At 39.5% G+C, this 144,179-nt stretch overlaps 3 long non-coding RNA genes and 32 other non-coding genes across 38 annotated transcripts; 1 reads left to right on the forward strand and 34 right to left on the reverse strand.

Annotated features, from left to right (window-relative positions):
* Nucleotides 1–412: 412 nt before the first annotated feature.
* LOC137487643 (small nucleolar RNA U3) lies at nt 413–628 on the reverse strand. Its single transcript, XR_011006292.2, has one exon. It is a non-coding gene; the product is annotated as a small nucleolar RNA U3 (small nucleolar RNA).
* A 2,287-nt stretch (nt 629–2,915) lies between these two features.
* LOC137487645 (small nucleolar RNA U3) lies at nt 2,916–3,131 on the reverse strand. Its single transcript, XR_011006294.2, has one exon. It is a non-coding gene; the product is annotated as a small nucleolar RNA U3 (small nucleolar RNA).
* A 1,819-nt stretch (nt 3,132–4,950) lies between these two features.
* On the reverse strand, nt 4,951–23,423 carry LOC141377638 (uncharacterized). The gene is made up of 3 exons (XR_012390079.1): nt 13,054–23,423; nt 6,155–10,562; nt 4,951–5,056 (listed from the first exon to the last, which is right to left on the reverse strand). It is a non-coding gene; the product is annotated as an uncharacterized lncRNA (long non-coding RNA).
* On the reverse strand, nt 8,196–8,411 carry LOC137487648 (small nucleolar RNA U3). Its single transcript, XR_011006298.2, has one exon. It is a non-coding gene; the product is annotated as a small nucleolar RNA U3 (small nucleolar RNA).
* LOC141377715 (small nucleolar RNA U3) lies at nt 10,730–10,945 on the reverse strand. The gene has a single exon (XR_012390277.1). It is a non-coding gene; the product is annotated as a small nucleolar RNA U3 (small nucleolar RNA).
* Nucleotides 13,221–13,436, reverse strand: LOC137487647 (small nucleolar RNA U3). The gene has a single exon (XR_011006297.1). It is a non-coding gene; the product is annotated as a small nucleolar RNA U3 (small nucleolar RNA).
* LOC137487650 (small nucleolar RNA U3) lies at nt 15,720–15,935 on the reverse strand. The gene has a single exon (XR_011006300.1). It is a non-coding gene; the product is annotated as a small nucleolar RNA U3 (small nucleolar RNA).
* Nucleotides 18,216–18,431, reverse strand: LOC141377714 (small nucleolar RNA U3). Its single transcript, XR_012390276.1, has one exon. It is a non-coding gene; the product is annotated as a small nucleolar RNA U3 (small nucleolar RNA).
* On the reverse strand, nt 20,712–20,927 carry LOC141377710 (small nucleolar RNA U3). Its single transcript, XR_012390272.1, has one exon. It is a non-coding gene; the product is annotated as a small nucleolar RNA U3 (small nucleolar RNA).
* Nucleotides 23,208–23,423, reverse strand: LOC137487653 (small nucleolar RNA U3). The gene has a single exon (XR_011006303.2). It is a non-coding gene; the product is annotated as a small nucleolar RNA U3 (small nucleolar RNA).
* Nucleotides 23,424–25,699: 2,276 nt separating this feature from the next.
* LOC141377707 (small nucleolar RNA U3) lies at nt 25,700–25,915 on the reverse strand. Its single transcript, XR_012390269.1, has one exon. It is a non-coding gene; the product is annotated as a small nucleolar RNA U3 (small nucleolar RNA).
* A 7,587-nt stretch (nt 25,916–33,502) lies between these two features.
* On the reverse strand, nt 33,503–33,718 carry LOC137487646 (small nucleolar RNA U3). Its single transcript, XR_011006295.1, has one exon. It is a non-coding gene; the product is annotated as a small nucleolar RNA U3 (small nucleolar RNA).
* Nucleotides 33,719–35,995: 2,277 nt separating this feature from the next.
* LOC141377717 (small nucleolar RNA U3) lies at nt 35,996–36,209 on the reverse strand. Its single transcript, XR_012390279.1, has one exon. It is a non-coding gene; the product is annotated as a small nucleolar RNA U3 (small nucleolar RNA).
* Nucleotides 36,210–38,494: 2,285 nt separating this feature from the next.
* Nucleotides 38,495–38,710, reverse strand: LOC141377722 (small nucleolar RNA U3). The gene has a single exon (XR_012390284.1). It is a non-coding gene; the product is annotated as a small nucleolar RNA U3 (small nucleolar RNA).
* Nucleotides 38,711–40,963: 2,253 nt separating this feature from the next.
* LOC141377711 (small nucleolar RNA U3) lies at nt 40,964–41,179 on the reverse strand. The gene has a single exon (XR_012390273.1). It is a non-coding gene; the product is annotated as a small nucleolar RNA U3 (small nucleolar RNA).
* Nucleotides 41,180–43,455: 2,276 nt separating this feature from the next.
* On the reverse strand, nt 43,456–43,671 carry LOC141377708 (small nucleolar RNA U3). The gene has a single exon (XR_012390270.1). It is a non-coding gene; the product is annotated as a small nucleolar RNA U3 (small nucleolar RNA).
* Nucleotides 43,672–51,258: 7,587 nt separating this feature from the next.
* Nucleotides 51,259–51,474, reverse strand: LOC141377712 (small nucleolar RNA U3). The gene has a single exon (XR_012390274.1). It is a non-coding gene; the product is annotated as a small nucleolar RNA U3 (small nucleolar RNA).
* LOC141377475 (uncharacterized) lies at nt 51,409–57,737 on the forward strand. The gene is made up of 2 exons (XR_012389636.1): nt 51,409–55,221; nt 57,363–57,737. It is a non-coding gene; the product is annotated as an uncharacterized lncRNA (long non-coding RNA).
* On the reverse strand, nt 53,752–53,965 carry LOC141377718 (small nucleolar RNA U3). Its single transcript, XR_012390280.1, has one exon. It is a non-coding gene; the product is annotated as a small nucleolar RNA U3 (small nucleolar RNA).
* LOC141377723 (small nucleolar RNA U3) lies at nt 56,251–56,466 on the reverse strand. The gene has a single exon (XR_012390285.1). It is a non-coding gene; the product is annotated as a small nucleolar RNA U3 (small nucleolar RNA).
* A 982-nt stretch (nt 57,738–58,719) lies between the features above and the next one.
* Nucleotides 58,720–58,935, reverse strand: LOC137487640 (small nucleolar RNA U3). Its single transcript, XR_011006290.2, has one exon. It is a non-coding gene; the product is annotated as a small nucleolar RNA U3 (small nucleolar RNA).
* Nucleotides 58,936–61,211: 2,276 nt separating this feature from the next.
* Nucleotides 61,212–61,427, reverse strand: LOC137487639 (small nucleolar RNA U3). The gene has a single exon (XR_011006289.2). It is a non-coding gene; the product is annotated as a small nucleolar RNA U3 (small nucleolar RNA).
* A 2,275-nt stretch (nt 61,428–63,702) lies between these two features.
* On the reverse strand, nt 63,703–63,918 carry LOC137487652 (small nucleolar RNA U3). The gene has a single exon (XR_011006302.2). It is a non-coding gene; the product is annotated as a small nucleolar RNA U3 (small nucleolar RNA).
* Nucleotides 63,919–66,198: 2,280 nt separating this feature from the next.
* Nucleotides 66,199–66,414, reverse strand: LOC141377709 (small nucleolar RNA U3). Its single transcript, XR_012390271.1, has one exon. It is a non-coding gene; the product is annotated as a small nucleolar RNA U3 (small nucleolar RNA).
* A 382-nt stretch (nt 66,415–66,796) lies between these two features.
* Nucleotides 66,797–81,716, reverse strand: LOC101882590 (uncharacterized). 4 transcript variants are annotated; one of them, XR_012389634.1, is made up of 4 exons: nt 69,412–81,716; nt 68,225–68,313; nt 68,067–68,132; nt 66,797–67,302 (listed from the first exon to the last, which is right to left on the reverse strand). It is a non-coding gene; the product is annotated as an uncharacterized lncRNA (long non-coding RNA). The 4 variants fall into 4 exon arrangements; XR_222173.6 differs by lacking the exon at nt 66,797–67,302 and adding an exon at nt 67,547–67,775 and having other exon boundaries at nt 68,244–68,313; XR_012389635.1 differs by lacking the exon at nt 66,797–67,302 and adding an exon at nt 67,547–67,706.
* Nucleotides 71,450–71,671, reverse strand: LOC141377721 (small nucleolar RNA U3). Its single transcript, XR_012390283.1, has one exon. It is a non-coding gene; the product is annotated as a small nucleolar RNA U3 (small nucleolar RNA).
* LOC137487649 (small nucleolar RNA U3) lies at nt 73,955–74,176 on the reverse strand. The gene has a single exon (XR_011006299.2). It is a non-coding gene; the product is annotated as a small nucleolar RNA U3 (small nucleolar RNA).
* Nucleotides 76,460–76,684, reverse strand: LOC141377724 (small nucleolar RNA U3). Its single transcript, XR_012390286.1, has one exon. It is a non-coding gene; the product is annotated as a small nucleolar RNA U3 (small nucleolar RNA).
* On the reverse strand, nt 78,968–79,183 carry LOC137487642 (small nucleolar RNA U3). Its single transcript, XR_011006291.2, has one exon. It is a non-coding gene; the product is annotated as a small nucleolar RNA U3 (small nucleolar RNA).
* On the reverse strand, nt 81,501–81,716 carry LOC141377713 (small nucleolar RNA U3). The gene has a single exon (XR_012390275.1). It is a non-coding gene; the product is annotated as a small nucleolar RNA U3 (small nucleolar RNA).
* A 2,280-nt stretch (nt 81,717–83,996) lies between these two features.
* LOC141377725 (small nucleolar RNA U3) lies at nt 83,997–84,212 on the reverse strand. Its single transcript, XR_012390287.1, has one exon. It is a non-coding gene; the product is annotated as a small nucleolar RNA U3 (small nucleolar RNA).
* A 2,278-nt stretch (nt 84,213–86,490) lies between these two features.
* Nucleotides 86,491–86,706, reverse strand: LOC141377716 (small nucleolar RNA U3). Its single transcript, XR_012390278.1, has one exon. It is a non-coding gene; the product is annotated as a small nucleolar RNA U3 (small nucleolar RNA).
* Nucleotides 86,707–88,981: 2,275 nt separating this feature from the next.
* Nucleotides 88,982–89,197, reverse strand: LOC141377719 (small nucleolar RNA U3). The gene has a single exon (XR_012390281.1). It is a non-coding gene; the product is annotated as a small nucleolar RNA U3 (small nucleolar RNA).
* A 2,282-nt stretch (nt 89,198–91,479) lies between these two features.
* Nucleotides 91,480–91,695, reverse strand: LOC141377720 (small nucleolar RNA U3). Its single transcript, XR_012390282.1, has one exon. It is a non-coding gene; the product is annotated as a small nucleolar RNA U3 (small nucleolar RNA).
* Nucleotides 91,696–94,747: 3,052 nt separating this feature from the next.
* On the reverse strand, nt 94,748–94,963 carry LOC137487654 (small nucleolar RNA U3). The gene has a single exon (XR_011006304.1). It is a non-coding gene; the product is annotated as a small nucleolar RNA U3 (small nucleolar RNA).
* Between the last annotated feature and the right edge of the window lie 49,216 nt (nt 94,964–144,179).

The raw sequence follows: 144,179 nt of genomic DNA on the forward strand, positions 1-144,179 counted from the left end.
TTTAATGTGATATTTCTTTAGGATGTGGTTTCCACGAAATATGTATTTCTATTTTCCCTTTGCTGCTTTTATTCACGTCATATTAATCTCAACTTTTGGTTCGTTTTCTACCAATAGATTTTCCTTCAGTAAATATTCTTGGATTAACATTCTAGTGGTTAAATCGTAGACTTAAGTTTATTTTTACTCTATGCAGTAACATTTTTGGCATACACAATCTAGATGCACGTTGTTAAAATCTACACCTACATCGCAGTTCCTTTGTCAAGAACACCAGAGCTTTAGTTAACAAATTCAACATAGATCATGCTTTCTCAAGCAACACGATATCCAGCCTTGCTAGCACCGTCGACAAGACCTATTGAAGAGCAGTCTTAGATGATTCAGTCTGATATTAACAATTTTATCTTGAGCCACTCTGCTCATACTCTTTTCCTCCTCTGTTGTGAGACACAACGAGGAACATTCATCAATGATCCAGAGCACATGAATTGAATCATCTCTCTGCATCTGATTCATGCTAAGAAAAGAGTATCAAGAATCATCATCGTGGTTTGGGAGACTCATCACTTTAGAAACACATTTCCTAGTTAAGAACTATAGAAATGATCCCTGAAAGTATAGTCTTAACTTCCCAACTGCAGAAGGAGCTGTAGTCACTTCCGACCCTCACGGTCTTAGTGACGGTTACTTCAACACAAGCACTCACTCACATGCACAAAACAGTGATTAGAAAAGTAACACCTGCAACGTTTTTTGTCTTTAAAAATGATGTACGCTTAAAATATGTGAACACTTTGAACACATGCAGCTGTAAAAATGCATTTAATAACTCTTGTTAATAACTAAAGTTGGTAAATTGTGCGTAATCTATTTGTATGTCATTTGATAATTATGTACCCTCTTCTCTGTGTTTTTTTTCTTTCTTTTCTTTTTCTTTGGTGGTGGGCCTTACCGCCAATAATGATGAGACGACCTACAGAGAGGAGGTGCACACTCTGACGCAGAGGTGTCAGGAAAACCACCTCTCGCTCAACACCAGCAAAACCAAGAAGCTGGTGGTGGATTTCAGGAGATAGAAGAAAGCACACACTCTTATCGCCATCAACGAGACACCAATAGAGAGAGTCAGCACTTTCAAGTATCTTGGACTCCACATCGCTGAGGATTTGACATGGACTGCTCACACAAACTCCGTGCTGAGAAAGGCACAACAACGCCTCTTCTTCCTCGGGCGTTTCAAGAGATTTGGAATGAGCCCCCATATTCTCCGCACGTTCTACACCTGGATTGTGGAGAGCATCCTGACTAGCTGTATCACCACCTGGTATGGTAACAGCACCAGCGGCAATCGCAAAGGCCTGCATTGGATTGTGCGAACTGCTGGATGCGTAGTAGGAGTTGAGCCTCCCTCCCTCCCTCCAGAACATCTACACCACGCAGTGCATGAGGAAAGCCAAGAGAATCATCAGCGACTCTATCCACCCAAGCCATAGACTTTTCTCTCTGCTGCCTTCAGGCAGATGGTTCCGCAGAATCCGGTCACGCATCAGCCGACTGAAGGAAGGCTTCTTCCCTCAGACCATAAGGCCGTTGAACACTTAACACACCTCACACAGACTCTTCCATACCCCTCAGTGCACACCATCAATATGTAGCATGCACTACACTTTAACCAATCCATACTTGAAACAATACTGTCTTCAGCTATGGGTACACCTATTCATTGTACATATCGCTGTCAACACTGCCAATTTTACATTGTCCTGTTTTTTGGAAGTGTGCTGTTGTATGTTGTTGTATTCTGCACTGTCTCTGTGTTGCTCTATTTGTATTTTGCTCTGTCTCGAGCCAGCAGCTAAGCTTTTATTCATCATAGCACACGTGCTGCTGATGATGTGACAATAAATGTGATTTGATTTATTTTTCTTTATTTGTTTTACTTATTTATTCCATTGTTGTTAAGAAATGTCAAGTAATTTAGTTGTATAAGAAAAGTGTACATGCTGGTTCTTCTTAGTAAAAAAAAAATAATAATAATAATAGTAAAAACGTAAAATTGCTTATTTTTGTTAGCATTTTTATACATGCTTTATCATTTCCACACAAATGATGGCAGTTAAATCCTCACAACAGGTTAGCATGACATATCGGAGGATTTTGAAAAAACAAAGCAATTGTTATTGGATTTAATATATAGTGTTCAGTTTTTCTAAAAGTGACATTTAGGTTCTCGACTTTTGGAAGATTTTAAAGATGTGTTACAGTTGCCACTTTTGTCAGTACCACACTTTTTTTCTGCCAACGACAAAAAAAAAAAAAAAAAAAAAAAGGCAGCGTGGTGCGATTTTGGAATGTAAAATGGCGTTCGGTGTGATCGGACCACTTTTACCGAAAGTTTATCATATGCTGAAGAATACTAGCTGTGCAGATAGCTCATGGGTTTGTTTCGAAGCTTTGAAAGGCTATTTTCACCCATCACTACCATAATAATAATGTTTTGTTTAATGTGATATTTCTTTAGGATGTGGTTTCCACGAAATATGTATTTCTATTTTCCCTTTGCTGCTTTTATTCACGTCATATTAATCTCAACTTTTGGTTCGTTTTCTACCAATAGATTTTCCTTCAGTAAATATTCTTGGATTAACATTCTAGTGGTTGAATTGTAGACTTAAGTTTAGTTTAACTCTATGCAGTAACATTTTTGGCATACACAATCTAGATGCACGTTGTTAAAATCTACACCTACATCACAGTTCCTTTGTCAAGAACAGCAGAGCTTTAGTTATCAAATTCAATATAGATCATGCTTTCTCAAGCAATACGATATCCAGCCTTGCTAGCACCGTCGACAAGACCTATTGAAGAGCATTCTTAGATGATTCAGTCTGATATTAATAATTTTATCTTGAGCCACTCTGCTCATACTCTTTTCCTCCTCTGTTGTGAGACACAACGAGGAACATTCATCAATGATCCAGAGCACATGAATTGAATCATCTCTCTGCATCTGATTCACGCTAAGAAAAGAGCATCAAGAATCATCATCGTGGTTTGGGAGACTCATTACTTTAGAAACACATTTCCTAGTTAAGAACTATAGAAATGATCCCTGAAAGTATAGTCTTAACTTCCCAACTGCAGAAGGAGCTGGAGTCGCTTCCGACCCTCACGGTCTTAGTGACGGTTACTTCAACACAAGCACTCACTCACATGCACGAAACAGTGATTAGAAAAGTAACACCTGCAACGTTTTTTGTCTTTAAAAATGATGTACGCTTAAAATATGTGAACACTTTGAACACATGCAGCTGTAAAAATGCATTTAATAACTCTTGTTAATAACTAAAGTTGGTAAATTGTGCGTAATCTATTTGTATGTAATTTGATAATTATGTACCCTCTTCTCTGTGTTTTTTTTCTTTCTTTTCTTTTTCTTTGGTGGTGGGCCTTACCGCCAATAATGATGAGACGACCTACAGAGAGGAGGTGCACACTCTGACGCAGCGGTGTCAGGAAAATCAGTTTAGTGTGGTTTAGTATTCACTGCTGAAAATCCAAACACTAAAAAAAAGCAAATCCATCGATGCACAGTTCCACAAGTCCTAAACCAAGCAAGCCAATGGCAACAGTGGAGGAACAAAACTTTACCAATTGATGAAAGGGAAGGAATAAACCTTGAGAGAAACTAGGCTCAGTTGGGAACAACCATTTCTCTTCTGGCCACACTTCACATGCAGAGCTGCAGTCTAGGCGCTGGAGGCAAACACTGGGCGTCCATCGTAGAGAAGCTGCAGGTGTGAGTAGGTCACCAGCTGGTTTTCAGGCTGGACCACAGGGTCAATGTGGGCACTCATCTGTCACTGGGGTCTTTCATTAATCAGTCTCATGCTCTCCACTTCTCCATGACCACCACAGCATCTGCTCATGATACGGTCTGTTTCAGGATTATGGATACATTTAGAAGTCCTCTATGGTGGCATCATCTCTTCACAGGTTACGATCTCTAGAGGCCTCTGGATGAATATCCCCAGGTGGAAATAGGGAACAAGGAAAATAATTAGCGCAGCTGCTGTTCATAGTGTATTTAAACAAGAGATATTAAATATCAAGACAAAAATGAAGTGCTAAGAGATAAAATAGCAGTTATATGAATAAACATGAAACGCACATGATTATTTATAACAAAATGTCTGGTTAAGACAGCAAGAGTGTTCCCTCCAAGTGGTTTGTCAATCCCACTCACCCGCATAGAGCACAGTGGTTAGCACCGTCGCTTCACAGCAAGAAGGTTGCTGGTTCAAGCCCCGGCTGGGCCAGTGGTCTTTTCTGTGTGGAGTTTGCATGTTCTCCCCATGTTCAAGTGTATGAGTGTAAATGGGTGTTTCCCAGTACTGGGTTGCAGCTGGAAGGGCATCCGCTGTGTAAAACATATGCTGGATAAGTTGGCAGTTCCTTCTGCTGTGGCAACCCCTGATAAATAAAGGGACTAAGCCGAAAAAGAAAATGAATGAATATATATATTCTTGAATATGTAAAACAATGTATATGAACTCAAAAGGTTAATCAATTGTTATGAAATAAAATTCAGATTAATATTTAATATAAGAGGTAAAATAACAAACATTTGCTTTACAGTGTAAGCTATAATATATATATATATATATATATATATATATATATATATATATATATATATATATATATATATTTATATCTGGCTTAAGCGTATGCACTGTTGGGAGAACCAAACAGGAAACTTTACTCCCAACTCCATATTTTTAAGTTTATAAGAGCAATACCCACCTATTGAATGGTCTCCCTTCTTTCGTCAGTTGTTTGTAAATCTGTCTGTTAAATTCTTTTACTGCACTGAAATAGAGAACAATCACTGTTGAGTTAACATATATACCAGTAACAAAAAGGCTCTTTGAGCATTGTGCCAAAATTAACCATATTCTGACCTGTAATAATAATCTTTACCAGAAAGAAAGACCTGCTCAGCATTATCCAAAGACCAGCTCCTCAAGACACCCAGAGGATGTACGATGGCCTATGAAAAAAAAAAATCATTTAAATATGAACTAAAATACCACCACAGAACAGCAAATCATTTTACATGGATTCATAAATGAGTAGCACCCAGCGTGCAGTTTATATACTTATTTGGCCAGACATTCCTCTGGAAAATGAACACCACAGATAAGCTGCACTTCTTCATAGATATGCTATAAACTCAAGAACACAGCTAGCATTTGTAACTGTATTTATAAACTGCTTATCAATGTCTATTTAATGTAGAGTTAATGCTAAACAAATAAAATATTAATAAATTAACTAGTTATTAAATGCTTAATAATTATTTATTTATAGTATGCAGATGTTATAAAGTGTTACTCAACAGTTTGAGATAACCTCAATGAAAATCATCCTGTAGTTTGTTTTCTTTTCCTCCTACAATGAGCCTAAGCAATCCAATCATATTGGCCATAACTTCTTATTCGCCAGGTAAAACATACCTGATATAAATTAAAGATATGAGACTTTATATGGTTAAGACCTGCAGAATAATCCTAACTTTCAGAATCTCATTCATCACTGTAAAACGATGACAAAACATCAGGCTAATAACACATACAGTATTGTGGGGCAAACAGGCAGTCAGCACAATTTTTAATGTGCTAATGTAATACAACGAATAACACGAATTCAGTAAAATATAGATAAATCTAAAACTCTTACATCAAACGTGCTTTTACCATCTTAGTTTAATACATGTCACTAAGCACATTAGCCGTTAAGTCAACAAGCCATTAAATCAACAATGTTTCATTAAACCATGGTCACGAGCTACGAACGTCGTAGCATTTAATCAAACTAGAAAACGAACTCTAGAAAATTATTAACAGTTATAACAGCTCTCACTCTGGCTGTGTAAAATTATCCATAATTATTATTATAATATTTTATTCTTCTTCTGGAAAAAATATCATCACGTAACATTTTTGTCCCAGACCCTTAAAAGTGGGGTTAATCATGCAGGCTAATCTGGCATTTCTGCATAAACTCACTGTATAAAACAGCAGCATTACAAAATAAACACATACTTTAACAGTTTAAAATAAAACTTAATAGAAAAATCGGTACTTACACTTTCCTTGTCATCCGTGTCGTCCATTAGCGCATCCATGATCCAATCCGACAGGTGACGCTGTCACAAAAAACTAGGGTCCTAAAGATGCGGTCCTAAAAATGCGGTCCTGAGAGTGCAGCCACTCCAGTTGTGCAGGAATACCCTTCTCGGAAAACCACCTCTCGCTCAACACCAGCAAAACCAAGAAGCTGGTGGTGGATTTCAGGAGATAGAAGAAAGCACACACTCTTATCGCCATCAACGGGACGCCAGTAGAGAGAGTCAGCACTTTCAAGTTTCTTGGACTCCACATCGCTGAGGATTTGACATGGACTGCTCACACAAACTCCGTGCTGAGAAAGGCACAACAACGCCTCTTCTTCCTCGGGCGTTTCAAGAGATTTGGAATGAGCCCCCATATTCTCCGCACGTTCTACACCTGGATTGTGGAGAGCATCCTGACTAGCTGTATCACCACCTGGTATGGTAACAGCACCAGCGGCAATCGCAAAGGCCTGCATTGGATTGTGCGAACTGCTGGATGCGTAGTAGGAGTTGAGCCTCCCTCCCTCCAGAACATCTACACCACGCAGTGCATGAGGAAAGCCAAGAGAATCATCAACGACTCTATCCACCCAAGCCATAGACTTTTCTCTCTTCTTGCCTTCAGGCAGACGGTTCCGCAGAATCCGGTCACGCACCAGCCGACTGAAGGAAGGCTTCTTCCCTCAGACCATAAGGGTGTTGAACACTTAACACACCTCACACAGACTCTTCCATACCCCTCAGTGCACACCATCAATATGTAGCATGCACTACACTTTAACCAATCCATACTTGAAACAATACTGTCTTCAGCTATGGGTACACCTATTCATTGTACATATCGCTGTCAACACTGCCAATTTTACATTGTCCTGTTTTTTGGAAGTGTGCTGTTGTATGTTGTTGTATTCTGCACTGTCTCTGTGTTGCTCTATTTGTATTTTGCTCTGTCTCGAGCCAGCAGCTAAGCTTTTATTCATCATAGCACACGTGCTGCTGATGATGTGACAATAAATGTGATTTGATTCATTTTCTTAATTTGTTTTACTTATTTATTCCATTGTTGTTAAGAAATGTCAAGTAATTTAGTTGTATAAGAAAAGTGTACATGCTGGTTCTTCTTAGTAAAAAAAAATATTAATAATAGTAAAAACGTAAAATTGCTTATTTTTGTTAGCATTTTTATACATGCTTTATCATTTCCACACAAATGATGGCAGTTAAATCCTCACAACAAGTTAGCATGACATATCGGAGGATTTTGAAAAAACAAAGCAATTGTTATTGGATTTAATATATAGTGTTCAGTTTTTCTAAAAGCGACATTTAGGTTCTCGACTTTTGGAAGATTTTGAAGATGTGTTACAGTTGCCACTTTTGTCAGTACCACACTTTTTTTCTGCCAACGACAAAAAAAAAAAAAAAAAAAAAGGCAGCGTGGTGCGATTTTGGAATGTAAAATCGCGTTCGGTGTGATCGAACCACTTTTACCGAAAGTTTATCATATGCTGAAGAATACTAGCTGTGCAGATAGCTCATGGGTTTGTTTCGAAGCTTTGAAAGGCTATTTTCACCCATCACTACCATAATAATAATGTTTTGTTTAATGTGATATTTCTTTAGGATGTGGTTTCCACGAAATATGTATTTCTATTTTCCCTTTGCTGCTTTTATTCACATCATATTAATCTCAACTTTTGGTTCGTTTTCTACCAATAGATTTTCCTTCAGTAAATATTCTTGGATTAACATTCTAGTGGTTAAATCGTAGACTTAAGTTTATTTTTACTCTATGCAGTAACATTTTTGGCATACACAATCTAGATGCACGTTGTTAAAATCTACACCTGCATCGCAGTTCCTTTGTCAACAACAGCAGAGCTTTAGTTATCAAATTCAACATAGATCATGCTTTCTCAAGCAACACGATATCCAGCCTTGCTAGCACCGTCGACAAGACTTATTAAAGAGCATTCTTAGATGATTCAATCTGATATTAACAATTTTATCTTGAGCCACTCTGCTCATACTCTTTTCCTCCTCTGTTGTGAGACACAACGAGGAACATTCATCAATGATCCAGAACACATGAATTGAATCATCTCTCTGCATCTGATTCACGCTAAGAAAAGAGTATCAAGAATCATCATCGTGGTTTGGGAGACTCATCACTTTAGAAACACATTTCCTAGTTAAGAACTATAGAAATGATACCTGAAAGTATAGTCTTAACTTCCCAACTGCAGAAGGAGCTGGAGTCACTTCCGACCCTCACGGTCTTAGTGACGGTTACTTCAACACAAGCACTCACTCACATGCACGAAACAGTGATTAGAAAAGTAACACCTGCAACGTTTTTTGTCTTTAAAAATGATGTACGCTTAAAATATGTGAACACTTTGAACACATGCAGCTGTAAAAATGCATTTAATAACTCTTGTTAATAACTAAAGTTGGTAAATTGTGCGTAATCTATTTGTATGTAATTAGATAATTATGTACCCTCTTCTCTGTGTTTTTTTTCTTTCTTTTCTTTTTCTTTGGTGGTGGGCCTTACCGCCAATAATGATGAGACGACCTACAGAGAGGAGGTGCACACTCTGACGCAGAGGTGTCAGGAAAACCACCTCTCACTCAACACCAGCAAAACCAAGAAGCTGGTGGTGGATTTCAGGAGATAGAAGAAAGCACACACTCTTATCGCCATTGACGGGACGCCAGTAGAGAGAGTCAGCACTTTCAAGTTTCTTGGACTCCACATCGTTGAGGATTTGACATGGACTGCTCACACAAACTCCGTGCTGAGAAAGGCACAACAACGCCTCTTCTTCCTCGGGCGTTTCAAGAGATTTGGAATGAGCCCCCATATTCTCCGCACGTTCTACACCTGGATTGTGGAGAGCATCCTGACTAGCTGTATCACCACCTGGTATGTTAACAGCACCAGCGGCAATCGCAAAGGCCTGCATTGGATTGTGCGAACTGCTGGATGCGTAGTAGGAGTTGAGCCTCCCTCCCTCCCTCCAGAACATCTACACCACGCAGTGCATGAGGAAAGCCAAGAGAATCATCAGCGACTCTATCCACCCAAGCCATAGACTTTTCTCTCTGCTGCCTTCAGGCAGACGGTTCCGCAGAATCCGGTCACGCACCAGCCGACTGAAGGAAGGCTTCTTCCCTCAGACCATAAGGCCGTTGAACACTTAACACACCTCACACAGACTCTTCCATACCCCTCAGTGCACACCATCAATATGTAGCATGCACTACACTTTAACCAATCCATACCAATATGTAGCATGCACTACACTTTAACCAATCCATACTTGAAACAATACTGTCTTCAGCTATGGGTACACCTATTCATTGTACATATCGCTGTCAACACTGCCAATTTTACATTGTCCTGTTTTTTGGAAGTGTGCTGTTGTATGTTGTTGTATTCTGCACTGTCTCTGTGTTGCTCTATTTGTATTTTGCTCTGTCTCGAGCCAGCAGCTAAGCTTTTATTCATCATAGCACACGTGCTGCTGATGATGTGACAATAAATGTGATTTGATTTATTTTTCTTTATTTGTTTTACTTATTTATTCCATTGTTGTTAAGAAATGTCAAGTAATTTAGTTGTATAAGAAAAGTGTACATGCTGGTTCTTCTTAGTAAAAAAAAAATAATAATAATAGTAAAAACGTAAAATTGCTTATTTTTGTTAGCATTTTTATACATGCTTTATCATTTCCACACAAATGATGGCAGTTAAATCCTCACAACAAGTTAGCATGACATATCGGAGGATTTTGAAAAAACAAAGCAATTGTTATTGGATTTAATATATAGTGTTCAGTATTTCTAAAAGCGACATTTAGGTTCTCGACTTTTGGAAGATTTTGAAGATGTGTTACAGTTGCCACTTTTGTCAGTACCACACTTTTTTTCTGCCAACGACAAAAAAAAAAAAAAAAAAAGGCAGCGTGGTGCGATTTTGGAATGTAAAATGGCGTTCGGTGTGATCGGACCACTTTTACCGAAAGTTTATCATATGCTGAAGAATACTAGCTGTGCAGATAGCTCATGGGTTTGTTTCGAAGCTTTGAAAGGCTATTTTCACCCATCACTACCATAATAATAATGTTTTGTTTAATGTGATATTTCTTTAGGATGTGGTTTCCACGAAATATGTATTTCTATTTTCCCTTTGCTGCTTTTATTCACGTCATATTAATCTCAACTTTTGGTTCGTTTTCTACCAATAGATTTTCCTTCAGTAAATATTCTTGGATTAACATTCTAGTGGTTAAATCGTAGACTTAAGTTTATTTTTACTCTATGCAGTAACATTTTTGGCATACACAATCTAGATGCACGTTGTTAAAATCTACACCTACATCACAGTTCCTTTGTCAAGAACAGCAGAGCTTTAGTTATCAAATTCAACATAGATCATGCTTTCTCAAGCAACACGATATCCAGCCTTGCTAGCACCGTCAACAAGACTTATTAAAGAGCATTCTTAGATGATTCAATCTGATATTAACAGTTTTATCTTGAGCCACTCTGCTCATACTCTTTTCCTTCTCTGTTGTGAGACACAACGAGGAACATTCATCAATGATCCAGAACACATGAATTGAATCATCTCTCTGCATCTGATTCACGCTAAGAAAAGAGTATCAAGAATCATCATCGTGGTTTGGGAGACTCATCACTTTAGAAACACATTTCCTAGTTAATAACTATAGAAATGATCCCTGAAAGTATAGTCTTAACTTCCCAACTGCAGAAGGAGCTGGAGTCACTTCCGACCCTCACGGTCTTAGTGACGGTTACTTCAACACAAGCACTCACTCACATGCACGAAACAGTGATTAGAAAAGTAACACCTGCAACGTTTTTTGTCTTTAAAAATGATGTACGCTTAAAATATGTGAACACTTTGAACACATGCAGCTGTAAAAATGCATTTAATAACTCTTGTTAATAACTAAAGTTGGTAAATTGTGCGTAATCTATTTGTATGTAATTTGATAATTATGTACCCTCTTCTCTGTGTTTTTTTTCTTTCTTTTCTTTTTCTTTGGTGGTGGGCCTTACCGCCAATAATGATGAGACGACCTACAGAGAGGAGGTGCACACTCTGACGCAGCGGTGTCAGAAAAACCACCTCTCGCTCAACACCAGCAAAACCAAGAAGCTGGTGATGGATTTCAGGAGATAAAAGAAAGCACACACTCTTATCGCCATCAACGGGACGCCAGTAGAGAGAGTCAGCACTTTCAAGTTTCTTGGACTCCACAACGCTGAGGATTTGACATGGACTGCTCACACAAACTCCGTGCTGAGGAAGGCACAACAACGCCTCTTCTTCCTCGGGCGTTTCAAGAGATTTGGAATGAGCCCCCATATTCTCCGCACGTTCTACACCTGGATTGTGGAGAGCATCCTGACTGGCTGTATCACCACCTGGTATGGTAACAGCACCAGCGGCAATCGCAAAGGCCTGCATTGGATTGTGCGAACTGCTGGATGCGTAGTAGGAGTTGAGCCTCCCTCCCTCCAGAACATCTACACCACGCAGTGCATGAGGAAAGCCAAGAGAATCATCAACGACTCTATCCACCCAAGCCATAGACTTTTCTCTCTTCTTGCCTTTAGGCAGACGGTTCCGCAGAATCCGGTCACGCACCAGCCGACTGAAGGAAGGCTTCTTCCCTCAGACCATAAGGCCGTTGAACACTTAACACACCTCACACAGACTCTTCCATACCCCTCAGTGCACACCATCAATATGTAGCATGCACTGCACTTTAACCAATCCATACTTGAAACAATACTGTCTTCAGCTATGGGTACACCTATTCATTGTACATATCGCTGTCAACACTGCCAATTTTACATTGTCCTGTTTTTTGGAAGTGTGCTGTTGTATGTTGTTGTATTCTGCACTGTCTCTGTGTTGCTCTATTTGTATTTTGCTCTGTCTCGAGCCAGCAGCTAAGCTTTTATTCATCATAGCACACGTGCTGCTGATGATGTGACAATAAATGTGATTTGAATTAGTTTTCTTTATTTGTTTTACTTATTTATTCCATTGTTGTTAAGAAATGTCAAGGAATTTAGTTGTATAAGAAAAGTGTACATGCTGGTTCTTCTTAGTAAAAAAAAAAAAAAATAATAGTAAAAACGTAAAATTGCTTATTTTTGTTAGCATTTTTATACATGCTTTATCATTTCCACACAAATGATGGCAGTTAAATCCTCACAACAAGTTAGCATGACATATCGGAGGATTTTGAAAAAACAAAGCAATTGTTATTGGATTTAATATATAGTGTTCAGTTTTTCTAAAAGCGACATTTAGGTTCTCGACTTTTGGAAGATTTTGAAGATGTGTTACAGTTGCCACTTTTGTCAGTACCACACTTTTTTTCTGCCAACGACAAAAAAAAAAAAAAAAAAGGCAGCGTGGTGCGATTTTGGAATGTAAAATCGCGTTCGGTGTGATCGGACCACTTTTACCGAAAGTTTATCATATGCTGAAGAATACTAGCTGTGCAGACAGCTCATGGGTTTGTTTCGAAGCTTTGAAAGGCTATTTTCACCCATCACTACCATAATAATAATGTTTTGTTTAATGTGATATTTCTTTAGGATGTGGTTTCCATGAAATATGTATTTCTATTTTCCCTTTGCTGCTTTTATTCACGTCATATTAATCTCAACTTTTGGTTCGTTTTCTACCAATAGATTTTCCTTCAGTAAACATTCTTGGATTAACATTCTAGTGGTTAAATCGTAGACTTAAGTTTATTTTTACTCTATGCAGTAACATTTTTGGCATACACAATCTAGATGCACGTTGTTAAAATTTACACCTACATCGAAGTTCCTTTGTCAAGAACAGCAGAGCTTTAGTTGTCAAATTCAACATAGATCATGCTTTCTCAAGCAACACGATATCCAGCCTTGCTAGCACTGTCGACAAGACTTATTGAAGAGCATTCTTAGATGATTCAGTCTGATATTAACAATTTTATCTTGAGCCACTCTGCTCATACTCTTTTCCTCCTCTGTTGTGAGACACAACGAGGAACATTCATCAATGATCCAGAGCACATGAATTGAATCATCTCTCTGCATCTGATTCACGCTAAGAAAAGAGCATCAAGAATCATCATCGTGGTTTGGGAGACTCATCACTTTAGAAACACATTTCCTAGTTAAGAACTATAGAAATGATCCCTGAAAGTATAGTCTTAACTTCCCAACTGCAGAAGGAGCTGGAGTCGCTTCCGACCCTCACGGTCTTAGTGACGGTTACTTCAACACAAGCACTCACTCACATGCACGAAACAGTGATTAGAAAAGTAACACCTGCAACGTTTTTTGTCTTTAAAAATGATGTACGCTTAAAATATGTGAACACTTTGAACACATGCAGCTGTAAAAATGCATTTAATAACTCTTGTTAATAACTAAAGTTGGTAAATTGTGCGTAATCTATTTGTATGTCATTTGATAATTATGTACCCTCTTCTCTGTGTTTTTTTTCTTTCTTTTCTTTTTCTTTGGTGGTGGGCCTTACCGCCAATAATGATGAGACGACCTACAGAGAGGAGGTGCACACTCTGACGCAGAGGTGTCAGGAAAACCACCTCTCGCTCAACACCAGCAAAACAAAGAAGCTGGTGGTGGATTTCAGGAGATAGAAGAAAGCACACACTCTTATCGCCATCAACGAGACACCAGTAGAGAGAGTCAGCACTTTCAAGTATCTTGGACTCCACATCGCTGAGGATTTGACATGGACTGCTCACACAAACTCCGTGCTGAGAAAGGCACAACAACGCCTCTTCTTCCTCGGGCGTTTTAAGAGATTTGGAATGAGCCCCCATATTCTCCGCACGTTCTACACCTGGATTGTGGAGAGCATCCTGACTAGCTGTATCACCACCTGGTATGGTAACAGCACCAGCGGCAATCGCAAAGGCCTGCATTGGATTGTGCGAACTGCTGGATGCGTAGTAGGAGTTGAGCCTCCCTCCCTCCCTCCAGAACATCTACACCACGCAGTGCATGAGGAAAGCCAAGAGAATCATCAGCGACTCTATCCACCCAAGCCATAGACTTTTCTCTCTGCTGCCTTCAGGCAGATGGTTCCGCAGAATCCGGTCACGCATCAGCCGACTGAAGGAAGGCTTCTTCCCTCAGACCATAAGGCCGTTGAACACTTAACACACCTCACACAGACTCTTCCATACCCCTCAGTGCACACCATCAATATGTAGCATGCACTACACTTTAACCAATCCATACTTGAAACAATACTGTCTTCAGCTATGGGTACACCTATTCATTGTACATATCGCTGTCAACACTGCCAATTTTACATTGTCCTGTTTTTTGGAAGTGTGCTGTTGTATGTTGTTGTATTCTGCACTGTCTCTGTGTTGCTCTATTTGTATTTTGCTCTGTCTCGAGCCAGCAGCTAAGCTTTTATTCATCATAGCACACGTGCTGCTGATGATGTGACAATAAATGTGATTTGATTTATTTTTCTTTATTTGTTTTACTTATTTATTCCATTGTTGTTAAGAAATGTCAAGTAATTTAGTTGTATAAGAAAAGTGTACATGCTGGTTCTTCTTAGTAAAAAAAAAAATAATAATAATAGTAAAAACGTAAAATTGCTTATTTTTGTTAGCATTTTTATACATGCTTTATCATTTCCACACAAATGATGGCAGTTAAATCCTCACAACAAGTTAGCATGACATATCGGAGGATTTTGAAAAAACAAAGCAATTGTTATTGGATTTAATATATAGTGTTCAGTTTTTCTAAAAGCGACATTTAGGTTCTCGACTTTTGGAAGATTTTGAAGATGTGTTACAGTTGCCACTTTTGTCAGTACCACACTTTTTTTCTGCCAACGACAAAAAAAAAAAAAAAAAAAAAGGCAGCGTGGTGCGATTTTGGAATGTAAAATCGCGTTCGGTGTGATCGGACCACTTTTACCGAAAGTTTATCATATGCTGAAGAATACTAGCTGTGCAGACAGCTCATGGGTTTGTTTCGAAGCTTTGAAAGGCTATTTTCACCCATCACTACCATAATAATAATGTTTTGTTTAATGTGATATTTCTTTAGGATGTGGTTTCCATGAAATATGTATTTCTATTTTCCCTTTGCTGCTTTTATTCACGTCATATTAATCTCAACTTTTGGTTCGTTTTCTACCAATAGATTTTCCTTCAGTAAACATTCTTGGATTAACATTCTAGTGGTTAAATCGTAGACTTAAGTTTATTTTTACTCTATGCAGTAACATTTTTGGCATACACAATCTAGATGCACGTTGTTAAAATTTACACCTACATCGCAGTTCCTTTGTCAAGAACAGCAGAGCTTTAGTTGTCAAATTCAACATAGATCATGCTTTCTCAAGCAACACGATATCCAGCCTTGCTAGCACTGTCGACAAGACTTATTGAAGAGCATTCTTAGATGATTCAGTCTGATATTAACAATTTTATCTTGAGCCACTCTGCTCATACTCTTTTCCTCCTCTGTTGTGAGACACAACGAGGAACATTCATCAATGATCCAGAACACATGAATTGAATCACCTCTCTGCATCTGATTCACGCTAAGAAAAGAGTATCAAGAATCATCATCGTGGTTTGGGAGACTCATCACTTTAGAAACACATTTCCTAGTTAAGAACTATAGAAATGATCCCTGAAAGTATAGTCTTAACTTCCCAACTGCAGAAGGAGCTGGAGTCACTTCCGACCCTCACGGTCTTAGTGACGGTTACTTCAACACAAGCACTCACTCACATGCACGAAACAGTGATTAGAAAAGTAACACCTGCAACGTTTTTTGTCTTTAAAAATGATGTACGCTTAAAATATGTGAACACTTTGAACACATGCAGCTGTAAAAATGCATTTAATAACTCTTGTTAATAACTAAAGTTGGTAAATTGTGCGTAATCTATTTGTATGTAATTTGATAATTATGTACCCTCTTCTCTGTGTTTTTTTTCTTTCTTTTCTTTTTCTTTGGTGGTGGGCCTTACCGCCAATAATGATGAGACGACCTACAGAGAGGAGGTGCACACTCTGACGCAGCGGTGTCAGGAAAACCACCTCTCACTCAACACCAGCAAAACCAAGAAGCTGGTGGTGGATTTCAGGAGATAGAAGAAAGCACACACTCTTATCGCCATCGACGGGACGCCAGTAGAGAGAGTCAGCACTTTCAAGTTTCTTGGACTCCACATCGTTGAGGATTTGACATGGACTGCTCACACAAACTCCGTGCTGAGAAAGGCACAACAACGTCTCTTCTTCCTCGGGCGTTTCAAGAGATTTGGAATGAGCCCCCATATTCTCCGCACGTTCTACACCTGGATTGTGGAGAGCATCCTGACTGGCTGTATCACCACCTGGTATGGTAACAGCACCAGCGGCAATCGCAAAGGCCTGCATTGGATTGTGCGAACTGCTGGATGCGTAGTAGGAGTTGAGCCTCCCTCCCTCCAGAACATCTACACCACGCAGTGCATGAGGAAAGCCAAGAGAATCATCAACGACTCTATCCACCCAAGCCATAGACTTTTCTCTCTTCTTGCCTTCAGGCAGACGGTTCCGCAGAATCCGGTCACGCACCAGCCGACTGAAGGAAGGCTTCTTCCCTCAGACCATAAGGGTGTTGAACACTTAACACACCTCACACAGACTCTTCCATACCCCTCAGTGCACACCATCAATATGTAGCATGCACTGCACTTTAACCAATCCATACTTGAAACAATACTGTCTTCAGCTATGGGTACACCTATTCATTGTACATATCGCTGTCAACACTGCCAATTTTACATTGTCCTGTTTTTTGGAAGTGTGCTGTTGTATGTTGTTGTATTCTGCACTGTCTCTGTGTTGCTCTATTTGTATTTTGCTCTGTCTCGAGCCAGCAGCTAAGCTTTTATTCATCATAGCACACGTGCTGCTGATGATGTGACAATAAATGTGATTTGAATTAGTTTTCTTTATTTGTTTTACTTATTTATTCCATTGTTGTTAAGAAATGTCAAGGAATTTAGTTGTATAAGAAAAGTGTACATGCTGGTTCTTCTTAGTAAAAAAAAAAAATAAATAATAGTAAAAACGTAAAATTGCTTATTTTTGTTAGCATTTTTATACATGCTTTATCATTTCCACACAAATGATGGCAGTTAAATCCTCACAACAAGTTAGCATGACATATCGGAGGATTTTGAAAAAACAAAGCAATTGTTATTGGATTTAATATATAGTGTTCAGTTTTTCTAAAAGCGACATTTAGGTTCTCGACTTTTGGAAGATTTTGAAGATGTGTTACAGTTGCCACTTTTGTCAGTACCACACTTTTTTTCTGCCAACGACAAAAAAAAAAAAAAAAAAAAAAGGCAGCGTGGTGCGATTTTGGAATGTAAAATGGCGTTCGGTGTGATCGGACCACTTTTACCGAAAGTTTATCATATGCTGAAGAATACTAGCTGTGCAGATAGCTCATGGGTTTGTTTCGAAGCTTTGAAAGGCTATTTTCACCCATCACTACCATAATAATAATGTTTTGTTTAATGTGATATTTCTTTAGGATGTGGTTTCCACGAAATATGTATTTCTATTTTCCCTTTGCTGCTTTTATTCACGTCATATTAATCTCAACTTTTGGTTCGTTTTCTACCAATAGATTTTCCTTCAGTAAATATTCTTGGATTAACATTCTAGTGGTTAAATCGTAGACTTAAGTTTAGTTTTACTCTATGCAGTAACATTTTTGGCATACACAATCTAGATGCACGTTGTTAAAATCTACACCTACATCACAGTTCCTTTGTCAAGAACAGCAGAGCTTTAGTTATCAAATTCAATATAGATCATGCTTTCTCAAGCAATACGATATCCAGCCTTGCTAGCACCGTCGACAAGACCTATTGAAGAGCATTCTTAGATGATTCAGTCTGATATTAATAATTTTATCTTGAGCCACTCTGCTCATACTCTTTTCCTCCTCTGTTGTGAGACACAACGAGGAACATTCATCAATGATCCAGAGCACATGAATTGAATCACCTCTCTGCATCTGATTCACGCTAAGAAAAGAGCATCAAGAATCATCATCGTGGTTTGGGAGACTCATCACTTTAGAAACACATTTCCTAGTTAAGAACTATAGAAATGATCCCTGAAAGTATAGTCTTAACTTCCCAACTGCAGAAGGAGCTGGAGTCGATTCCGACCCTCACGGTCTTAGTGACGGTTACTTCAACACAATCACTCACTCACATGCACGAAACAGTGATTAGAAAAGTAACACCTGCAACGTTTTTTGTCTTTAAAAATGATGTACGCTTAAAATATGTGAACACTTTGAACACATGCAGCTGTAAAAATGCATTTAATAACTCTTGTTAATAACTAAAGTTGGTAAATTGTGCGTAATCTATTTGTATGTAATTTGATAATTATGTACCCTCTTCTCTGTGTTTTTTTTCTTTCTTTTCTTTTTCTTTGGTGGTGGGCCTTACCGCCAATAATGATGAGACGACCTACAGAGAGGAGGTGCACACTCTGACGCAGCGGTGTCAGGAAAACCACCTCTCACTCAACACCAGCAAAACCAAGAAGCTGGTGGTGGATTTCAGGAGATAGAAGAAAGCACACACTCTTATCGCCATCGACGGGACGCCAGTAGAGAGAGTCAGCACTTTCAAGTTTCTTGGACTCCACATCGTTGAGGATTTGACATGGACTGCTCACACAAACTCCGTGCTGAGAAAGGCACAACAACGTCTCTTCTTCCTCGGGCGTTTCAAGAGATTTGGAATGAGCCCCCATATTCTCCGCACGTTCTACACCTGGATTGTGGAGAGCATCCTGACTGGCTGTATCACCACCTGGTATGGTAACAGCACCAGCGGCAATCGCAAAGGCCTGCATTGGATTGTGCGAACTGCTGGATGCGTAGTAGGAGTTGAGCCTCCCTCCCTCCAGAACATCTACACCACGCAGTGCATGAGGAAAGCCAAGAGAATCATCAACGACTCTATCCACCCAAGCCATAGACTTTTCTCTCTTCTTGCCTTCAGGCAGACGGTTCCGCAGAATCCGGTCACGCACCAGCCGACTGAAGGAAGGCTTCTTCCCTCAGACCATAAGGCCGTTGAACACTTAACACACCTCACACAGACTCTTCCATACCCCTCAGTGCACACCATCAATATGTAGCATGCACTGCACTTTAACCAATCCATACTTGAAACAATACTGTCTTTAGCTATGGGTACACCTATTCATTGTACATATCGCTGTCAACACTGCCAATTTTACATTGTCCTGTTTTTTGGAAGTGTGCTGTTGTATGTTGTTGTATTCTGCACTGTCTCTGTGTTGCTCTATTTGTATTTTGCTCTGTCTCGAGCCAGCAGCTAAGCTTTTATTCATCATAGCACACGTGCTGCTGATGATGTGACAATAAATGTGATTTGAATTAGTTTTCTTTATTTGTTTTACTTATTTATTCCATTGTTGTTAAGAAATGTCAAGGAATTTAGTTGTATAAGAAAAGTGTACATGCTGGTTCTTCTTAGTAAAAAAAAAAAAAAAATAATAGTAAAAACGTAAAATTGCTTATTTTTGTTAGCATTTTTATACATGCTTTATCATTTCCACACAAATGATGGCAGTTAAATCCTCACAACAAGTTAGCATGACATATCGGAGGATTTTGAAAAAACAAAGCAATTGTTATTGGATTTAATATATAGTGTTCAGTTTTTCTAAAAGCGACATTTAGGTTCTCGACTTTTGGAAGATTTTGAAGATGTGTTACAGTTGCCACTTTTGTCAGTACCACACTTTTTTTCTGCCAACGACAAAAAAAAAAAAAAAAAAAAAAGGCAGCGTGGTGCGATTTTGGAATGTAAAATGGCGTTCGGTGTGATCGGACCACTTTTACCGAAAGTTTATCATATGCTGAAGAATACTAGCTGTGCAGATAGCTCATGGGTTTGTTTCGAAGCTTTGAAAGGCTATTTTCACCCATCACTACCATAATAATAATGTTTTGTTTAATGTGATATTTCTTTAGGATGTGGTTTCCACGAAATATGTATTTCTATTTTCCCTTTGCTGCTTTTATTCACGTCATATTAATCTCAACTTTTGGTTCGTTTTCTACCAATAGATTTTCCTTCAGTAAATATTCTTGGATTAACATTCTAGTGGTTGAATCGTAGACTTAAGTTTAGTTTTACTCTATGCAGTAACATTTTTGGCATACACAATCTAGATGCACGTTGTTAAAATCTACACCTACATCACAGTTCCTTTGTCAAGAACAGCAGAGCTTTAGTTATCAAATTCAATATAGATCATGCTTTCTCAAGCAATACGATATCCAACCTTGCTAACACCATCGACAAGACCTATTGAAGAGCATTCTTAGATGATTCAGTCTGATATTAATAATTTTATCTTGAGCCACTCTGCTCATACTCTTTTCCTCCTCTGTTGTGAGACACAACGAGGAACATTCATCAATGATCCAGAGCACATGAATTGAATCATCTCTCTGCATCTGATTCACGCTAAGAAAAGAGCATCAAGAATCATCATCGTGGTTTGGGAGACTCATCACTTTAGAAACACATTTCCTAGTTAAGAACTATAGAAATGATCCCTGAAAGTATAGTCTTAACTTCCCAACTGCAGAAGGAGCTGGAGTCGCTTCCGACCCTCACGGTCTTAGTGACGGTTACTTCAACACAAGCACTCACTCACATGCACAAAACAGTGATTAGAAAAGTAACACCTGCAACGTTTTTTGTCTTTAAAAATGATGTACGCTTAAAATATGTGAACACTTTGAACACATGCAGCTGTAAAAATGCATTTAATAACTCTTGTTAATAACTAAAGTTGGTAAATTGTGCCTAATCTATTTGTATGTAATTTGATAATTATGTACCCTCTTCTCTGTGTTTTTTTTCTTTCTTTTCTTTTTCTTTGGTGGTGGGCCTTACCGCCAATAATGATGAGACGACCTACAGAGAGGAGGTGCACACTCTGACGCAGCGGTGTCAGGAAAACCACCTCTCACTCAACACCAGCAAAACCAAGAAGCTGGTGGTGGATTTCAGGAGATAGAAGAAAGCACACACTCTTATCGCCATCGACGGGACGCCAGTAGAGAGAGTCAGCACTTTCAAGTTTCTTGGACTCCACATCGTTGAGGATTTGACATGGACTGCTCACACAAACTCCGTGCTGAGAAAGGCACAACAACGTCTCTTCTTCCTCGGGCGTTTCAAGAGATTTGGAATGAGCCCCCATATTCTCCGCACGTTCTACACCTGGATTGTGGAGAGCATCCTGACTGGCTGTATCACCACCTGGTATGGTAACAGCACCAGCGGCAATCGCAAAGGCCTGCATTGGATTGTGCGAACTGCTGGATGCGTAGTAGGAGTTGAGCCTCCCTCCCTCCAGAACATCTACACCACGCAGTGCATGAGGAAAGCCAAGAGAATCATCAACGACTCTATCCACCCAAGCCATAGACTTTTCTCTCTTCTTGCCTTCAGGCAGACGGTTCCGCAGAATCCGGTCACGCACCAGCCGACTGAAGGAAGGCTTCTTCCCTCAGACCATAAGGCCGTTGAACACTTAACACACCTCACACAGACTCTTCCATACCCCTCAGTGCACACCATCAATATGTAGCATGCACTGCACTTTAACCAATCCATACTTGAAACAATACTGTCTTCAGCTATGGGTACACCTATTCATTGTACATATCGCTGTCAACACTGCCAATTTTACATTGTCCTGTTTTTTGGAAGTGTGCTGTTGTATGTTGTTGTATTCTGCACTGTCTCTGTGTTGCTCTATTTGTATTTTGCTCTGCCTCGAGCCAGCAGCTAAGCTTTTATTCATCATAGCACACGTGCTGCTGATGATGTGACAATAAATGTGATTTGATTTAGTTTTCTTTATTTGTTTTACTTATTTATTCCATTGTTGTTAAGAAATGTCAAGGAATTTAGTTGTATAAGAAAAGTGTACATGCTGGTTCTTCTTAGTAAAAAAAAAAAAAATAATAATAGTAAAAACGTAAAATTGCTTATTTTTGTTAGCATTTTTATACATGCTTTATCATTTCCACACAAATGATGGCAGTTAAATCCTCACAACAAGTTAGCATGACATATCGGAGGATTTTGAAAAAACAAAGCAATTGTTATTGGATTTAATATATAGTGTTCAGTTTTTCTAAAAGCGACATTTAGGTTCTCGACTTTTGGAAGATTTTGAAGATGTGTTACAGTTGCCACTTTTGTCAGTACCACACTTTTTTTCTGCCAACGACAAAAAAAAAAAAAAAAAAAAAGGCAGCGTGGTGCGATTTTGGAATGTAAAATGGCGTTCGGTGTGATCGGACCACTTTTACCGAAAGTTTATCATATGCTGAAGAATACTAGCTGTGCAGATAGCTCATGGGTTTGTTTCGAAGCTTTGAAAGGCTATTTTCACCCATCACTACCATAATAATAATGTTTTGTTTAATGTGATATTTCTTTAGGATGTGGTTTCCACGAAATATGTATTTCTATTTTCCCTTTGCTGCTTTTATTCACGTCATATTAATCTCAACTTTTGGTTCGTTTTCTACCAATAGATTTTCCTTCAGTAAATATTCTTGGATTAACATTCTAGTGGTTGAATCGTAGACTTAAGTTTATTTTTACTCTATGCAGTAACATTTTTGGCATACACAATCTAGATGCACGTTGTTAAAATCTACACCTACATCGCAGTTCCTTTGTCAAGAACAGCAGAGCTTTAGTTATCAAATTCAATATAGATCATGCTTTCTCAAGCAATACGATATCCAGCCTTGCTAGCACCGTCGACAAGACCTATTGAAGAGCATTCTTAGATGATTCAGTCTGATATTAACAATTTTATCTTGAGCCACTCTGCTCATACTCTTTTCCTCCTCTGTTGTGAGACACAACGAGGAACATTCATCAATGATCCAGAGCACATGAATTGAATCATCTCTCTGCATCTGATTCACGCTAAGAAAAGAGCATCAAGAATCATCATCGTGGTTTGGGAGACTCATCACTTTAGAAACACATTTCCTAGATAAGAACTATAGAAATGATCCCTGAAAGTATAGTCTTAACTTCCCAACTGCAGAAGGAGCTGGAGTCGCTTCCGACCCTCACGGTCTTAGTGACGGTTACTTCAACACAAGCACTCACTCACATGCACGAAACAGTGATTAGAAAAGTAACACCTGCAACGTTTTTTGTCTTTAAAAATGATGTACGCTTAAAATATGTGAACACTTTGAACACATGCAGCTGTAAAAATGCATTTAATAACTCTTGTTAATAACTAAAGTTGGTAAATTGTGCCTAATCTATTTGTATGTAATTTGATAATTATGTACCCTCTTCTCTGTGTTTTTTTTCTTTCTTTTCTTTTTCTTTGGTGGTGGGCCTTACCGCCAATATTGATGAGACGACCTACAGAGAGGAGGTGCACACTCTGACGCAGCGGTGTCAGGAAAACCACCTCTTGCTCAACACCAGCAAAACCAAGAAGCTGGTGGTGTATTTCAGGAAATAGAAGAAAGCACACACTCATATCGCCATCAACGGGACGCCAGTAGAGAGAGTCAGCACTTTCAAGTTTCTTGGAATCCACATCGCTGAGGATTTGACATGGACTGCTCACACAAACTCCGTGCTGAGAAAGGCACAACAACGCCTCTTCTTCCTCGGGCGTTTCAAGAGATTTGGAATGAGCCCCCATATTCTCCGCACGTTCTACACCTGGATTGTGGAGAGCATCCTGACTAGCTGTATCACCACCTGGTATGTTAACAGCACCAGCGGCAATCGCAAAGGCCTGCATTGGATTGTGCGAACTGCTGGATGCGTAGTAGGAGTTGAGCCTCCCTCCCTCCCTCCAGAACATCTACACCACGCAGTGCATGAGGAAAGCCAAGAGAATCATCAGCGACTCTATCCACCCAAGCCATAGACTTTTCTCTCTGCTGCCTTCAGGCAGACGGTTCCGCAGAATCCGGTCACGCACCAGCCGACTGAAGGAAGGCTTCTTCCCTCAGACCATAAGGCCGTTGAACACTTAACACACCTCACACAGACTCTTCCATACCCCTCAGTGCACACCATCAATATGTAGCATGCACTACACTTTAACCAATCCATACTTGAAACAATACTGTCTTCAGCTATGGGTACACCTATTCGTTGTACATATCGCTGTCAACACTGCCAATTTTACATTGTCCTGTTTTTTGGAAGTGTGCTGTTGTATGTTGTTGTATTCTGCACTGTCTCTGTGTTGCTCTATTTGTATTTTGCTCTGTCTCGAGCCAGCAGCTAAGCTTTTATTCATCATAGCACACGTGCTGCTGATGATGTGACAATAAATGTGATTTGATTTATTTTTCTTTATTTGTTTTACTTATTTATTCCATTGTTGTTAAGAAATGTCAAGTAATTTAGTTGTATAAGAAAAGTGTACATGCTGGTTCTTCTTAGTAAAAAAAAATAATAATAATAGTAAAAACGTAAAATTGCTTATTTTTGTTAGCATTTTTATACATGCTTTATCATTTCCACACAAATGATGGCAGTTAAATCCTCACAAGTTAGCATGACATATCGGAGGATTTTGAAAAAACAAAGCAATTGTTATTGGATTTAATATATAGTGTTCAGTATTTCTAAAAGCGACATTTAGGTTCTCGACTTTTGGAAGATTTTGAAGATGTGTTACAGTTGCCACTTTTGTCAGTACCACACTTTTTTTCTGCCAACGACAAAAAAAAAAAAAAAAAAAGGCAGCTTGGTTCGATTTTGGAATGTAAAATGGCGTTCGGTGTGATCGGACCACTTTTACCGAAAGTTTATCATATGCTGAAGAATACTAGCTGTGCAGATAGCTCATGGGTTTGTTTCGAAGCTTTGAAAGGCTATTTTCACCCATCACTACCATAATAATAATGTTTTGTTTAATGTGATATTTCTTTAGGATGTGGTTTCCACGAAATATGTATTTCTATTTTCCCTTTGCTGCTTTTATTCACGTCATATTAATCTCAACTTTTGGTTCGTTTTCTACCAATAGATTTTCCTTCAGTAAATATTCTTGGATTAACATTCTAGTGGTTAAATCGTAGACTTAAGTTTATTTTTACTCTATGCAGTAACATTTTTGGCATACACAATCTAGATGCACGTTGTTAAAATCTACACCTACATCGCAGTTCCTTTGCCAAGAACAGCAGAGCTTTAGTTTTCAAATTCAACATAGATCATGCTTTCTCAAGCAACACGATATCCAGCCTTGCTGGCACCGTCGACAAGACTTATTGAAGAGCATTCTTAGATGATTCAGTCTGATATTAATAATTTTATCTTGAGCCACTCTGCTCATACTCTTTTCCTCCTCTGTTGTGAGACACAACGAGGAACATTCATCAATGATCCAGAGCACATGAATTGAATCATCTCTCTGCATCTGATTCATGCTAAGAAAAGAGTATCAAGAATCATCATCGTGGTTTGGGAGACTCATCACTTTAGAAACACATTTCCTAGTTAAGAACTATAGAAATGATCCCTGAAAGTATAGTCTTAACTTCCCAACTGCAGAAGGAGCTGTAGTCGCTTCCGACCCTCACGGTCTTAGTGACGGTTACTTCAACACAAGCACTCACTCACATGCACAAAACAGTGATTAGAAAAGTAACACCTGCAACGTTTTTTGTCTTTAAAAATGATGTACGCTTAAAATATGTGAACACTTTGAACACATGCAGCTGTAAAAATGCATTTAATAACTCTTGTTAATAACTAAAGTTGGTAAATTGTGCGTAATGTATTTGTATGTCATTTGATAATTATGTACCCTCTTCTCTGTGTTTTTTTTCTTTCTTTTCTTTTTCTTTGGTGGTGGGCCTTACCGCCAATAATGATGAGACGACCTACAGAGAGGAGGTGCACACTCTGACGCAGAGGTGTCAGGAAAACCACCTCTCGCTCAACACCAGCAAAACCAAGAAGCTGGTGGTGGATTTCAGGAGATAGAAGAAAGCACACACTCTTATCGCCATCAACGAGACACCAGTAGAGAGAGTCAGCACTTTCAAGTATCTTGGACTCCACATCGCGGGCAACCGAAATGACCGGAGCGGAGGAGACCGGCGGGTGGCAACACTGAGTTGTGAATGAGACCAAGATGGGCGGAAGGGAAGTAGAATCCGGAAGTGAGTTGGATATGGAGGATGAATTAGATGGCGGGGAAGATGAAAGAAAAACAAGTAGCAAGTGGACTTTAGTAGAAAAGCGAAAAAGGAGAAAAGATTGGAGCCAGACTTCAGGAACAGAGAGTGAGAGAGAATGTCACCAGGTGAGCAAAATAAAGCAGGAGTATAAAATAATGGTGAAATTTTTGTCAGGGGACGCAAGTAATTTGAATCCTTTGAAACTGACAAAATCTTTAAAAGAAACAGTTGGAAACATAGAAAGTGCAAAAATGCTGAGAGATGGGAAAATGATCATTTTCTGTAAAGATAGCAAACAACAAAAAGTTGCTTTAGGGTTAAAGTCTATATTAGGACAAAAAGTCACTAGTCAAATAATGGGAGAAAAGAAATGGACGAGAGGAGTCATTACGGGAATACCAACAAATATAGCTGTAGAAACAATTAAGAAAAGCATTACGGGAGCAAAAGTGATAGATGCAAGGAGACTAAAAATAACCCGAAATAATGAGAGAAGTGACAGTCTGTCGATAATGATACACTTTGACGAGGAGAAACTGCCGGAAAGAGTGTATGTTGGATTAATGAGCTATGCAGTAAGACTGTTCATCCCCCCCCCGCTAAGGTGTTACAAGTGCCAAAAATTTGGACATGTTGCAGTAGTGTGCAAAGGAAAACAACGATGTGCAAAATGTGGAGGGGAACATGACTACGGAAAATGTGAAGAAGGTGTGAAACCAAAATGCTGTAATTGTGGGGGAGAACATAGCGCGGGATATGGAGGTTGTCAGGTGAGGAAAAGTGCTGTAAAAGTTCAGAATGTTAAGATCTCTGAAGGAATAACATATGCAGAAGCCATCAAGAAGGTTAAGACGGAAGAAAAGAAAGAAACAGAAGTTAAGGTTGTAGACACAAAAATGAGAAAAGAGTGTTTGGTTCAAGAAATAGATAATTCCATGAATATTCAAAATAAGATGGAATTTTTGACCTTTATGGTAGAAGTGGTAAATTGCTCGGCCCAAACTGAAAGTAGAACAGAAAGAACAAGAATAATTCTAAGAGCAGCGGAAAAGTACTTGAATGTTGTAGGAATAACAGTTGAACAGATAAATGAGAAACTAAAGACGAATGTAGCAATCTCTCAGTCATCATGTGGAGAAGTATAATGGTGTTTTTAATCTTGCAGTGGAATGCAAGAAGTCTGATATCAAATGGATTAGAATTTAAAAAATGGATAGATGATTTTAAGATAAAACCACATGTAATATGTGTACAAGAATCTTGGCTAAAACCCAATTTAAATTATGTGGTTCAAGGATACGAAATAGTAAGAAAAGATAGGAAAAAAGGAAATGGGGGAGGAGTGCTTACTTTAGTTAAGGCAGGGGTTGCATACAGGGAGATAAAAGTAAACGAGGAATATGAATCAATAGTAATAGATGTAAGGGCAGAAAATCGTAACATAAGAGTGATAAATTTCTACAACCCCTGTAAGAGATTGAATATCGATCTAACTAAAAATATAGGAATAGAGGGACATGATAACATAATATGGTGCGGAGATTTTAATGCACATAGTACCTTGTGGGGATGTGTAAATAATGATCAAAATGGGCAGGTAATAGAAGAAATATTAGATTCCAATGAGTTAGTATGTTTAAATGATGGAAAAATAACAAGAGTGGATGTATTAAGAGGAAGAAATTCAGTCATAGATTTAACAATAGTATCCAATAACTTAGCAAGGCAATGTGAATGGGAAGTCTTATATCATAGTACTTTAGGGAGTGATCATTATCCTATAAAATGTTCAATAGGGGTAGAAGTAGATGAATGTCATGAGGAGAAAATGACAAGATGGAGATTTAAAGGTGCTAATTGGGAAAAATTTAAAGAGATTTGTGAAAATAAAATGCTTAGTACAAAATTTAACTTTGAGGAAATAGAAGATACAAATAACAAAATTAATGCAGTTTTATGTAGTGCAGCACAAGAGGTTATAGGGAGAAATAAAGGGGGGAAAATTAAAAAGGCTGTACCATGGTGGACAGAAAAATGTAATGAGGTAATTAAAATCAGGAATAAAGCTTTAAAAAAAGTTAAAAAGACATACTCTTTTGACGACTTTATAAAGTATAGGAGAACCCAAGCAGAAGTAAGGAAGGTAATAAGGACAACAAAAAGAAATTATTGGAGAAAATTCTGTGATGAAATTGGCACAGATATAGATATAAATGATATGTGGAATATGATCAAGAAAATGGGTGGAAAGCAAATAAATAAAAATATTCCAGCTTTAATAAAAGAAGGTAAATACATAATGACCAATGAAGAAAAAGCAGAGGAGTTGGTAGAAGTATTTGTTAAGGTTCACAGTAATAATAACTTATCAGACAGTATGAGAATAAAAAGGGAACAAATCATAAAAGAAAATCCAAATGTATTAACACAAAAATTACCAACTGGGGACACATTGGATGCAGATTTTACTATACATGAACTGAAGCAGGTAATACAGAATTTAAAATGTACATCTCCAGGTAAAGATGAAATTTGTTATGAAATGATAAAACATCTTTCAGATACATCACTAATTAGACTTCTAAAGCTCTTCAATAAAATATGGGAAGTGGGAAAACTTCCTATGACTTGGAAACATGGAGTGATAATTCCAATTGGAAAACCGGGCAAAGAGAATACAGTAGCAACAAATTATAGACCAATTGCGTTGACATCCAATTTATGTAAGATAATGGAGAAGTTAATAGTATCTCGGCTAAATTATGTGTTAGAAAGTAAAAATCTTTTAAATCATTATCAGAGTGGATTTAGAAAAGGACGAAGTACAATGGATCCAGTTTTATGTTTAGAATCTGAAATTAGGAAAGCAATGATGAATAAGGAGGTGTTAATAGGGATATTCTTCGATATCGAAAAGGCATATGATATGCTTTGGAAAGAAGGAGTATTAATTAAATTAGATAATATGGGAATCAAAGGAAAAATGTACAATTGGATTATGGACTTTTTGTTTAACAGAACTATTCAGGTAAGGGTAGGAACAAGTTATTCTAGCATACATTCTATAGATAATGGGACCCCACAGGGTAGTGTATGCAGCCCGGTATTATTTAACATTATGATTAATGATATATTTGAAACGGTTGGACAAGATATAGGCAAGTCTTTATATGCAGATGACGGTGCTTTGTGGAAAAGGGGAAGAAACGTAGAATATGTTAAAGAAAAAATGCAAAAAGCAGTTAATGAAGTGGAAAATTGGGTAAATAAATGGAGCTTTAAACTGTCTGTAGAAAAAACCAAAGTGATGTGTTTCTCAAAAAAAAGGAAATCCCCAAATATCATAATAAATCTATATGGGCAAGAGTTAGAGCAGGTTCAAGAAATCAGGTTCCTAGGAGTATGGATAGACTCAAAACTTACATTTACAACCCATATAAAGAAAATACAAGATAAATGCAAAAAACGATTAAATATTCTAAGATGTTTGGCAGGAGTAGAGTGGGGTGCTACCAGAAATGCATTAAAAAGAATATACTGTGCTATGATAAGGCCAATTTTAGATTATGGCAGTATAGTATATTGCTCAGCATCTAAATCTCAGCTACAAAAAATTAGTGTTATTCAAAATCAAGCATTAAGAATAGGAAGTGGAGCATTTCGAACATCGCCCATTCCAGCGATTCAGGTGGAAATGGCAGAACAACCAATAAAGTATAGAACACTTAAGCTGAAAATGGCATATTGGAGCACTATAAGAGGGCATGCAGATACACACCCAGTAAAAGCAATAATCAAAAACTGTTGGGAACATGAATATAGCAAGAACAGGAGTTTCGGGTGGAATGCAGAATTGGAGGCCAGGAAATTAGGATTGGATCAAATAAAAATAGGACCTACATTAACTATACCAGATACACCTCACTGGATGTTTCAAGTGCCACAAGTTGATTTACAGATACACAGTATAATTAAGGATAAGAACAGGAGTCTGTCTAAAGATAATATAGTAAGACGATATCTAAAACAAAAATATTTAAATTATACACAAATATATACAGATGGGTCTAAAAATCCAGACAATGGTTATACAGCAGCAGCTCTATATATTCCTAACAATAAACAAAATGTTTCAGTGAGGTTAAGTAATCATATATCAGTTTTCTCAACAGAATTAATGGCAATATCAATGGCAATACAGTGGGTGGAACAAAATCAGCCATCAAGAGTAGTGGTGTGCTCTGATTCATACTCAGCACTACATTGTTTGAATATGGGGACCTCAGAAACACGACAGGATCTACTAAATGAAATATTTCAAAACATAAATAAAATAAACCAAATAGGAGTAACAGTAAAATTTTTATGGATCCCTGCTCATGTAGGAGTAGAAGGAAATGAAATAGTAGATAAGATGGCAAAAACAGCATTGGGGAAAGATGAGGTGGATATTGAGATCCCGCTATCTAAAACAGAAATAAAATATATTATAAATAAATCAGTAAATAATCTTTGGCAAGAGGACTGGGATTCAGAATCAAAAGGAAGACATCTGTATAATATACAAAATAAAGTGGGGAAAGAAAGGAAAGTATATGGGAACAGGAAGGAAGACACAGTCATATCCAGACTTCGTATAGGTCATTCCAATTTAAACAATTCACTATTCAAGATAGGGAAAAGGGAAACAGAATGCTGCAGACATTGTGGACAGATCGAAACCATAGAACATGTATTAATCAAGTGCACAAAATATAGAAGAGAGAGGGACCAGTTTAAAATAAAACTAAGAGATTTGGACATGACAGACATTACAATCACTAACATTTTTAAAAATGCTCAGAAAGAAACAAAGGTATATGATTATCTGCTAAAATTCTTGAGGAGTACAGGTTTGTTTTACAGGATTTAATCGGAAAGAATTATATTTTGGTTATTTAGTTAGTTTTATTTAGATTTTTATTATGAATATTGTTTATTATTAATAATTTACTATGAAAGGGTTTAAAATAGGTATTTTTTATTTTATTTTATTTTATTATTATTTTTTTTTTTAGAGAATAAGTAATAAGCCTTCCACTCATTGAAGTCTCACACTCCAACACAGTAGGTGGCGGTAATGCACCTCAAGCTGGTTTGCCACCCGCCATTAAACGAAAAAGAAGAAGAAGAAGAAGACTCCACATCGCTGAGGATTTGACATGGACTGCTCACACAAACTCCGTGCTGAGAAAGGCACAACAACGCCTCTTCTTCCTCGGGCGTTTCAAGAGATTTGGAATGAGCCCCCATATTCTCCGCACGTTCTACACCTGGATTGTGGAGAGCATCCTGACTGGCTGTATCACCACCTGGTATGGTAACAGCACCAGCGGCAATCGCAAAGGCCTGCATTGGATTGTGCGAACTGCTGGATGTGTAGTAGGAGTTGAGCCTCCCTCCATCCCTCCAGAACATCTACACCACGCAGTGCATGAGGAAAGCCAAGAGAATCATCAGCGACTCTATCCACCCAAGCCATAGACTTTTCTCTCTGCTGCCTTCAGGCAGACGGTTCCGCAGAATCCGGTCACGCACCAGCCGACTGAAGGAAGGCTTCTTCCCTCAGACCATAAGGCCGTTGAACACTTAACACACCTCACACAAACTCTTCCATACCCCTCAGTGCACACCATCAATATGTAGCATGCACTACACTTTAACCAATCCATACTTGAAACAATACTGTCTTCAGCTATGGGTACACCTATTCATTGTACATATCGCTGTCAACACTGCCAATTTTACATTGTCCTGTTTTTTGGAAGTGTGCTGTTGTATGTTGTTGTATTCTGCACTGTCTCTGTGTTGCTCTATTTGTATTTTGCTCTGCCTCGAGCCAGCAGCTAAGCTTTTATTCATCATAGCACACGTGCTGCTGATGATGTGACAATAAATGTGATTTGATTTAGTTTTCTTTATTTGTTTTACTTATTTATTCCATTGTTGTTAAGAAATGTCAAGGAATTTAGTTGTATAAGAAAAGTGTACATGCTGGTTCTTCTTAGTAAAAAAAAAAATAATAATAATAGTAAAAACGTAAAATTGCTTATTTTTGTTAGCATTTTTATACATGCTTTATCATTTCCACACAAATGATGGCAGTTAAATCCTCACAACAAGTTAGCATGACATATCGGAGGATTTTGAAAAAACAAAGCAATTGTTATTGGATTTAATATATAGTGTTCAGTTTTTCTAAAAGCGACATTTAGGTTCTCGACTTTTGGAAGATTTTGAAGATGTGTTACAGTTGCCACTTTTGTCAGTACCACACTTTTTTTCTGCCAACGACAAAAAAAAAAAAAAAAAAAAAAGGCAGCGTGGTGCGATTTTGGAATGTAAAATGGCGTTCGGTGTGATCGGACTACTTTTACCGAAAGTTTATCATATGCTGAAGAATACTAGCTGTGCAGATAGCTCATGGGTTTGTTTCGAAGCTTTGAAAGGCTATTTTCACCCATCACTACCATAATAATAATGTTTTGTTTAATGTGATATTTCTTTAGGATGTGGTTTCCACGAAATATGTATTTCTATTTTCCCTTTGCTGCTTTTATTCACGTCATATTAATCTCAACTTTTGGTTAGTTTTCTACCAATAGATTTTCCTTCAGTAAATATTCTTGGATTAACATTCTAGTGGTTGAATCGTAGACTTAAGTTTATTTTTACTCTATGCAGTAACATTTTTGGCATACACAATCTAGATGCACGTTGTTAAAATCTACACCTACATCGCAGTTCCTTTGTCAAGAACAGCAGAGCTTTAGTTATCAAATTCAATATAGATCATGCTTTCTCAAGCAATACGATATCCAGCCTTGCTAGCACCGTCGACAAGACCTATTGAAGAGCATTCTTAGATGATTCAGTCTGATATTAACAATTTTATCTTGAGCCACTCTGCTCATACTCTTTTCCTCCTCTGTTGTGAGACACAACGAGGAACATTCATCAATGATCCAGAGCACATGAATTGAATCATCTCTCTGCATCTGATTCACGCTAAGAAAAGAGCATCAAGAATCATCATCGTGGTTTGGGAGACTCATCACTTTAGAAACACATTTCCTAGTTAAGAACTATAGAAATGATCCCTGAAAGTATAGTCTTAACTTCCCAACTGCAGAAGGAGCTGGAGTCGCTTCCGACCCTCACGGTCTTAGTGACGGTTACTTCAACACAAGCACTCACTCACATGCACGAAACAGTGATTAGAAAAGTAACACCTGCAACGTTTTTTGTCTTTAAAAATGATGTACGCTTAAAATATGTGAACACTTTGAACACATGCAGCTGTAAAAATGCATTTAATAACTCTTGTTAATAACTAAAGTTGGTAAATTGTGCGTAATCTATTTGTATGTAATTTGATAATTATGTACCCTCTTCTCTGTGTTTTTTTTCTTTCTTTTCTTTTTCTTTGGTGGTGGGCCTTACCGCCAATATTGATGAGACGACCTACAGAGAGGAGGTGCACACTCTGACGCAGCGGTGTCAGGAAAACCACCTCTCGCTCAACACCAGCAAAACCAAGAAGCTGGTGGTGTATTTCAGGAGATAGAAGAAAGCACACACTCATATCGCCATCAACGGGACGCCAGTAGAGAGAGTCAGCACTTTCAAGTTTCTTGGAATCCACATCGCTGAGGATTTGACATGGACTGCTCACACAAACTCCGTGCTGAGAAAGGCACAACAACGCCTCTTCTTCCTCGGGCGTTTCAAGAGATTTGGAATGAGCCCCCATATTCTCCGCACGTTCTACACCTGGATTGTGGAGAGCATCCTGACTAGCTGTATCACCACCTGGTATGTTAACAGCACCAGCGGCAATCGCAAAGGCCTGCATTGGATTGTGCGAACTGCTGGATGCGTAGTAGGAGTTGAGCCTCCCTCCCTCCCTCCAGAACATCTACACCACGCAGTGCATGAGGAAAGCCAAGAGAATCATCAACGACTCTATCCACCCAAGCCATAGACTTTTCTCTCTTCTTGCCTTCAGGCAGACGGTTCCGCAGAATCCGGTCACGCACCAGCCGACTGAAGGAAGGCTTCTTCCCTCAGACCATAAGGCCGTTGAACACTTAACACACCTCACACAGACTCTTCCATACCCCTCAGTGCACACCATCAATATGTAGCATGCACTGCACTTTAACCAATCCATACTTGAAACAATACTGTCTTCAGCTATGGGTACACCTATTCGTTGTACATATCGCTGTCAACACTGCCAATTTTACATTGTCCTGTTTTTTGGAAGTGTGCTGTTGTATGTTGTTGTATTCTGCACTGTCTCTGTGTTGCTCTATTTGTATTTTGCTCTGTCTCGAGCCAGCAGCTAAGCTTTTATTCATCATAGCACACGTGCTGCTGATGATGTGACAATAAATGTGATTTGATTTATTTTTCTTTATTTGTTTTACTTATTTATTCCATTGTTGTTAAGAAATGTCAAGTAATTTAGTTGTATAAGAAAAGTGTACATGCTGGTTCTTCTTAGTAAAAAAAAAATAATAATAATAGTAAAAACGTAAAATTGCTTATTTTTGTTAGCATTTTTATACATGCTTTATCATTTCCACACAAATAATGGCAGTTAAATCCTCACAAGTTAGCATGACATATCGGAGGATTTTGAAAAAACAAAGCAATTGTTATTGGATTTAATATATAGTGTTCAGTATTTCTAAAAGCGACATTTAGGTTCTCGACTTTTGGAAGATTTTGAAGATGTGTTACAGTTGCCACTTTTGTCAGTACCACACTTTTTTTCTGCCAACGACAAAAAAAAAAAAAAAAAAGGCAGCGTGGTTCGATTTTGGAATGTAAAATGGCGTTCGGTGTGATCGGACCACTTTTACCGAAAGTTTATCATATGCTGAAGAATACTAGCTGTGCAGATAGCTCATGGGTTTGTTTCGAAGCTTTGAAAGGCTATTTTCACCCATCACTACCATAATAATAATGTTTTGTTTAATGTGATATTTCTTTAGGATGTGGTTTCCACGAAATATGTATTTCTATTTTCCCTTTGCTGCTTTTATTCACGTCATATTAATCTCAACTTTTGGTTCGTTTTCTACCAATAGATTTTCCTTCAGTAAATATTCTTGGATTAACATTCTAGTGGTTAAATCGTAGACTTAAGTTTATTTTTACTCTATGCAGTAACATTTTTGGCATACACAATCTAGATGCACGTTGTTAAAATCTACACCTACATCGCAGTTCCTTTGTCAAGAACAGCAGAGCTTTAGTTTTCAAATTCAACATAGATCATGCTTTCTCAAGCAACACGATATCCAGCCTTGCTAGCACCGTCGACAAGACTTATTGAAGAGCATTCTTAGATGATTCAGTCTGATATTAACAATTTTATCTTGAGCCACTCTGCTCATACTCTTTTCCTCCTCTGTTGTGACACAACGAGGAACATTCATCAATGATCCAGAGCACATGAATTGAATCATCTCTCTGCATCTGATTCATGCTAAGAAAAGAGTATCAAGAATCATCATCGTGGTTTGGGAGACTCATCACTTTAGAAACACATTTCCTAGTTAAGAACTATAGAAATGATCCCTGAAAGTATAGCCTTAACTTCCCAACTGCAGAAGGAGCTGTAGTCACTTCCGACCCTCACGGTCTTAGTGACGGTTACTTCAACACAAGCACTCACTCACATGCACAAAACAGTGATTAGAAAAGTAACACCTGCAACGTTTTTTGTCTTTAAAAATGATGTACGCTTAAAATATGTGAACACTTTGAACACATGCAGCTGTAAAAATGCATTTAATAACTCTTGTTAATAACTAAAGTTGGTAAATTGTGCGTAATCTATTTGTATGTCATTTGATAATTATGTACCCTCTTCTCTGTGTTTTTTTTCTTTCTTTTCTTTTTCTTTGGTGGTGGGCCTTACCGCCAATAATGATGAGACGACCTACAGAGAGGAGGTGCACACTCTGACGCAGAGGTGTCAGGAAAACCACCTCTCGCTCAACACCAGCAAAACCAAGAAGCTGGTGGTGGATTTCAGGAGATAGAAGAAAGCACACACTCTTATCGCCATCAACGAGACACCAGTAGAGAGAGTCAGCACTTTCAAGTATCTTGGACTCCACATCGCTGAGGATTTGACATGGACTGCTCACACAAACTCCGTGCTGAGAAAGGCACAACAACGCCTCTTCTTCCTCGGGCGTTTCAAGAGATTTGGAATGAGCCCCCATATTCTCCGCACGTTCTACACCTGGATTGTGGAGAGCATCCTGACTAGCTGTATCACCACCTGGTATGGTAACAGCACCAGCGGCAATCGCAAAGGCCTGCATTGGATTGTGCGAACTGCTGGATGCGTAGTAGGAGTTGAGCCTCCCTCCCTCCCTCCAGAACATCTACACCACGCAGTGCATGAGGAAAGCCAAGAGAATCATCAGCGACTCTATCCACCCAAGCCATAGACTTTTCTCTCTGCTGCCTTCAGGCAGATGGTTCCGCAGAATCCGGTCACGCATCAGCCGACTGAAGGAAGGCTTCTTCCCTCAGACCATAAGGCCGTTGAACACTTAACACACCTCACACAGACTCTTCCATACCCCTCAGTGCACACCATCAATATGTAGCATGCACTACACTTTAACCAATCCATACTTGAAACAATACTGTCTTCAGCTATGGGTACACCTATTCATTGTACATATCGCTGTCAACACTGCCAATTTTACATTGTCCTGTTTTTTGGAAGTGTGCTGTTGTATGTTGTTGTATTCTGCACTGTCTCTGTGTTGCTCTATTTGTATTTTGCTCTGTCTCGAGCCAGCAGCTAAGCTTTTATTCATCATAGCACACGTGCTGCTGATGATGTGACAATAAATGTGATTTGATTTATTTTTCTTTATTTGTTTTACTTATTTATTCCATTGTTGTTAAGAAATGTCAAGTAATTTAGTTGTATAAGAAAAGTGTACATGCTGGTTCTTCTTAGTAAAAAAAAATAACAATAATAATAGTAAAAACGTAAAATTGCTTATTTTTGTTAGCATTTTTATACATGCTTTATCATTTCCACACAAATGATGGCAGTTAAATCCTCACAACAGGTTAGCATGACATATCGGAGGATTTTGAAAAAACAAAGCAATTGTTATTGGATTTAATATATAGTGTTCAGTTTTTCTAAAAGCGACATTTAGGTTCTCGACTTTTGGAAGATTTTAAAGATGTGTTACAGTTGCCACTTTTGTCAGTACCACACTTTTTTTCTGCCAACGACAAAAAAAAAAAAAAAAAAAAAAGGCAGCGTGGTGCGATTTTGGAATGTAAAATCGCGTTCGGTGTGATCGGACCACTTTTACCGAAAGTTTATCATATGCTGAAGAATACTAGCTGTGCAGACAGCTCATGGGTTTGTTTCGAAGCTTTGAAAGGCTATTTTCACCCATCACTACCATAATAATAATGTTTTGTTTAATGTGATATTTCTTTAGGATGTGGTTTCCACGAAATATGTATTTCTATTTTCCCTTTGCTGCTTTTATTCACGTCATATTAATCTCAACTTTTGGTTCGTTTTCTACCAATAGATTTTCCTTCAGTAAACATTCTTGGATTAACATTCTAGTGGTTAAATCGTAGACTTAAGTTTATTTTTACTCTATGCAGTAACATTTTTGGCATATACAATCTAGATGCACGTTGTTAAAATCTACACCTACATCGCAGTTCCTTTGTCAAGAACAGCAGAGCTTTAGTTGTCAAATTCAACATAGATCATGCTTTCTCAAGCAACACGATATCCAGCCTTGCTAGCACTGTCGACAAGACTTATTGAAGAGCATTCTTAGATGATTCAGTCTGATATTAACAATTTTATCTTGAGCCACTCTGCTCATACTCTTTTCCTCCTCTGTTGTGAGCCACAACGAGGAATATTCATCAATGATCCAGAACACATGAATTGAATCATCTCTCTGCATCTGATTCACGCTAAGAAAAGAGTATCAAGAATCATCATCGAGGTTTGGGAGACTCATCACTTTAGAAACACATTTCCTAGTTAAGAACTATAGAAATGATCCCTGAAAGTATAGTCTTAACTTCCCAACTGCAGAAGGAGCTGGAGTCGCTTCCGACCCTCACGGTCTTAGTGACGGTTACTTCAACACAAGCACTCACTCACATGCACGAAACAGTGATTAGAAAAGTAACACCTGCAACGTTTTTTGTCTTTAAAAATGATGTACGCTTAAAATATGTGAACACTTTGAACACATGCAGCTGTAAAAATGCATTTAATAACTCTTGTTAATAACTAAAGTTGGTAAATTGTGCGTAATCTATTTGTATGTAATTTGATAATTATGTACCCTCTTCTCTGTGTTTTTTTTCTTTCTTTTCTTTTTCTTTGGTGGTGGGCCTTACCGCCAATAATGATGAGACGACCTACAGAGAGGAGGTGCACACTCTGACGCAGCGGTGTCAGGAAAACCAAGAAGCTGGTGGTGGATTTCAGGAGATAGAAGAAAGCACACACTCTTATCGCCATCGACGGGACGCCAGTAGAGAGAGTCAGCACTTTCAAGTTTCTTGGACTCCACATCGTTGAGGATTTGACATGGACTGCTCACACAAACTCCGTGCTGAGAAAGGCACAACAACGTCTCTTCTTCCTCGGGCGTTTCAAGAGATTTGGAATGAGCCCCCATATTCTCCGCACGTTCTACACCTGGATTGTGGAGAGCATCCTGACTGGCTGTATCACCACCTGGTATGGTAACAGCACCAGCGGCAATCGCAAAGGCCTGCATTGGATTGTGCGAACTGCTGGATGCGTAGTAGGAGTTGAGCCTCCCTCCCTCCAGAACATCTACACCACGCAGTGCATGAGGAAAGCCAAGAGAATCATCAACGACTCTATCCACCCAAGCCATAGACTTTTCTCTCTTCTTGCCTTCAGGCAGACGGTTCCGCAGAATCCGGTCACGCACCAGCCGACTGAAGGAAGGCTTCTTCCCTCAGACCATAAGGCCGTTGAACACTTAACACACCTCACACAGACTCTTCCATACCCCTCAGTGCACACCATCAATATGTAGCATGCACTGCACTTTAACCAATCCATACTTGAAACAATACTGTCTTCAGCTATGGGTACACCTATTCATTGTACATATCGCTGTCAACACTGCCAATTTTACATTGTCCTGTTTTTTGGAAGTGTGCTGTTGTATGTTGTTGTATTCTGCACTGTCTCTGTGTTGCTCTATTTGTATTTTGCTCTGTCTCGAGCCAGCAGCTAAGCTTTTATTCATCATAGCACACGTGCTGCTGATGATGTGACAATAAATGTGATTTGATTTAGTTTTCTTTATTTGTTTTACTTATTTATTCCATTGTTGTTAAGAAATGTCAAGGAATTTAGTTGTATAAGAAAAGTGTACATGCTGGTTCTTCTTAGTAAAAAAAAAAAATAATAATAGTAAAAACGTAAAATTGCTTATTTTTGTTAGCATTTTTATACATGCTTTATCATTTCCACACAAATGATGGCAGTTAAATCCTCACAACAAGTTAGCATGACATATCGGAGGATTTTGAAAAAACAAAGCAATTGTTATTGGATTTAATATATAGTGTTCAGTTTTTCTAAAAGCGACATTTAGGTTCTCGACTTTTGGAAGATTTTGAAGATGTGTTACAGTTGCCACTTTTGTCAGTACCACACTTTTTTTCTGCCAACGACAAAAAAAAAAAAAAAAAAAAAAGGCAGCGTGGTGCGATTTTGGAATGTAAAATGGCGTTCGGTGTGATCGGACCACTTTTACCGAAAGTTTATCATATGCTGAAGAATACTAGCTGTGCAGATAGCTCATGGGTTTGTTTCGAAGCTTTGAAAGGCTATTTTCACCCATCACTACCATAATAATAATGTTTTGTTTAATGTGATATTTCTTTAGGATGTGGTTTCCACGAAATATGTATTTCTATTTTCCCTTTGCTGCTTTTATTCACGTCATATTAATCTCAACTTTTGGTTCGTTTTCTACCAATAGATTTTCCTTCAGTAAATATTCTTGGATTAACATTCTAGTGGTTGAATCGTAGACTTAAGTTTATTTTTACTCTATGCAGTAACATTTTTGGCATACACAATCTAGATGCACGTTGTTAAAATCTACACCTACATCGCAGTTCCTTTGTCAAGAACAGCAGAGCTTTAGTTATCAAATTCAATATAGATCATGCTTTCTCAAGCAATACGATATCCAGCCTTGCTAGCACCGTCGACAAGACCTATTGAAGAGCATTCTTAGATGATTCAGTCTGATATTAACAATTTTATCTTGAGCCACTCTGCTCATACTCTTTTCCTCCTCTGTTGTGAGACACAACGAGGAACATTCATCAATGATCCAGAGCACATGAATTGAATCATCTCTCTGCATCTGATTCACGCTAAGAAAAGAGCATCAAGAATCATCATCGTGGTTTGGGAGACTCATCACTTTAGAAACACATTTCCTAGTTAAGAACTATAGAAATGATCCCTGAAAGTATAGTCTTAACTTCCCAACTGCAGAAGGAGCTGGAGTCGCTTCCGACCCTCACGGTCTTAGTGACGGTTACTTCAACACAAGCACTCACTCACATGCACGAAACAGTGATTAGAAAAGTAACACCTGCAACGTTTTTTGTCTTTAAAAATGATGTACGCTTAAAATATGTGAACACTTTGAACACATGCAGCTGTAAAAATGCATTTAATAACTCTTGTTAATAACTAAAGTTGGTAAATTGTGCCTAATCTATTTGTATGTAATTTGATAATTATGTACCCTCTTCTCTGTGTTTTTTTTCTTTCTTTTCTTTTTCTTTGGTGGTGGGCCTTACCGCCAGTATTGATGAGACGACCTACAGAGAGGAGGTGCACACTCTGACGCAGCGGTGTCAGGAAAACCACCTCTCGCTCAACACCAGCAAAACCAAGAAGCTGGTGGTGTATTTCAGGAGATAGAAGAAAGCACACACTCATATCGCCATCAACGGGACGCCAGTAGAGAGAGTCAGCACTTTCAAGTTTCTTGGAATCCACATCGCTGAGGATTTGACATGGACTGCTCACACAAACTCCGTGCTGAGAAAGGCACAACAACGCCTCTTCTTCCTCGGGCGTTTCAAGAGATTTGGAATGAGCCCCCATATTCTCCGCACGTTCTACACCTGGATTGTGGAGAGCATCCTGACTAGCTGTATCACCACCTGGTATGTTAACAGCACCAGCGGCAATCGCAAAGGCCTGCATTGGATTGTGCGAACTGCTGGATGCGTAGTAGGAGTTGAGCCTCCCTCCCTCCCTCCAGAACATCTACACCACGCAGTGCATGAGGAAAGCCAAGAGAATCATCAGCGACTCTATCCACCCAAGCCATAGACTTTTCTCTCTGCTGCCTTCAGGCAGACGGTTCCGCAGAATCCGGTCACGCACCAGCCGACTGAAGGAAGGCTTCTTCCCTCAGACCATAAGGCCGTTGAACACTTAACACACCTCACACAGACTCTTCCATACCCCTCAGTGCACACCATCAATATGTAGCATGCACTACACTTTAACCAATCCATACTTGAAACAATACTGTCTTCAGCTATGGGTATACCTATTCGTTGTACATATCGCTGTCAACACTGCCAATTTTACATTGTCCTGTTTTTTGGAAGTGTGCTGTTGTATGTTGTTGTATTCTGCACTGTCTCTGTGTTGCTCTATTTGTATTTTGCTCTGTCTCGAGCCAGCAGCTAAGCTTTTATTCATCATAGCACACGTGCTGCTGATGATGTGACAATAAATGTGATTTGATTTATTTTTCTTTATTTGTTTTACTTATTTATTCCATTGTTGTTAAGAAATGTCAAGTAATTTAGTTGTATAAGAAAAGTGTACATGCTGGTTCTTCTTAGTAAAAAAAAAATAATAATAATAGTAAAAACGTAAAATTGCTTATTTTTGTTAGCATTTTTATACATGCTTTATCATTTCCACACAAATGATGGCAGTTAAATCCTCACAAGTTAGCATGACATATCGGAGGATTTTGAAAAAACAAAGCAATTGTTATTGGATTTAATATATAGTGTTCAGTATTTCTAAAAGCGACATTTAGGTTCTCGACTTTTGGAAGATTTTGAAGATGTGTTACAGTTGCCACTTTTGTCAGTACCACACTTTTTTTCTGCCAACGACAAAAAAAAAAAAAAAAAAGGCAGCGTGGTTCGATTTTGGAATGTAAAATGGCGTTCGGTGTGATCGGACCACTTTTACCGAAAGTTTATCATATGCTGAAGAATACTAGCTGTGCAGATAGCTCATGGGTTTGTTTCGAAGCTTTGAAAGGCTATTTTCACCCATCACTACCATAATAATAATGTTTTGTTTAATGTGATATTTCTTTAGGATGTGGTTTCCACGAAATATGTATTTCTATTTTCCCTTTGCTGCTTTTATTCACGTCATATTAATCTCAACTTTTGGTTCGTTTTCTACCAATAGATTTTCCTTCAGTAAATATTCTTGGATTAACATTCTAGTGGTTAAATCGTAGACTTAAGTTTATTTTTACTCTATGCAGTAACATTTTTGGCATACACAATCTAGATGCACGTTGTTAAAATCTACACCTACATCGCAGTTCCTTTGCCAAGAACAGCAGAGCTTTAGTTTTCAAATTCAACATAGATCATGCTTTCTCAAGCAACACGATATCCAGCCTTGCTGGCACCGTCGACAAGACTTATTGAAGAGCATTCTTAGATGATTCAGTCTGATATTAATAATTTTATCTTGAGCCACTCTGCTCATACTCTTTTCCTCCTCTGTTGTGAGACACAACGAGGAACATTCATCAATGATCCAGAGCACATGAATTGAATCATCTCTCTGCATCTGATTCATGCTAAGAAAAGAGTATCAAGAATCATCATCGTGGTTTGGGAGACTCATCACTTTAGAAACACATTTCCTAGTTAAGAACTATAGAAATGATCCCTGAAAGTATAGTCTTAACTTCCCAACTGCAGAAGGAGCTGTAGTCGCTTCCGACCCTCACGGTCTTAGTGACGGTTACTTCAACACAAGCACTCACTCACATGCACAAAACAGTGATTAGAAAAGTAACACCTGCAACGTTTTTTGTCTTTAAAAATGATGTACGCTTAAAATATGTGAACACTTTGAACACATGCAGCTGTAAAAATGCATTTAATAACTCTTGTTAATAACTAAAGTTGGTAAATTGTGCGTAATGTATTTGTATGTCATTTGATAATTATGTACCCTCTTCTCTGTGTTTTTTTTCTTTCTTTTCTTTTTCTTTGGTGGTGGGCCTTACCGCCAATAATGATGAGACGACCTACAGAGAGGAGGTGCACACTCTGACGCAGAGGTGTCAGGAAAACCACCTCTCGCTCAACACCAGCAAAACCAAGAAGCTGGTGGTGGATTTCAGGAGATAGAAGAAAGCACACACTCTTATCGCCATCAACGAGACACCAGTAGAGAGAGTCAGCACTTTCAAGTATCTTGGACTCCACATCGCGGGCAACCGAAATGACCGGAGCGGAGGAGACCGGCGGGTGGCAACACTGAGTTGTGAATGAGACCAAGATGGGCGGAAGGGAAGTAGAATCCGGAAGTGAGTTGGATATGGAGGATGAATTAGATGGCGGGGAAGATGAAAGAAAAACAAGTAGCAAGTGGACTTTAGTAGAAAAGCGAAAAAGGAGAAAAGATTGGAGCCAGACTTCAGGAACAGAGAGTGAGAGAGAATGTCACCAGGTGAGCAAAATAAAGCAGGAGTATAAAATAATGGTGAAATTTTTGTCAGGGGACGCAAGTAATTTGAATCCTTTGAAACTGACAAAATCTTTAAAAGAAACAGTTGGAAACATAGAAAGTGCAAAAATGCTGAGAGATGGGAAAATGATCATTTTCTGTAAAGATAGCAAACAACAAAAAGTTGCTTTAGGGTTAAAGTCTATATTAGGACAAAAAGTCACTAGTCAAATAATGGGAGAAAAGAAATGGACGAGAGGAGTCATTACGGGAATACCAACAAATATAGCTGTAGAAACAATTAAGAAAAGCATTACGGGAGCAAAAGTGATAGATGCAAGGAGACTAAAAATAACCCGAAATAATGAGAGAAGTGACAGTCTGTCGATAATGATACACTTTGACGAGGAGAAACTGCCGGAAAGAGTGTATGTTGGATTAATGAGCTATGCAGTAAGACTGTTCATCCCCCCCCCGCTAAGGTGTTACAAGTGCCAAAAATTTGGACATGTTGCAGTAGTGTGCAAAGGAAAACAACGATGTGCAAAATGTGGAGGGGAACATGACTACGGAAAATGTGAAGAAGGTGTGAAACCAAAATGCTGTAATTGTGGGGGAGAACATAGCGCGGGATATGGAGGTTGTCAGGTGAGGAAAAGTGCTGTAAAAGTTCAGAATGTTAAGATCTCTGAAGGAATAACATATGCAGAAGCCATCAAGAAGGTTAAGACGGAAGAAAAGAAAGAAACAGAAGTTAAGGTTGTAGACACAAAAATGAGAAAAGAGTGTTTGGTTCAAGAAATAGATAATTCCATGAATATTCAAAATAAGATGGAATTTTTGACCTTTATGGTAGAAGTGGTAAATTGCTCGGCCCAAACTGAAAGTAGAACAGAAAGAACAAGAATAATTCTAAGAGCAGCGGAAAAGTACTTGAATGTTGTAGGAATAACAGTTGAACAGATAAATGAGAAACTAAAGACGAATGTAGCAATCTCTCAGTCATCATGTGGAGAAGTATAATGGTGTTTTTAATCTTGCAGTGGAATGCAAGAAGTCTGATATCAAATGGATTAGAATTTAAAAAATGGATAGATGATTTTAAGATAAAACCACATGTAATATGTGTACAAGAATCTTGGCTAAAACCCAATTTAAATTATGTGGTTCAAGGATACGAAATAGTAAGAAAAGATAGGAAAAAAGGAAATGGGGGAGGAGTGCTTACTTTAGTTAAGGCAGGGGTTGCATACAGGGAGATAAAAGTAAACGAGGAATATGAATCAATAGTAATAGATGTAAGGGCAGAAAATCGTAACATAAGAGTGATAAATTTCTACAACCCCTGTAAGAGATTGAATATCGATCTAACTAAAAATATAGGAATAGAGGGACATGATAACATAATATGGTGCGGAGATTTTAATGCACATAGTACCTTGTGGGGATGTGTAAATAATGATCAAAATGGGCAGGTAATAGAAGAAATATTAGATTCCAATGAGTTAGTATGTTTAAATGATGGAAAAATAACAAGAGTGGATGTATTAAGAGGAAGAAATTCAGTCATAGATTTAACAATAGTATCCAATAACTTAGCAAGGCAATGTGAATGGGAAGTCTTATATCATAGTACTTTAGGGAGTGATCATTATCCTATAAAATGTTCAATAGGGGTAGAAGTAGATGAATGTCATGAGGAGAAAATGACAAGATGGAGATTTAAAGGTGCTAATTGGGAAAAATTTAAAGAGATTTGTGAAAATAAAATGCTTAGTACAAAATTTAACTTTGAGGAAATAGAAGATACAAATAACAAAATTAATGCAGTTTTATGTAGTGCAGCACAAGAGGTTATAGGGAGAAATAAAGGGGGGAAAATTAAAAAGGCTGTACCATGGTGGACAGAAAAATGTAATGAGGTAATTAAAATCAGGAATAAAGCTTTAAAAAAAGTTAAAAAGACATACTCTTTTGACGACTTTATAAAGTATAGGAGAACCCAAGCAGAAGTAAGGAAGGTAATAAGGACAACAAAAAGAAATTATTGGAGAAAATTCTGTGATGAAATTGGCACAGATATAGATATAAATGATATGTGGAATATGATCAAGAAAATGGGTGGAAAGCAAATAAATAAAAATATTCCAGCTTTAATAAAAGAAGGTAAATACATAATGACCAATGAAGAAAAAGCAGAGGAGTTGGTAGAAGTATTTGTTAAGGTTCACAGTAATAATAACTTATCAGACAGTATGAGAATAAAAAGGGAACAAATCATAAAAGAAAATCCAAATGTATTAACACAAAAATTACCAACTGGGGACACATTGGATGCAGATTTTACTATACATGAACTGAAGCAGGTAATACAGAATTTAAAATGTACATCTCCAGGTAAAGATGAAATTTGTTATGAAATGATAAAACATCTTTCAGATACATCACTAATTAGACTTCTAAAGCTCTTCAATAAAATATGGGAAGTGGGAAAACTTCCTATGACTTGGAAACATGGAGTGATAATTCCAATTGGAAAACCGGGCAAAGAGAATACAGTAGCAACAAATTATAGACCAATTGCGTTGACATCCAATTTATGTAAGATAATGGAGAAGTTAATAGTATCTCGGCTAAATTATGTGTTAGAAAGTAAAAATCTTTTAAATCATTATCAGAGTGGATTTAGAAAAGGACGAAGTACAATGGATCCAGTTTTATGTTTAGAATCTGAAATTAGGAAAGCAATGATGAATAAGGAGGTGTTAATAGGGATATTCTTCGATATCGAAAAGGCATATGATATGCTTTGGAAAGAAGGAGTATTAATTAAATTAGATAATATGGGAATCAAAGGAAAAATGTACAATTGGATTATGGACTTTTTGTTTAACAGAACTATTCAGGTAAGGGTAGGAACAAGTTATTCTAGCATACATTCTATAGATAATGGGACCCCACAGGGTAGTGTATGCAGCCCGGTATTATTTAACATTATGATTAATGATATATTTGAAACGGTTGGACAAGATATAGGCAAGTCTTTATATGCAGATGACGGTGCTTTGTGGAAAAGGGGAAGAAACGTAGAATATGTTAAAGAAAAAATGCAAAAAGCAGTTAATGAAGTGGAAAATTGGGTAAATAAATGGAGCTTTAAACTGTCTGTAGAAAAAACCAAAGTGATGTGTTTCTCAAAAAAAAGGAAATCCCCAAATATCATAATAAATCTATATGGGCAAGAGTTAGAGCAGGTTCAAGAAATCAGGTTCCTAGGAGTATGGATAGACTCAAAACTTACATTTACAACCCATATAAAGAAAATACAAGATAAATGCAAAAAACGATTAAATATTCTAAGATGTTTGGCAGGAGTAGAGTGGGGTGCTACCAGAAATGCATTAAAAAGAATATACTGTGCTATGATAAGGCCAATTTTAGATTATGGCAGTATAGTATATTGCTCAGCATCTAAATCTCAGCTACAAAAAATTAGTGTTATTCAAAATCAAGCATTAAGAATAGGAAGTGGAGCATTTCGAACATCGCCCATTCCAGCGATTCAGGTGGAAATGGCAGAACAACCAATAAAGTATAGAACACTTAAGCTGAAAATGGCATATTGGAGCACTATAAGAGGGCATGCAGATACACACCCAGTAAAAGCAATAATCAAAAACTGTTGGGAACATGAATATAGCAAGAACAGGAGTTTCGGGTGGAATGCAGAATTGGAGGCCAGGAAATTAGGATTGGATCAAATAAAAATAGGACCTACATTAACTATACCAGATACACCTCACTGGATGTTTCAAGTGCCACAAGTTGATTTACAGATACACAGTATAATTAAGGATAAGAACAGGAGTCTGTCTAAAGATAATATAGTAAGACGATATCTAAAACAAAAATATTTAAATTATACACAAATATATACAGATGGGTCTAAAAATCCAGACAATGGTTATACAGCAGCAGCTCTATATATTCCTAACAATAAACAAAATGTTTCAGTGAGGTTAAGTAATCATATATCAGTTTTCTCAACAGAATTAATGGCAATATCAATGGCAATACAGTGGGTGGAACAAAATCAGCCATCAAGAGTAGTGGTGTGCTCTGATTCATACTCAGCACTACATTGTTTGAATATGGGGACCTCAGAAACACGACAGGATCTACTAAATGAAATATTTCAAAACATAAATAAAATAAACCAAATAGGAGTAACAGTAAAATTTTTATGGATCCCTGCTCATGTAGGAGTAGAAGGAAATGAAATAGTAGATAAGATGGCAAAAACAGCATTGGGGAAAGATGAGGTGGATATTGAGATCCCGCTATCTAAAACAGAAATAAAATATATTATAAATAAATCAGTAAATAATCTTTGGCAAGAGGACTGGGATTCAGAATCAAAAGGAAGACATCTGTATAATATACAAAATAAAGTGGGGAAAGAAAGGAAAGTATATGGGAACAGGAAGGAAGACACAGTCATATCCAGACTTCGTATAGGTCATTCCAATTTAAACAATTCACTATTCAAGATAGGGAAAAGGGAAACAGAATGCTGCAGACATTGTGGACAGATCGAAACCATAGAACATGTATTAATCAAGTGCACAAAATATAGAAGAGAGAGGGACCAGTTTAAAATAAAACTAAGAGATTTGGACATGACAGACATTACAATCACTAACATTTTTAAAAATGCTCAGAAAGAAACAAAGGTATATGATTATCTGCTAAAATTCTTGAGGAGTACAGGTTTGTTTTACAGGATTTAATCGGAAAGAATTATATTTTGGTTATTTAGTTAGTTTTATTTAGATTTTTATTATGAATATTGTTTATTATTAATAATTTACTATGAAAGGGTTTAAAATAGGTATTTTTTATTTTATTTTATTTTATTATTATTTTTTTTTTTAGAGAATAAGTAATAAGCCTTCCACTCATTGAAGTCTCACACTCCAACACAGTAGGTGGCGGTAATGCACCTCAAGCTGGTTTGCCACCCGCCATTAAACGAAAAAGAAGAAGAAGAAGAAGACTCCACATCGCTGAGGATTTGACATGGACTGCTCACACAAACTCCGTGCTGAGAAAGGCACAACAACGCCTCTTCTTCCTCGGGCGTTTCAAGAGATTTGGAATGAGCCCCCATATTCTCCGCACGTTCTACACCTGGATTGTGGAGAGCATCCTGACTGGCTGTATCACCACCTGGTATGGTAACAGCACCAGCGGCAATCGCAAAGGCCTGCATTGGATTGTGCGAACTGCTGGATGTGTAGTAGGAGTTGAGCCTCCCTCCATCCCTCCAGAACATCTACACCACGCAGTGCATGAGGAAAGCCAAGAGAATCATCAGCGACTCTATCCACCCAAGCCATAGACTTTTCTCTCTGCTGCCTTCAGGCAGACGGTTCCGCAGAATCCGGTCACGCACCAGCCGACTGAAGGAAGGCTTCTTCCCTCAGACCATAAGGCCGTTGAACACTTAACACACCTCACACAAACTCTTCCATACCCCTCAGTGCACACCATCAATATGTAGCATGCACTACACTTTAACCAATCCATACTTGAAACAATACTGTCTTCAGCTATGGGTACACCTATTCATTGTACATATCGCTGTCAACACTGCCAATTTTACATTGTCCTGTTTTTTGGAAGTGTGCTGTTGTATGTTGTTGTATTCTGCACTGTCTCTGTGTTGCTCTATTTGTATTTTGCTCTGCCTCGAGCCAGCAGCTAAGCTTTTATTCATCATAGCACACGTGCTGCTGATGATGTGACAATAAATGTGATTTGATTTAGTTTTCTTTATTTGTTTTACTTATTTATTCCATTGTTGTTAAGAAATGTCAAGGAATTTAGTTGTATAAGAAAAGTGTACATGCTGGTTCTTCTTAGTAAAAAAAAAATAATAATAATAGTAAAAACGTAAAATTGCTTATTTTTGTTAGCATTTTTATACATGCTTTATCATTTCCACACAAATGATGGCAGTTAAATCCTCACAACAAGTTAGCATGACATATCGGAGGATTTTGAAAAAACAAAGCAATTGTTATTGGATTTAATATATAGTGTTCAGTTTTTCTAAAAGCGACATTTAGGTTCTCGACTTTTGGAAGATTTTGAAGATGTGTTACAGTTGCCACTTTTGTCAGTACCACACTTTTTTTCTGCCAACGACAAAAAAAAAAAAAAAAAAAAAAAGGCAGCGTGGTGCGATTTTGGAATGTAAAATGGCGTTCGGTGTGATCGGACTACTTTTACCGAAAGTTTATCATATGCTGAAGAATACTAGCTGTGCAGATAGCTCATGGGTTTGTTTCGAAGCTTTGAAAGGCTATTTTCACCCATCACTACCATAATAATAATGTTTTGTTTAATGTGATATTTCTTTAGGATGTGGTTTCCACGAAATATGTATTTCTATTTTCCCTTTGCTGCTTTTATTCACGTCATATTAATCTCAACTTTTGGTTAGTTTTCTACCAATAGATTTTCCTTCAGTAAATATTCTTGGATTAACATTCTAGTGGTTGAATCGTAGACTTAAGTTTATTTTTACTCTATGCAGTAACATTTTTGGCATACACAATCTAGATGCACGTTGTTAAAATCTACACCTACATCGCAGTTCCTTTGTCAAGAACAGCAGAGCTTTAGTTATCAAATTCAATATAGATCATGCTTTCTCAAGCAATACGATATCCAGCCTTGCTAGCACCGTCGACAAGACCTATTGAAGAGCATTCTTAGATGATTCAGTCTGATATTAACAATTTTATCTTGAGCCACTCTGCTCATACTCTTTTCCTCCTCTGTTGTGAGACACAACGAGGAACATTCATCAATGATCCAGAGCACATGAATTGAATCATCTCTCTGCATCTGATTCACGCTAAGAAAAGAGCATCAAGAATCATCATCGTGGTTTGGGAGACTCATCACTTTAGAAACACATTTCCTAGTTAAGAACTATAGAAATGATCCCTGAAAGTATAGTCTTAACTTCCCAACTGCAGAAGGAGCTGGAGTCGCTTCCGACCCTCACGGTCTTAGTGACGGTTACTTCAACACAAGCACTCACTCACATGCACGAAACAGTGATTAGAAAAGTAACACCTGCAACGTTTTTTGTCTTTAAAAATGATGTACGCTTAAAATATGTGAACACTTTGAACACATGCAGCTGTAAAAATGCATTTAATAACTCTTGTTAATAACTAAAGTTGGTAAATTGTGCGTAATCTATTTGTATGTAATTTGATAATTATGTACCCTCTTCTCTGTGTTTTTTTTCTTTCTTTTCTTTTTCTTTGGTGGTGGGCCTTACCGCCAATATTGATGAGACGACCTACAGAGAGGAGGTGCACACTCTGACGCAGCGGTGTCAGGAAAACCACCTCTCGCTCAACACCAGCAAAACCAAGAAGCTGGTGGTGTATTTCAGGAGATAGAAGAAAGCACACACTCATATCGCCATCAACGGGACGCCAGTAGAGAGAGTCAGCACTTTCAAGTTTCTTGGAATCCACATCGCTGAGGATTTGACATGGACTGCTCACACAAACTCCGTGCTGAGAAAGGCACAACAACGCCTCTTCTTCCTCGGGCGTTTCAAGAGATTTGGAATGAGCCCCCATATTCTCCGCACGTTCTACACCTGGATTGTGGAGAGCATCCTGACTAGCTGTATCACCACCTGGTATGTTAACAGCACCAGCGGCAATCGCAAAGGCCTGCATTGGATTGTGCGAACTGCTGGATGCGTAGTAGGAGTTGAGCCTCCCTCCCTCCCTCCAGAACATCTACACCACGCAGTGCATGAGGAAAGCCAAGAGAATCATCAACGACTCTATCCACCCAAGCCATAGACTTTTCTCTCTTCTTGCCTTCAGGCAGACGGTTCCGCAGAATCCGGTCACGCACCAGCCGACTGAAGGAAGGCTTCTTCCCTCAGACCATAAGGCCGTTGAACACTTAACACACCTCACACAGACTCTTCCATACCCCTCAGTGCACACCATCAATATGTAGCATGCACTGCACTTTAACCAATCCATACTTGAAACAATACTGTCTTCAGCTATGGGTACACCTATTCGTTGTACATATCGCTGTCAACACTGCCAATTTTACATTGTCCTGTTTTTTGGAAGTGTGCTGTTGTATGTTGTTGTATTCTGCACTGTCTCTGTGTTGCTCTATTTGTATTTTGCTCTGTCTCGAGCCAGCAGCTAAGCTTTTATTCATCATAGCACACGTGCTGCTGATGATGTGACAATAAATGTGATTTGATTTATTTTTCTTTATTTGTTTTACTTATTTATTCCATTGTTGTTAAGAAATGTCAAGTAATTTAGTTGTATAAGAAAAGTGTACATGCTGGTTCTTCTTAGTAAAAAAAAAATAATAATAATAGTAAAAACGTAAAATTGCTTATTTTTGTTAGCATTTTTATACATGCTTTATCATTTCCACACAAATAATGGCAGTTAAATCCTCACAAGTTAGCATGACATATCGGAGGATTTTGAAAAAACAAAGCAATTGTTATTGGATTTAATATATAGTGTTCAGTATTTCTAAAAGCGACATTTAGGTTCTCGACTTTTGGAAGATTTTGAAGATGTGTTACAGTTGCCACTTTTGTCAGTACCACACTTTTTTTCTGCCAACGACAAAAAAAAAAAAAAAAAAGGCAGCGTGGTTCGATTTTGGAATGTAAAATGGCGTTCGGTGTGATCGGACCACTTTTACCGAAAGTTTATCATATGCTGAAGAATACTAGCTGTGCAGATAGCTCATGGGTTTGTTTCGAAGCTTTGAAAGGCTATTTTCACCCATCACTACCATAATAATAATGTTTTGTTTAATGTGATATTTCTTTAGGATGTGGTTTCCACGAAATATGTATTTCTATTTTCCCTTTGCTGCTTTTATTCACGTCATATTAATCTCAACTTTTGGTTCGTTTTCTACCAATAGATTTTCCTTCAGTAAATATTCTTGGATTAACATTCTAGTGGTTAAATCGTAGACTTAAGTTTATTTTTACTCTATGCAGTAACATTTTTGGCATACACAATCTAGATGCACGTTGTTAAAATCTACACCTACATCGCAGTTCCTTTGTCAAGAACAGCAGAGCTTTAGTTTTCAAATTCAACATAGATCATGCTTTCTCAAGCAACACGATATCCAGCCTTGCTAGCACCGTCGACAAGACTTATTGAAGAGCATTCTTAGATGATTCAGTCTGATATTAACAATTTTATCTTGAGCCACTCTGCTCATACTCTTTTCCTCCTCTGTTGTGACACAACGAGGAACATTCATCAATGATCCAGAGCACATGAATTGAATCATCTCTCTGCATCTGATTCATGCTAAGAAAAGAGTATCAAGAATCATCATCGTGGTTTGGGAGACTCATCACTTTAGAAACACATTTCCTAGTTAAGAACTATAGAAATGATCCCTGAAAGTATAGCCTTAACTTCCCAACTGCAGAAGGAGCTGTAGTCACTTCCGACCCTCACGGTCTTAGTGACGGTTACTTCAACACAAGCACTCACTCACATGCACAAAACAGTGATTAGAAAAGTAACACCTGCAACGTTTTTTGTCTTTAAAAATGATGTACGCTTAAAATATGTGAACACTTTGAACACATGCAGCTGTAAAAATGCATTTAATAACTCTTGTTAATAACTAAAGTTGGTAAATTGTGCGTAATCTATTTGTATGTCATTTGATAATTATGTACCCTCTTCTCTGTGTTTTTTTTCTTTCTTTTCTTTTTCTTTGGTGGTGGGCCTTACCGCCAATAATGATGAGACGACCTACAGAGAGGAGGTGCACACTCTGACGCAGAGGTGTCAGGAAAACCACCTCTCGCTCAACACCAGCAAAACCAAGAAGCTGGTGGTGGATTTCAGGAGATAGAAGAAAGCACACACTCTTATCGCCATCAACGAGACACCAGTAGAGAGAGTCAGCACTTTCAAGTATCTTGGACTCCACATCGCTGAGGATTTGACATGGACTGCTCACACAAACTCCGTGCTGAGAAAGGCACAACAACGCCTCTTCTTCCTCGGGCGTTTCAAGAGATTTGGAATGAGCCCCCATATTCTCCGCACGTTCTACACCTGGATTGTGGAGAGCATCCTGACTAGCTGTATCACCACCTGGTATGGTAACAGCACCAGCGGCAATCGCAAAGGCCTGCATTGGATTGTGCGAACTGCTGGATGCGTAGTAGGAGTTGAGCCTCCCTCCCTCCCTCCAGAACATCTACACCACGCAGTGCATGAGGAAAGCCAAGAGAATCATCAGCGACTCTATCCACCCAAGCCATAGACTTTTCTCTCTGCTGCCTTCAGGCAGATGGTTCCGCAGAATCCGGTCACGCATCAGCCGACTGAAGGAAGGCTTCTTCCCTCAGACCATAAGGCCGTTGAACACTTAACACACCTCACACAGACTCTTCCATACCCCTCAGTGCACACCATCAATATGTAGCATGCACTACACTTTAACCAATCCATACTTGAAACAATACTGTCTTCAGCTATGGGTACACCTATTCATTGTACATATCGCTGTCAACACTGCCAATTTTACATTGTCCTGTTTTTTGGAAGTGTGCTGTTGTATGTTGTTGTATTCTGCACTGTCTCTGTGTTGCTCTATTTGTATTTTGCTCTGTCTCGAGCCAGCAGCTAAGCTTTTATTCATCATAGCACACGTGCTGCTGATGATGTGACAATAAATGTGATTTGATTTATTTTTCTTTATTTGTTTTACTTATTTATTCCATTGTTGTTAAGAAATGTCAAGTAATTTAGTTGTATAAGAAAAGTGTACATGCTGGTTCTTCTTAGTAAAAAAAAATAACAATAATAATAGTAAAAACGTAAAATTGCTTATTTTTGTTAGCATTTTTATACATGCTTTATCATTTCCACACAAATGATGGCAGTTAAATCCTCACAACAGGTTAGCATGACATATCGGAGGATTTTGAAAAAACAAAGCAATTGTTATTGGATTTAATATATAGTGTTCAGTTTTTCTAAAAGCGACATTTAGGTTCTCGACTTTTGGAAGATTTTAAAGATGTGTTACAGTTGCCACTTTTGTCAGTACCACACTTTTTTTCTGCCAACGACAAAAAAAAAAAAAAAAAAAAAAGGCAGCGTGGTGCGATTTTGGAATGTAAAATCGCGTTCGGTGTGATCGGACCACTTTTACCGAAAGTTTATCATATGCTGAAGAATACTAGCTGTGCAGACAGCTCATGGGTTTGTTTCGAAGCTTTGAAAGGCTATTTTCACCCATCACTACCATAATAATAATGTTTTGTTTAATGTGATATTTCTTTAGGATGTGGTTTCCACGAAATATGTATTTCTATTTTCCCTTTGCTGCTTTTATTCACGTCATATTAATCTCAACTTTTGGTTCGTTTTCTACCAATAGATTTTCCTTCAGTAAACATTCTTGGATTAACATTCTAGTGGTTAAATCGTAGACTTAAGTTTATTTTTACTCTATGCAGTAACATTTTTGGCATATACAATCTAGATGCACGTTGTTAAAATCTACACCTACATCGCAGTTCCTTTGTCAAGAACAGCAGAGCTTTAGTTGTCAAATTCAACATAGATCATGCTTTCTCAAGCAACACGATATCCAGCCTTGCTAGCACTGTCGACAAGACTTATTGAAGAGCATTCTTAGATGATTCAGTCTGATATTAACAATTTTATCTTGAGCCACTCTGCTCATACTCTTTTCCTCCTCTGTTGTGAGCCACAACGAGGAATATTCATCAATGATCCAGAACACATGAATTGAATCATCTCTCTGCATCTGATTCACGCTAAGAAAAGAGTATCAAGAATCATCATCGAGGTTTGGGAGACTCATCACTTTAGAAACACATTTCCTAGTTAAGAACTATAGAAATGATCCCTGAAAGTATAGTCTTAACTTCCCAACTGCAGAAGGAGCTGGAGTCGCTTCCGACCCTCACGGTCTTAGTGACGGTTACTTCAACACAAGCACTCACTCACATGCACGAAACAGTGATTAGAAAAGTAACACCTGCAACGTTTTTTGTCTTTAAAAATGATGTACGCTTAAAATATGTGAACACTTTGAACACATGCAGCTGTAAAAATGCATTTAATAACTCTTGTTAATAACTAAAGTTGGTAAATTGTGCGTAATCTATTTGTATGTAATTTGATAATTATGTACCCTCTTCTCTGTGTTTTTTTTCTTTCTTTTCTTTTTCTTTGGTGGTGGGCCTTACCGCCAATAATGATGAGACGACCTACAGAGAGGAGGTGCACACTCTGACGCAGCGGTGTCAGGAAAACCAAGAAGCTGGTGGTGGATTTCAGGAGATAGAAGAAAGCACACACTCTTATCGCCATCGACGGGACGCCAGTAGAGAGAGTCAGCACTTTCAAGTTTCTTGGACTCCACATCGTTGAGGATTTGACATGGACTGCTCACACAAACTCCGTGCTGAGAAAGGCACAACAACGTCTCTTCTTCCTCGGGCGTTTCAAGAGATTTGGAATGAGCCCCCATATTCTCCGCACGTTCTACACCTGGATTGTGGAGAGCATCCTGACTGGCTGTATCACCACCTGGTATGGTAACAGCACCAGCGGCAATCGCAAAGGCCTGCATTGGATTGTGCGAACTGCTGGATGCGTAGTAGGAGTTGAGCCTCCCTCCCTCCAGAACATCTACACCACGCAGTGCATGAGGAAAGCCAAGAGAATCATCAACGACTCTATCCACCCAAGCCATAGACTTTTCTCTCTTCTTGCCTTCAGGCAGACGGTTCCGCAGAATCCGGTCACGCACCAGCCGACTGAAGGAAGGCTTCTTCCCTCAGACCATAAGGCCGTTGAACACTTAACACACCTCACACAGACTCTTCCATACCCCTCAGTGCACACCATCAATATGTAGCATGCACTGCACTTTAACCAATCCATACTTGAAACAATACTGTCTTCAGCTATGGGTACACCTATTCATTGTACATATCGCTGTCAACACTGCCAATTTTACATTGTCCTGTTTTTTGGAAGTGTGCTGTTGTATGTTGTTGTATTCTGCACTGTCTCTGTGTTGCTCTATTTGTATTTTGCTCTGTCTCGAGCCAGCAGCTAAGCTTTTATTCATCATAGCACACGTGCTGCTGATGATGTGACAATAAATGTGATTTGATTTAGTTTTCTTTATTTGTTTTACTTATTTATTCCATTGTTGTTAAGAAATGTCAAGGAATTTAGTTGTATAAGAAAAGTGTACATGCTGGTTCTTCTTAGTAAAAAAAAAAAATAATAATAGTAAAAACGTAAAATTGCTTATTTTTGTTAGCATTTTTATACATGCTTTATCATTTCCACACAAATGATGGCAGTTAAATCCTCACAACAAGTTAGCATGACATATCGGAGGATTTTGAAAAAACAAAGCAATTGTTATTGGATTTAATATATAGTGTTCAGTTTTTCTAAAAGCGACATTTAGGTTCTCGACTTTTGGAAGATTTTGAAGATGTGTTACAGTTGCCACTTTTGTCAGTACCACACTTTTTTTCTGCCAACGACAAAAAAAAAAAAAAAAAAAAAAGGCAGCGTGGTGCGATTTTGGAATGTAAAATGGCGTTCGGTGTGATCGGACCACTTTTACCGAAAGTTTATCATATGCTGAAGAATACTAGCTGTGCAGATAGCTCATGGGTTTGTTTCGAAGCTTTGAAAGGCTATTTTCACCCATCACTACCATAATAATAATGTTTTGTTTAATGTGATATTTCTTTAGGATGTGGTTTCCACGAAATATGTATTTCTATTTTCCCTTTGCTGCTTTTATTCACGTCATATTAATCTCAACTTTTGGTTCGTTTTCTACCAATAGATTTTCCTTCAGTAAATATTCTTGGATTAACATTCTAGTGGTTGAATCGTAGACTTAAGTTTATTTTTACTCTATGCAGTAACATTTTTGGCATACACAATCTAGATGCACGTTGTTAAAATCTACACCTACATCGCAGTTCCTTTGTCAAGAACAGCAGAGCTTTAGTTATCAAATTCAATATAGATCATGCTTTCTCAAGCAATACGATATCCAGCCTTGCTAGCACCGTCGACAAGACCTATTGAAGAGCATTCTTAGATGATTCAGTCTGATATTAACAATTTTATCTTGAGCCACTCTGCTCATACTCTTTTCCTCCTCTGTTGTGAGACACAACGAGGAACATTCATCAATGATCCAGAGCACATGAATTGAATCATCTCTCTGCATCTGATTCACGCTAAGAAAAGAGCATCAAGAATCATCATCGTGGTTTGGGAGACTCATCACTTTAGAAACACATTTCCTAGTTAAGAACTATAGAAATGATCCCTGAAAGTATAGTCTTAACTTCCCAACTGCAGAAGGAGCTGGAGTCGCTTCCGACCCTCACGGTCTTAGTGACGGTTACTTCAACACAAGCACTCACTCACATGCACGAAACAGTGATTAGAAAAGTAACACCTGCAACGTTTTTTGTCTTTAAAAATGATGTACGCTTAAAATATGTGAACACTTTGAACACATGCAGCTGTAAAAATGCATTTAATAACTCTTGTTAATAACTAAAGTTGGTAAATTGTGCCTAATCTATTTGTATGTAATTTGATAATTATGTACCCTCTTCTCTGTGTTTTTTTTCTTTCTTTTCTTTTTCTTTGGTGGTGGGCCTTACCGCCAGTATTGATGAGACGACCTACAGAGAGGAGGTGCACACTCTGACGCAGCGGTGTCAGGAAAACCACCTCTCGCTCAACACCAGCAAAACCAAGAAGCTGGTGGTGTATTTCAGGAGATAGAAGAAAGCACACACTCATATCGCCATCAACGGGACGCCAGTAGAGAGAGTCAGCACTTTCAAGTTTCTTGGAATCCACATCGCTGAGGATTTGACATGGACTGCTCACACAAACTCCGTGCTGAGAAAGGCACAACAACGCCTCTTCTTCCTCGGGCGTTTCAAGAGATTTGGAATGAGCCCCCATATTCTCCGCACGTTCTACACCTGGATTGTGGAGAGCATCCTGACTAGCTGTATCACCACCTGGTATGTTAACAGCACCAGCGGCAATCGCAAAGGCCTGCATTGGATTGTGCGAACTGCTGGATGCGTAGTAGGAGTTGAGCCTCCCTCCCTCCCTCCAGAACATCTACACCACGCAGTGCATGAGGAAAGCCAAGAGAATCATCAGCGACTCTATCCACCCAAGCCATAGACTTTTCTCTCTGCTGCCTTCAGGCAGACGGTTCCGCAGAATCCGGTCACGCACCAGCCGACTGAAGGAAGGCTTCTTCCCTCAGACCATAAGGCCGTTGAACACTTAACACACCTCACACAGACTCTTCCATACCCCTCAGTGCACACCATCAATATGTAGCATGCACTACACTTTAACCAATCCATACTTGAAACAATACTGTCTTCAGCTATGGGTATACCTATTCGTTGTACATATCGCTGTCAACACTGCCAATTTTACATTGTCCTGTTTTTTGGAAGTGTGCTGTTGTATGTTGTTGTATTCTGCACTGTCTCTGTGTTGCTCTATTTGTATTTTGCTCTGTCTCGAGCCAGCAGCTAAGCTTTTATTCATCATAGCACACGTGCTGCTGATGATGTGACAATAAATGTGATTTGATTTATTTTTCTTTATTTGTTTTACTTATTTATTCCATTGTTGTTAAGAAATGTCAAGTAATTTAGTTGTATAAGAAAAGTGTACATGCTGGTTCTTCTTAGTAAAAAAAAAATAATAATAATAGTAAAAACGTAAAATTGCTTATTTTTGTTAGCATTTTTATACATGCTTTATCATTTCCACACAAATGATGGCAGTTAAATCCTCACAAGTTAGCATGACATATCGGAGGATTTTGAAAAAACAAAGCAATTGTTATTGGATTTAATATATAGTGTTCAGTATTTCTAAAAGCGACATTTAGGTTCTCGACTTTTGGAAGATTTTGAAGATGTGTTACAGTTGCCACTTTTGTCAGTACCACACTTTTTTTCTGCCAACGACAAAAAAAAAAAAAAAAAAGGCAGCGTGGTTCGATTTTGGAATGTAAAATGGCGTTCGGTGTGATCGGACCACTTTTACCGAAAGTTTATCATATGCTGAAGAATACTAGCTGTGCAGATAGCTCATGGGTTTGTTTCGAAGCTTTGAAAGGCTATTTTCACCCATCACTACCATAATAATAATGTTTTGTTTAATGTGATATTTCTTTAGGATGTGGTTTCCACGAAATATGTATTTCTATTTTCCCTTTGCTGCTTTTATTCACGTCATATTAATCTCAACTTTTGGTTCGTTTTCTACCAATAGATTTTCCTTCAGTAAATATTCTTGGATTAACATTCTAGTGGTTAAATCGTAGACTTAAGTTTATTTTTACTCTATGCAGTAACATTTTTGGCATACACAATCTAGATGCACGTTGTTAAAATCTACACCTACATCGCAGTTCCTTTGTCAAGAACAGCAGAGCTTTAGTTTTCAAATTCAACATAGATCATGCTTTCTCAAGCAACACGATATCCAGCCTTGCTGGCACCGTCGACAAGACTTATTGAAGAGCATTCTTAGATGATTCAGTCTGATATTAATAATTTTATCTTGAGCCACTCTGCTCATACTCTTTTCCTCCTCTGTTGTGAGACACAACGAGGAACATTCATCAATGATCCAGAGCACATGAATTGAATCATCTCTCTGCATCTGATTCACGCTAAGAAAAGAGCATCAAGAATCATCATCGTGGTTTGGGAGACTCATCACTTTAGAAACACATTTCCTAGTTAAGAACTATAGAAATGATCCCTGAAAGTATAGTCTTAACTTCCCAACTGCAGAAGGAGCTGGAGTCGCTTCCGACCCTCACGGTCTTAGTGACGGTTACTTCAACACAAGCACTCACTCACATGCACGAAACAGTGATTAGAAAAGTAACACCTGCAACGTTTTTTGTCTTTAAAAATGATGTACGCTTAAAATATGTGAACACTTTGAACACATGCAGCTGTAAAAATGCATTTAATAACTCTTGTTAATAACTAAAGTTGGTAAATTGTGCCTAATCTATTTGTATGTAATTTGATAATTATGTACCCTCTTCTCTGTGTTTTTTTTCTTTCTTTTCTTTTTCTTTGGTGGTGGGCCTTACCGCCAATATTGATGAGACGACCTACAGAGAGGAGGTGCACACTCTGACGCAGCGGTGTCAGGAAAACCACCTCTCGCTCAACACCAGCAAAACCAAGAAGCTGGTGGTGTATTTCAGGAGATAGAAGAAAGCACACACTCATATCGCCATCAACGGGACGCCAGTAGAGAGAGTCAGCACTTTCAAGTTTCTTGGAATCCACATCGCTGAGGATTTGACATGGACTGCTCACACAAACTCCGTGCTGAGAAAGGCACAACAACGCCTCTTCTTCCTCGGGCGTTTCAAGAGATTTGGAATGAGCCCCCATATTCTCCGCACGTTCTACACCTGGATTGTGGAGAGCATCCTGACTAGCTGTATCACCACCTGGTATGTTAACAGCACCAGCGGCAATCGCAAAGGCCTGCATTGGATTGTGCGAACTGCTGGATGCGTAGTAGGAGTTGAGCCTCCCTCCCTCCCTCCAGAACATCTACACCATGCAGTGCATGAGGAAAGCCAAGAGAATCATCAGCGACTCTATCCACCCAAGCCATAGACTTTTCTCTCTGCTGCCTTCAGGCAGACGGTTCCGCAGAATCCGGTCACGCACCAGCCGACTGAAGGAAGGCTTCTTCCCTCAGACCATAAGGCCGTTGAACACTTAACACACCTCACACAGACTCTTCCATACCCCTCAGTGCACACCATCAATATGTAGCATGCACTACACTTTAACCAATCCATACTTGAAACAATACTGTCTTCAGCTATGGGTATACCTATTCGTTGTACATATCGCTGTCAACACTGCCAATTTTACATTGTCCTGTTTTTTGGAAGTGTGCTGTTGTATGTTGTTGTATTCTGCACTGTCTCTGTGTTGCTCTATTTGTATTTTGCTCTGTCTCGAGCCAGCAGCTAAGCTTTTATTCATCATAGCACACGTGCTGCTGATGATGTGACAATAAATGTGATTTGATTTATTTTTCTTTATTTGTTTTACTTATTTATTCCATTGTTGTTAAGAAATGTCAAGTAATTTAGTTGTATAAGAAAAGTGTACATGCTGGTTCTTCTTAGTAAAAAAAAAATAATAATAATAGTAAAAACGTAAAATTGCTTATTTTTGTTAGCATTTTTATACATGCTTTATCATTTCCACACAAATGATGGCAGTTAAATCCTCACAAGTTAGCATGACATATCGGAGGATTTTGAAAAAACAAAGCAATTGTTATTGGATTTAATATATAGTGTTCAGTATTTCTAAAAGCGACATTTAGGTTCTCGACTTTTGGAAGATTTTGAAGATGTGTTACAGTTGCCACTTTTGTCAGTACCACACTTTTTTTCTGCCAACGACAAAAAAAAAAAAAAAAAGGCAGCGTGGTTCGATTTTGGAATGTAAAATGGCGTTCGGTGTGATCGGACCACTTTTACCGAAAGTTTATCATATGCTGAAGAATACTAGCTGTGCAGATAGCTCATGGGTTTGTTTCGAAGCTTTGAAAGGCTATTTTCACCCATCACTACCATAATAATAATGTTTTGTTTAATGTGATATTTCTTTAGGATGTGGTTTCCACGAAATATGTATTTCTATTTTCCCTTTGCTGCTTTTATTCACGTCATATTAATCTCAACTTTTGGTTCGTTTTCTACCAATAGATTTTCCTTCAGTAAATATTCTTGGATTAACATTCTAGTGGTTAAATCGTAGACTTAAGTTTATTTTTACTCTATGCAGTAACATTTTTGGCATACACAATCTAGATGCATGTTGTTAAAATCTACACCTACATCGCAGTTCCTTTGTCAAGAACAGCAGAGCTTTAGTTTTCAAATTCAACATAGATCATGCTTTCTCAAGCAACACGATATCCAGCCTTGCTGGCACCGTCGACAAGACTTATTGAAGAGCATTCTTAGATGATTCAGTCTGATATTAATAATTTTATCTTGAGCCACTCTGCTCATACTCTTTTCCTCCTCTGTTGTGAGACACAACGAGGAACATTCATCAATGATCCAGAGCACATGAATTGAATCATCTCTCTGCATCTGATTCATGCTAAGAAAAGAGTATCAAGAATCATCATCGTGGTTTGGGAGACTCATCACTTTAGAAACACATTTCCTAGTTAAGAACTATAGAAATGATCCCTGAAAGTATAGTCTTAACTTCCCAACTGCAGAAGGAGCTGTAGTCACTTCCGACCCTCACGGTCTTAGTGACGGTTACTTCAACACAAGCACTCACTCACATGCACAAAACAGTGATTAGAAAAGTAACACCTGCAACGTTTTTTGTCTTTAAAAATGATGTACGCTTAAAATATGTGAACACTTTGAACACATGCAGCTGTAAAAATGCATTTAATAACTCTTGTTAATAACTAAAGTTGGTAAATTGTGCGTAATGTATTTGTATGTCATTTGATAATTATGTACCCTCTTCTCTGTGTTTTTTTTCTTTCTTTTCTTTTTCTTTGGTGGTGGGCCTTACCGCCAATAATGATGAGACGACCTACAGAGAGGAGGTGCACACTCTGACGCAGAGGTGTCAGGAAAACCACCTCTCGCTCAACACCAGCAAAACCAAGAAGCTGGTGGTGGATTTCAGGAGATAGAAGAAAGCACACACTCTTATCGCCATCAACGAGACACCAGTAGAGAGAGTCAGCACTTTCAAGTATCTTGGACTCCACATCGCTGAGGATTTGACATGGACTGCTCACACAAACTCCGTGCTGAGAAAGGCACAACAACGCCTCTTCTTCCTCGGGCGTTTCAAGAGATTTGGAATGAGCCCCCATATTCTCCGCACGTTCTACACCTGGATTGTGGAGAGCATCCTGACTGGCTGTATCACCACCTGGTATGGTAACAGCACCAGCGGCAATCGCAAAGGCCTGCATTGGATTGTGCGAACTGCTGGATGTGTAGTAGGAGTTGAGCCTCCCTCCATCCCTCCAGAACATCTACACCACGCAGTGCATGAGGAAAGCCAAGAGAATCATCAGCGACTCTATCCACCCAAGCCATAGACTTTTCTCTCTGCTGCCTTCAGGCAGACGGTTCCGCAGAATCCGGTCACGCACCAGCCGACTGAAGGAAGGCTTCTTCCCTCAGACCATAAGGCCGTTGAACACTTAACACACCTCACACAAACTCTTCCATACCCCTCAGTGCACACCATCAATATGTAGCATGCACTACACTTTAACCAATCCATACTTGAAACAATACTGTCTTCAGCTATGGGTACACCTATTCATTGTACATATCGCTGTCAACACTGCCAATTTTACATTGTCCTGTTTTTTGGAAGTGTGCTGTTGTATGTTGTTGTATTCTGCACTGTCTCTGTGTTGCTCTATTTGTATTTTGCTCTGTCTCGAGCCAGCAGCTAAGCTTTTATTCATCATAGCACACGTGCTGCTGATGATGTGACAATAAATGTGATGATTTATTTTTCTTTATTTGTTTTACTTATTTATTCCATTGTTGTTAAGAAATGTCAAGTAATTTAGTTGTATAAGAAAAGTGTACATGCTGGTTCTTCTTAGTAAAAAAAAAAATAATAATAATAGTAAAAACGTAAAATTGCTTATTTTTGTTAGCATTTTTATACATGCTTTATCATTTCCACACAAATGATGGCAGTTAAATCCTCACAACAAGTTAGCATGACATATCGGAGGATTTTGAAAAAACAAAGCAATTGTTATTGGATTTAATATATAGTGTTCAGTTTTTCTAAAAGCGACATTTAGGTTCTCGACTTTTGGAAGATTTTGAAGATGTGTTACAGTTGCCACTTTTGTCAGTACCACACTTTTTTTCTGCCAACGACAAAAAAAAAAAAAAAAAAAAGGCAGCGTGGTGCGATTTTGGAATGTAAAATGGCGTTCGGTGTGATCGGACCACTTTTACCGAAAGTTTATCATATGCTGAAGAATACTAGCTGTGCAGATAGCTCATGGGTTTGTTTCGAAGCTTTGAAAGGCTATTTTCACCCATCACTACCATAATAATAATGTTTTGTTTAATGTGATATTTCTTTAGGATGTGGTTTCCACGAAATATGTATTTCTATTTTCCCTTTGCTGCTTTTATTCACGTCATATTAATCTCAACTTTTGGTTCGTTTTCTACCAATAGATTTTCCTTCAGTAAATATTCTTGGATTAACATTCTAGTGGTTGAATCGTAGACTTAAGTTTATTTTTACTCTATGCAGTAACATTTTTGGCATACACAATCTAGATGCACGTTGTTAAAATCTACACCTACATCGCAGTTCCTTTGTCAAGAACAGCAGAGCTTTAGTTATCAAATTCAACATAGATCATGCTTTCTCAAGCAACACGATATCCAGCCTTGCTAGCACCGTCGACAAGACCTATTGAAGAGTATTCTTAGATGATTCAGTCTGATATTAACAATTTTATCTTGAGCCACTCTGCTCATACTCTTTTCCTCCTCTGTTGTGAGACACAACGAGGAACATTCATCAATGATCCAGAGCACATGAATTGAATCATCTCTCTGCATCTGATTCACGCTAAGAAAAGAGTATCAAGAATCATCATCGTGGTTTGGGAGACTCATCACTTTAGAAACACATTTCCTAGTTAAGAACTATAGAAATGATCCCTGAAAGTATAGTCTTAACTTCCCAACTGCAGAAGGAGCTGGAGTCACTTCCGACCCTCACGGTCTTAGTGACGGTTACTTCAACACAAGCACTCACTCACATGCACGAAACAGTGATTAGAAAAGTAACACCTGCAACGTTTTTTGTCTTTAAAAATGATGTACGCTTAAAATATGTGAACACTTTGAACACATGCAGCTGTAAAAATGCATTTAATAACTCTTGTTAATAACTAAAGTTGGTAAATTGTGCGTAATCTATTTGTATGTAATTTGATAATTATGTACCCTCTTCTCTGTGTTTTTTTTCTTTCTTTTCTTTTTCTTTGGTGGTGGGCCTTACCGCCAATAATGATGAGACGACCTACAGAGAGGAGGTGCACACTCTGACGCAGCGGTGTCAGGAAAATCAGTTTAGTGTGGTTTAGTATTCACTGCTGAAAATCCAAACACTAAAAAAAAGCAAATCCATCGATGCACAGTTCCACAAGTCCTAAACCAAGCAAGCCAATGGCAACAGTGGAGGAACAAAACTTTACCAATTGATGAAAGGGAAGGAATAAACCTTGAGAGAAACTAGGCTCAGTTGGGAACAACCATTTCTCTTCTGGCCACACTTCACATGCAGAGCTGCAGTCTAGGCGCTGGAGGCAAACACTGGGCGTCCATCGTAGAGAAGCTGCAGGTGTGAGTAGGTCACCAGCTGGTTTTCAGGCTGGACCACAGGGTCAATGTGGGCACTCATCTGTCACTGGGGTCTTTCATTAATCAGTCTCATGCTCTCCACTTCTCCATGACCACCACAGCATCTGCTCATGATACGGTCTGTTTCAGGATTATGGATACATTTAGAAGTCCTCTATGGTGGCATCATCTCTTCACAGGTTACGATCTCTAGAGGCCTCTGGATGAATATCCCCAGGTGGAAATAGGGAACAAGGAAAATAATTAGCGCAGCTGCTGTTCATAGTGTATTTAAACAAGAGATATTAAATATCAAGACAAAAATGAAGTGCTAAGAGATAAAATAGCAGTTATATGAATAAACATGAAACGCACATGATTATTTATAACAAAATGTCTGGTTAAGACAGCAAGAGTGTTCCCTCCAAGTGGTTTGTCAATCCCACTCACCCGCATAGAGCACAGTGGTTAGCACCGTCGCTTCACAGCAAGAAGGTTGCTGGTTCAAGCCCCGGCTGGGCCAGTGGTCTTTTCTGTGTGGAGTTTGCATGTTCTCCCCATGTTCAAGTGTATGAGTGTAAATGGGTGTTTCCCAGTACTGGGTTGCAGCTGGAAGGGCATCCGCTGTGTAAAACATATGCTGGATAAGTTGGCAGTTCCTTCTGCTGTGGCAACCCCTGATAAATAAAGGGACTAAGCCGAAAAAGAAAATGAATGAATATATATATTCTTGAATATGTAAAACAATGTATATGAACTCAAAAGGTTAATCAATTGTTATGAAATAAAATTCAGATTAATATTTAATATAAGAGGTAAAATAACAAACATTTGCTTTACAGTGTAAGCTATAATATATATATATATATATATATATATATATATATATTTATATCTGGCTTAAGCGTATGCACTGTTGGGAGAACCAAACAGGAAACTTTACTCCCAACTCCATATTTTTAAGTTTATAAGAGCAATACCCACCTATTGAATGGTCTCCCTTCTTTCGTCAGTTGTTTGTAAATCTGTCTGTTAAATTCTTTTACTTCACTGAAATAGAGAACAATCACTGTTGAGTTAACATATATACCAGTAACAAAAAGGCTCTTTGAGCATTGTGCCAAAATTAACCATATTCTGACCTGTAATAATAATCTTTACCAGAAAGAAAGACCTGCTCAGCATTATCCAAAGACCAGCTCCTCAAGACACCCAGAGGATGTACGATGGCCTATGAAAAAAAAAAATCATTTAAATATGAACTAAAATACCAACACAGAACAGCAAATCATTTTACATGGATTCATAAATGAGTAGCACCCAGCGTGCAGTTTATATACTTATTTGGCCAGACATTCCTCTGGAAAATGAACACCACAGATAAGCTGCACTTCTTCATAGATATGCTATAAACTCAAGAACACAGCTAGCATTTGTAACTGTATTTATAAACTGCTTATCAATGTCTATTTAATGTAGAGTTAATGCTAAACAAATAAAATATTAATAAATTAACTAGTTATTAAATGCTTAATAATTATTTATTTATAGTATGCAGATGTTATAAAGTGTTACTCAACAGTTTGAGATAACCTCAATGAAAATCATCCTGTAGTTTGTTTTCTTTTCCTCCTACAATGAGCCTAAGCAATCCAATCATATTGGCCATAACTTCTTATTCGCCAGGTAAAACATACCTGATATAAATTAAAGATATGAGACTTTATATGGTTAAGACCTGCAGAATAATCCTAACTTTCAGAATCTCATTCATCACTGTAAAACGATGACAAAACATCAGGCTAATAACACATACAGTATTGTGGGGCAAACAGGCAGTCAGCACAATTTTTAATGTGCTAATGTAATACAACGAATAACACGAATTCAGTAAAATATAGATAAATCTAAAACTCTTACATCAAACGTGCTTTTACCATCTTAGTTTAATACATGTCACTAAGCACATTAGCCGTTAAGTCAACAAGCCATTAAATCAACAATGTTTCATTAAACCATGGTCACGAGCTACGAACGTCGTAGCATTTAATCAAACTAGAAAACGAACTCTAGAAAATTATTAACAGTTATAACAGCTCTCACTCTGGCTGTGTAAAATTATCCATAATTATTATTATAATATTTTATTCTTCTTCTGGAAAAAATATCATCACGTAACATTTTTGTCCCAGACCCTTAAAAGTGGGGTTAATCATGCAGGCTAATCTGGCATTTCTGCATAAACTCACTGTATAAAACAGCAGCATTACAAAATAAACACATACTTTAACAGTTTAAAATAAAACTTAATAGAAAAATCGGTACTTACACTTTCCTTGTCATCCGTGTCGTCCATTAGCGCATCCATGATCCAATCCGACAGGTGACGCTGTCACAAAAAACTAGGGTCCTAAAGATGCGGTCCTAAAAATGCGGTCCTGAGAGTGCAGCCACTCCAGTTGTGCAGGAATACCCTTCTCGGAAAACCACCTCTCGCTCAACACCAGCAAAACCAAGAAGCTGGTGGTGGATTTCAGGAGATAGAAGAAAGCACACACTCTTATCGCCATCAACGGGACGCCAGTAGAGAGAGTCAGCACTTTCAAGTTTCTTGGACTCCACATCGCTGAGGATTTGACATGGACTGCTCACACAAACTCCGTGCTGAGAAAGGCACAACAACGCCTCTTCTTCCTCGGGCGTTTCAAGAGATTTGGAATGAGCCCCCATATTCTCCGCACGTTCTACACCTGGATTGTGGAGAGCATCCTGACTAGCTGTATCACCACCTGGTATGGTAACAGCACCAGCGGCAATCGCAAAGGCCTGCATTGGATTGTGCGAACTGCTGGATGCGTAGTAGGAGTTGAGCCTCCCTCCCTCCAGAACATCTACACCACGCAGTGCATGAGGAAAGCCAAGAGAATCATCAACGACTCTATCCACCCAAGCCATAGACTTTTCTCTCTTCTTGCCTTCAGGCAGACGGTTCCGCAGAATCCGGTCACGCACCAGCCGACTGAAGGAAGGCTTCTTCCCTCAGACCATAAGGCCGTTGAACACTTAACACACCTCACACAGACTCTTCCATACCCCTCAGTGCACACCATCAATATGTAGCATGCACTACACTTTAACCAATCCATACTTGAAACAATACTGTCTTCAGCTATGGGTACACCTATTCATTGTACATATCGCTGTCAACACTGCCAATTTTACATTGTCCTGTTTTTTGGAAGTGTGCTGTTGTATGTTGTTGTATTCTGCACTGTCTCTGTGTTGCTCTATTTGTATTTTGCTCTGTCTCGAGCCAGCAGCTAAGCTTTTATTCATCATAGCACACGTGCTGCTGATGATGTGACAATAAATGTGATTTGATTCATTTTCTTAATTTGTTTTACTTATTTATTCCATTGTTGTTAAGAAATGTCAAGTAAGTTAGTTGTATAAGAAAAGTGTACATGCTGGTTCTTCTTAGTAAAAAAAAATAATAATAATAGTAAAAACGTAAAATTGCTTATTTTTGTTAGCATTTTTATACATGCTTTATCATTTCCACACAAATGATGGCAGTTAAATCCTCACAACAAGTTAGCATGACATATCGGAGGATTTTGAAAAAACAAAGCAATTGTTATTGGATTTAATATATAGTGTTCAGTATTTCTAAAAGCGACATTTAGGTTCTCGACTTTTGGAAGATTTTGAAGATGTGTTACAGTTGCCACTTTTGTCAGTACCACACTTTTTTTCTGCCAACGACAAAAAAAAAAAAAAAAAAGGCAGCGTGGTTCGATTTTGGAATGTAAAATGGCGTTCGGTGTGATCGGACCACTTTTACCGAAAGTTTATCATATGCTGAAGAATACTAGCTGTGCAGATAGCTCATGGGTTTGTTTCGAAGCTTTGAAAGGCTATTTTCACCCATCACTACCATAATAATAATGTTTTGTTTAATGTGATATTTCTTTAGGATGTGGTTTCCACGAAATATGTATTTCTATTTTCCCTTTGCTGCTTTTATTCACGTCATATTAATCTCAACTTTTGGTTCGTTTTCTACCAATAGATTTTCCTTCAGTAAATATTCTTGGATTAACATTCTAGTGGTTAAATCGTAGACTTAAGTTTATTTTTACTCTATGCAGTAACATTTTTGGTATACACAATCTAGATGCACGTTGTTAAAATCTACACCTACATCGCAGTTCCTTTGTCAAGAACAGCAGAGCTTTAGTTGTCAAATTCAACATAGATCATGCTTTCTCAAGCAACTCGATATCCAGCCTTGCTAGCACCGTCGACAAGACTTATTGAAGAGCATTCTTAGATGATTCAGTCTGATATTAACAATTTTATCTTGAGCCACTCTGCTCATACTCTTTTCCTCCTCTGTTGTGACACACAACGAGGAACATTCATCAATGATCCAGAACACATGAATTGAATCATCTCTCTGCATCTGATTCACGCTAAGAAAAGAGTATCAAGAATCATCATCATCATCGTGGTTTGGGAGACTCAACACTTTAGAAACACATTTCCTAGTTAAGAACTATAGAAATGATCCCTGAAAGTATAGTCTTAACTTCCCAACTGCAGAAGGAGCTGGAGTCGCTTCCGACCCTCACGGTCTTAGTGACGGTTACTTCAACACAAGCACTCACTCACATGCACGAAACAGTGATTAGAAAAGTAACACCTGCAACGTTTTTTGTCTTTAAAAATGATGTACGCTTAAAATATGTGAACACTTTGAACACATGCAGCTGTAAAAATGCATTTAATAACTCTTGTTAATAACTAAAGTTGGTAAATTGTGCGTAATCTATTTGTATGTAATTTGATAATTATGTACCCTCTTCTCTGTGTTTTTTTTCTTTCTTTTCTTTTTCTTTGGTGGTGGGCCTTACCGCCAATAATGATGAGACGACCTACAGAGAGGAGGTGCACACTCTGACGCAGCGGTGTCAGGTAAACCACCTCTCGCTCAACACCAGCAAAACCAAGAAGCTGGTGGTGGATTTCAGGAGATAGAAGAAAGCACACACTCTTATCGCCATCAACGGGACGCCAGTAGAGAGAGTCAGCACTTTCAAGTTTCTTGGACTCCACATCGTTGAGGATTTGACATGGACTGCTCACACAAACTCCGTGCTGAGAAAGGCACAACAACGTCTCTTCTTCCTCGGGCGTTTCAAGAGATTTGGAATGAGCCCCCATATTCTCCGCACGTTCTACACCTGGATTGTGGAGAGCATCCTGACTGGCTGTATCACCACCTGGTATGGTAACAGCACCAGCGGCAATCGCAAAGGCCTGCATTGGATTGTGCGAACTGCTGGATGCGTAGTAGGAGTTGAGCCTCAATCCCTCCCTCCCTCAAGAACATCTACACCACGCAGTGCATGAGGAAAGCCAAGAGAATCATCAACGACTCTATCCACCCAAGCCATAGACTTTTCTCTCTTCTTGCCTTCAGGCAGACGGTTCCGCAGAATCCGGTCACGCACCAGCCGACTGAAGGAAGGCTTCTTCCCTCAGACCATAAGGCCGTTGAACACTTAACACACCTCACACAGACTCTTCCATACCCCTCAGTGCACACCATCAATATGTAGCATGCACTACACTTTAACCAATCCATACTTGAAACAATACTGTCTTCAGCTATGGGTACACCTATTCATTGTACATATCGCTGTCAACACTGCCAATTTTACATTGTCCTGTTTTTTGGAAGTGTGCTGTTGTATGTTGTTGTATTCTGCACTGTCTCTGTGTTGCTCTATTTGTATTTTGCTCTGTCTCGAGCCAGCAGCTAAGCTTTTATTCATCATAGCACACGTGCTGCTGATGATGTGACAATAAATGTGATTTGATTCATTTTCTTAATTTGTTTTACTTATTTATTCCATTGTTGTTAAGAAATGTCAAGTAAGTTAGTTGTATAAGAAAAGTGTACATGCTGGTTCTTCTTAGTAAAAAAAAAATAATAATAATAGTAAAAACGTAAAATTGCTTATTTTTGTTAGCATTTTTATACATGCTTTATCATTTCCACACAAATGATGGCAGTTAAATCCTCACAACAAGTTAGCATGACATATCGGAGGATTTTGAAAAAACAAAGCAATTGTTATTGGATTTAATATATAGTGTTCAGTATTTCTAAAAGCGACATTTAGGTTCTCGACTTTTGGAAGATTTTGAAGATGTGTTACAGTTGCCACTTTTGTCAGTACCACACTTTTTTTCTGCCAACGACAAAAAAAAAAAAAAAAAAGGCAGCGTGGTTCGATTTTGGAATGTAAAATGGCGTTCGGTGTGATCGGACCACTTTTACCGAAAGTTTATCATATGCTGAAGAATACTAGCTGTGCAGATAGCTCATGGGTTTGTTTCGAAGCTTTGAAAGGCTATTTTCACCCATCACTACCATAATAATAATGTTTTGTTTAATGTGATATTTCTTTAGGATGTGGTTTCCACGAAATATGTATTTCTATTTTCCCTTTGCTGCTTTTATTCACGTCATATTAATCTCAACTTTTGGTTCGTTTTCTACCAATAGATTTTCCTTCAGTAAATATTCTTGGATTAACATTCTAGTGGTTAAATCGTAGACTTAAGTTTATTTTTACTCTATGCAGTAACATTTTTGGTATACACAATCTAGATGCACGTTGTTAAAATCTACACCTACATCGCAGTTCCTTTGTCAAGAACAGCAGAGCTTTAGTTGTCAAATTCAACATAGATCATGCTTTCTCAAGCAACTCGATATCCAGCCTTGCTAGCACCGTCGACAAGACTTATTGAAGAGCATTCTTAGATGATTCAGTCTGATATTAACAATTTTATCTTGAGCCACTCTGCTCATACTCTTTTCCTCCTCTGTTGTGACACACAACGAGGAACATTCATCAATGATCCAGAACACATGAATTGAATCATCTCTCTGCATCTGATTCACGCTAAGAAAAGAGTATCAAGAATCATCATCATCATCGTGGTTTGGGAGACTCAACACTTTAGAAACACATTTCCTAGTTAAGAACTATAGAAATGATCCCTGAAAGTATAGTCTTAACTTCCCAACTGCAGAAGGAGCTGGAGTCGCTTCCGACCCTCACGGTCTTAGTGACGGTTACTTCAACACAAGCACTCACTCACATGCACGAAACAGTGATTAGAAAAGTAACACCTGCAACGTTTTTTGTCTTTAAAAATGATGTACGCTTAAAATATGTGAACACTTTGAACACATGCAGCTGTAAAAATGCATTTAATAACTCTTGTTAATAACTAAAGTTGGTAAATTGTGCGTAATCTATTTGTATGTAATTTGATAATTATGTACCCTCTTCTCTGTGTTTTTTTTCTTTCTTTTCTTTTTCTTTGGTGGTGGGCCTTACCGCCAATAATGATGAGACGACCTACAGAGAGGAGGTGCACACTCTGACGCAGCGGTGTCAGGTAAACCACCTCTCGCTCAACACCAGCAAAACCAAGAAGCTGGTGGTGGATTTCAGGAGATAGAAGAAAGCACACACTCTTATCGCCATCAACGGGACGCCAGTAGAGAGAGTCAGCACTTTCAAGTTTCTTGGACTCCACATCGTTGAGGATTTGACATGGACTGCTCACACAAACTCCGTGCTGAGAAAGGCACAACAACGTCTCTTCTTCCTCGGGCGTTTCAAGAGATTTGGAATGAGCCCCCATATTCTCCGCACGTTCTACACCTGGATTGTGGAGAGCATCCTGACTGGCTGTATCACCACCTGGTATGGTAACAGCACCAGCGGCAATCGCAAAGGCCTGCATTGGATTGTGCGAACTGCTGGATGCGTAGTAGGAGTTGAGCCTCAATCCCTCCCTCCCTCAAGAACATCTACACCACGCAGTGCATGAGGAAAGCCAAGAGAATCATCAACGACTCTATCCACCCAAGCCATAGACTTTTCTCTCTTCTTGCCTTCAGGCAGACGGTTCCGCAGAATCCGGTCACGCACCAGCCGACTGAAGGAAGGCTTCTTCCCTCAGACCATAAGGCCGTTGAACACTTAACACACCTCACACAGACTCTTCCATACCCCTCAGTGCACACCATCAATATGTAGCATGCACTACACTTTAACCAATCCATACTTGAAACAATACTGTCTTCAGCTATGGGTACACCTATTCATTGTACATATCGCTGTCAACACTGCCAATTTTACATTGTCCTGTTTTTTGGAAGTGTGCTGTTGTATGTTGTTGTATTCTGCACTGTCTCTGTGTTGCTCTATTTGTATTTTGCTCTGTCTCGAGCCAGCAGCTAAGCTTTTATTCATCATAGCACACGTGCTGCTGATGATGTGACAATAAATGTGATTTGATTCATTTTCTTAATTTGTTTTACTTATTTATTCCATTGTTGTTAAGAAATGTCAAGTAAGTTAGTTGTATAAGAAAAGTGTACATGCTGGTTCTTCTTAGTAAAAAAAAAATAATAATAATAGTAAAAACGTAAAATTGCTTATTTTTGTTAGCATTTTTATACATGCTTTATCATTTCCACACAAATGATGGCAGTTAAATCCTCACAACAAGTTAGCATGACATATCGGAGGATTTTGAAAAAACAAAGCAATTGTTATTGGATTTAATATATAGTGTTCAGTATTTCTAAAAGCGACATTTAGGTTCTCGACTTTTGGAAGATTTTGAAGATGTGTTACAGTTGCCACTTTTGTCAGTACCACACTTTTTTTCTGCCAACGACAAAAAAAAAAAAAAAAAAGGCAGCGTGGTTCGATTTTGGAATGTAAAATGGCGTTCGGTGTGATCGGACCACTTTTACCGAAAGTTTATCATATGCTGAAGAATACTAGCTGTGCAGATAGCTCATGGGTTTGTTTCGAAGCTTTGAAAGGCTATTTTCACCCATCACTACCATAATAATAATGTTTTGTTTAATGTGATATTTCTTTAGGATGTGGTTTCCACGAAATATGTATTTCTATTTTCCCTTTGCTGCTTTTATTCACGTCATATTAATCTCAACTTTTGGTTCGTTTTCTACCAATAGATTTTCCTTCAGTAAATATTCTTGGATTAACATTCTAGTGGTTAAATCGTAGACTTAAGTTTATTTTTACTCTATGCAGTAACATTTTTGGTATACACAATCTAGATGCACGTTGTTAAAATCTACACCTACATCGCAGTTCCTTTGTCAAGAACAGCAGAGCTTTAGTTGTCAAATTCAACATAGATCATGCTTTCTCAAGCAACTCGATATCCAGCCTTGCTAGCACCGTCGACAAGACTTATTGAAGAGCATTCTTAGATGATTCAGTCTGATATTAACAATTTTATCTTGAGCCACTCTGCTCATACTCTTTTCCTCCTCTGTTGTGACACACAACGAGGAACATTCATCAATGATCCAGAACACATGAATTGAATCATCTCTCTGCATCTGATTCACGCTAAGAAAAGAGTATCAAGAATCATCATCATCATCATCGTGGTTTGGGAGACTCAACACTTTAGAAACACATTTCCTAGTTAAGAACTATAGAAATGATCCCTGAAAGTATAGTCTTAACTTCCCAACTGCAGAAGGAGCTGGAGTCGCTTCCGACCCTCACGGTCTTAGTGACGGTTACTTCAACACAAGCACTCACTCACATGCACGAAACAGTGATTAGAAAAGTAACACCTGCAACGTTTTTTGTCTTTAAAAATGATGTACGCTTAAAATATGTGAACACTTTGAACACATGCAGCTGTAAAAATGCATTTAATAACTCTTGTTAATAACTAAAGTTGGTAAATTGTGCGTAATCTATTTGTATGTAATTTGATAATTATGTACCCTCTTCTCTGTGTTTTTTTTCTTTCTTTTCTTTTTCTTTGGTGGTGGGCCTTACCGCCAATAATGATGAGACGACCTACAGAGAGGAGGTGCACACTCTGACGCAGCGGTGTCAGGTAAACCACCTCTCGCTCAACACCAGCAAAACCAAGAAGCTGGTGGTGGATTTCAGGAGATAGAAGAAAGCACACACTCTTATCGCCATCAACGGGACGCCAGTAGAGAGAGTCAGCACTTTCAAGTTTCTTGGACTCCACATCGTTGAGGATTTGACATGGACTGCTCACACAAACTCCGTGCTGAGAAAGGCACAACAACGTCTCTTCTTCCTCGGGCGTTTCAAGAGATTTGGAATGAGCCCCCATATTCTCCGCACGTTCTACACCTGGATTGTGGAGAGCATCCTGACTGGCTGTATCACCACCTGGTATGGTAACAGCACCAGCGGCAATCGCAAAGGCCTGCATTGGATTGTGCGAACTGCTGGATGCGTAGTAGGAGTTGAGCCTCAATCCCTCCCTCCCTCAAGAACATCTACACCACGCAGTGCATGAGGAAAGCCAAGAGAATCATCAACGACTCTATCCACCCAAGCCATAGACTTTTCTCTCTTCTTGCCTTCAGGCAGACGGTTCCGCAGAATCCGGTCACGCACCAGCCGACTGAAGGAAGGCTTCTTCCCTCAGACCATAAGGCCGTTGAACACTTAACACACCTCACACAGACTCTTCCATACCCCTCAGTGCACACCATCAATATGTAGCATGCACTACACTTTAACCAATCCATACTTGAAACAATACTGTCTTCAGCTATGGGTACACCTATTCATTGTACATATCGCTGTCAACACTGCCAATTTTACATTGTCCTGTTTTTTGGAAGTGTGCTGTTGTATGTTGTTGTATTCTGCACTGTCTCTGTGTTGCTCTATTTGTATTTTGCTCTGTCTCGAGCCAGCAGCTAAGCTTTTATTCATCATAGCACACGTGCTGCTGATGATGTGACAATAAATGTGATTTGATTCATTTTCTTAATTTGTTTTACTTATTTATTCCATTGTTGTTAAGAAATGTCAAGTAAGTTAGTTGTATAAGAAAAGTGTACATGCTGGTTCTTCTTAGTAAAAAAAAAATAATAATAATAGTAAAAACGTAAAATTGCTTATTTTTGTTAGCATTTTTATACATGCTTTATCATTTCCACACAAATGATGGCAGTTAAATCCTCACAACAAGTTAGCATGACATATCGGAGGATTTTGAAAAAACAAAGCAATTGTTATTGGATTTAATATATAGTGTTCAGTATTTCTAAAAGCGACATTTAGGTTCTCGACTTTTGGAAGATTTTGAAGATGTGTTACAGTTGCCACTTTTGTCAGTACCACACTTTTTTTCTGCCAACGACAAAAAAAAAAAAAAAAAAGGCAGCGTGGTGCGATTTTGGAATGTAAAATCGCGTTCGGTGTGATCGAACCACTTTTACCGAAAGTTTATCATATGCTGAAGAATACTATCTGTGCAGATAGCTCATGGGTTTGTTTCGAAGCTTTGAAAGGCTATTTTCACCCATCACTACCATAATAATAATGTTTTGTTTAATGTGATATTTCTTTAGGATGTGGTTTCCACGAAATATGTATTTCTATTTTCCCTTTGCTGCTTTTATTCACATCATATTAATCTCAACTTTTGGTTCGTTTTCTACCAATAGATTTTCCTTCAGTAAATATTCTTGGATTAACATTCTAGTGGTTAAATCGTAGACTTAAGTTTATTTTTACTCTATGCAGTAACATTTTTGGCATACACAATCTAGATGCACGTTGTTAAAATCTACACCTACATCGCAGTTCCTTTGTCAAGAACAGCAGAGCTTTGGTTATCAAATTCAACATAGATCATGCTTTCTCAAGCAACACGATATCCAGCCTTGCTAGCACCGTCGACAAGACTTATTAAAGAGCATTCTTAGATGATTCAATCTGATATTAACAATTTTATCTTGAGCCACTCTGCTCATACTCTTTTCCTCCTCTGTTGTGAGACACAACGAGGAACATTCATCAATGATCCAGAGCACATGAATTGAATCATCTCTCTGCATCTGATTCACGCTAAGAAAAGAGTATCAAGAATCATCATCGTGGTTTGGGAGACTCATCACTTTAGAAACACATTTCCTAGTTAAGAACTATAGAAATGATCCCTGAAAGTATAGTCTTAACTTCCCAACTGCAGAAGGAGCTGGAGTCACTTCCGACCCTCACGGTCTTAGTGACGGTTACTTCAACACAAGCACTCACTCACATGCACGAAACAGTGATTAGAAAAGTAACACCTGCAACGTTTTTTGTCTTTAAAAATGATGTACGCTTAAAATATGTGAACACTTTGAACACATGCAGCTGTAAAAATGCATTTAATAACTCTTGTTAATAACTAAAGTTGGTAAATTGTGCGTAATCTATTTGTATGTAATTTGATAATTATGTACCCTCTTCTCTGTGTTTTTTTTCTTTCTTTTCTTTTTCTTTGGTGGTGGGCCTTACCGCCAATAATGATGAGACGACCTACAGAGAGTAGGTGCACACTCTGACGCAGCGGTGTAAGGATAACCACCTCTCGCTCAACACCAGCAAAACCAAGAAGCTGGTGGTGTATTTCAGGAGATAGAAGAAAGCACACACTCTTATCGCCATCAACGGGACGCCAGTAGAGAGAGTCAGCACTTTCAAGTTTCTTGGAATCCTCATCGCTGAGGATTTAACATGGACTGCTCACACAAACTCCGTGCTGAGGAAGGCACAACAACGCCTCTTCTTCCTCGGGCGTTTCAAGAGATTTGGAATGAGCCCCCATATTCTCCGCTCGTTCTACACCTGGATTGTGGAGAGCATCCTGACTGGCTGTATCACCACCTGGTATGGTAACAGCACCAGCGGCAATCGCAAAGGCCTGCATTGGATTGTGCGAACTGCTGCATGCGTAGTAGGAGTTGAGCCTCCCTCCCTCCAGAACATCTACACCACGCAGTGCATGAGAAAAGCCAAGAGAATCATCAGCGACTCTATCCACCCAAGCCATAGACTTTTCTCTCTGCTGCCTTCAGGCAGACGGTTCCGCAGAATCCGGTCACGCACCAGCCGACTGAAGGAAGGCTTCTTCCCTCAGACCATAAGGCCGTTGAACACTTAACACACCTCACACAGACTCTTCCATACCCCTCAGTGCACACCATCAATATGTAGCATGCACTACACTTTAACCAATCCATACCAATATGTAGCATGCACTACACTTTAACCAATCCATACTTGAAACAATACTGTCTTCAGCTATGGGTACACCTATTCATTGTACATATCGCTGTCAACACTGCCAATTTTACATTGTCCTGTTTTTTGGAAGTGTGCTGTTGTATGTTGTTGTATTCTGCACTGTCTCTGTGTTGCTCTATTTGTATTTTGCTCTGTCTCGAGCCAGCAGCTAAGCTTTTATTCATCATAGCACACGTGCTGCTGATGATGTGACAATAAATGTGATTTGATTTATTTTTCTTTATTTGTTTTACTTATTTATTCCATTGTTGTTAAGAAATGTCAAGTAATTTAGTTGTATAAGAAAAGTGTACATGCTGGTTCTTCTTAGTAAAAAAAAAAATAATAATAATAGTAAAAACGTAAAATTGCTTATTTTTGTTAGCATTTTTATACATGCTTTATCATTTCCACACAAATGATGGCAGTTAAATCCTCACAACAAGTTAGCATGACATATCGGAGGATTTTGAAAAAACAAAGCAATTGTTATTGGATTTAATATATAGTGTTCAGTTTTTCTAAAAGCGACATTTAGGTTCTCGACTTTTGGAAGATTTTGAAGATGTGTTACAGTTGCCACTTTTGTCAGTACCACACTTTTTTTCTGCCAACGACAAAAAAAAAAAAAAAAAAAAAGGCAGCGTGGTGCGATTTTGGAATGTAAAATGGCGTTCGGTGTGATCGGACCACTTTTAACGAAAGTTTATCATATGCTGAAGAATACTAGCTGTGCAGATAGCTCATGGGTTTGTTTCGAAGCTTTGAAAGGCTATTTTCACCCATCACTACCATAATAATAATGTTTTGTTTAATGTGATATTTCTTTAGGATGTGGTTTCCACGAAATATGTATTTCTATTTTCCCTTTGCTGCTTTTATTCACGTCATATTAATCTCAACTTTTGGTTCGTTTTCTACCAATAGATTTTCCTTCAGTAAATATTCTTGGATTAACATTCTAGTGGTTGAATCGTAGACTTAAGTTTATTTTTACTCTATGCAGTAACATTTTTGGCATACACAATCTAGATGCACGTTGTTAAAATCTACACCTACATCGCAGTTCCTTTGTCAAGAACAGCAGAGCTTTAGTTATCAAATTCAATATAGATCATGCTTTCTCAAGCAATACGATATCCAGCCTTGCTAGCACCGTCGACAAGACCTATTGAAGAGCATTCTTAGATGATTCAGTCTGATATTAACAATTTTATCTTGAGCCACTCTGCTCATACTCTTTTCCTCCTCTGTTGTGAGACACAACGAGGAACATTCATCAATGATCCAGAGCACATGAATTGAATCATCTCTCTGCATCTGATTCACGCTAAGAAAAGAGCATCAAGAATCATCATCGTGGTTTGGGAGACTCATCACTTTAGAAACACATTTCCTAGTTAAGAACTATAGAAATGATCCCTGAAAGTATAGTCTTAACTTCCCAACTGCAGAAGGAGCTGGAGTCGCTTCCGACCCTCACGGTCTTAGTGACGGTTACTTCAACACAAGCACTCACTCACATGCACGAAACAGTGATTAGAAAAGTAACACCTGCAACGTTTTTTGTCTTTAAAAATGATGTACGCTTAAAATATGTGAACACTTTGAACACATGCAGCTGTAAAAATGCATTTAATAACTCTTGTTAATAACTAAAGTTGGTAAATTGTGCGTAATCTATTTGTATGTAATTTGATAATTATGTACCCTCTTCTCTGTGTTTTTTTTCTTTCTTTTCTTTTTCTTTGGTGGTGGGCCTTACCGCCAATAATGATGAGACGACCTACAGAGAGGAGGTGCACACTCTGACGCAGCGGTGTCAGGTAAACCACCTCTCGCTCAACACCAGCAAAACCAAGAAGCTGGTGGTGTATTTCAGGAGATAGAAGAAAGCACACACTCTTATCGCCATCAACGGGACGCCAGTAGAGAGAGTCAGCACTTTCAAGTTTTTTGGAATCCACTTCGCTGAGGATTTGACATGGACTGCTCACACAAACTCCGTGCTGAGGAAGGCACAACAACGCCTCTTCTTCCTCGGGCGTTTCAAGAGATTTGGAATGAGCCCCCATATTCTCCGCTCGTTCTACACCTGGACTGTGGAGAGCATCCTGACTGGCTGTATCACCACCTGGTATGGTAACAGCACCAGCGGCAATCACAAAGGCCTGCATTGGATTGTGCGAACTGCTGGATGCGTAGTAGGAGTTGAGCCTCCCTCCCTCCAGAACATCTACACCACGCAGTGCATGAGAAAAGCCAAGAGAATCATCAGCGACTCTATCCACCCAAGCCATAGACTTTTCTCTCTGCTGCCTTCAGGCAGACGGTTCCGCAGAATCTGGTCACGCACCAGCCGACTGAAGGAAGGCTTCTTCCCTCAGACCATAAGGCCGTTGAACACTTAACACACCTCACACAGACTCTTCCATACCCCTCAGTGCACACCATCAATATGTAGCATGCACTACAATTTAACCAATCCATACTTGAAACAATACTGTCTTCAGCTATGGGTACACCTATTCATTGTACATATCGCTGTCAACACTGCCAATTTTACATTGTCCTGTTTTTTGGAAGTGTGCTGTTGTATGTTGTTGTATTCTGCACTGTCTCTGTGTTGCTCTATTTGTATTTTGCTCTGTCTCGAGCCAGCAGCTAAGCTTTTATTCATCATAGCACACGTGCTGCTGATGATGTGACAATAAATGTGATTTGATTTATTTTTCTTTATTTGTTTTACTTATTTATTCCATTGTTGTTAAGAAATGTCAAGTAATTTAGTTGTATAAGAAAAGTGTACATGCTGGTTCTTCTTAGTAAAAAAAAATAATAATAATAATAGTAAAAACGTAAAATTGCTTATTTTTGTTAGCATTTTTATACATGCTTTATCATTTCCACACAAATGATGGCAGTTAAATCCTCACAACAGGTTAGCATGACATATCGGAGGATTTTGAAAAAACAAAGCAATTGTTATTGGATTTAATATATAGTGTTCAGTTTTTCTAAAAGCGACATTTAGGTTCTCGACTTTTGGAAGATTTTGAAGATGTGTTACAGTTGCCACTTTTGACAGTACCACACTTTTTTTCTGCCAACGACAAAAAAAAAAAAAAAAAAAAAGGCAGCGTGGTGCGATTTTGGAATGTAAAATGGCGTTCGGTGTGATCGGACCACTTTTACCGAAAGTTTATCATATGCTGAAGAATACTAGCTGTGCAGACAGCTCATGGGTTTGTTTCGAAGCTTTGAAAGGCTATTTTCACCCATCACTACCATAATAATAATGTTTTGTTTAATGTGATATTTCTTTAGGATGTGGTTTCCATGAAATATGTATTTCTATTTTCCCTTTGCTGCTTTTATTCACGTCATATTAATCTCAACTTTTGGTTCGTTTTCTACCAATAGATTTTCCTTCAGTAAACATTCTTGGATTAACATTCTAGTGGTTAAATCGTAGACTTAAGTTTATTTTTACTCTATGCAGTAACATTTTTGGCATACACAATCTAGATGCACGTTGTTAAAATCTACACCTACATCGCAGTTCCTTTGTCAAGAAGAGCAGAGCTTTAGTTGTCAAATTCAACATAGATCATGCTTTGTCAAGCAACACGATATCCAGCCTTGCTAGCACCATCGACAAGACTTACTGAAAAGCATTCTTAGATGATTCAGTCTGATATTAACAATTTTATCTTGAGCCACTCTGCTCATACTCTTTTCCTCCTCTGTTGTGAGACACAACGAGGAATATTCATGAATGATCCAGAGCACATGAATTGAATCATCTCTCTGCATCTGATACACGCTAAGATAAGAGTATCAAGAATCATCATCGTGGTTTGGGAGACTCATCACTTTAGAAACACATTTCCTAGTTAAGAACTATAGAAATGATCCCTGAAAGTATAGTCTTAACATCCCAACTGCAGAAGGAGCTGGAGTCACTTCCGACCCTCACGGTCTTAGTGACGGTTACTTCAACACAAGCACTCACTCACATGCACAAAACAGTGATTAGAAAAGTAACACCTGCAACGTTTTTTGTCTTTAAAAATGATGTACGCTTAAAATATGTGAACACTTTGAACACATGCAGCTGTAAAAATGCATTTAATAACTCTTGTTAATAACTAAAGTTGGTAAATTGTGCGTAATCTATTTGTATGTAATTTGATAATTATGTACCCTCTTCTCTGTTTTTTTTCTTTCTTTTCTTTTTCTTTGGTGGTGGGCCTTACCGCCAATAATGATGAGACGACCTACAGAGAGGAGGTGCACACTCTGACGCAGCGGTGTCAGGAAAACCACCTCTCACTCAACACCAGCAAAACCAAGAAGCTGGTGGTGGATTTCAGGAGATAGAAGAAAGCACACACTCTTATCGCCATCGACGGGACGCCAGTAGAGAGAGTCAGCACTTTCAAGTTTCTTGGACTCCACATCGTTGAGGATTTGACATGGACTGCTCACACAAACTCCGTGCTGAGAAAGCCACAACAACGTCTCTTCTTCCTCGGGCGTTTCAAGAGATTTGGAATGAGCCCCCATATTCTCCGCACGTTCTACACCTGGATTGTGGAGAGCATCCTGACTGGCTGTATCACCACCTGGTATGGTAACAGCACCAGCGGCAATCGCAAAGGCCTGCATTGGATTGTGCAAACTGCTGGATGCGTAGTAGGAGTTGAGCCTCCCTCCCTCCCTCCAGAACATCTACACCACGCAGTGCATGAGGAAAGCCAAGAGAATCATCAACGACTCTATCCACCCAAGCCATAGACTTTTCTCTCTTCTTGCCTTCAGGCAGACGGTTCCGCAGAATCCGGTCACGCACCAGCCGACTGAAGGAAGGCTTCTTCCCTCAGACCATAAGGCCGTTGAACACTTAACACACCTCACACAGACTCTTCCATACCCCTCAGTGCACACCATCAATATGTAGCATGCACTGCACTTTAACCAATCCATACTTGAAACAATACTGTCTTCAGCTATGGGTACACCTATTCATTGTACATATCGCTGTCAACACTGCCAATTTTACATTGTCCTGTTTTTTGGAAGTGTGCTGTTGTATGTTGTTGTATTCTGCACTGTCTCTGTGTTGCTCTATTTGTATTTTGCTCTGTCTCGAGCCAGCAGCTAAGCTTTTATTCATCATAGCACACGTGCTGCTGATGATGTGACAATAAATGTGATTTGATTTATTTTTCTTTATTTGTTTTACTTATTTATTCCATTGTTGTTAAGAAATGTCAAGTAATTTAGTTGTATAAGAAAAGTGTACATGCTGGTTCTTCTTAGTAAAAAAAAAATAATAATTTTAATAATAAAAACGTAAAATTGCTTATTTTTGTTAGCATTTTTATACATGCTTTATCATTTCCACACAAATGATGGCAGTTAAATCATCACAAGTTAGCATGACATATCGGAGGATTTTGAAAAAACAAAGCAATTGTTATTGGATTTAATATATAGTGTTCAGTATTTCTAAAAGCGACATTTAGGTTCTCGACTTTTGGAAGATTTTGAAGATGTGTTACAGTTGCCACTTTTGTCAGTACCACACTTTTTTTCTGCCAACGACAAAAAAAAAAAAAAAAAGGCAGCGTGGTGCGATTTTGGAATGTAAAATGGCGTTCGGTGTGATCGGACCACTTTTACCGAAAGTTTATCATATGCTGAAGAATACTAGCTGTGCAGATAGCTCATGGGTTTGTTTCGAAGCTTTGAAAGGCTATTTTCACCCATCACTACCATAATAATAATGTTTTGTTTAATGTGATATTTCTTTAGGATGTGGTTTCCACGAAATATGTATTTCTATTTTCCCTTTGCTGCTTTTATTCACGTCATATTAATCTCAACTTTTGGTTCGTTTTCTACCAATAGATTTTCCTTCAGTAAATATTCTTGGATTAACATTCTAGTGGTTGAATCGTAGACTTAAGTTTATTTTTACTCTATGCAGTAACATTTTTGGCATACACAATCTAGATGCACGTTGTTAAAATCTACACCTACATCGCAGTTCCTTTGTCAAGAACAGCAGAGCTTTAGTTATCAAATTCAATATAGATCATGCTTTCTCAAGCAATACGATATCCAGCCCTTGCTAGCAACGTCAACAAGACCTATTGAAGAGCATTCTTAGATGATTCAGTCTGATATTAACAATTTTATCTTGAGCCACTCTGCTCAAACTCTTTTCCTCCTCTGTTGTGAGACACAACGAGGAACATTCATCAATGATCCAGAGCACATGAATTGAATCATCTCTCTGCATCTGATTCACGCTAAGAAAAGAGTATCAAGAATCATCATCGTGGTTTGGGAGACTCATCACTTTAGAAACACATTTCCTAGTTAAGAACTATAGAAATGATCCCTGAAAGTATAGTCTTAACATCCCAACTGCAGAAGGAGCTGGAGTCACTTCCGACCCTCACGGTCTTAGTGACAGTTACTTCAACACAAGCACTCACTCACATGCACAAAACAGTGATTAGAAAAGTAACACCTGCAACGTTTTTTGTCTTTAAAAATGATGTACGCTTAAAATATGTGAACACTTTGAACACATGCAGCTGTAAAAATGCATTTAATAACTCTTGTTAATAACTAAAGTTGGTAAATTGTGCGTAATCTATTTGTATGTAATTTGATAATTATGTACCCTCTTCTCTGTGTTTTTTTTCTTTCTTTTTCTTTGGTGGTGGGCCTTACCGCCAATAATGATGAGACGACCTACAGAGAGGAGGTGCACACTCTGACGCAGCGGTGTCAGGTAAACCACCTCTCGCTCAACACCAGCAAAACCAAGAAGCTGGTGGTGTATTTCAGGAGATAGAAGAAAGCACACACTCTTATCGCCATCAACGGGACGCCAGTAGAGAGAGTCAGCACTTTCAAGTTTCTTGGAATCCACTTCGCTGAGGATTTGACATGGACTGCTCACACAAACTCCGTGCTGAGGAAGGCACAACAACGCCTCTTCTTCCTCGGGCGTTTCAAGAGATTTGGAATGAGCCCCCATATTCTCCGCTCGTTCTACACCTGGACTGTGGAGAGCATCCTGACTGGCTGTATCACCACCTGGTATGGTAACAGCACCAGCGGCAATCGCAAAGGCCTGCATTGGATTGTGCGAACTGCTGGATGCGTAGTAGGAGTTGAGCCTCCCTCCCTCCAGAACATCTACACCACGCAGTGCATGAGAAAAGCCAAGAGAATCATCAGCGACTCTATCCACCCAAGCCATAGACTTTTCTCTCTGCTGCCTTCAGGCAGACGGTTCCGCAGAATCCGGTCACGCACCAGCCGACTGAAGGAAGGCTTCTTCCCTCAGACCATAAGGCCGTTGAACACTTAACACACCTCACACAGACTCTTCCATACCCCTCAGTGCACACCATCAATATGTAGCATGCACTACACTTTAACCAATCCATACTTGAAACAATACTGTCTTCAGCTATGGGTACACCTATTCATTGTACATATCGCTGTCAACACTGCCAATTTTACATTGTCCTGTTTTTTGGAAGTGTGCTGTTGTATGTTGTTGTATTCTGCACTGTCTCTGTGTTGCTCTATTTGTATTTTGCTCTGTCTCGAGCCAGCAGCTAAGCTTTTATTCATCATAGCACACGTGCTGCTGATGATGTGACAATAAATGTGATTTGATTTATTTTTCTTTATTTGTTTTACTTATTTATTCCATTGTTGTTAAGAAATGTCAAGTAATTTAGTTGTATAAGAAAAGTGTACATGCTGGTTCTTCTTAGTAAAAAAAAAAATAATAATAATAGTAAAAACGTAAAATTGCTTATTTTTGTTAGCATTTTTATACATGCTTTATCATTTCCACACAAATGATGGCAGTTAAATCCTCACAACAGGTTAGCATGACATATCGGAGGATTTTGAAAAAACAAAGCAATTGTTATTGGATTTAATATATAGTGTTCAGTTTTTCTAAAAGCGACATTTAGGTTCTCGACTTTTGGAAGATTTTGAAGATGTGTTACAGTTGCCACTTTTGTCAGTACCACACTTTTTTTCTGCCAACGACAAAAAAAAAAAAAAAAAAAAAAGGCAGCGTGGTGCGATTTTGGAATGTAAAATCGCGTTCGGTGTGATCGGACCACTTTTACCGAAAGTTTATCATATGCTGAAGAATACTAGCTGTGCAGATAGCTCATGGGTTTGTTTCGAAGCTTTGAAAGGCTATTTTCACCCATCACTACCATAATAATAATGTTTTGTTTAATGTGATATTTCTTTAGGATGTGGTTTCCATGAAATATGTATTTCTATTTTCCCTTTGCTGCTTTTATTCACGTCATATTAATCTCAACTTTTGGTTCGTTTTCTACCAATAGATTTTCCTTCAGTAAACATTCTTGGATTAACATTCTAGTGGTTAAATCGTAGACTTAAGTTTATTTTTACTCTATGCAGTAACATTTTTGGCATACACAATCTAGATGCACGTTGTTAAAATCTACACCTACATCGCAGTTCCTTTGTCAAGAACAGCAGAGCTTTAGTTGTCAAATTCAACATAGATCATACTTTGTCAAGCAACACGATATCCAGCCTTGCTAGCACCGTCGACAAGACTTATTGAAGAGCATTCTTAGATGATTCAGTCTGATATTAACAATTTTATCTTGAGCCACTCTGCTCATACTCTTTTCCTCCTCTGTTGTGAGACACAACGAGGAATATTCATCAATGATCCAGAACACATGAATTGAATCACCTCTCTGCATCTGATTCACGCTAAGAAAAGAGTATCAAGAATCATCATCGTGGTTTGAGAGACTCATCACTTTAGAAACACATTTCCTAGTTAAGAACTATAGAAATGATCCCTGAAAGTATAGTCTTAACTTCCCAACTGCAGAAGGAGCTGGAGTCGCTTCCGACCCTCACGGTCTTAGTGACGGTTACTTCAACACAAGCACTCACTCACATGCACGAAACAGTGATTAGAAAAGTAACACCTGCAACGTTTTTTGTCTTTAAAAATGATGTACGCTTAAAATATGTGAACACTTTGAACACATGCAGCTGTAAAAATGCATTTAATAACTCTTGTTAATAACTAAAGTTGGTAAATTGTGCGTAATCTATTTGTATGTAATTTGATAATTATGTACCCTCTTCTCTGTGTTTTTTTTCTTTCTTTTCTTTTTCTTTGGTGGTGGGCCTTACCGCCAATAATGATGAGACGACCTACAGAGAGGAGGTGCACACTCTGACGCAGCGGTGTCAGGTAAACCACCTCTCGCTCAACACCAGCAAAACCAAGAAGCTGGTGGTGTATTTCAGGAGATAGAAGAAAGCACACACTCTTATTGCCATCAACGGGACGCCAGTAGAGAGAGTCAGCACTTTCAAGTTTTTTGGAATCCACTTCGCTGAGGATTTGACATGGACTGCTCACACAAGCTCCGTGCTGAGGAAGGCACAACAACGCCTCTTCTTCCTCGGGCGTTTCAAGAGATTTGGAATGAGCCCCCATATTCTCCGCTCGTTCTACACCTGGACTGTGGAGAGCATCCTGACTGGCTGTATCACCACCTGGTATGGTAACAGCACCAGCGGCAATCACAAAGGCCTGCATTGGATTGTGCGAACTGCTGGATGCGTAGTAGGAGTTGAGCCTCCCTCCCTCCAGAACATCTACACCACGCAGTGCATGAGAAAAGCCAAGAGAATCATCAGCGACTCTATCCACCCAAGCCATAGACTTTTCTCTCTGCTGCCTTCAGGCAGACGGTTCCGCAGAATCCGGTCACGCACCAGCCGACTGAAGGAAGGCTTCTTCCCTCAGACCATAAGGCCGTTGAACACTTAACACACCTCACACAGACTCTTCCATACCCCTCAGTGCACACCATCAATATGTAGCATGCACTGCACTTTAACCAATCCATACTTGAAACAATACTGTCTTCAGCTATGGGTACACCTATTCATTGTACATATCGCTGTCAACACTGCCAATTTTACATTGTCCTGTTTTTTGGAAGTGTGCTGTTGTATGTTGTTGTATTCTGCACTGTCTCTGTGTTGCTCTATTTGTATTTTGCTCTGTCTCGAGCCAGCAGCTAAGCTTTTATTCATCATAGCACACGTGCTGCTGATGATGTGACAATAAATGTGATTTGATTTATTTTTCTTTATTTGTTTTACTTATTTATTCCATTGTTGTTAAGAAATGTCAAGGAATTTAGTTGTATAAGAAAAGTGTACATGCTGGTTCTTCTTAGTAAAAAAAAAATAATAATTTTAATAATAAAAACGTAAAATTGCTTATTTTTGTTAGCATTTTTATACATGCTTTATCATTTCCACACAAATGATGGCAGTTAAATCCTCACAACAGGTTAGCATGACATATCGGAGGATTTTGAAAAAACAAAGCAATTGTTATTGGATTTAATATATAGTGTTCAGTTTTTCTAAAAGCGACATTTAGGTTCTCGACTTTTGGAAGATTTTGAAGATGTGTTACAGTTGCCACTTTTGTCAGTACCACACTTTTTTTCTGCCAACGACAAAAAAAAAAAAAAAAAAAAAAGGCAGCGTGGTGCGATTTTGGAATGTAAAATCGCGTTCGGTGTGATCGGACCACTTTTACCGAAAGTTTATCATATGCTGAAGAATACTAGCTGTGCAGATAGCTCATGGGTTTGTTTCGAAGCTTTGAAAGGCTATTTTCACCCATCACTACCATAATAATAATGTTTTGTTTAATGTGATATTTCTTTAGGATGTGGTTTCCATGAAATATGTATTTCTATTTTCCCTTTGCTGCTTTTATTCACGTCATATTAATCTCAACTTTTGGTTCGTTTTCTACCAATAGATTTTCCTTCAGTAAACATTCTTGGATTAACATTCTAGTGGTTAAATCGTAGACTTAAGTTTATTTTTACTCTATGCAGTAACATTTTTGGCATACACAATCTAGATGCACGTTGTTAAAATCTACACCTACATCGCAGTTCCTTTGTCAAGAACAGCAGAGCTTTAGTTGTCAAATTCAACATAGATCATACTTTGTCAAGCAACACGATATCCAGCCTTGCTAGCACCGTCGACAAGACTTATTGAAGAGCATTCTTAGATGATTCAGTCTGATATTAACAATTTTATCTTGAGCCACTCTGCTCATACTCTTTTCCTCCTCTGTTGTGAGACACAACGAGGAATATTCATCAATGATCCAGAACACATGAATTGAATCACCTCTCTGCATCTGATTCACGCTAAGAAAAGAGTATCAAGAATCATCATCGTGGTTTGAGAGACTCATCACTTTAGAAACACATTTCCTAGTTAAGAACTATAGAAATGATCCCTGAAAGTATAGTCTTAACTTCCCAACTGCAGAAGGAGCTGGAGTCGCTTCCGACCCTCACGGTCTTAGTGACGGTTACTTCAACACAAGCACTCACTCACATGCACGAAACAGTGATTAGAAAAGTAACACCTGCAACGTTTTTTGTCTTTAAAAATGATGTACGCTTAAAATATGTGAACACTTTGAACACATGCAGCTGTAAAAATGCATTTAATAACTCTTGTTAATAACTAAAGTTGGTAAATTGTGCGTAATCTATTTGTATGTAATTTGATAATTATGTACCCTCTTCTCTGTGTTTTTTTTTCTTTCTTTTCTTTTTCTTTGGTGGTGGGCCTTACCGCCAATAATGATGAGACGACCTACAGAGAGGAGGTGCACACTCTGACGCAGCGGTGTCAGGAAAACCACCTCTCACTCAACACCAGCAAAACCAAGAAGCTGGTGGTGGATTTCAGGAGATAGAAGAAAGCACACACTCTTATCGCCATCAACAGGACGCCAGTAGAGAGAGTCAGCACTTTCAAGTTTCTTGGACTCCACATCGTTGAGGATTTGACATGGACTGCTCACACAAACTCCGTGCTGAGAAAGGCACAACAACGTCTCTTCTTCCTCGGGCGTTTCAAGAGATTTGGAATGAGCCCCCATATTCTCCGCACGTTCTACACCTGGATTGTGGAGAGCATCCTGACTGGCTGTATCACCACCTGGTATGGTAACAGCACCAGCGGCAATCGCAAAGGCCTGCATTGGATTGTGCGAACTGCTGGATGCGTAGTAGGAGTTGAGCCTCCCTCCCTCCAGAACATCTACACCACGCAGTGCATGAGGAAAGCCAAGAGAATCATCAACGACTCTATCCACCCAAGCCATAGACTTTTCTCTCTTCTTGCCTTCAGGCAGACGGTTCCGCAGAATCCGGTCACGCACCAGCCGACTGAAGGAAGGCTTCTTCCCTCAGACCATAAGGCCGTTGAACACTTAACACACCTCACACAGACTCTTCCATACCCCTCAGTGCACACCATCAATATGTAGCATGCACTGCACTTTAACCAATCCATACTTGAAACAATACTGTCTTCAGCTATGGGTACACCTATTCACTGTACATATCGCTGTCAACACTGCCAATTTTACATTGTCCTGTTTTTTGGAAGTGTGCTGTTGTATGTTGTTGTATTTTGCACTGTCTCTGTGTTGCTCTATTTGTATTTTGCTCTGTCTCGAGCCAGCAGCTAAGCTTTTATTCATCATAGCACACGTGCTGCTGATGATGTGACAATAAATGTGATTTGATTTATTTTTCTTTATTTGTTTTACTTATTTATTCCATTGTTGTTAAGAAATGTCAAGTAATTTAGTTGTATAAGAAAAGTGTACATGCTGGTTCTTCTTAGTAAAAAAAAAAATAATAATAATAATAGTAAAAACGTAAAAATGCTTATTTTTGTTAGCATTTTTATACATGCTTTATCATTTCCACACAAATGATGGCAGTTAAATCCTCACAACAAGTTAGCATGACATATCGGAGGATTTTGAAAAAAACAAAGCAAATGTTATTGGATTTAATATATAGTGTTCAGTATTTCTAAAAGCGACATTTAGGTTCTCGACTTTTGGAAGATTCTGAAGATGTGTTACAGTTGCCACTTTTGTCAGTACCACACTTTTTTTCTGCCAACGACAAAAAAAAAAAGGCAGCGTGGTGCGATTTTGGAATGTAAAAACGCGTTCGGTGTGATCGGACCACTTTTACCGAAAGTTTATCATATGCTGAAGAATACTAGCTGTGCAGATAGCTCATGGGTTTGTTTCGAAGCTTTGAAAGGCTATTTTCACCCATCACTACCGTAATAATAATGTTTTGTTTAATGTGATATTTCTTTAGGATGTGGTTTCCATGAAATATGTATTTTCATTTTCCCTTTGCTGCTTTTATTCACGTAATATTAATCTCAACTTTTGGTTCGTTTTCTACCAATAGATTTACCTTCTATAAATATTCTTGGATTAACATTCTAGTGGTTAAATCGTAGACTCAAGTTTTTTTGTACTCTATGCTGTAACAATAGCCGCTTTCAAACATACAGACCTTTCCGGAAAATTGCCGGCAATTTTCCGGAAAGGTTGTATGTGTGAACAGGTCCTTTTTGAAAATACCGGTAAATTCGTTCTGGCTATTTTCCGGAAAGAGAAGTTGTAACATTACCGGCAATTTGCCGGAATGTTGCGCTGTGTGAATGCAGAAGGAAGATTGCCGTAATAAGCGCGTGCACGTCTAGAACGTACTGACGTGAGACGTCTGCTTTAGCCAATCACAACAGTCAGACGCATTTACGTCCGCGCGGTTTGTGAGAATAAAAGCCTTTGAATATTTTTCCAGACACATTTAGCTGCTAGAAGTTAGTCAGATCACATTTATATGTTCTTCTTAATGCCAACTGTGTAAATAATCATCGATGAGATGCTTTTGATAAGCCGTTGTTTGTTTACCTTCAAGCTTTGCGTGTGCCTGTGAAACAGCCTGTGAGCGCCTGCACACGTACATATTATGAACATCTCGACATGCAAAAGTGATCCTGCGAAAGTTGTTCACTATATTGATCATCCACAGAGTTTGTAATTTAGTCAAATGTTTACAAATACAAGCGCAGCCGTTTAAAGCTCATTTGTGGTGAATGATGTCATAATTTACCGGTATTTTGGAATGGATGTGTGAATGCTCTTTTCCGGAAAATTTCCGTAACATCCTCGCCTGTGTGAACAGCGCTTTTTTGAATATACCGGTAAAGTCGTTCCAGAAATTTTCCAGATATTTACCGGTATCACTGTGTGAAAGGGGCTAATTTTGGCATACACAATCTAGATGCACGTTGTTAAAATCTACACCTACATCGCAGTTCCTTTGTCAAGAACAGCAGAGCTTTAGTTATCAAATTCAACATAGTTCATGCTTTCTTAAGTAACACGATATCCAGCCTTGCTAGCACCTTTGACAAGACTTATTGAAGAGCATTCTTAGATGATTTAATCTGATAATAATAATTTTATTTTGAGCCACTCTGCTCATTCTCTTTTCGTCCTCTGCTGTGAGACACAACGAGAAACATTCACCAATGATCCAGAGCAAATAAATTGAATCATCTATCTGCATCTGAGTCACGTTAAGAAAAGAATATCAAGAATCATCATCGTGGTTTGGGAGACTAATCACTTTAAAAACACATTTCGGAGTTAAGAAGTATAGAAATGATCTCTAAAAGTATAGTCTTAACTTCCCAACTGCAGAAGGAGCTGGAGTCACTTCCGACCCTCACGGTCTTAGTGACGGTTACTTCAACACGAGCACTCACTCACATGCACGAAACAGTGATTAGAAAAGTAACACCTGCAACGTTTTTGTTTTTAAAAATGATGTACGCTTAAAATATGTGAACACTTTGAACACATGCAGCTGTAAAAATGCATTTAATAACTCTTTTTAATAACTAAAGTTGGTAAATTGTGCGTAATATATTTGTAAGTAATTTGATAATTATGTACCCTCTTCTCTGTGTTTTTTTTCTTTCTTTTCTTTTTCTTTGGTGGTGGGCCTAATTGCCAATAATGAGACGACCTACAGAGGAGGTGCACACTCTTGACGCAGTGGTGTCAGGAAAACCACTTCCCGCTCAACATCAGCAAAACCAAGAAGCTGGTGGTGGATTTCAGGAAAGAAAAGAGAGAACACACTCCTATCACCATTAACGGGATGCCAGTAGAGAGAGTCAGCTCTTTCAAGTTTCTTGGAGTCCACATCTCTGAGGATTTGACATGGACCGCTCACACAGATGCAGTGCTAAGAGAGGCACAATAACGCCTCTTCTTCCTCAGGCATCTCAGGGGGGTTTGGAGTGAGCCCCCATATCCTCTGCTCGTTCTACACCTGGACTGTGGAGAGCATCCTGACTGGCTGTATCACCACCTGGTATGGAAACAGCACCAGCTGCAATCGCAAAGGCCTACATAGGATTGTGCGAATTGCTGGACACGTAGTAGGAGATGTTCCTCCCTCCCTCCAGGACATCTACACCAGGTAGTGCATGAGGAAAGCCATGAGAATCATCAGCAACTCTATTGGACATCAGTAATCGAATTATTTGACAAATTATTAAATGGTGGATTGCAGTTTGGTTCTTTTATTTAAGAATTTCATTCATGCCCCTTGTGACAAATAAAATATTTGATTTAAGGAACTGCTCTAAGTGTGTTTTTTTTATACAATGTTTGTTACCGCACGGCGAATGAGAGAAAAAAAACCCTGCATTTTCCGGAAACTTAGATGCACTCAGCGGGTAGCGTCAGAAAGCCGTGTGTATTATTCCTGTCACAAAATGCGGTGAAAATCCTACACGACGGTAAGTTTGATTGTGGTGCTAACATGTTTACACTCTGTGTAATAGTTAGTTCGATACGAATAAACAAACAAATTATCTGAATAAACAAACAAAGACCACTGGTCCCTCACTTACCAAATCTGTAAAAAACATGACAATCAACACCAACTTGAGCCGCATCTTTATCAAGAGGAGATGAGCAGCAAATTCAGATCTCACCATTTCCAGATGAGACAAGCTTTCGGGTAAAAAAAATGTTCCTTAGACACGTATTGTAGTCGAGTAGTCCAGCTGCGCTCTCATAGAGGGAAAATGAAAACAAAACCTTCACTGCAGCAAATTATAAAAGCAACACTGCACGCTTGTTTTGGCAACACTACGTGTCGTCTGAACACTATAACAGGTCTTCGAAGCTATCATGCATATTAATGAAGGTTCGCCGCATACTCATTAGAGCGTGCTGATTGGTTTGAACCAAGTCTTACTCATGCAATAATGCAGCACACTCAGAGACGTAATAAGGCACTCCTAGGTACAGACAGCCAGTCTCCATGCTGGAATACCTGCTAAGATCTCATGGCTGTGACGCAGCTTTAAAAATTTGTTTTTTAACCAGAAGTACGAAATTGCTCGAAATAATGCAAAAACAACTAATTTTCACTTTTTTGTGAAATATAAGTGTCCTAATTGTGTTTTTAGCAGCATGGGACACATATATGACTGTCAACAACTCAAAAAATGTGTTTTGGTGTTTCGTGACCATTTAATTTGTCAGTAACCTGGGTCAAGCGCTTCAGGTGAATTGTATGCCATTACAAAATCACCGTGTTTAAGGTCTGTTTTCTTTAAAAATCAGCTACCTCCAATTACTCAGTGATATCAGATATAATGTGGGTCATAGATCTTTTTCATAGATGACAGAAATGAGGCATGAGGTATTAAGTCTTTCAAATGCCTGCAAGTTATAATGGAAAGTGAAGATTTAGTATTTTTTATTGTGACAAAGTACAGTGAAAAGTAGGCCATACACTCATATAAGTTCTATAAATTTTAAAGAACTGCAATAAATAAATATATAAATGTACATTTCCATGTACACAATCTAACTGAGGGTATGCACAAAACAATTGTGATCAAAGCAATCACAAAAAACTATTTGTGAATAGTGATGTATAAGAACCATGTGAGTATTTAAGGTTTTGCAGATATGACATTCATTTATACATTAAAATGTGTTAAAATGATGGAAAAACAAAAACAAAAAAAATCACCTATGTTGAAGTTAATAAATAATTATATGTTATACAAACTTATTTACACATTTGTATTATCAGAGCAGGCAAGAGACAGACTGCGCTATAATAACCACTATGTTCAATTGTTTAAATATAAAAATATACATTTTCACAAAAAAACTATATTAATTTTCTTTTCGGGCTTAGTCCCTTTATTAATTAGGGGCTGCCACAGCGGAATGAATCACCAACTTATCTAGTTTATGTTTTACACATTGGATTCCCTTCCAGCTGCAACTCAACACCAGTAAATAGACATACACTTTTGCATTCACACACATACACTATGGAGAATTTAGTTTATTAATTTTTTTTATACTGCATGTGGAGGAAACCGGAGCACCCAAAAGAAACCCACACGAGCACAGGGAGAACACGGTTATAATAGTTTTGGATTTTTCATTAGTTTTAGTTTCTGTTTTGTCTTTTTGTTTTCAAATTTAGTTAGTTCCGCAGGGGGCCCCGCATGACCAACCCCCCTCACCCCGCTCTTCAGTTACATCAGGGGGCCCCCACATTTTGCGCTAGGCCACTGTGCGCTTCAGTTTTTCAAGTTTAGTTCACTCACAGCAGGCTCTCATTTTTGTGTTTGGTGCACTGAATCAAGCAGTGTATGCGCAATATTATAGGTTAACCGTTTCTCAAATTTGAAGTGTAATGTTACTGTTAATAACTGAAAAAGTATATATTGAATTATTTAAAGTCAGAGGGGTTACAAAGTAAGTAGTTTGTGGATAAGGGCTTACTGGGGACGCAAATCATTTCAAATTATTCAGTTCTATTTGGTAAACTAAAATTAAAGTATTAGTTTTAAGTGTCTGTATTTAATGCTGTCACTGTGCTGCTGTCATGTCCACTCGCTGTTTTTTGTCGCGGGAGCAGCAGCGAGCATCTGGCCAATGGCAGCAGGACTACAGGTGCCGTACGGGTCAAACACCTGACGCATGAATTATATTTACTTCTAAAAGGCTTACAGTAAGATTATGTATTAAATACATTTACAAAGACAAAAATGAAGGAGGTTTTTGCTATAATTTTAGTTAGTTTCAGTTAGTTTTGTATGTGCACAATACAGTTTCAGTTAGTTCTAGTTTTTTTAAAAAAAACTCTTTGTTTTTATTTTTATTTCAGTTAACGACAATTATTTAAAATTTTAGTTTTAGTTTTTTCGTTTATTTTCATTAACTATAATAACCTTGAGGGAGATCTTGCAAACTCCAAACAGAAATGCCAACTGACCAAACAGGGGCTCAAACCAGCGACCTTCTTGCTTTGAGGTGATTGTCCTACCTACTGCTTTTTTTATTTTTTTATAAAATTGTTATATTAAAATAAATGATCAACAAATTCATCTGTCATGACAGTATCTACAAGTGAAGACATTATCTGCACACAATAATGCCCAATTAGAAAAGTGCTACAAAATATAAAATACTAATTATGTTACTTAACTAAATAAAAGACAAATTCAAATGCCAAAACAAGCCGTAAAAGCAGGCTTCGTGTTCCTTTTTAGTTCTATGACGTATAATGTCTCTGATAATGCCAGTAGTCCCATTTAGCAACTAGATAGGAACCTTCTTTTTAATTAAGTGTAACAAATTTTTAAAAAATCAAGTCTGGTGTGTGAAGTGTTTTGTCGAAAGTATATTGAGTGTGTGTTCATTACAAACCTTATTTAGGTGATTTAACCAAAATCTTGTATAAAAAAAAAAAACATTTAGTCTGGGATGAGAAAACCAGAACTGCTAAAACCCACTTCTGGGTTTTCACATGCAAATCGATGTCATAGTTACTCCAGTCTATAGCCCTACTACTAATGATTAAAAGCATGCATTATTTTGTTCTTAGCCCAGTAAATTCAGGTGATGACAGGAAATATGGAAGCAGGAAATAAATAAACGCTGGCAGTAAAGAAGGTTAATGAAATAAAAAGGTACATGAACCTAAGTGAACTGACAGGTTTTCATTAGAGAACACTTTCTTATCTTGGCATCCTTTGTACATGTGCCTCTCTGACAGTTAAGTTTCTTAAAATCTGCAGTGTCTTATCATGCAGTAATCCACTTAATGCATGATAATACATCAGGTTTACCACTTAAATTCTCCACTGTACCCCACTATGAAGGGGCACAATCAAGTTGGCCCATGTCCAGCATTTCTTTGACTTGCAGGCAGTGCTGCCAGCAGCATACTGCAGCTATAAAAATGTAAATGGGTGTTGGGCAGGATAACAGGACCGGTTTGCTGCTTCAGCGTTTTTACACATGAACATTCAAGGCAGCATCTGCTCTTGCTTTCTATGTGTTATCCTGTGTGTAAATGAATCTGAGCATGGAAACAATTTATAAAAAAATAAATAAACAATAAACCTTTAGCTCCGCTGCAGATGCAGCATGACATTCCCATACACTGTAAAATCATCAATGACACTTCACTGGAATAGTTTATTTGCTGATGGACATAATCTACTGACAATGCGGACTTGGAAGATTTTCAGTCGAATTCATTTAAACATAAATGGTAAAAGAGGTATTGCCATTCACTCCTCTTTAACACATCAGAAAGCATATGGGAATAAGGAAAAACAAGAGAATTTCAGTAGTATTATTAAGTCCAAATGTGAAAAAGTTTGCATCCATTTTTTTTAAAGAAAAAAAAATTCTATTAATTAATCAATGAAATTAGTGCATTCTTAAAATGTCTCTGTGCCAGGGGAGTTGCTAGGGTCGAAAGGGATAAGGGGCTTAATCCCCCCCCCCCCCCCCCCCCCATCGCTAAAATATCACCACTTTCATAAGGTAACCTGCTGTTATAATAGATGTATAAATGGTTTAATAATAAATAGGGCTTTTAAGTTGATAGTCTTTTAACAATAAATTTTGAAGATTTGTGACTTGTAACACCAAAAAGGAAAAAAAAAACATTGATAAATGATTCCACTTGTCACCGACTCGGTCCTAGTCATTCCCCTCGCTGGCCAGCAGAGGCCACCATCTCCGGACTTCTAAGCATTACATCATCCACTTACACTGATCTAGCACACCTGAACTGAATCTAGCTAACGACCCACGTACCCTTTATAAGCCAGCTCCAAACGCTCAGTCAGTGCGAAGTCTTGTTTAGCCCTGGCCAGCATTTCTGAGCGTTATTCCTGCCTGATTCCTCGTGCATTACTACAGCCTGTTTCTGACTCTGCTTTGCCTTCTGCCTGCCCACGACCCACGCCTGATATACAGACTCTGATATTCGCTGCCTGCCCATGACCCACGCCTGATACACGGACTCTGATATTCGCTGCCTGCCCACGACCCACGCCTGATACACGGACCAGTGGCGTAGCGCAAAATGCGGAGGCCCCCCTGCAGGGATCACCGACGGGCCCCCCAGTTGAAGGCGGGGTGGGGGGGGGTGGAGATTGGGGGGGATGTACACATATACACATAGATATAGATATACACATATACCTATGATCGGGAGTTTTCCTGGATGTTAGTATGCATTTTTTTATTATGAAAATTTTTATTTGATCACTTTTTTACATTGATGGATCAGTGACCGCACGGGCATTCCTGACAAAAAGCTTGTGTTTCTGTGTATGAAAATGTACTATTCACTCTCCCTGTTAAATTTGATCTAATCATGTGCTGAAACACAGCTCCTCTCCTGCTTTCACTTCTCATACTGACGGAGGGAGCGATTCGTTTGTGAATGAATCTCCGTTATGAACCACTCGTTCACTAGCCAACAATAATACAAGTTTCTGGCACCACAGCATCTCTTTGTCATATTTCTTTTGCATTGTTTGCTGATTTATTCAACAAACCTAGCATAAACCGAGTGTTTAGTGCGAGTTGGTGTTACTTTGCCTTATGGTGAATGCAGTAAGTGACTATAGCTATTATTATCAATAACGTGACCTGTTTAGCACAAATTTCAAAACATACAAAAACGTAAAAAACTTAATCCTATGAAATGTTCTGCCTTTGTGCTTTGTTTTCTTTGTTTGCTCGTTACTACACTCGTAGACAGCGCTTAAGTCCAGCATCTTCACATAATAATACTGTCTTGACTAGTGCGGTTGAATGACATTTGTCCTGGGAGCACTGTACCAATGTGGCGGCGCTATTGACGCATGCTCAGGGTCCCTATGCGATATCTAGTGTATCTATGTCACAAATTGAGGAGCGGGGAAAGGAGGCGGAGTGGCGAGACAACGCGGGGAATCCTTCACAAACTGAGGAGCGATCACAAACCGAAAGTGGCGAGAGCGTCAAAGTAGCCAGAAGTCATTCATTTTTTAACGAGACCCGTGGCGAGAAACAGCGGCGCGTCTTCATTGGCCATGACGCGGTTCGGCGGCAAGCAATCAGAATGAAGTAGTCCACCGCCTGAGCGGAGTTCAGAGAACACAGACCTGTAAACTTTGGTTCCGACCACAGTTGTTCCCAAGAGTTTGATTATTGCGATTCCTGGATTTTCAATTATTAAAAATCGCGACGACGTGGGGCCCCCTAATCTCGCGGGGCCCCCCCGCGGTGCGTGCCCTGCGGGCCCGTCCGCTACGCCACTGACACGGACTCTGATACTTGCAGCCAGCCCGCGACCTATGCCTGGTAAAACTCTTTGTGTCTGTTCATCGCCAGTCTTTATCCATCATAGACTGCTGCTGTTGTGTGTTTGCATGTTAGTGCATATTGTGTGTGTGAATGAGAACCTGATCAATAAATACTGCATAATGGATCCCTCCGTGTCAGTCTCCTCGTTACAGAAGACTTCGCCCAACACGGATCCCGCAGCCATACAGGTTTTGTCACATGAAGTTACAGCTCAAGCTCAGGTACTCACCACACATCAACAGCAATTAACCCACTTGACTCAGTTAACAGATGAACTGGTGAGATCTCTGCCAAACCTGCAAGCTGCTTCCACAGCGCAAATCACCGCCAACTACTCTCCGACTCAACCCTTGCAAACCCAGACTCAGACTGCTTCAGGAGTTCGCTTGGCTTTCCCCGATAAGTTCTCAGGTAACCCAGCAAAGTGCAAAGGCTTACTGTTGCAGTGTAAGCTGTTTATTGCCCAGCAACCCTATCTATTTAAGGATGACAATGGGAAAATCGCTTTTGTATGTTCACTGCTCACTGGCAAAGCTTTAGACTGGGCTACTGCAGTTTGGCCAGACAGTACCCCGATATTCCCCTCATTTAATGACTTTCTCAAACGTTTTCGCACAGTGTTTGATCACCCTGAGGGTGGTCGTAACGCTGGTGAGGAGCTTTTATGTATAAAACAGGGAGATCGACCCGCAGCTGAATTCGCTCTGCATTTCCGCACGCTGGCAGCGCAAACAGGCTGGGCTGATGATCCACTCACTACACTGCAAATTTTAGATAGTAGATTTAACTACCTTGGAGTTAAAATTAACACTCCCTCAGAGTTTATATTGGAACCACTATAAGTGTTAAAAATAACTCTTTTGAAAGTGTTAACATTGTCAACACCAAGAGAGTGTTAATTGGCAAACTCTTATTCTGTAAAATATCTGTTAAATTTCAGAAAAAATACCAGCAGCAGTGGTTGCCAGAATCTTTCTGCGAAAAACATGGACGTTTTATATACTGTATAAATTTACAAAAAAAAAAAACATATTTCATGAACTGATACAACGTTCAGTTTACAAAATCATAGCTTAGTGCAAAAAATGTAGTCTTTAGATGCTATAATGTTTTCATGTGTGATTGCAATTAGCAAACAGATTTTGACTGCATTAGTAACTACACAGTTACCTTTACACAAAAGAAGATGCAGCATAACATCAAATACTCTCAGTTCATTTTGGACTTGAACAGAGACGCTATTATCCTCCACAATGGTGACACAAAAACCGTTTAGCTGATTTTTTTTTTTTTTTTTTTTCATTTTTAGATTTTACGAAAAAATACCAACAGCTGTGGTTGCCAGTAATCTGCTGTTTTTAACATTCATAAATTCAGTTTACAGAATATTTCTGTTAAAAGCACATTCAACAGTCTGTATTTTTTATCGAACTCGCACTGCAAATTTTAGATTTGGTAGATTTAACTACCTTAGAGTTAAAATTAACACTCCCTCAGAGTTTATATGGGAACCACTATAAGTGTTAAAATAACACTTTTGAAAGTGGTAATTTTTAACACTCAGAGAGTGTTAATTAGCAACCTCTTATTGTGTAAAATATCTGTTAAATGTATGTCAAAATACTGGCAGCAGTGGTTGCCAGTAATATGCTGTTTTCAACATTTTACATTCGTAAATTCAGTTTCCAGAATATTTCTGTTAAAAATACATCCCATAGTCTGTATTTTTCATTCGAACGCACTTAAGCCTTAAATTCCAGAGCAAAATCCTTACTAGTGTCCTCACTACAGAGGGCTGAACACTCAGACAGTGATGAAGTTAATGAGACAATTAAGTGTCTAATTGAAGGAGGATTGAGAATTATTGATGAACAACTGTTAACACGCAGAATCACTGAAGGAAAGAAAAACACAAGCCAAAACCAAAGATGAAATCAACTGAGAAAAAGAAAAAAAAACTCTAAATAAAATAATAATCAATAAAAATAAAACTAATTACACAAAAAATATATTTTTTTCAACATCTTTAAAAAAAAAAAAAAAAAAAAAAAAAAAAACTCATCACATTAAACAACTTATCATGGAGCTTCACCTATAACTGACCTTTGACTTTATTTCTGTCATGTGAACAAACGCTCTTAATGAAATTTTTGTTGTTCATTTGAAGTCACCATGATGGAGGACAGAGTCTGCTTTAGTCAGGCTCTTCAACTTCTTGCTTTATGAGTCTTTTATTTTGACTGCTATAGTTGGTATTAATTACAGTATTTATACATATAGCACGGAGAACCTAAAGAAAATTAAAGTGTCAGTCTGAAGAGAATATTTGATTTATCATAGCCACCCTTTCCTGCTTGATTTTTAATTCAGTATCATATAAGTTATGTGTGAGAAATAAATAATATACATAAATGAAACCACGGAAGCTCCAATAATTAATGACTTAATAACAGGTTTACAAACGCCATTTACAATGAGAATGTTTGATCTGTAGCAGAACTCAAAACCACACAGACATCAACAATTAGTCTTTGAATCTCAATAATGGTGACAAACAAAAAAATAAAAATTAAGTAAAAAAAACACTTTACTGAAATATCACCTCCCAAAAACAACACAAAATAAAGGAAAAGAGAGAGATTGTAAGAACATAAAGCTGCATAATTTATTCATGCTGCAATGCATGCTGGGAGCTTTGTACTATGCTGGCACCCAGCATGCATTGCGGCATGAACTATGCAGCTTTTTTTTTTTTTTTAGCAACCACAGTTGAGGTTCATATCCTGATTCTTGATGCCTGTGTGTCATAAAGATCAAGCTGGAGCTTGAATGTTTAGTGCATGACACTCTAATTATTAATTGCATACTAATTGATTGTTGAATATTCTATGAAGAGCAGCAAACTGCCAGTAGTAATGTCCCATGCAGTTTTAATGCAACTATATTTGCATATATAATGAATTAACTTACTAAACACCTGAATTTATATCTATAACAATTAAGCATAAACAGTATAGTTTCTCTTGACCTTACTTGCTATAACTGATGAGTTTTAAAAACACAGCTATAACAGTCAGAGAAACATTAGGATACCAGCGTAAAGCTTCAAGAGCTCAAATAAGCAGCCTCTGATCTCTATGATGGTGAGGTCAAATGAAATATTTGTAATAAAAAAATATAAACCTCTGTTCATTGTCAAATATTCTTACAGAAATGAAGTCAAACTGTAATCAGTGAAGCTGCTTATACTATTATTTAATGGAGTTGTTTAATCCTCTGTTTTAATTCAGTTGGTTTGGTGTGAGGCTGTGTCTGTAGTTTTATTTCTTCCTTCAATTTCTTTTTCCTTTAGTGATTGTGCTTGTTAACAGAAGGTGTTCAACAGCAGGTGTCTCAATTCACTTATTTGTGGTCATTCCCTCTGTCTAGTGGACTAAACTAATTGACCAATTTAAGGGCCAGGTGAATGAGGGTGTGGCGAGATTTCAGACACTCTGATTAGTTTCTCAAATACAAGGGTTTTCTACAAAGGTAGATAAATGTTACTCTGTATGACAAGGGGGTGTAGCGTACAGTCCACAGATAAAATTTCTTATTGATTTTATCACGGTCTGGTTTTGGTCGACAGAAGGGTTTACGACTCCTGGCTCCAAGAAGTCTGGATGTTCGTGACAGCTTAAGTTGTTCAGGGGGACTGGAGAGATAAGCAGGAAAACTTCAAAGACATTCCTGCCCAAACACACACACACACACACACACACCCACCCACGAGGCTGTTCCGACAGAAAGAAAATGAACTCATCAAATCCTGAACCAGCACAAAACCAATTTATGTTTTGTAAACTTTGTATCTCATTTCTGACTTTTCTTACCTGTGTAACCCCTCTTATAACCTGTATGCATGTTCCATTTAGGCCTTTGTAAAGCATAAACATTGTAAGGATATGAAAAATTAGGTTGATGTACTTTAAACCCCCCCATGTTTGGAACCGATGGGTTTCTGCTGACATTTTACAACACATGATGCATAGAGCAAGACCATAACTCGCATTGCTTTATTCTTTAAAGCCCTGTATTAAATGCCTATCCGCATGCTTTAGGCGGACACTCAAATTTGCATACGAGCAGCCCCAAGACCAAAGGAAGGTTGGCGCGCAAACTTTCCCCTGAAATCATTGGTCAGAATGCTGTACGGGTTGTCACGTGACCCGCAGGTATAAGCAGACCTTCTGCCCAAACATCTGGGCAGAAAGAGAACGTCCTAAAAAGGAACATCATTGACGGTGGTCCCTTTAAGGGCCACACGGCTCTTCACAGCCACATGGACTTTCCCGCCACGTTTTCTTTATTTTCCGGCAAAAGTAAACTCAGTTTAAAGTTTGCGATCGTGTTCGTCCGAACTGCATTACAAACTCCACGCATCAAGAAGGACATCAAAAGGAGTTTCATCACGACGGAAGAGAGACGCATAAAAGAGACCTCCAGACATGAAAGACCAGGTGATTTTAGTTATGCGATTAAGCTGTGCCCCTTTTATCAAAAAGGTTCTTTTTTTATAACCTTGGTGGTCCGTAATGGTGCGTGTGGAACTGAAAGTTTTGTCACTCTTTTATCTGAAATCTATATATCCTAGCTTTACTATTTCTCTTTGCTGTTACACGTTCTATAGACCCGACATCTCCGCGTGGTTTACCTTTGTTTTGTGTTTAATGTATGTTTGTGCGTTTGCTTGTTCGTTACGTCTGACTAGTCAATAAATTCCATTATAATGAAATGAATTGTATTGTTTGCCTCACGAGAAAATGTCACTGAAATACAGATTCCCCTGCCTAGCTATTATAGTTGTTTAATACTTTTGAATGATTAATCTACTTCACAAGAAGTAGCAATTAAATTCCCTTTTTCTAAATGAATAGATTACTGTGTCCGCTCGGAAGAGCGGCGGCTTTGCTCGTGTTTGTTTGGTCAAATTAACAATAAATTGATCCGGAATATTAATGATTAATAATAATTCGTTATTGTTGATAATTAATATTCATAATCTGGGAATCCGCTCGTTCGCGCGAGCATGACCATATACAATAATATGTTTGTTTGACCAAACTGACTGAAGCTTAAGCCGGAATATTAATAATTAAAAATAAACCGTTATTGTTGATTATTAATATTCATAAAATGAGCTAATTTCATGTTACATATATTGGTGGAGAGAATGCGGGCAGTTTTCCAAACATTTTCTGTGAAACAAACTTTCCAATTCATTGTGATTTATGGAGCGCGCTATAGAAGAAAAAAAAAAAGGACCGCGAGAAGCATTTCTTTTTCTTCAAAGCTGGGAGGACGAAAAGCCTCCTCTAGCCCTTCTGTTCACTAAACACAGCAGAGAGCTGCCCGTGTAGAGTGTAACAAGTTAAACTGCAGTTCATATATATTTTAAATCGATTTTGCTGAGACGCACGTTCCGCAAATCATTTAAATATATTAGTGTGCCTATCGGAGGAAAATTCACCTCCCTCAGCGCTTGTGGGACAGTTTGGAAACCCCAAACCTGTCAGTTTAAAAGGCCTTCTTATGGCTAGAAAACCTCTAGCCTATTCTCCCGTGGTTTCAAACTGTTAGATTAGCTGCCTAACGTTTAACCTCTTTGCTTCGCCGCCGTGCGAAATTAATTTCAGAACTGCTGGACGGTTCTAAATTAATGTATTTGGGAGCTGCAAGCTTGCCTATTAACCGCTTTCTGACGAAAGGAATTCTCAGAATCATAAGCGTGTTTTAAAATGGTACCAAAATCTGATATTGATGTGAATTCCCATATTTCAATTATGTGCGTCCGGACCAAATCTGTGTACAAACGTGCACCGCCTCGAGAGACGTCTCGCATTTTATGTTTGTTTGTCTAATTGTAATGGTCGAATATTATTATCAATGATACGACAACATGATATAATGACCGTTTATGCGGATCTTAGTGGTTCGCGCTTTGCCTTTGTGAAGTCAGCCGCATACCAAGTTATGAATGAGAACTCCTTTCATTCATAAAATCGGCTCTTCGAGCGCTTATTGACTCCTCGTCCACGTAACTCGTGCGCGCACGCATAAGTGAATGACGTAGCCAACACCCCAAAGCATAAGATCCGCCTTCAGGAGGCAGAGTCGGTGACACGGCTTACATCACAGGGCAAAACAACTCGCTAGCTTCTAACGACTAGCCTTAAGTAAACTAACCCTTCGCGTCTTAATATTACCAAATTGTTAGCACAAGGCAAACCAGATGCGAAGCGTAGCTCGTATCAACTTGCTAGCGGCTAACGCCAGCTAATGCTTAAGCAAACCAACCCTTCACATTTTGTAACATTAACAAACTTTAGCACAAGGCTAACCGAATGTGAAGTGCAACTCGGAAACATCTCCCCCTGTCTCCTTCTGCTCTTCTCACATCAGTTCCGCCCACCATTGTGTCTCAAGTGGTCTAAAATGGTCAAACAGTTTGGAGTTAATTTGTTTTAATTTCGATTAAGCATTTTATTTTCCCTGTTATCATTTTATCCAAACAAAAAGTTTAGTTACCTAAGTATAGATTATTGGTCTGTTTTTATTTTTATTTTTTGGTATTATGAATTATTTTTTTACTTTCAATTTTTTTTTTCTGCCTTCTGTCTTTTTCATTTTAATACCGTTGTCCAGTTTATTTTGTTATTACTTGATTTTTAATCGAGTTCCCAATAATCTATTCTAAACTTAGGTCATGTTTAATTTTAATTTTGTTGGTTTTGCTATTTGGGGAATAGCCTTTAATCTCTCTATTATTATCATTAATAGGCATAATTTTTCTTCCCTTTTGATTTTTTTACTCCATCTTTTCCTCATGCCTTATTTATTCCCTCACCTCTTAGGTTATAGGGAAAGTATTACTATATAAGGGCAAGTATTAGTCTGAAGCTAAATTCAGAGCTATCAATCTATAGATCCCACATCTGATCAAAACATGTTGGGCTAACCCATTAATGTTTGTAGATGCCCCTGAATACTAAGGCACTCTTTCTACTTTTTCTAAGCCGTCCCGTACTGCTTTTACCTATAGGGGATTATTATGATTATTCTTTTAGATTATTTTATGCCGATTTAATTTTCCTTTAGCCTCCCTCCATCACAGGGTGATAACCTTCTCTATCCATTAGGTACTATAGCATACTAAGATTCCTACTCCAACTGGCTCGCCCAGAATAGTAGATCCATAGTACTGCCCGTATCCGGACCCGAGTCCTCTGTGCTTGTGTGGTTAAGCGTACAGGTTATTCAGGTTGCAGATCAAAAGATTGGGTTCATCTGTCTGACATAAATGACCCCTGCTGAAGGATGCGTTAGATACCTTGGCGTTTTGTCACTCTGGCTTGTGTGGATCACAGTGGCATCAGCAATCGTACTCCAAGAAGCACCGTCCGTGCCCACTGGCATTTGGTCAATTTTGGTTAATTACCCTGTCATGATTCCACACACGTGCCCGCCTGAGTGAGATTGGCCACCTCATTCTACAGGCCTAGAGCGGCACCGGAATCATCAGGCAAAACCCAATTTTGAATCATGCCAGGCGGTCAGTGACTTCCTTGAGTGCTACGTATTGTGCTAAAAGCCTACGCTGTATGAGTTCACAACCGAGTTACATTATAGGCAAGTGATCTGATAGCCACTGCAGTAGGAGTTGGAGAAAGTCTAGCCAGATAGCACGCTCTTGCGACCTTCATCTGAATGCCTTTCACTCACCACCAAGTGTAAATAGCATGTAAAACCTTGTCTAAACTTAGCCCACTACAGGACTATAAAACGAATGTTTTAGACATGCCCATAGGTTTTGCTATTTGTTTTGTTTTTTTGGGTTACTGTTATTTTTATTTACTTAATTATTTTTAGTTACTTTGACCTGCTCAGAGACCACGCTATTGAGAACCACCAGGGAGATTTAAATAATTGATTGATAATTTGCACAGCCTGGCGCATGACTAAAAGCCTTGAGGCCAGTACGTAGATATCAACTGTTATCTAGCCACCCAAATTCAACATCCGAATTGTCCGGCCCCCAGAGGATCCTTAGAAGGACCAACGTCTAGCCGGCACATACCCCCTAGCTGACAACCCTGTCAGACTAATAATATAGCACAATGCTAACATCCACTCGATTTGGCCATGTGGGTCTCTCTCTCTCTCCCTTGTGATCTCTGTCTCACCCAACAGACCAGCATGTCAAGTGCGTCCAGCCGCTGCTCACTGGGACCAACTGGAGGCCTGGTGAAGTGCTTAACCCACAACCTCCTGCCCAACGACGCCATGGAGCTGCAGCGGCCAAGCAGAGAACAGCTGGACGTCTGCATTAATCCGCTGAGGGCGAACGGCCTAGCCCGGAGCCATGACAGCCAAGCCCAGACTCAACTCTCCAGGGTCCTGACACACCTCACCCTTGCACCGGCCAGACCCATAGGAAAGGGGTCTCAACCAGCTGGAGCATCGAGCCCAGGACGCCTGCAAGACGACGAGGGAAAAGGACGCCGAACTTCTGGAGCAAATGGACGGACTACAGCGCGCCCCGATGGAGCTACAAGCGGACAACGGACACAAGGAGCGACAAGAGGAGAAAGCCAAAGATGAACTGAGTGTAAAGCTACAAGCTGAAACACTATTGTAAAGAGCAGAACTAAAGACAGTGAAGCTTGGGTCTAAGCCTCTAAAGTCAACGGCTGAGGGCCCGAGCAAAATTCCATCACGGAACCCAACAAAGAGACTTTTTAAGCATGAACTTACCAGAGTTCACCCAGAACTGTCACATTCCTACAACCTATGTGACTACCCGAAAGGGGAAGTGCCGCAGTCAGCCCAAAAGCCAAGACTGGATAGACCAGCAGAGGGGGGTGAATCCAACTCATACCGCCCTGCCAGCCAGCATTCCAGCAACGCCCATCAGCAACACAGGGCCAGGACTCCCTCCAATGGGGTCCCCCACGACAGACACCATCTGTCAGCCAAAGACTTTGAACCAGGTGGCCAGGGAAATGCCAACTTTCACCCCAAACCCTGCTGGAGGCGACGACACGCACTCCAACTTCTAAGAAATTGACTTTTACACAGACAAGGCTAAGTGCCACTCTCTGTGACAAATTGTATCTGCTAAGAATTACTTCAAGCCGTGAGGCAAGAAGTTTCTTGAATCAACAGCCCTGTGCCATCAAAGCAGATTACGAGCCGAGGCAAAAGCTCTTACTAGAGTGTTTTACCTGACCCTGTGTCAGAGTAAGGACTGATTGTCGCCATGGGTCTCAGAACAGCCACGAGACCTCACAAGCATACTGCAGTCGACTACACCAACCCTACTTCAAGACAGGAAATGAGCCATGGACGGAGGAGGAGTTCACTTTCCAGATCCTCTCTCTCCCAAAAACCTGCTTTCTGTGGTGAGTCCGCACACGGGCAATGCCCTGCCCCCACGCCCTGACCACCCAACAGCGGCAGAGTTTAGCTCATAAAATCTGTTCAAAACAAAGACTGCTTTGAAAGACTGTCAAACACCTACAAGCTACCCTGTCTCAGAGTCTCATCCGGAGCTGACTTTAAAAGGCACGCTACTGTTTCCCAGCCGCAAGACTTCCAAACAGTGAGTTAAAGCCTTTCTCCGCCAGCAGAGGACAGCACCGCCAGGAAGGCGCATGTCCCAACACCAGACAGGATGCTCAGAGACACACTGGGACAAGCCACTCACCACAAGCAGCCCAAAAGGAGCCTAACAGCAACCAAGGAATGAACAACCTGCAGTAGCTAGGAGCTCAAGCAACCAGCATCCAGCTAGTTACACGCCAGAGAAAGCCAAAGGTGAAAACCTGACACCAAACAACGGCACAGTGGCGTCATGAGCAGCAGAACTGCTAAAAAGCTTGAAGGGGCCCTACAGGAAGTCAAGCCAGACTCCTTATGACTAGAGGGGGGTCCAAAACCATTTACCCCCCTGAACACCTGCTTTCTGCTCCATCCCCGCAGAGTACTGCGAGTCCAACACAAGCTAAAGACTGTGTATCTAACTGCAGCATCACGCTTCCCCCAAGAAGCAGCCAGTGCCACCATGCTTGCAACCTCAGGTACCAGGAAACACTGGTCTGGTTGTCTGTTTACCTCCCGAGCCACAGCCCACCAACCAGCCACACCTGCGTACAAACAACTGCTCAGGCCCCTGCACTTCAACTCTTGGGGAACCTGAACAAAATGGCGTGGCAACAACGCGCTACTTGGCTGTAACCATGGAGATGAAAGAAAGATGAAAAACGCGCGTCAGCACGGGAGCAGACCTCATTAATGTCATCTCTCCTGTTTGAGTAACTCAAAGCAAGAGCTCAGAGACTAAAACGAACACTTAAATGCCAACCAGGCAGGCTGATGGTGCAAATCCTACAGCAAAACTGAGGTTCAACTCACATACATCGCTCCCATTCAAGTAACTACTGTCCCCATAACTGCAGTGCACCCCGTGTACCCGTCGCCAATGGGCACATACCTGCTGCTGAATGGTAAAAATCCGCTGCATATGTGTGAACCTCTTTCGAACTTCGAACCCCTTTAAAATCTGGGCCCAAGTGCGAGAACTCTCTCACAGCCGTCAGGTCAACCCCAACAGACTGTCAGGTCACCGAGGTCGCGGGAAACTGCTGGAACCCGCGAGAACCCAAATTCAACAACATAGACGGGGTCAAGGTCGCTACTCTGCAGCCTTCAAACCAGCTAGCAACCCCAACGCTTGCTGCCCCAGGCCTCAAAGGGCTTAATGTTGAATAACCGGACTGTGAATGACACTGTACTTGCACTGTGAGCAGACAACCCAGCAGCCATCAGCCTCGCACGGTGCGACACTCTGCCTGAACACACCCCCAGACCTGTGTTCAACTAACAAGCATACACACCACTGTCCAAATGCGGAACTCTCACACATGACAACTGCCAAAAGCATTTGCACATTGAACTTGAATCGGAACGGCGGATGGTTGACCCATCCCGTCCTAACTCTCACGGCCCAGCCGCACGACGTTACATCAGAGCTAATAGCCTGATACATCTTCAGGCATATATATAGACACCTTTAACGACCGGTGATAGGCACCCACACTTCTCACAGCCAACAACGATGGCTGTCACCCTCAAGAAGCCCCACTCAGGCCAGACCATGCCAGGAGGCCTGCTCCGTCATCAGCAAACAAGACTCTGTGGTGCCAGCCTATACAAACAGGTGCTCTATATGGCTCTCCATACGAAAGGCCGAACTCTAAACCATAAATTGGCTTTTCTTCCAACCAACAACAGAAGGCATAAAACTGTGCCTCAACCTGGAAGCCATACCCTAAATTGAAATGTCATAATGAACAGTATATGTCTTGTTTAATAGCTGCATGGCAACTGACATAAAAATCCCCAAAGACTACCTACTGGGACGATTGGTCAGCTACGAGTTCCATGACTTTGAACTCTTGGGCCAATTAGTGGCCTCACCCTACATGCAACGACACCATAGGGGAGCTTAAAAAACACAGACTATACTGTTCCATTCAAGCTCGTCACACTCACGTCTGTCTTACCAATAAACAAAGAACAGGTAGACAGAAGCGAGCTCACCGAGGAATAACTCCTTGCCGTGTGCCCAGCCACTCGTCACCCCATCACTAACATGGATGAAGACAGGGCACTTTCCTCAACAGAACGGACATGCGGAGGCCACGCAGGATGATGTCAACCAACAAACGTCAGCACATCCTGTATGACTACAACGGTGCCCTCGCTAAAGACTCTTTAGGCTGCAAGTCCCACTGACCATTACATGGAAATATCCAACTCCATGCTGGGAAAAGGACATCAGGCTATGCAACAAAACCTGCTCGGCACCCAACTGGCCCGTTCTCAAGCCCAGGGTCAAAGGGTGCCTGACCATAGAAAACTAAATCAGCAAATGCCATGGTCACAAGGGCCAATGACACCACTGGAACAGGAAGTGCCCAGAATTCAAAGACCAACCTTTTTCTCAACGCTTGATGTGGTCCCCGCCTTCTGGACGATACCTGTACATCCAAATGACCAGCATAAGCTAGCTTTCACCTTGAACAACAGACACTAAACGATCGTGAGGTGCCCCTTCTGCTAGGCCAACTCACCAGCCGAAAGCAACACCCTCCTGAACAAAGCATATCCCGAGGCTTATGTTAGAGGCAACCTCATCTACGTTGATGACATCCTTAATGAAAGTACCACCGTGTCTGGCCACTCAAAGGAGATAGACCATGGCCTACAACAGTTGACTGTGGCTAGCGCAAAGACAACCGCCTAGAAAGGTCTCCGAACCAAACGGCTCCCTAAGTGGGTGCAACTACTCCAGACACGTCATTAAGAACTGTTCAAAGACTTCTAGACCCGTGACCACCCTGTCAAAAAGGGCTGTCCTTCTGTTTGACGGAAGGTCAACAGCTGGCCACGACTGAAGTGAGACAACGTCTGGGCATATGCAAGTAAAACACTCCTTGCGCCAGAAGGCAAATACCTAGACTGTACTACTGACAGACCATCTGCGATGCCATAGTGGATGAACCCCAGCCACCTCTACCAACCTGGCATTCAAGTACTCCAAGTACTGGGATGAGAATGCGTGCCAAGGTATGCCCACAGCCCGTGTCGATGGATGCTCCCACAAACATCGCAGTATGGAGAAATGGCAATCAACACTGCAACCCTTCAAAGCACAGCAGCCCATGACATCAGAGTGCACTTAGCTGCAGACTTTAACTTGCTAGACTCTGTTTCACGTTCCACCTCCCAGGGTGGAAACAAAAGGCTTCAGAACTGCCCACCACAAGCCAGTGAAACATCAACACTTTTTCTTTTTCCCAAGTAGGCGACCACAACACTGACAACCACATCATGGTCGTCTACAGAAAAAAGATAACAGTTCAAACTTTCAGGCACTGACAAAGACCTGAAGGACTGGACCGATGCCCTTACCAAGATGGTGCATCACATGGTGTACCATGGTCACCACCCAACCAAAACCCCGAGATCTGGCAGCTGTAACCGGCAGCCAACAACCCTGCCTAGCCTAGCTGCCACATCCAATCTCACCAGCCCGACAAATGTCGACAAACAACATTGCGACCACATAGGCGTCTGACTCCTCACGTCAGACCAGGTTTATTTTTACCTTTACTTTGTCTCTTGTTGTTTTGTTTTGTTTCCACCACTCACCCCACCTACCACCCGATCCTTCTGTCTGACCTCAGCTTCAACACAGATGTCACTCAACACCTCCTACATCTTGAAAAAACAGGTGCGTGTGAATCATTTTTGGGTTGTCCCTGAAGACCCCACGACACCACAGTTCGTGCTGCCTCAGAGCCAGAGGGGGGTAATGCTAATGTACTGACCCTGCACACAGCAAAACATGCCCAGGGCGCTGATTCACCGAGCACCACAGCAACAGAGAAACCATCCTCTCATGATCAGACACCCAGATGGATCGGGCGGGACACTCCCATGGGCTCACAAAGAGCAACAATTTTTTTTTTGTGTGTTTTTCTCTCCTTCGCTTTCTCTTCCCCTTGAACTCATATGCCAGTACACCAAATGGGTAGAGTGTCTCTCAGCACCGACGACACAGCCCAGACCATGGCATATCTTCTGATGATGTAAACAACTTGGACAGAGGCACCCCCCCCTGCACTACCAACATCACACAGGAAGGGCAAAGACTAGCAGCCAACCCTCAAACCTACGTATCACAACCAGAGTAACAAACACTTGGTCACAAGCCAGGAAAGGGGGTAGAGACCCTGCAACCGGTGTCACAGTGGAATGCCCAGCCAAGCACAGTCATCACAGACACCACCTACTCTCTTCCCTGTTCCCTCTCTCTCTCTTCCTTTTCTACACAGGATACAGCCACGATCCTGTACCTCAGTCTCACCAGAAGACCACTGCAACCTCACAACTATACTCCTCTATCACTCATCTCTGGAAAACTGCGGGACAACTACCACTCCGTGTCTCCCGACAACAGGGAAGCACACATTAACAAGGGCTTCGCCATTCAATAAATTGCAAACACCAGTGGACAAGTGCACCCCTGACCTCCTCTTCAAAGCTTTCCTGCGTGAAACCAGGAAGGGGGGAAGAGCATGAAGAAACCAGGTCAAAACTGCTTGAGTCTAAGCCACGACTCGTCGACCCAGCAACGGAGGTCGAAGGAAACTCACCCCAACCCATCCTGTACGTCAAGTTAGATTTCAACCAACGAGGTTTTCTCTGAACCTCCTTCGTTGCAAAGGGAGGATATATGTAGCGTACAGTCCACAGATAAAATTTCTTATTGATTTTATCACGGTCTGGTTTTGGTCGACAGAAGGGTTTACGACTCCTGGCTCCAAGAAGTCTGGATTTTCGTGACAGCTTAAGTTGTTCAGGGGGACTGGAGAGATAAGCAGGAAAACTTCAAAGACATTCCTACCCAAATACACACACACACACACACACACACCCCCACGAGGCTGTTCCGACAGAAAGAAAATGAGCTCATCAAATCCTGAACCAGCACAAAACCAATTTGTTAAGTTTTGTAAACTTTGTATCTCATTTCTGACTTTTCTTACCTGTGTAACCCCTCTTATAACCTGTATGCATGTTCCATTTAGGCCTTTGTAAAGCATAAACATTGTAAGGATATGAAAAATTAGGTTGATGTACTTTAAACCCCCCCATGTTTGGTACCGATGGGTTTCTGCTGACATTTTACAACACATGATGCATAGAGCAAGACCATAACTCGCATTGCTTTATTCTTTAAAGCCCTGTATTAAATGCCTGTCCGCATGCTTTAGGCGGACACTCAAATTTGCATACGAGCAGCTCCGAGACAAAGGAAGGTTCACGCGCAAACTTTCCCCTGAAATCATTGGTCAGAATGCTGTACGGGTTGTCACGTGACCCGCAGGTATAAGCAGACCTTCTGCCCAAACATCTGGGCAGAAAGAGAACGTCCTAAAAAGGAACATCATTGACGGTGGTCCCTTTAAGGGCCACACGGCTCTTCACAGCCGCATGGACTTTCCCGCCACGTTTTCTTTATTTTCCGGCAAAAGTAAACTCAGTTTAAAGTTTGCGATCGTGTTCGTCCGAACTGCATTACAAACTCCACGCATCAAGAAGGACATCAAAAGGAGTTTCATCACGACGGAAGAGAGACGCATAAAAGAGACCTCCAGACATGAAAGACCAGGTGATTTTAGTTTTGCGATTAAGCTGTGCCCCTTTTATCAAAAAGGTTTTTTTTTTATAACCTTGGTGGTCCGTAATGGTGTGTGTGGAACTGAAAGTTTTGTCACTCTTTTATCTGAAATCTATATTTCCTAGCTTTACCATTTCTCTTTGCTGTTACACGTTCTATAGACCCGATATCTCCACGTGGTTTACCTTTGTTTTGTGTTTAATGTATGTTTGTGCGTTTGCTTGTTCGTTACGTCTGACTAGTCAATAAATTCCATTATAATCAAATGAATTGTATTGTTTGCCTCACAAGAAAATGTCACTGAAATAGAGATTCCCCTGCCTAGCTATTATAGTTGTTTAATACTTTTGAATGATTAATCTACTTCACAAGAAGTAGCAATTAAATTCCCTTTTTCTAAATGAATAGATTACTGTGTCCGCTCGGAAGAGCGGTGGCTCTGCTCGTGTTTGTTTGGTCAAATTAACTATAAATTGATCCGGAATATTAATGATTAATAATAATTCGTTATTGTTGATAATTAATATTCATAATCTGGGAATCCGCTCGGTCACGCGAGCATGACCATATACAATAATATGTTTGTTTGACCAAACTGACTGAAGCTTAAGCCGGAATATTAATAATTAAAAATAAACCGTTATTGTTAATTATTAATATTCATAAAATGAGCTAATTTCATGTTACAGGGGCAAATCAGCTTCTAACGCTGAGAGGGTTATTTTACCTTTATCTAACTCCAGAATTTTAACACTTTACTCTGAATTACCACAACACTTGAAATTTAACACCAATGAATTTGCTGTGTACACTCTACTGAAAACTTTGAGACCAGAACTGCAAAAGGAGATGGCATGTCGAGATGAGGGGAGGACCCTGGATCAGCTCATCAAACTGTCAATCTGGTTAGACACCTTGCTTCGCACCCATAACCCCATATGCTCTGCTATTTCCAGTCCTGTATCCCCTGAAACTCCCACGGAGCCCATGCAGTTGGGCAGAACTCGTCTGACCCCCGAAGAACGTGAACGGAGAAGACGGAACCACCTATGTCTATATTGCGGACTTTCAGGTCACATGAAGAACCTATGTCCAAATAAACCTCCACCTAAGGCACTTCCGGTGAGTGCCACCACCGTATTCACGACCACTAATGACACTGTGAGTGTTCCTGTTTGTCTGAAGTATAAGGAGATTGAGATTTCGACTTTGGCTATGGTCGATTCAGGAGCCGCTGGTCACTTTATTGACTGCAAGTTTGCTTCTACTCACTCCATCCCTCTAACTTCCTGTACTTCCTCTCTAGCCATCACTGCTATAGATGGGCGCCCCCTGGGGGAAGGACACGTAAAGTTCCGAACTCTGCCGTTGTGTCTTCGCACAGGCTCTCTCCATGTCGAAGAAATCTCCCTCCTTGCTATCGACTCTCCCCGACACAATGTGATTCTCGGACTCCCCTGGTTACAACGTCATGACCCCCAAGTTTCCTGGAAAACGGGTGAGATTGTAAAATGGAGCGAGAAGTGCTTTACCCAGTGTATACACTCTATTTCCCCTGTCCAGATTAATACCATATCTAGTATGGAGGACTCCGAACTCTGTAAAATTCCCAAGATGTATCACGATCTCCTTGAAGCCTTTAACAAGAGAAAAGCTACCAAACTCCCGCCTCATCATAAGTATGATTGTGCCATTGAACTATTGCCCGGCACCACGCCCCCTCGTGGTCGCATATTCCCTCTCTCTCAACCTGAAACCGAGGCCATGAACTCTTACATCTCTGAGGAACTGGAGAAGGGTTTTATAAGACCATCTACATCACCTGCTTCAGCTGGGTTCTTCTTTCTTAAAAAGGACGGCAGTTTACGCCCTTGTATTGACTATAGAGGTTTGAATGAAATAACCATTAAATACCGCTATCCCCTACCTCTAGTTCCAGCAGCCCTTGAACAGCTCCACTCAGCCCAATATTTCACCAAATTGGATCTTCGCAGTGCTTACAACCTTGTCCGTATCCGCCAAGGAGACGAGTGGAAAACCGGGTTCTCTACCATCAATGGGCACTACGAATATCTTGTTATGCCCTTCGGCCTAGCTAACAGTCCTTCCTTGTTCCAGGCATTTATCAATGAGATATTTCGAGACATACTCAACCAGTGGGTCATCGTATACATTGACAACATCCTGATCTATTCCAATTCCTTGCCAGAACACATTCAGCATGTCAGAGCAGTGCTACAACGCCTCATCCAGAACCAATTATATGCCAAGGTATCTAAATGTGAGTTTCATCAAACATGCATCTCATTTCTGGGTTACATCATCAGTCCCGAGGGAGTTGCTATGGACCAACAGAAAGTTGACGCTGTCACTCACTGGCCACAACCCGAAACCATCCGGCAATTACAATGTTTCCTGGGATTCGCCAACTTCTACAGATGGTTCATCAGGAACTTCAGTTCAGTAGCTGCTCCTCTCACAGCCATGGTTAAAGCCAATAATGCCCGCTTGAAGTGGAACTTGGAAGCCATTAATGCGTTTAACCAACTCAAAGCCCGTTTCACAGATGCACAGACTTGATTTTCAAGTCACGTACATCCCAGGCTCCAAGAACATTAAGGCAGACGCTCTCTCTCGTATCTCTGATGAGGAAACTTCGCTAGAGGAGGTAGAACCCATCCTGAAAGACCCGTTGATTATTGCACCCATCAGATGGGATATCGAACACGAGATAACGCAGGCTTCAGAGCAAAACCCTACTCCGCAGGCATGTCCCGAGAACAAAATATATGTGCCTCCCCTGCTCCGTGAGAAATTGATCGCTGAAGTACACAGTCACCCCAGCTCCGGTCACCCAGGCAGCACTGCTACAGCTCAAATGATTCAGTCTCGCTACTGGTGGTCATCCATGAATAAAGATGTGATCAATTTTCTTAATAAATGTTCTCCCTGTCAAATGGCTAAACACTCCCGTCATCGTCCAGCTGGTTTACTACAGCCTTTAGAAATTCCCCGTCGACCATGGTCTCACATAGCCATAGACTTCATCACGGATTTGCCCCTGTCACAGGGAAAGACCACTATCCTCACGGTTGTGGACCGTTTCTCCAAAGCCTGTCGACTCATTGCCATACCCAAGCTACCCACAGCCCTAGAAACCGCAGAGCTCCTATGTGAGTATGTCTTCCGCTATTATGGCCTTCCCGAAGACATTGTCTCAGACCGAGGTCCACAGTTCACATCCCGACTATGGTCCGCCTTTTTCCAGAACCTCCAATTAAACATCAGTTTGACTTCCGGCTATCACCCTCAGTCTAACGGACAGACAGAACGCCTCAATCAGGAGATTGGTCGCTTTCTACGCACTTACTGTCACTCCAACCAATCTGACTGGAACAAGTTTCTTATGTGGGCGGAGTATGCGCAGAACTCCTTGTGAAAGGCAGCTACAGGTCTGACCCCTTTCCATTGTGTATTAGGTTTCCAACCTCCCCTGTTTCCCTGGTCCGGTGAGACCACAGACCTTCCAGCAGTCGACACCTGGTTCAAAAGGAGTGAGGAGGTCTGGAACGCAGCTCACACTCACTTGTCACATGCCGTCCGAAGATTCAAGGAACAAGCCGACCGTCACCGTCGTCCTGGTCCCACGTATTCCCCAGGACAGTGGGTATGGCTATCCGCACGAGACCTTCGCTTGAAACTTCCCTGTAAGAAGCTCAGTCCCAGGTACGTGGGTCCTTTCGACTGACACTCCCTAACCATTATCGCATTTCTCCTACTTTCCATGTTTCCCTGCTCAAGCCTGCTGTTGGTCCAGCCGAGGCGGATAGGGAGGTGGCAGCCGGTGAACAGGGTCCCCCGCCTCTCATGATCGACGGAGAGGAAGCCTATCAGATCCACGAGATTCTGAGATCCAGACGCCGGGGTGGTCAACTTCAATACCTCATCGATTGGGAGGGGTACGGTCCGGAGGAAAGATCATGGATCAACCGTAAGGACATTCTTGACTCAACACTACTGGATGAGTTCCACTTACAGCACCCGGATATGCCGGCCCCTCGCCCCCGTGGAAGACCCCGGCGTCGAGACTCTTCTCACTTCAGGAGCCGTTCGTTGGGGGGGGCTCTGTCACCGACTCGGTCCCAGTCATTCCCCTCGCTGGCCAGCAGAGGCCACCATCTCCGGACTTCTAAGCATTACATCATCCACTTACACTGATCTAGCACACCTGAACTGAATCTAGCTAACGACCCACGTACCCTTTATAAGCCAGCTCCAAACGCTCAGTCAGTGCGAAGTCTTGTTTAGCCCCGGCCAGCATTTCTGAGCGTTATTCCTGCCTGATTCCTCGTGCATTACTCCAGCCTGTTTCTGACTCTGCTTCGCCTTCTGCCTGCCCACGACCCACGCCTGATATACAGACTCTGATATTCGCTGCCTGCCCATGACCCACGCCTGATACACGGACTCTGATATTCGCTGCCTGCCCACGACCCACGCCTGATACACGGACTCTGATACTTGCAGCCAGCCCTCGACCTATGCCTGGTAAAACTCTCTGTGTCTGTTCATCGCCAGTCTTTATCCATCATAGACTGCTGCTGTTGTGTGTTTGCACGTTAGTGCATATTGTGTGTGTGAATGAGAACCTGATCAATAAATACTGCATAATGGATCCCTCCGTGTCAGTCTCCTCGTTACACCACTTCTCATTTACTAGTCTGTTGTGAGCCATATCATACCTCCTGAGCCTCCTATCTCCTATCCTGATTTGCAGTTTCTGTTTGGTTTTTAAAAATGTAATTTTCTGCATGTCTTCAAATCTGAAAATATGATTTATTTTAAAGTGTGAGTTGTTATCCAATGTGATACAAAGCTACAAACATGTTCAGTTGGACAGAGTGATTATCTGAGGTGTAGTGTTGTCAAGATACTGGAATTTCTAAATTCAATACCTCACAAACTATTGATATTCAATAGGCTACTGTTTTTGACATAATAACAATTCTATCAAAAATAGTACAAAAAAATAAAAATAAAGGTTTATATGCTAGAAATGTGTTTACTTCAAATTTCTTTAGAGGGAGATTTTTTCAGTTTTCCTCAAAATAGATTGATGTGGGCATTGAAGCACTTTAAATGCATGTAATGCCTGTTTCATTATTCATTGAGCAGAAATTCCATATATGCCTCACAAAATTAGTAGAACATTCTAGAAAATCCCTAATATGGATGAAGGCATCCAGCTATTGCTGTAGTAGAATGAAAAATAAGATCTGAATAAACATAAAAAGGCTTTAACTGATGATTTACAAGACTGTGATAATAAATGTTTATACAGTTAAAGTCAGAATTATTATTCCCCTTTGAATTTTATTTTATTTTTTAAATATTTCCCAAATTATGTTTAACAGAGCAAGGAAATGTTCACTGTATGTCTGATAATATTTTTTTTCTTCTGGAGAAAGTTTTATTTGTTTTATTTCAGCTAGAATAAAAGCAATTTTACATAAAAAAAAAACACTTTTAGGGTCAATATTATTAGCCCCTTTAAGCTAATTTTTTTCTGATAGTCTATAGAACAAACCATATTATTTACTGTCATCATGACAAAGATAAAATAAATCAGTTATTAAAGATGAGCTATTAAAACTATTATGTTTAGAAATGTGTTGAAAAAATCTGCTCTGCATTAAACAGAAATTAGGGGAAAAAATAAACAGGGGGGCTAATAATTCAAATGTCTTCTTCCAGCCATCTCAGGTATTTTCATAAGAAAGTCGATTTATTATCTCCTGCTAACTGACATAGCATGTTACAGTAGAATGTAGCTATAAAATAATATGCTAGATGCATGAACTCACTGTGATTTAACTATTACAGAAACAGATGTGACTGGCTATATCATATCTAGATAAATATACCTATCTACATCATATCTAGAAAGCTAGTACAATTTACGTTTTTCTGACTAATTCGCATGTATGCATTGATATGATGCACATTTTATTGATTACATTTATTTTATTTCACCAAAACTACACACATTTTCGCGAAAGAGTTGTATTATTACCTCATCAGCTTCAGCTCTTCAAAATAATGAATAAATGAAGTGCAGTGGCGGGATTTTTTTAAACATCATGTGACAACAGTGCCACTCCCACCTGCCGGTAGACACAGGTACTGCTGAAAAGCTTACCCGACGCAAACACTGCGTTATGTGGAATGTGCGTGATGTACGCCGTCATTTTCAGTACTTAGATAACAAAATAAATGTTATACACCATATTTTTATTTAAGTGCAACATATTGCTAAAGATCAGGGGCTTTTGACAATACATCAGGGGCTTAAGCCCCCAAAGCCCCCCCCTCGCAACGCCACTGCTCAGTGCTTTCTCTCTTTCTGTCAATGACTAAACTAAATCACCACTATGATTTAAAAGCAATAGAAGATTGCACGTCTTCAATAAGTAAAATTGTTAATGCATGTAATCATGCTTCCCTGAAATATAATGATATATTGGATTACTATGTCATTTTCCAACATACCTAAGAATGGCTTGCTTTCACTCTGACAGAAAGAAACCACATAACATGATTTATTACACTAGAGAGATGCTGTATATGTGTGCTTTATAGTTTCCTGGTAAGTATATAATGAATTGTGGTGCATTATATTGCTATTACTGATTTCACAAATGATTTGACACCAGAAAAAAAGGTGTCTTCAGCTGGGACATAAAAACAGCTATAAATGCAGCCTGCCTAATTCACAAGGAACAACCATTCCACAGTTGTGGACATATTAAAGTTGAACTACAATAGCAGAGTCATATTCTGAATATTAACAAGTTGTATATAGCTTTGAAAGCAAAGTACTAAAATCCAAAATCAATCCTATGCTTGAGCCACTGGAATGAATTAAAAAAAATATGCCAGGCAAAAGCCTTGCTGCAATTAGAATACTGTAATTGGACAATGAAACTGAAATGCCTGGTTTCAGACCATGATAATTCCCTGCTTTTTATGGCCAATACAACATCAATTAGTCTAGGGATACAGGTCCTGCACAGTGGCCAAAGGGATTTTGAACCATTCTTCTTGCAGAATAATGGCCAGGTCACTATGGGTTTCTTGTGGGGGAAATAATTGGATCTGATGACTGTGCATGTCACGATCGCCAGCGATCTGGTGACATACACAAAACATAGACATACACAACAAAGTTCTTTAATTTGTATAATGCTAACTCTTTGGGCTGGAAGGATGTTGTCTCCAAAGATTTATACAGACATGGGTTGAATGAACAACTTAAAGCTCTCATGCCCTATGGGGTTAATAACTTTTCACTGTTTCAGTACATGGACTATGCATTGTTATTGAATGGCTCATCGTTTACAATCAGCGAGGAGGAAAGATATTCTAAATGTAACTTTGACAGGGTCAGCACACAGCAAGCCACATGCTCAATGGGATTTGCAATGCTGGGCTTACCTGTCTTTTTCTCCACAGCTCCCCAATAGTATTTCCTCGGCTCTGCCTCGTCAAATCACAGTTTCACCGGCATTCCCACAGAAGTCTCACGGCAACGTCCTAGTGCCTGCCATGTTCACTGGCCAATGTCCATGCTGATTCTAAGGTCCTAAAGCCCGCAGAGTTAGCGACTCACGCTCAACACATCAGTTCTCCAGTCTACAAGATGGCCACCACAGATCCATCACCACACAAAATGACTGTCCCCAATCTACCAATGCACAGGATGACCATCAGTCAGTCAGCTCACAAAATGGCTGCCACTAACGTACCAGCTAAAAAGATGGGTAATATCTGTCTGCCACCAGCTTACAAGAGGATCTTCTGTTCCAATGCTCTTCTTACCATGATGTGTCTTTGAGTTTCACGAATTTCCATTGCCTAAGCAGCAGAAATGGTGACCACCCGATTAGCAGGTGCCAGATCTTTTGTCACTTCCAGAGCTGACAGATCCTCTGTCACTTCCAGAGTCCCTCGAATGGCAGGCGCCACACACATCTGAATCCCTTGAATGGTGGGCATCAGACACCATGAATCCCTCGAATGGTGGGGGCCAGACAACTCGGAATCCCTCGAATGGCATGCACCAGACACTCCCGAACTCCCTGAATGGCGGGCGTCATAGCCACCACCTGAGTTCCATGATTGGCTGCCAGAGTCATGTGACTTCCAAAGTCCCTCGAATGGCAGGCGCCACACACCTCTGAATCCCTTGAATGGTGGATGCCAGACACCTATGAATGCCTCAGATGGCAGGTGCCAGACACCTTTAAATCCCTCTGTGGGTGCCAGACACATTTGAATACCTTGAATGGCAGGCATCAGACACCTTTGAATCACTCGAATGGTGGGCGCCAGACACCTTTGAATCTTTCAAATGGCGAGCACCAGACACTCCCTAACTTCCGGAATGGCGGGTGTCAGAGCCACCACCTGAGTTCCACAAATGGCTGCCAGTGCCGTGTGACTTCCAGAGTCCCTTGATTGGCAGGTGCCACACACCATTGAATACCTTGAATGGTGGGTGCCAGACACCTTTAAATGCCTCAAATGGCAGGTGCCAGACACATTTAAATCCTTCGAATGGGAGGCATCAGACACCTCTGAATCCCTCGAATGGCGTGCACCAAACACTCCAGAACTTCCTAATTGGCGGACACCAAACATATCTAATCCCTGAATTGACACCTCCAAATCCCTCAAATGTCAGGTGTCAGACACCTTTGAATCCCTAGAATGGTGGGTGCCAGACACTTCTGAATCCCTCAAATGGCGTGCACAATACACTCCCAAACTCCCCAAATGGGATTCCACGAATGGCTGCCAGAGCCGTGTGACTTCCCAGTGCCGTCAGAGCCTTGTGACTGAACTAGGGCCTCCAGACCCACTGGGGTTATATGAACTGCCAGTGCTTCCTGAACCAAAGCCTCTTGACCCACTGGGGTTAAGTGAACTGTCAGTGCCTCCAGCACTTTCCGATGCCGGATATGATTTGCCGGTGCCCGCTGAACCTAAGGCCCCAGATTCACTTCAGCTCCACGCTCTAGGTCCTCTGCTGCTCAAGACTCACCCCCGCTGCACGGTCCTGGCCCTCTTTCCCTCCCCCTTTTCAGCCTCTGCTCCACCTCCCTCCTGTCCTGAATTAGGAGCATCTGGAATCCGCTCCTATAATCGGGGCTCTGTCATGATCAACAGAGATCTGGTGTTTGCAGATTTCTGGAGAACTACAGACTTGTCACTGTACCGGAATACAAATAACATCATGCATCCCTCACACACATACACAGGTGATGGTCATTTTCAATGATTGCATGGACTATATATACACCTTGATTTCTTACACTCTTTGCTGAGTCTTGTTACTGTTTATGTGCATTTCAAAGCATTTACCTGTGTTTGCCTGTCTGTGTTTTGATCCCTGGACTGTTTAACCCATTTCTGACCATTATCTGCCGCCCCTATTCATTCATTCATTCATTAATTTTCTTTTCGGCTTAGTCCCTTTATTAATCCGGGGTCACCAAAGCAAAATGAACTGCCAACTTATCCAGCATATGTCTTTACGCAGCAGATGCCCTTCCTGCCGCAACCCATAACTGGGAAACATCCACACACACTCATTCGCACACTTACATTGCAGACAATTTAGCCTTCCCAATTCACCTGTACCGCATGTCTTTGGACTTTGGGGGAAACCGGAGCACCTGGAGGAAACCCACGCGAACACGGGGAGAATATGCTAACTCCACACAGAAATGCCAACTGACCCAGCCGAGGCTTGAACCAGTGACCTTCGTGCTGTAAGGCAAACGTGCTACCACTGCACTGTGATTAGAAATCATTCCAAATATAATTCTTTTTTTGAAAGTTTTAAATACATTTATTGTGTTTTTCTTTCTGCAATAAAAGAAAATAAACAGGTCCCTGGTAATCATTTAATAATGGTTGTATTCTACTACTGTAATACCATTTAGAAAAGCTACTAAATAAATGTGTTGTTTGATAAGTAAGCTTAAGTTAGTTAGATAAATGATGTGTAGCTTGTTACAGAAAGAGTGAAGGCTCCTTCCACACCACTGGTTAAAAACAAACCTGTATGATCAGAGCGGGCAGAGCTGCAGTGTCACAGTTCTTGTTTCTGTTGCACCAAGTCCGCGACACAAGCTCGCTTTGCCCCGTTATATTTAATGAATTATTTCACTGTAATAACTCTATGATCCCTTATAATAAATCAAAATTAACGTGAGGTTTTAGGCTATAAATAATAGGTGCAACAACATAAATAAATCTTCAGATAGGTGACTTAGCTACATGTAAGAAATTATTTGAAAAAATAAACTTACAAAGAACACTTAGAAATGTAGCCTTGCAGACAGGTATCTTATGATGGGGAGGAGCATAGGACAAAAGGCAGTATTTCACTGTAACCTCTCTGGCAGGGGTGGGCCACGGTCTTTTGCTTGATATCGCTCTCTGGCCCAGGAGACCTGCTGTGGTTGCATTGATGTTGTTAAGAGTGGACTTGTAGTTGGTGTTGAAGAAACCTCTGATAAGCTTGAATGAGGAAGCTTGCAGGGCTAAGCAATGTGGATGGTGGAATGCCGTCTACGTGAAGTTTGACTGCGTGCAGACTGTTAAGAGAACATTTGAGGTGGAGAATTTGTTCCAAATATTTCTTCATTATTGAGTCAGAGGGGTTGATCTCGATCTATAGCAAAATCAAGCAATGGACCGTGGCCCGCCTACAACTGGTATTTACTCCTTTCACGGTGGCGGTCATGCCTGCAACTACCGCCCACACAACCCAACCACCCTACTCAAATGATTAGTAAAGCATCTCAGCACACCAATCAAGATAAAGGCCCTAGCTACAGGCTCATTATATCATCCCGACAGAGATCGTAAATTTGTAAAGTTCTTAAATTAAATGTTTAATGGACTACAACAGGGATTTCATCTAGGCATAGAAATCAAACCAGATACTTCTTGCATCTCCCCTAACCTAAGTCCACTCTTTCTGAGCCTCTTTTCCAACAGTCAACAAATTGATCACTATAAGTCCAAGAAGGATTTATCATAGACCCATTCAAAGAGCCTCATATTTACCTAGAGTTAGTAACATTAGCATCACCACCAGGAAGCCTTCCAGAAAAAAAGAGATTAATCATAGACCTATCTTCTCCATATGGCACAACTGTCCCAAGCCCTAACTGGCTCCAGACTTCTCTATGAAATGCACATCCATAGACCAAGCTATAACCCTCAGGGCAGGCTACGGTGCATGCACTATCAAGATCCTGCTCATTGATCCAGAATTTTGGTGTTTTTTCTAAATATTCTTTAAAGATGCTTACTATTTCTTACTATAACTTACTTTCGACTGTAAAAGTAGCCTTGAAATCTTCGACTCGCTCTCAGAGGCATTATGTTGGATTCTTTTCAATATCCACAACATTCCATGCGTTATCCACCTTCTTGATGACTTCTTCATGATTACACCTACAACTTTGGGCAAAAATTAACACGATTTCATGTTTTAGGGGTCTCTAAGAACATGGTGATATGCGTGCTAGGTCAAAAACACTTTTAATGTCTTATAATATTCATTTATTTACCTTATTATTCCAGTGACTCCTATATAAATCGTTCAGTTATTCATTTGTTCACAAACCCCTCCTCAGCGTGAAGCTAATATGCTCATTTGAGTTGGCCAAAATCTGCGCAGAATCGTTCACAGGGATCACCGCAGGATGCATGCCGGTTAGAAATGTGTCCGCCTTGCCTTCGCCTAGCTCTGATGTCACGCTGACGTGCGTCAAAAAACTTTTGGGACGGTGTGGCAGGTACCTCAGATTGAGCAGTCGGCAGCAGTTGCCCTCCAAAGACTGCTCTGACTAAAAGCATGATGCGAAACGACTGGCTGATGACACAGCTTAATGCTGAATGGATGAGACTGACAAATTACACCTTATTCTCTATCCTGTTTTACTAAGGTTTATACCTGGCTTTGTTGTATAACTTTTTTGCATTTTCGTTGATAATTAAACAAAAAAAAAAAGAGCATTACATATGGTTATTTATTTAGATTTACACGCAAACAAAAACAAAATACACCTTTGTAAAAACATAACGTAACCTATCTAATATAATTAAATGTTACTAATAAATCATTAGGCTGTGCATGTGCTGTATTTTATTTCTTTCTTAAAGTCCTGTTTGTTGTCTTTTGCACTTGTTTGTATGTTTGTGTGACATTTGTGTTGTAATTTTTATGCAGCGTTTATGAATGCATACAAAGGTAATCTGTGTGGTTTTTTATAAGAACCGAAAGAGGTGTTGTAAACAAAACACACACACACAAACATGTATGTGAAGTCAAAAGTCATGTTTAATAAATCAACAAGATTTTCACAGTATATACAGTCAATAGTTTTTATTCTAGAGGAAGTGTAGTAAAAGCAGATTATATAGGCCTAATAAGCATGTCAATATAATGACCCCCCTAAGAATTTCTTTATGTCAAACAAACATTTGTCATGACTTGCCACTCAAAAGCATCTTGCTATAGCCACTACATTTATAATGTAGCCAAATTAGGTTTCTTAAAAGCTTTCTTGCTATATAAGCTGTTTATTTTGTCATTCTTTTAACATTTACCATTGTTGATTATACAGATTTATATTTTAAATACACCCTTTAAAGTAATGATCTGTTAATCTTCCGTGATTGTGACCATCTTTTTTGTAAAAACAGTGCTATTTCAATTTCATCCACTCCCACAATAAAAATACTATAGTAACTTATAGGAATACTAGTGTTTTTAACCATGTTATAAAAAATAGCTTATTTAAATTCTATAGTTGCTCTGGTCTCACAACAATTCTAAACATAACCTATTACTGAAAAAAAAACATGTTTAAAACGCTATTATATTCACTATAAATCACTATAGTATTTTTCATGAGGTCATTTGTCCGCGATAAAAAGCGCAAACGAGATCTAAGCCACTGGTGACGTTTCCAGGAAGCAAAAGATTCAGGAAGTGTCCGACTTCTGATGTAATTTTTGAGCCCTCCTCTTACTGCAGCCGCCTGCTCCCGTTTACACTGCAGTCAAGGCGAGGCGTACCTGAAACGAGCCTAATCTCTCCATCGTCCAAGAAAAAAAGCCCACCATGCCTATGAAATAGCAGCCATAGAGTATGTGAGAGTCCAATGCAGGAATGCAATAAATCAATGCAGTTAAAAGACCAGCATATTGCTCTACTCTTAAACCTAACGGCAAGTAATAACAATGAAACACATTCAGTATTAATTCACACCATTGCAAAAGTTGAACTATTTTGAAAATTGACCGCACCGAGTGTGTGTAGGACCGGCTAATCGCCAGTTCAGAAACGAACTTAAAATTTGTGCATATTTAAATACTTGTGGTGTTGTTGTGAAAATTAACTTTAATCCTGTATTTCCCATAGCTGAATCTCATTCTGTCAGTGATCGTCATTTTCGCATGATGATCAGTCTCATGATCCCCCCCCCACGCCTCCGCTAGTATGTGGAGGGAAAGCGCGTTCCCATTTTAATGGAACTGGAAGTACATATTTGGTGATGTACCGTATTGACGTCGATGCGATCAAAAAAAAAGATCCGAACCCAACTTGATTTGTTAATTCAATTCTGAGTCGACAATTTCGCTAAAGAATCTATAGTTTTAAACATGCTGCACTTTTAGATTTAAATCTCAGATGTATGTTTTTATTCACTTAGAGCTGTGTTACACACTGCATGGAAGGTAATTTTCAAAAACCCATAATAGGGGCTCTTTAACTATTTCACTCCTAAAACAATTCAGTATATTTTTGCAATTGCTACAGCTTTTTTTCTGTTCAAAAGTGTTATTTGTAATCACAGCAATGATTTCCATTCTTTTTTAAGTATATTTACTGCAACCGCAGCAGAAATTATTTTTTCTGTTCTTTTCACTGCCACAGGATTGACTTTGAACAACAAAAAGGGGTACAGACTTAGACAAGTTAGTTTCCACATATCAGATCGGGTAAAATGAGCATAGATCTTCAAACTTTATATCGCAGAGCACAGCAGCAGGTGTCAAAGCAAGTAGTGGGGTTAACGGCAGAGAACAAAGGTTAATTGGACCAGGCTGATAGATTTAGAGCATGATGTAATGAATGCAGAGTACCAACACTGATCTGAAAAAAATAAAGTATAGAACAGGGTAAGCACAGTTGGTTTGAGCACAGATCGAAAATGACAAAATTCAGTTATGGGGAAACAAACTCAAACCAATCTCATCACACTTCAATATTTAATTTTTTTGGCACTGTAGACGTTCATATCAGAGTTCCATTAATTGGTCATGATGCATGCGATTAACTCAGAATTAAATGAAAATACTCAAATAAGATTTTCTGAGACTGAAAACTCAGTTTCCTATCTCCGAGTAAATCAATTAAGAGTTTATGAGTTAATTCAAGGTGGCACAGTGTCACCTTACAGCTAGAAAGTTGCTGGTTTGAGACCCGGCTGAGGCTGATAGCCTTTATGTGTAAAGGTTGTATTTTATACCTGAGTTCATGTGGGTTTCCTCCTGATAATCCGGTTTCCCCCAAAGACATCTGGTATCGGTACAAACACGGACAAACTAAATTGGTCAAAGTGTATGAATGTTTGTAAATGAAAGAGTGTATGGGTGTATCGCAGCACTGTGGGTTCACGAGTGTACTTTCAGTACTGGGCTGCGACCGGAAGGGCATCCACTGTATAAAACATTTAACAGAGTAATTGGCTAGTCATTCCATTGTGGAAGCCTGATGGATCAAGGACTAAGCTGAAGGATAGTGAGTGATTTAACTCAGAGTTGGTTTATCCTTCTTAATAAGCCAGTGCCAAGATGTGTGTACATTGAGGATCTGCTAGTTGTCACACCAATACAGTGAGGACAGCTGTAATCTGCTGGTTGGTTACTTTTTGAATGTCAGTTTAATATAATTTTTAATACTAGTTGTCACACCAATACCGTAGGTAAAGCTGTAATCTGTGAGTTGGTACTCTTAATCACACAATGGAAATTGTATGATACATGTACATCTCTACACGATACATTTTTTTGTATCCTAGCCATTTCCAAATTTGAATTTTTATGTGATACATATCAGATACCTAGACATAAAACCTCCTAAACACTGTGGCGGGGAAGGCGTTTGGATGCCCGCAGGGGTGGGGAGCAGATTAAGAGACCAGCAACTGATAAAGGGGGTCAGTCAAAATAATAATTAACACCTGTTTTCTCTCAGATATTGGGCCGGAGAGATGGTTCAAAATTAAGTCGACGGACAGAACCGAGAGAGACGATATTGGTTACGCTAGGGTCAAAATAATAAAACAAATAAAAAACGTTGTGTTTCCTGAACCGCTGACCCTGCCTTCTTTTACACTTCAAACTAACTTCTTTACACACACAAATCAGATTGATCTATAACATTTACTTTGCACCTGTAGAAAGCATGAGTGGAAATCGGATATCTTACAACATAAAAGCTGCTCAAATTGCTTGAATAAAAAGTCAAAGCTTATTGTCAAATTTGTAAATCTGAATCCACCACTCTTGCTTTTTAGGCCTGGTCCACAGCTGTTGTGTCACAGATGTGGAAAGCATTAAAGCTGTTAATAGAGCTGTTTATTCATTGCTAATTGTATGCCTTAATTCTTGGGGGAAAGCTCTTTTTTCCTGGCAGATATATTTAATAGTCTTAAAGATCATCTGTGGGAATTTGGCCTCTGATGCACTTTATGACAGTGTAGATCACAGTTTGATCTTGGCAGTGCAAATATGGATGATTTGTTTAACCTTCGGCCCTGCATGTGCCTCTTACAAATAATGGGAGCCAGTAGGTGCCAATGAGGGCTCTGTGATGTCCCATCTGCCATGTATTTGTGCTGTTAAGAAATTTGGTATAGATCATTTTATGTTTATACTAGAGGTCCAATGGTACAGATTGCTCATTGTTCAATTCATATAATAGTTGTAGGGTTATGTTTTTTGCACTTTGTGCAATTAGGCATATAAGTTCAGTAAAAAAATGGACACTGTAAAATAAAATATGCATACATTTAAAACTATCTACAAGCAGATTACAAACTATCTTCTCGAAATGCATTTGAGAAAATATTTTTTTTTACATTTTAAAGCATAACCAATTCGAGTCCCTTCAAGTTATTCATGTTCTCTGTTCAATGTATATTAATTAACAAAAGCTTATGGATTAAATATAAACATGGATAGAAACATACAGAGTGGCCTTCTGGTCTTACGTGAGCTCGTGTAGTGCTCAAAACAAGATAATATTGATGGCATGAGTAGCATATGGCACACATCACTTTCAAATGAAAGTGTCTCTAAATTTAGAGCACAGTGATTGGACATTATGTGTACATAATGAACAGTAGAAGTTATACTGAATGATTCAATATTATATTGAGTATTGTGAAATCCCTACTATATACACAAGTTATAAGATTTTGTAAATTGTTTTACATTTTACTCTCAGCGATCTTGGATCAAATTGCTGCTTATCCACATAACCAGTTTGTGCTTCAAGTCATTCTGGTAAAATTAATTGTAATAAAGCATGTTGTCTCCATACTCCATTAATGTGTCCTAGATCCAGACTCCAACTTAACTCTTTTCCTGCCAGCATTTTTTTTTTAAAGAAAGCTGTCAATCACTTCCAGTGTATTAGATTATTTTTATCCAAAATTTGAGTCCTTGCAATATATGACCATATTATGTATCAAAATAAGAAACAACCCTCTACTTTCAAACAAAAAAACAATTTATTCTATATGGAGGTAGGTGTCATGAAAAAAAGAAAGAAAAAGTAGTGCATTTTCAAGATATTTAGTACATTCCAAGTCTTTCGGAAGTTACGGGAGTCTCTTGCAAATGCCTAAAGACTCCCGGGAGTCGAGCGTCTAACCACTCATCACACGCTTTTTAGACACATCGCGCAGACCCTCCAACCCCCCTTTTGTCCCTGGAAATGGCTTTTCCTAACTTGGGATGTGTGCATAAGTGCATGTGTGCAAATGCTTGCATGCACATGTGCACATAAGCATGTGTTTGTGTGTGTGTTCGTCCTCCTGTCCAAGCTTATGTAAAGCAAATTTTGAACCTTCTGCAGATCAATGAGTGTTGATCATTTCACTGTGGCAAGTCCTGTGCTTAATCATGTAAGGAACTAAGTCAAAGAAAGACTGTATAACTCATTATTATTTGCAATCTTTATCTTCTTCACTTTCTGTTGCATGTGACTTCATGTACCACACTCAGTACATATGTTAGGGCATCTCTTACTGTAATGTACCTAAAACACGGATTGCTGTAAAAAAAACAAAAAAAACAAAAAAAAAAAACTTGTCTATAGCAGGAAAGTGTAATCTTTTAATTGACAAGTTATCGTATCAATGGTAGATAAACACATACGTTAGTATTCAGATTTTTCTAAACAATGCTTCAATTAGCATTAATATACAAAAAGTCTTTATTCATTAAGGAATAACCTAAAACTCAAAAGTTAAACAAGTTTAGATAAAGGCTGTTCTGACATATTGCAAAAGCTTGTTTTTTATGCAAATTGTAGAGAAGTACACAATCTACTGTACACCCAATCATGCCTCTAGTCTGTGAAAAACTGTTCAATGCACCAATGGTTCTAGTTGGAAGCAATTGCTTCAATTTTAATCAGCTGTGTGTCTCCTGTGGCCTCTTAGTAGAGAGAGAGAGAGAGAGAGAGAGAGAGAGAGAAAGAAAGATAAATAGAGAGAAAAACAATAAAAAACACATTTTCTGTGATTCATATGATTCTCTTTTCACCTCAGCCCAAATGGCATATACACTCAATCAGACAACAGACTCTATTAAAATGTATTGACTCCAAACACCAAGAAAAAATTGAGTAAATGATTTGGAATAAGAAAGGAAAAACAAAACTTAGTAAGAGCGTCTTCTTCGTCTTGCTATCTGGGTTAAATTGTGCATATATAAATTTTTTTTTTTATATATATATATTTTTTTGCTTTTATTTATTTTGGTGTAAAGTCATTGGTTTCGTGAAGAAATCGTTAACATGATTTTTTTTCCCCAAGGTGGTACTGTGTGGGCGAGGCAGTACGTAGTGCTGTTGCCTCACAGCAAGAAGGTCACTGGTTCGAACCTCGGCTCAGTTGGCGTTTCTTTGTGGAGTTAGCATGTTCTCCCTGCCTTCGCGTGGGTTTCTTCCGGGTGCTTCGGTTTCCCCCACAGTCCAAAGGCATGCGGTACAGGTGAATTGGGTTGGCTTAATTGTCAGTAGTGTATGTGTGTGTGTGTGTGAATTTGTGTGTGGATGTTTCCCAGAGATGGGTTGCGGCTGGAAGGGCATCCACTGCGTAAAAACTTGCTGGATAAGTTGGCGGTTCATTCCGCTGTGGTGACCCCGGATTAATAAAGGGACTAAGCCGACAAGAAAATGAATGAATGAATGCTACTGTGTGCATTATCACTCGTGTGAGAAAAAGCATTTTTAAGTGTGTCATGTGGCCTAGTTGTTACTTTGCTGTCCACCAACGCAGGAGACGCGGGTGTAGATCCTACCTTGGCAAAGATTTTTTTTGTTTTGTTTTTTTCATTGTTGAAACAACAATAACTTACACTGAACTATACACCACCACTGTTACTATATTTATATATATACATTGCTCAAGAAATAATGGAAAACTTAAACAACGCTATGTAACTCCAAATCAATCCCACTTCTATGAAATTAAATTTCCCACTTAGGAAGCAACAATGTTGTGCAAATGGAATAGACAACAGTTGGAAATTATAGGCAATTAACAAGACACCCCCAATAAAGGAGTGGTTCTGCAGCTGGGGACCACAAAGCACTTCTCAGTTCCTATGCTTTCTGGCTGGTGTTTTGATCACTTTTGAATGTTTGTGGTGCTTACGCTCTAGTGGTAGCGTAAAACAAAGTCTACAACCCACTTTCACATGTGGGGATTGTGCTTATAGCCCAAGACTATGCAGGACATTTGGCATTTGCCAGAGAACACCAAATTCACCACTAGCACCCTGTGTTATTCACAGATGAGATAATCTACACTGAGCAACACAGTGGAGAATGTTCTGCTGCCTGCAACATTCTCCAGAATTACCTTTTTGGGAGTTCTCAATGTGATAGCCAGAGGCAACCTGGATGAGATCCTTAAAACCTCTTTTGTGACCATATGCCAATGTGGTTGGCCCTGGGTTCCTCCTCACCTCATGTGGCTGGAGTGTCAGCAGATCCTGCAAAATGAAGGCATTAATGCTATGGACTGGCCCACCTGTTCCCCAGATCTGAATCCAATTAAGCACATCTGGGACACCATGTTTTGCTCCATCCACTGTTTTGTTCCAGCCACCCCCCCCCTTCCATCTCCCTTCCAGCACTTTTTCACCATTTCTTTTACTTCTTTACAGCGTTAAGTGCTTCTGTTACCTTCCTTCCCTTTACCATTTCTCCCCTTCTCTTTTTATCCTTACACTACATCTCCCCACTCCCCTATCTCTTTAACATTGTGTTCCTCAGGAAATTTTTCTCTTTTAGTGTCGAGTTTCACTGCTATCTTTCTTTCTTCTAACATCGATTATTCTACTTTTCTTACTTTCACATAGGACCTCACTCCCTAAAGCTCCAACTCTCGTAGGAGTTTCCCTTGAGCATCAACTCCCACAGGAGATCATGCCCCCTGGGCCCACCTCTCCCACAGGAGTCTTCACCACCCAAAAACCTCTCCTGACTCCCGCAGGAGCTTGCCCACCCCGGCTCTGACTCCCGCAGGGGAGTGACCCCGAGCCTCGACTTCCGCAGGAATTCATCCCACATCCCCACCTAGACTCCCACAAGAGTTTGCTTCCAACACTGCTCTCGGAGGAGCCTCTCTTCTTCCTCATCTTTTTCAATATTATATCCAGTAGCTGCATATAGTATTGTTCTATCTGCATTTTAGGAGGTTTTCTCCAATACACGGCTGCTGTCCCGTGCTAATAGGGGCATTTTTGGGAGTTCTCGGGATCTACCTGAGTTCAGACTCCCCTCTCGCCCTGCAACCGGAAGGGAGCCCAGGGCTCCAGGATCTTATGAGCTCAAGGCTCTCTCTCGGGATGGCATGCCAAACACAATTTATAATTAATCATAAGCATGCAAATCATGAGTGTGAACTCTTGAAGTAAAGTTTATTTATAAACAAATTTCGAGAGGATCACATGCTAATGATTGATCATGGCAAGTTGCTCATTAGCCAATTCATGATTCAGGGGTAAAGCTTTAGCACAGTGGGTAGCACGTTTGTCTCACAGCAAAAAGGTCGCTGGTTCAACCATTGGCTGGGTCAGTTGGCGTTTCTGTGTGGAGTTTGCATGTTCTCCCCATGTTCGTGTGGGTTTCCTCCAGGTGCTCCGGTTTCCCCCACAAGTCCAAAGATGTGCTAAAGGTGAATTGGGTGAGCTAAATTGTCCGTATTGTATGTGTGAGAATGAGTGTATACGGATGTTTCCCAGTGATGGGTTGCAGCTGGAAGTGCATCCACTGTATAAACGTGCTGATAAGTTGGCAGTTTATTCCGCTGTGGCGACTCCAGATTAAGAAACATACTAAGCCGAAAGAAAATGAATAAATGATCACCAATCAGGTGATTCCTACGTCTCCATAAATGACCTAAGTTCCATACTATAGTCATCTTCATTTAGAAGAATCCCCCTTCCTCCCCTATTCTTCCTACTTTCCGAGGTGGGTGACAAGAACGTCACAGGTCCTAGTCCTTACCAAGCCAGTCAACATTTCTGTGCGGAGTTCACATGTTTTCCCCATGCTCGCATGAGTTTCTCCTAGGTCCCCTGGTTTCCTCCCACCATTCAAAAACATGCAAATTCTGTTAATTGACTAAATTAAATCAGGACTATAGAGTGCTCCAAGTAATTATTTATCTCTTCATAACAATCTCTAATTGCTCTAACTTCCCTCTTACCCTGCAATCAAGAGGGAGCCCCGGGCTTGAGGATCTTATGAGCTCTGGGCTCTTTCCTGGGACAGCATGCTAGACCCATTTATAATTAATCATCAGCTAAGTGTAAACTCTTTAAGGCCAATTTAGTTAATACAAATTAACCTATAAAGCATGTCTTTGGACTGTCTGGGAAACTGGAGCACCCAGCGGAAACACACGCAAACATGGGAAAAACATGCAAACTACACAGAAATGCCAACTGGCCCAGCTGGGATAACCTTATTGTTGTGAGGTGACAATCCTAACCACTGAGCCACAGTGCCACCAGTTAAAGTTATCAGTATCCAATTAAGTTATGGTAATTAATGACCTGAACTTTTCAGAATTTGAATGTAATGCAATAATGTGCACCTCTTGTAAAGCTGATTTAAAACAATAATTATTGTGAAAAGTGCTATACAAATAAATTGAATTGAACATTACATAGCAAAGTCATACAGACATGGGGGTGAGCTCATTTGATGCAACCAATAAGCTACTCAATATGACAATGTAGCTCTCACCCCCAAAACCATTTAAACACCCTTATGCTGCTTTCACACAAAAAGCGGATGAAGCGTCAAGCGCGAGTGAGATATAAGTCAATGTAAAGACGTGAAAAGACATTCTGCAGCGCGATACGTGCGAATGATGGGAGTTGAGTGTTTTGCACAATTGCAATAATCGCTCGAATTGAAAAAATCTGAACTTTCTGGACATTTTGGGCTTGGCTCAGTCAAAAGCACCGCTGAAAGCTTCCATCATGCAGGTAAAATTTCTAGAAGAATTGATGAACTCACAGAGCCGGGTGCACCTCTGAATGGGTATAGTGGACTCAGACATGCTCCAAACAAATCAATGCTGTTTATCAGCCTTCCTAAAGTACATAAACACAGCTATTCTCTCTGCATCTGGTGTAAACACAGCATTAGTATTTTATTTCACAGACTGCCATTATACAATGCTCATATACATCTCTTTGCATAGCAGAGTCCTAGAGACATGGGGTTGGGCTCATTTTATTCACACAACCAATAATCATCTCAATACGATTATGAAGCTCACAAGCTATGTCCCCAAAAAATTTAAAGCTCCTACTATTCCATTTCGACCTGGATTCTATACTTATTCCCCCCACTGCAACAGTTCATCCAACTCCTCTTTCTTCCACACACCACATTATGCCCTTCTTTAACTCTCCTCCTCTTCCTTTATATTCTCACACATTTCCTTTTTGCCGTCCCATGGGTGGAGACCATTTAGACATTTTCCTACAATGTCTACTGTTGTCACAACCTTAAGAATCAACTTAGTAACTGGATAGTAACCACTCAGAACATCACAGCAATTACCTAGAGCCCTGTTAGCAACCACTCAGAACACACACTAACAATCACTTAGCAACCACCTAGTAACCATTAAAAGCGCCATAGCAACTGTCACGGTTTATTCTTTATTTAGCCTTCTTTATTATTATTATTATTATTCTCTTTGGGATTTGTGTTGTGGTGGAGATTGTTTTATTAATTGTAATTTCTTTTCTTTGAGGCTGGCTCCGCCTTGCACCTGCCGCTAATTCAGCTTGTCGCCTTTATAAGCGGAAGCGGAGTGTGTGTCGGGGTGGCTCTTGATTTCCAGCGAGTCTGATTGATCCTCGCGATCTTGTCTCTCTTTGGAGAGTATGACCCGTACTTGCTGAGAATCTCTCCGTATCTTGCCCTGATGAAGGTCCGAACTTCTGTGCGCGTCTTGTGCAGTCGCTTCTGAGGAGCCATGCTGGTGTTGTGCCGTTTCTTTGATCTATGTTTTCTATCAATATTTTCTTTATAATATATGTTTTTGTTTGTTTGTTTGTTTGTTAAAGCAATTGCTTTGACTTGGTTATTGTTTAATTAATTATTTATATTTCTGTTGCCACCTTAATTAATTAGGACACTTATCTGGTCTCTAAATAAATATAGAATTGTATTTCTGGTTTCAGTGTCCTTTTATGTTGCTAACCCCTTCCCTAGACGAACCTTAAAAAAAAACTGGGGTTCGTAACACAACCAACTTGCAGCACATTAGCAACTGCCCGGCAACAAGAGAGAACACCCTAGCAACCACCTAACAACACCTTAGCAACTGCCAGAAATCCCATAGACTTAACATTGAACCAAAAATGTGACGAATCAGAGTGCCAAGTTTGAATTTCTTAGAAATATGGGATTTATAACATCTAAAAGGGGTTGCAGTCTGAGTGAGAACATGTACTGCAATGGAATATAAGTTGTTCCCCTGGTATGCTAGGACCTCCCAAAGTGACCTTATTCACTTAAGATGGACATTGGAAGCCCTGTTGAAATACACGGATGCCTTTGTCTCTCATTATAAAGGCCACACAAACAACAAATCAAATTTCACTTGACAACCAATACACATTTAAATATGATAATGATGTTTTTAAGCTATACCCCAAACCATTTAAACACAATTAATTACTAAGTCCGTACACTGCCACTAAAATAGGCCTAGATAAATAATGTTGCATACTGTAGCAGTGTCATGCATGGGTATGGTCTCCTTTGACTCCCAACCAATGAACCTCTCAGTATGATAAGTCTCACAAGCCATGCCCTAGCAACTATTCAGAACATTGCACAGTAATACACGTTAGTGAAACAGAAATCGATTTACATGAGGCTAATAATTAATATATTTTAATTACATTAGGTTTTATTAGAGTATGCTTGTCTCTGAGACATTTTGTAAATGTTATGCACTAGCTGTAGTCAATGTTACTTTGCAAGTTATAGTTATTTAATGCTTGGAATTCCCATAGAATGAACACCCACGCACACATTTTTCTTCCTTAAGCCATACACATAATGTACAGTACACACATGGTGACTACAGCCCTGTGGGGCAGCCATCACACATTTTCTTGCAGAAATAATGAGGACACTTTTGACTCCATTTATCTGTGATAAAAATGTTCCCTTTGAATTCCATTAGTGCTGCCTTTCCTTTAAGCCAACATAATAACATCAACTAGTGAGATCCCAAATACGTTCAAAACATTGCATTTAGCACTCATATCTTCCCAGATGCAATCACAGAAAAAAATTTACCTCTATTATCCTAAATATACATCTCTCTCTCTCTCTCTCTCTCTCTCTCTCTCTCTCTCTGTGTGTGTGTGTGTGAAGAGTTCAGATGCAAAAACCTCTTCATCTATCAGACTTCTTTACTTGTAAATGAGTATTTTCTATAAAGCTACTATAATTAAGTTCAGAAGTTTCATTTAATAGGCAATGAAATAGTTATTAGGAAGTAAATAAAATATTTTATTTTCATAAATGTCACACTGGACAATTTTTTAGATTTTAACCAGGCAAATTTTCTTTTGCGTCAAAACCAGCTAAATACACTTGTGCTTTTTTTTTTCATAAAAACCTCTAAATCCACCTTTTGGGACAAGATGTTAAAAATCAAAGAGATATTATTATTTAATTTACTCTTTTTTTATTTAATATTGTTGCTGTTATTATTGTCATGTTATTTATCATTTTTTTTAATATATAAATGTTTTATTGTTCTGTCACAAAAGTTTAAAAGTGGAAAGTCTTTACCTATGTCTGTCATATCAGTCATTTATGTTCTTTTCACTAAAAAAAAGAAAAGAAATCTAAGAGATAATTATTAAAATATATTTTTAGAAATTATTTTACCAAACATAAAACACATACACAAACCACTTAAAAAATACATAAATCTTCCAAGTAAGTGATGGTTCATTCCACTGTGATAAACCAGGGAAATCTGACAAGTAAGGACATTAATAAATAATATTAAAACTTAAATTAAATAAATCTTAACAATCTGTTGTCATTTCTGATATTTCGGATTTATATTTAATGTAAACATAACATTGTGAAATCAATATCTGTGCATTGTCCATGTAAGGGTCCGTCTATCACTCCTATGACGGAACTAACAGCATGGGTGAAGGTTAAATGCGTGTAAGCCTTTTAGCACATGTGAAAATAAAGATTTTTATTCGCTATAATTTATTTAATTTGTTTCCAGCTCTGAATTTACATCTGACTCCAATTTATATGTAATTTTAGACTGAGATTCATTTAATTCAAGCTGATTACCTTATAGGTTGTGATAAGGTCTAATTTAGATTGATTAACCTAATAACTCCTAATTTTCAATTAATGGTTCATCGTTTACCCGAAGTCGCTTAGAGTCAATATGCTGGCCAGTTTCATCTGCTTACAGACACATCCTCACCAGTTCTGATTCTTAAGCCACCTTTCCACTGCACACGACAAACGACAGACCGGAAGTCATTTATTTCTAATGGAGGAGGGAGCTGTGTGGAGTTACGATCATCTCCGTATGTGGAATATTCGGATCCGATTTGAGCTGCGGATCCGTTGAAATATTTGAACTCCTGCGACTAGACTGTATGCAACCGGCGACTGCCACGAGGGCTTGTAATCCAACAGTTGTGTCCAAATGTCGTGTGCAGTGGAAAGACGGCTTTAGCAGATAAACTAATTTCCTTTAACTAATAATAGGCCGCCCCATGCTTGCTCATACTTAAAGAAAGTTTGATTTGACTTAGTCAGAGAATATAACTGGAAAATAATTTCCTTTAAGTAGTAATAGGCCGCCCCATGCTTGCACATAATTAAAGAAAGTTTGATTTAGCCCCTAGATAATATCATACTAAGTCAGTGATTGTCAGAAATCAACAGGTCTCTAATGCTGTGCAAATGCTCCATCCATTGAGCCTGAATGTATGACTTATCCTGGTCGTTGGCTGCGGAAAGATCAGCCTAAACAATCTACTAGATTTAAATGATTTCAGGAGATATTAGAGTTAAACAAGAATTTTACATTTATTTGTCAGGCAAAGATATTCCATTCCAATTTACATAATTAAACAAAAATGCCAACAAGATTAGACAACATAAATTATTCAAAGATACATTTAAGAGTTAGAGATGAATCTGGTCATGAGTTGATGCGAAGACCCTGAAGTGGAGCATCTGGCAAAGATCTTTTTAAAGTCAAAACCCAAATTAACTGATATAAGGGAGATTGTAAAATATTACATTGAAACTAAGACCGCTTTACCAATCACACAGAGACATTTAAAATGACAACAAACATAAATATAAAGCCACAAGATACACCAAATTAAAAACTTAAACATTCTGTGTGGAATGTTAGTGAGCTGCTCTGGTGGAGAAGGTAAAGTCCAGGGCAAAAAGGGGGGCTCAGGATGCATGATTGAGATAACCTGAACAACTGGTTTTCTAGCTGATCTTCTTCTCAGATTAGAAAGTTTATTGTTTTAGTGCCTGACCATTCTCATTGTCTTGTCTCGTGTGGTGTTCCATAACAGTTTTCAGGGTTTCATTTTATGGAGCGATATAGCCATCCTTACATCCATTAATATAAAAAGCTTATCTAATGTATAGGTAATATGAAGTATTACAAATAATGTATAGTCTTATACATTATATATATATAAAAAAAAAAGATGACATTATCAAATAAACAACAAGGTAGGCCTACTGGGCAAAAAGGGCATGTCTCCTCATAGCATCCATGTGAGATAAAAGAATGGCATCTTCATCTTTCATGAAAGCCATTTTGTGTGTAGTAAATCGGACTCATTTAAAGTAGTGTCACTGCACAAAAACAAAAGTTAAAAGTGGTTAAAACAACCACAGCTAGGCTATTTGGCGACCAAGTACTGAGTAAATATTAGACAAATAATGCTCTGGTTAC

Source organism: Danio rerio, chromosome 14 (genome assembly GCF_049306965.1).
Source record: "Danio rerio strain Tuebingen ecotype United States chromosome 14, GRCz12tu, whole genome shotgun sequence".
In the NCBI taxonomy this organism is placed as follows: domain Eukaryota; kingdom Metazoa; phylum Chordata; class Actinopteri; order Cypriniformes; family Danionidae; genus Danio; species Danio rerio.